General features: G+C 46.1%; 2 protein-coding genes across 2 annotated transcripts; one reads left to right on the top strand and one right to left on the bottom strand.

The window, feature by feature from the left end:
- Positions 1-54,932: 54,932 nt before the first annotated feature.
- On the bottom strand, positions 54,933-79,210 carry TRMT112 (tRNA methyltransferase activator subunit 11-2). The gene is made up of 4 exons (XM_086938126.1): positions 79,049-79,210; positions 65,114-65,215; positions 60,349-60,441; positions 54,933-55,247 (listed from the first exon to the last, which is right to left on the bottom strand). Exons 1-4 carry the CDS (start codon positions 79,121-79,123, stop codon positions 55,146-55,148), a joined length of 372 nt encoding a protein of 123 aa, XP_086794252.1. The 5' UTR covers positions 79,124-79,210; the 3' UTR covers positions 54,933-55,145.
- Positions 79,211-79,316: 106 nt separating this feature from the next.
- On the top strand, positions 79,317-125,663 carry LOC147691850 (peroxiredoxin-5, mitochondrial-like). The gene is made up of 6 exons (XM_086938125.1): positions 79,317-79,509; positions 100,416-100,556; positions 104,854-104,985; positions 120,690-120,728; positions 121,355-121,416; positions 124,211-125,663. Exons 1-6 carry the CDS (start codon positions 79,411-79,413, stop codon positions 124,314-124,316), a joined length of 579 nt encoding a protein of 192 aa, XP_086794251.1. The 5' UTR covers positions 79,317-79,410; the 3' UTR covers positions 124,317-125,663.
- The last annotated feature ends 18,516 nt before the right edge of the window (positions 125,664-144,179 follow it).

Genomic DNA, 144,179 nt, shown 5'->3' with positions numbered 1-144,179 from the left:
CACTCCCGTTGTCCGTGCCTTCTCACCTCCTAGCTGCCCTTTATCCGTACCTTACCCCCTCCCCTGCACGCCCCCCCTCCCGTTGTCCATAAGATTCCTGTCATCTTACAGTAATGGTTTTTTGGGAGGAGGCATGGGGAAGCAGATAAATATTAATTAGTGTGTTGAGTAATTCTTAGAACCATCCGGTAAAGTAAAAATGTCATCAATACATGCAAATCAGCTGCACACTTGAGAGGCGCTGTCAGTACATCTTGCGAGCCAGGCACTTCCAGGCACTTGCCTCCTTCAAGGAGTTGTGTCCGAGCAGGCAAGAGAACCCGTGTTCTCACCCGCCCCAGACTGCCCTTTCTAGCGCTTAAACTTTAAAGAGGGTCCTTTTGTCGGCCAGGAGCTCTTGCCATTGCGAACCTTCCACCGATATTCCTTGCTGTGAGGGAATACTTTGCAGGGTCGCTGCTTGCACAGAGTGTAATTTGTTCTTTTAAAAAAGAGCGCTATATTAATGTCAGGTCTGGCATTTTTCACTAGCGTTTCATCAGCAATTTACCGTTTTCCAGCTGTGATTCTCCAAATTCTAATTTCAAACCTACAGAAAGCGGGTCTGGCCATCATATTTAAGGAAAAACTCGGACTTTAAGCACTACTCATGAAAACGCTCTAATGTGACACCCCGTGCCAGCACCCTTCTCCACACACAAGACACATTCCTTCCTTTTCATCCAGTGTTTTAGTGCTTGTGTTCACAGTTAAGGAGTGTGTCCTTTTTGGGGTGACTGTGTGACAGGATACAGCGCCCCCTTTAATCAGAGATCTGAAGTTAGACCCCAGAAAGCAGCAGATGTAAATGCGTTTCAAGAGCAAAATGGCATGAGCTCCGACAGAGCACATAGATGGATTTAGAAGATGCAGCCCTCTAGGCGCAATATTAGGAGTGTAAACTGGTGGGAGTTTGAGTCTCTTCTGCACATGATGCTTTGCCAAAGGGTTTTTTTGTTTGTTTGTTAGAGAGTTGAATAATGCACACATTGACAGCTCCAGGGCATCCTTCGAACATTGGATACACTTAAAATATATGACGGCTTTAAATTCCAGTACTTCTGAAAAGAACCGGTATGCTTCCCGTACGGAGCCACCCCCTCCCAATCTCATGGTATGTTTTTGTCATATCCCTAGTGAGATCTGGAAGAGTCGGGCCCCGTCGTCACATTCTGCAGAGGCACCATCATTTTCCGTTACGTCTCTGGAGGTATATGGTGATATCTGCATAAATAAGATGTGACAACAAGTTATCTGGCTCCTTTCTTCATTGTTCATTCCTTTCCTTCACATATTGTTGTCACTTAGCGCCCCAAGGCGGACTTAGGACTTATGCACACTATATTAGGACACCACGTGACGTAACATCATATTGTCCCTTCTCCTCAGTAACTTATTATTCATTTTTTGCTTTATCTCAGCCGGTGTCCTTTTTTTCCCTGCGCGTTTTGACACAGCCTTATAGTCATATAAGCACTAAACAAGGGTGCGGCATGCTCTGTAGTGGGAGAAAGTTAAACATTAAAGCACATTCTGATGTAGCGATGGTAAAGCATTTGAAGCCCAACATGACTTCTTCAGAGTGGCAGATGCTGGCATGCGGGTCTCAATACAGAACAAGCATTTGCAATGCAATAGGTCTAGCATTTGCAAGAGTTTTTTTCGATTGGCATTGGAAATGACAATGCCTTTTATTTATATGATTTGAAAACCTACAAGCAGTGCATAAACACACCCTTTATACTTATAGTCGTTGCTCACGAGAAGCAAGGCTGGCAGTAACTGTGCCTCTTTTACTGTTCCCTTGCTTCTCGTAAGCAACGACTAAATGTAGTGTATGTTTGCGCATTGCTTGCTGGTTCTCGAAAGACATTAAAAAAAAGGCATTGTCATTTACAATGCAAATAGCTGAAACACATGCAAATGCGAGACCTATTGCATTGCAAATGCTTGTTCTATAAGTTCTCAAATATCTTCTGCCTCTATTTTAAAAAGAAGTGAAACAGTCTGTTAGTTGTTTTTTCAGGGGTCTTCTATAGCATCACCATAGATTTATAATTAACTATTAGAGTAGTGTTTCCCAAACTGTGGGTCGTGAGCCGATTTTTTGCGAGTTGTGAAAGTTCAAGCAATAAATGAAGATGCCTTTAAATTCTATATTTTTTCACATTTCCTGCACTTCAAAGACAGAGGTCAAATGTTCGACTATGTTTTCTAACAAATAGTTGCTTTTCTTAACATGGGGATTGGTGTTTACAAACTCTTTGCGCTTTGTTACATAATTCACTTTACTTTTCTTTCTCTCACTACAATCTTGCTTGGGTACAGGTATTTGAAAGGAAAAGCTGTAGGATGCAATTATTTTTAGTAACACACCAAATGTAAATACCTGAAAATGAACTGTGCACATTTAGTAGTTAAGAAAAGAAAAAGATTAAGCCAATTTTTCGTACTTCCGAAGTGTGATGGAAACAAAGATTTTAATAGAATCAAATCAAGACAATTTATTTGCAGGTTCACAAATGATAAATATTCACTGGTACCTGACTTCCACACATTATCATTTGGCTGCAATGTACTTTTAACAGTAAAACTTTGTGCAGATTTAGTGGCCATTTTAATGGAAAATGTGCTGCATGCAAAAGACGGTGTTCTACCACACAATGCTTTAGTTACATTAAAAAATGGTCTGCCTCATGTCCACCAAAGCTAGGTGGGTCACAAAAGTTTGTTGTTCTAAAAAGTGGGTTGTGGCTCTACAAAGTATGGGAACCACTGAAGAGTGCTAGCATTCTATATTCACACGAAACTGGATACTAAATTGCTGAATTGGAGCTGTTCAATTTAAAGCCTTTTTCTATGAAGCAGGCTGAGGTAAACAAGCACTGGGGTGTTAATCCAGACATGAAACCAACTGGTTAAGCAAATGACTGGAGGTATAGATTTTGAGTAGTCTATGGCATAACATACGTTAAAGGCCTGAAAAATAATTAATGGTATAAATACATTTCTACCAAAGTTCAGCATTTCTTTCCACATGTTTCCGCGGACTATACGACCTGTCTCCCGCTTTGTACCACCTGTTGCATATGCATTCCTGCAATGGTTCTTTGTTTATGGATAAGTGGATTTTGGAATCATTCTTATGTCCTAATGGAATGTAGTATGCTGTTTTAGTTATTAATGGGAGGTTATGCAATGTTGCAGGAGATTCTCTTTGTGCTCCTGCAGGGTGATGCGGTTCCTGCATTCATCTTGGGGGCCCATTTATTACTTGAAGTAAATTTCTCGAAATGTTCTAGCTGCATCCTGTTTTACTTTGAAGATTCCATACAATTCGGTTACGAGGATGCTACACTCACTAACTAGTTAGAACATTGGAGTGTTGAGAGCTTCATTAAAGATAATGGAATAGCTTTGGGCTTATAATAGCTGGTATAAGCCTGGAGCTCCAAAGTTCCAATGTTTGTCTTCATGTTTCGCCCTTTTTATTTAGAAGGTAGTGGGTGACTATTCTAATAGCCCTATAGCCCTTCTTCCAAGGGCTGTACCGGTTGTCAAAAGGCCTTTTCCCTCCTTATATGCTCTCGCCGTGGCTCGGATTAAGGGACTTTAGCAACCGGTATAGCCTTCGGCAGCAGGCTATAGTGATATGTGGGTTAATTCTGTAATGAGGCTTAGTGTTTTACCTAGTTCTCCGATAGAATGAATGCCTCTTTCGGCCCATTATTTCCAGAATAGGGTTCTGCCTTCTAATTTAAGTCATGGTAGAGTTGGCGAGACAGTTGTGCAGCATTTTGTCAACACATACAACGTCCGATACTGTATCTGCTATTATTGGGAAAGAGTGGGTCATAGGTAGATTTTGGAGGCCACAAATAGTCAGCGTGGAGTTTAGGGGAATGGGAAAGAGTAGCTGGGATTCGATTTAAAGACAAGTAGTGGTGGCGGGTCCATGGTCTTGTTGATCCACCAACTACCCTGGGCAGCCAGGAAGGCCTGTTGATATCTGTGAAAGTAAGGGATATTCAGGTCACCCTTGGTTTTGTTCAGTTTTAGGATGGGACCGGCAATCCTACCTCTCTTCTAGCTCCATACTAAGTTCGAAATAGCCTTGTCTACTCAACACTCGGCCTAGCAGCAAACCACCCTAACTTCAACCTTTCTACGCAAGACTCGCCTCTACTCAACATTATGCTAGCCCTGGGCACAAAACCAGTTCTACTAGAATGGAAATCCACCACAGAAATCCCCTTCAAGAGATGGTGGAACATCCTGTGTGCCACCAGAAGCGCTGACAATTTATATAAAAGTACACAATAGTACACGTTTGTGTGGCCTTTGGAATGCACAGGACCGCAATCTCCAAAAGGTGGATTCTCAATAGCCTCTCAATATCTAAGCGGCTAAAAAGCCCACTCTTCTTACGCCCTGCAGACCTACCTTCACCCTCTCTCAACTGCCCTTACCACACAACGGGGGACCTTACCCCTCCCTCAACCCCCATCCCTGTACTCTCTATCTCTTCTACCTTGTTCCTTCTTATTTTTTCTCTTTTTTCTTCATCTTTATGTAAACTCGGGAATCTCAGTTCCTACATCAAATAGGGTGCCTTTGCCCTACTCTTCTCTAATATTGGGGATGCCTGCACAGACCACCCACTCTTGACACTACTCCACCTCTAACATTGATAACGCCGAAGTCATACCTTCCATTATTGTCAGTGCCACCATATCTACTGTATTGTGTCTATTATATTGCTGTTTTCCAAAGGGTATGCATGCCTTACTGTACCATACCCTGTGGTGTACATATATTCTGTACTATGTAACTGTTTTTCCTCTTATTGTGCTTTTGAAAATAAATAAAAATGTTTGAACAAAATAAATACTGTAATGGGGCTTATCTTCGGTACTAGAGGTGAATCTCCTGGACAAGTATCGACTGCCTAAGAGCCTCCTCAAAATGCAGCACTTTGGGTTTTGTACAGCTGTTTGAGTTATACTGTTTTCTGTGGCTTCATGTGTGCAGTTTGGATTTTTAGGAAGAATGTGTATTGGTAAAGTGTCAACAGGAGAACTCTATATGCTGCTGCTGATGGTTGATCCATGTTGTCACTGGAGTAGAGAAAGAAAGTATAAGTTCACTAGCAGATGAAGACTGAGTTTTATGTCAGAAGTTGGGGATCCTGCCACTGCTAAATTTAGAAAAATCCTTGTAAAGATGTTTGGAGGGTCTAATGGGAGGGGTGAGATGATGAATGCCACTGTTCCCTGACAACTAGGAAACTCTCTCTTTGTTGGTAAGTCGGAAAAGTACTCTATGCACGCTTTGTGTTTATATATCAATATTTGTGGCAAGATATGATGGAAGTAATAATATGTTGAATATTTGGACTGTATACTAACATGGAGGCCTTTTGCAAAAGGTGTAAAGTATTTTTTATAATTCTAAGAGGGGAACTTCTAAAAAGTTAAATCATGGTTAATCCCCGCTCTCAAAGGCCATAGCAACATTTGTGCACAACTTTGTCCACTTTTCATCACTGGCTTTCTGGGGATGTTTTTACATGGGTTTATTTTTACTATTCTCATGTTCTAATAGGACTTTGTATACAAAGATAACATTTGCAACGATCCTATCTTTATAATTTTGCTCCAGTGTATATAGTTGACTCTGTAACGCAAATCACTCAAATGTATTTCTAGACTTATTGCATTACCGGAAGTACTGTGTCTTAACTCCAAAGTAGGCCGCCAGAATATAGCCGTTCAATCCATCCAACTATACTAAATTGTGGCTGGTTTGGATATCATAGACCTGTTACCTATGATCATCAGAAGCAAGATTACCTTGAAGGAAGGCTCTCCACATCACACAAAGCTATAGGTCCATAGAGCCGAATGGTTTAGAAAGCTATTGTGCCCTTTGTATAAACGTATATTTTGTTTTCTTGGTGTGTATCGTAGGACCAGCTACAACCCCAAATATGCACATTCTTGTACGACTTTAATTACAATTTCAAGACTTCAGTTGTAGATGAAGGGCTCTTTCCCAAACTTTATTCGTTGGTTGTCAATATGTTAACCTACAGATCATGTGGCAGTAGTCAGATTATGTGATTCAGAAAGCTTTCATTGACTTTAGATTGAATATCTTTGTAAAACAAAGGATTTTTTAAAATTGTTTTGGGCCTTAGCACTGGTAAGGGGATTGTTCCCTCTTTTGCTTAAATGTTCCTTTTTGCAATCTCGCTACCGATAATGTGCCAGTTATCTGTTATACACAGCACTGTATACAATACTCCATGGATACAATTCTTTCTCAAGATTGGATGGCTTTGGTGTCAATCTCAAATTCCTTTCTCTTATTTGATTTTGCTGCTTTCCTACCTTTCTCTCCCCGCCCCCACCCGCCCACAAAAGCTTGTTTCCTTATATCCTTTCACTGTTGGTACATTTGTCTATCATCTTGCTCCAAAGGGAGAATTGCGTCCAAGAAAACAGAGCCGCATTTAAACAACACCAGTTTGCTGCATTTCAGTGCCACCCAGTGGACACCAGAACAATTGCAGCAGAAATGTGGAAGATACAACATGGGTCTTTACTGTCGCCAAATACTACTACAGACAAGCACTGGCAGGCGCGCAACACCCATTGGGCTCGCGGGGCTTCCCCCCCCCCCCCCCCCCCCCCCCGAAATGTGGCTAGTTGCCTGCCTGAGCACTGGCAATACCAATTGTTCTCGCTTGTATTTAAAGGTAAGCGAGACCAATTGGCATTGTGAATACTTGTTTAAGCTACATTTGACATTTCCCTAAGGGACATAAATGTATTCTATATAGAGCATAGGTCCCTTATTCACGACGGTCTTGTCATCACTTTTTATCTTTTTTACGTTTTGCTAGTGACTACCAGACTCTAGTATACCTTTCTACAGCTTTTCAAGTTCTGTGGGCCCTCTGCACTACATACTTATTGATTACTTCAAAATGTCTGATTATCATTAGTGTATATTTTGTTTTATTGTGTAAGCAGGGAATATAAACAAATAGCAAAGCTATTATCGGAGCATTATTTGCATTCTAATTTGAAGATCAGTCTTGATTACAAGTTGCAAAGGAAATTTCTTCCCCACACACTGTGATATATCGAGGAAGAGACTCTATTGTATACCACAGTCTTGCGTCTGCTTGTTCGTTATGAGTCTGCGGTATAGGTAAACCAATAGACAGTGAAGGTGCAATGGCAAATAGGTTCTGTGCAATCTATTGACTTGAGTTGTAAGAAATTGGATTAGGAAGGGTGTGCGTTCTTCAAAAGTAATAAGTCCTCAAGTTTCTCTTCACTGGGAACCAAGGCCAGATGTAGGAAGGTTAATACCGGTCGGTAACGGCCGAAATTAACGAATTTCGGACGTTACCGACCGGTGATAGGCTTTTCTGATGTGGAGGCCGAAATTAAGAATTCGGTAATTTACCGAATCGGTAATTTAAGGAATCAGTAAATTGCCGATTTCTTAAATACCAATTTGGTAAATTACCGAATTCCTAATGTAGGGAGCACTTAAATGAGTGCTTATCCCATGTTAGGATTCGTTATTTACCACCAACTACAAGTTGGTGATAAATAACGGAAAAAAAGCTATTTTATGCAAATTGCTTCAGTGACATATTGTAGACATATATGCCCTTAGGGCAAGTATGTCTGTAACAGGTAGACCCATACACAATTGAGGGGTGCAACAGGGTGTCAAAGTTACACCCTGCCACCCTTCAATGTTTTCCCCCTTTTACCGAATCGGTATTTGCCAATTCGGTAATTGCCATTCATTCCTATGGGCCTCCAGGCCCATAGGAATAAATGGCAGTTACCGAATCGGTAAATACCGATTCGGTAAATACCAAATTTTACAGATTCAGTAAAATTTACCGAAAAATCACCTACATACTATTTATCTATTCTTAAATACAGAATCTGTAAAATTCTTTATTTAAGAATAGGTAAATAGTATTTACCTACATCTGGCCCCAAGTACTCAATTTTACCACTAGATTATCTCAGTGTAGAGAAGCCGAGCAGTCCAAGACCTACTCACGGGAGGTGGTGGGGGCTAGTAATCTCAGTTCACTGGTATGCAACAAAACTCAATACAATTATTGTCAACCCAGCTGTTTTTATTATAAAAAGGAAAAGTACTTTTATTACACATAGACACAATTGAATACTACAATTATCAATACATATATTCACATAGATAGAAATACATTTGGTGACACCCTCATATCACGTTACATCCCTAGTGGATCCAGACAACAATATCCCTATCCATACCAGATGCAATATCGCAATATAAGGGGGCATCATTATCAATAAGGCAGGCCTACTGGCTTTTTCGAGGTGTCACCTCATTATTAAAAGCAACAACATGTCATAATTCACTATTGAAATCAATGAGGACAATACATGTTATAGCCTACCTTTTATGTCACCATTGGTAGTATAAACAATAAAGCTTTCAGTATTGGATTGTCAACCATTACTATTGTCAATAAAGCTTGACATTTAATAATGTGCTCTCTTACTTTTATTAGGCTGCTATTGCAACTTTAAGACTAACCAAAAGGAGTCCCCACGCTCTAGGGCCCAGGTGCAATAGCTCCTGGAGTGCTTTGAAAAATAGGGCAAATCTCTCCCAGGGTGAGATATTCAATCCCCTGGGAATTTAGGGAAGCTTTTATAAAGAAATTCCGGGTGGTGGTGGGGGTGCACTTCTGTATCTGGAAAATAGGAGACGACCTGCTTCGGAGACAACAGCCAGTATTTTTGTACAGATTAATACCTGGATTCCTGAAAGAACTGCAAATCCACTGAATGCCTCAGGATTTTTTTTTTAAGTCTTGTGAGGATAGGAACATCCGACTCTAGTAATCCGTCAAGATCCTCAAATACGTAATGGCCTACGGGAACTCAAACTAAGTTTGTCCAAGAAAGAATCTGGTGGGCCTGTAATTCCATCCCAATCTGGCAACCCAGGAAAGCTTTCGTGATGGTATTGTCCAATGCAAAGAATGCCAGAGTTGGATGAGACCAATGGCTGGGGCAATTTGTGGTCGTCCTTCTCAAGGGCTTAGAAGTGGCTCAAGAAACTCGGCAAGGACGCTCAGTTATGATCCATCTATTATCATGCAGCACTTATAAAGTACACAGTTGGACATTCGTTTGCTATCACGTTTTTATTTTTGTTAGGCCAAGGCTAGCTTTCCAATTAGTTCTCAACCCAAAGTCTCAATAAGTGTGTGGAGTTGTGCTGGAATGGGAATGTGTTCAGTGAGTTGGTGACATATCAGTGCTTAGGTACTAAAGGACTTTACAGGTGCTGTAACCAGCCTTCATTGTCACTGGGCTGATCATTACCAGATGGTAAGCCCAGATACCAAGAACCCGTAAGGGTCTGCTCTCTGCATGCATCTACCATTGTTTATAGGATCACACTCTGGATGCCATCATCATCCTTGTTTTCAAAAGAGCAGCATGAAGGTGCAGTGGAAGGGGGGGAAAGGAGACCAAGCTGGCGGACTGGAGCTAAACGAGCTCTGCGCTGCACTCCCGCATTGCTGCCAAGGTTTTAGATTGCTATGTGTGACATTTTCATAATTTCTCTGTAAATATGAGTGACACTTCCTCGCGAGCAGAATCAAGCAATGAAGACGAGGGACCACCACACTGAAATGCGTTACGCCGGATGCATGGTACTTAGCAGGGCTGCATCATGGAACAGGAAAACAGACAAGTATTTCTGTCCTTAGACACTTTGTCTGCCTTGATATTTCATCTTTCTTGCGAATCAACATGCTGTGCACTTTATTGCTGTTAGATAACTTGTAGGTACTGAGTTACTGCTCTTATATTCTGTACTCACGCGAGCAGTTGGAGCTGCTAGTTTGACATGAAATAATTAATTACCATGTAAAACTATTGCTTTATTTACCTTTGTCTTTACTACATTTTGAAAAATTATGTTGCTTTCTTTTATTGTTATTTATTACTACTACTGTTTTTGGGAAAACAAAATGCCGCCTTTTACTTGACCTCCAGTGCTTGGGGGATGGGGCACAAAATTTAAATCTGCACCGTGTAATATGGCTAAGTAGATTTAAGCCCCTGCCGCAAGGATCGGTGTGAAATCTGCAGGGCCCATGAATGGATATGTTATCGGTTCTTCATTTTTTTCTGATATTGATTATGTGGGGTGGTGTGCTGTTATTTATAGTGCTGCGAAGCTCCAGCGATGACGAGACCTTGAGCATTGTAGAAAAACACATTTTATTACTTGTATCACAATTCTGTGTCGACGTATGTCAATTGGACTTCAAGGCATGAGTTAAATTTCTTAATTTGTGATGTTTTCCCTCTTTTTACTGATTTCTTACAAGCAAAACGAGATTTGTACAAAGTATGGCTCCGGACACAGGGTAAACATTGTCACATAGAAGCTGCGCTTCTAAAGGGCAACAATTTTTTTTCAAATAAAATCCTGTTTTTTTAACGATGTTAAGTAGAATGTCTGCTTGTAAATGTGTGCAAATCGTTCTATGGCATGTTCCTGCTTCTGCAGAGGACCTTTGACCTGTGAGTGTGGGAGTCGTAACTTGACAATGAAAGCAGGCCCCACGCACAGCTTGTGGGTGAGCAGAGGTCCACCAGGGACTTCCTATGGTACGCGTTGCTCCGCAGTCCCAAGGAGGGACCTGCCAGTTCTTTAGCCGTGGATGAAACGCTGCTGAGGTCCAAATCACCTTATAGATGTCTCATTGGATCGAGCGGATCCAGACCTTCCCACAGTTAGCAACTACTATACTGAACTCATGCACACTTACTTCTTCGAGGGAGGCAACGACTCCTCACACCGCACGATTCTGGCTCAGTCAGGACCTGAGCGCACACACACTGTCTGAGGCGCGGACAGTGGGATCCGGTCCGGTTGCGGGATACCGCGTACGTGCACTGTAGCGGTGAGCTCTTTCCCACATTGCCAGCGGCAGGGGAGCAGTGTTTGCCAGCAGGTACACGAGCTACCAGTTGAGTTGGGTTTGTCACTGGGAACCCGTTGCGTGGTGCGAGCTATGCTGCCATTGCCCCAGCATAGAGTGGCCAGGCACCTGGATTTGCCAGGACGGTCCCTGTTTTTCACCAGCGGTCCGGGCAGATTTCGAGATATTTAGCTCATGTCCCGGTTTTTGGAGAGGGTAGACTAAAAACGGGGGGAGGTTTTTTTTCTGTTGTACAAAGCGAGGATAGTTAGCAGTTGTTACAAGAAAGCCATTTGATTCACAGGCAAGCTACTGGGTTTAAAAATTGCATCTTATGTATGTTCTTACTGCCTATTTTGTAATTCTCTGCTGAAGAGCACTGTCATTCTGTGCGCTCACTTGACGTAAAATTATAGTCCTTCTATTTTTGTGAAATGTCTTGGTTTTTTGCTTTAACATTCTGCTCGCCCTACCCCAGCAGCCCGCTAAAGTCCTGTATAATGTCTTGGTAGCCATTGAGCAGGCACTGGCTCTGACGTCGTCGTCATGATGTCAGTGAACGCAATGCCATTCACATGCTGTTCTAAGTGTTACATTGTAATACTGTGCAGCTCTTGCAGCTGCACCAGAGACCCCAAGAATGCGAGGAAAAGTCAGCCCCTGTCATCTTGAATCATGCACAACGGTGTGCGGCCATCCGGCCCCCTAACCAGTCACCACCTACAGTGGGAGGCTGACTGATGCATCCTTAAAAACTACTGATTTGTGAGGCAGTCTGCTGAGGCTCATTGCGCTTCAGCAGACTGCCATTCTGGGCCCCGTAGCGCTCCATAACCACAGGGGCACTGCCGGGTGGGTGTCCTGAACAACCTGTGGATCGCTCCAGTGGTCGTGCCTCCCGAGGTTCCTGTGCTAGATGTGGGACTGTCCCTGTGCGTGCGTCAGGCCCACTGCTTCCTACGCATGGTGACACCTGGTATTAACATGGCTGCTGATAGCACTCAGTGGTAAACTTGAGAACCGTCCATCTATCTTCTATATTTTGCTGGGCCCCGGGAGACACCTGAAATGTATGGCCTCACCTGTGCACTTTACAGCAAGAAACTGAACCACTGGATCCTCGCACAACATCTGACGTGGCAGCTGGTTACAGGGGGTGTGTCCTGGGGGGCTCATTGGTGCCTGGGGTGCAGCGGGTCTGTGGGATCACCAGGAATACCTTCACGCATCGTTGGGCCCCAGGGCACATGACTGCAGTAGAGTCCTAAATCAATAATTCTATGATAAAAGGGACTGGGAATGAACTGTCCACCTCTACCTGATACAATCCCCCTGCCCACACCTCCCCTCTACTGTTAGCTTCCAGCACCTGTGGCCCCTTTGATATTCTGTGTACCCTGTGGCCTCCACCTGAGTCCTTGCTTGCACTACAAGCCAGATGTACTGCCTAGTTGGGTCACACACAGGAAATGATAAGTTGTATTCAGTCCTACAGACTCCTGCTCCGGCACCCAAACCTTTGGAGGTTTCTCTGTGACATTTGATTGACTCAATCCCTCCACAACCATATATGATAATACTTCCCTCAAGTGTCAACACCACCACCAAGTGCTCCGTGAATTACTGAACTTAGGTGCTGATCATCAGAGACAGTTACTGGCAAATTTATTGTAGTTCTTGCAGCAATCGAAAGATCTTGTATCTCCATTAAGAAAAAGATTGATACCATAGCCACTGACCCCACCCTGCTGTGTGATGACCATCAGAAGCTTACAGACGGTGCAATCTGTGGAAAAAGCAGTAGTGGCTCGCCAACCGCAGACCCTAGACTTGCAATCTCATCTCACCACTTTACAGAAGAAAGTCCACATCAAGGAAGAACACAAAGAGGACGTCGAAGGGAGATCTTGGTCAAATAATATTAGAGTGGTGGGTCTTCCTGAAGATGCTGAAGGCAGTGATGCAGAGGCATACATAGATATTTGGATATGCAGTTTCCCCCTTGTGGAACTATTGTCGCCATTCTTTTCTGTGGAACGTGCCCACCGGGTCGCCAGGAAACTACACCCTCCTGGAACTCCACCCGCCTCATGCACCATCGAGACAGGGATATTGTCTTGAACAAGGCACGTAAGCAGGACAATTTGATAGTCGGCAATGTCTGGGTAATGGTGTTTCCGGACTATACACCAGAAGCTCAACAGAAACGTCACACTTTCCTTGAGGTTTAGCGCAAACGTACGGAACACTGCACCCAATATGCACTTCTTTACCCAGCGCAACAATGTGTCCAAGCTGATGGTAACACTCCAAACCTGTAAGGAGTCTTCCAAGAAGTCGTAAGTCACAACAGATGGCAGCAGACTTGTGATCCTGTTCAACATGACAAAGCAGAAAAAGACGGCTCAAGGCCTTCGGGTGACATTGACTCTATTACATCTGACATTGTCCCCCCGAGCACTGATAGAATACCATGGTGACTCCTTAAACGGCTGAAGATATCCTTTAACAAGCACTGGCATAGCCAATAGGTCTCGCCTATGGGACCTTATAAGTATTTAGTTATGCAGTACAATATCCTTGATGCAACAACATTAACTGTTGCATGGTTAAACACGTATAAGGTTCCAAAGGTGAGATCTATTGGCTATGCCAATGCTTGTTTTAAAAAACTTTGGCCAGTTAGGTTCCAGAATTTTATTTTGTCCCACTGATCAGCAAATGAGTGTAATCCTCAATTTTTGATCAAGGTCTTGTTCTTCCTCTGTTTCCCTTGAGTAATCAATTGCTTGACTGTGAAGAAGCAAATTGATGTGGTGAATGGACATAGCAACAGTTGGATTTCTTTAGGAATCCAGTATTTCTCCCATTGATTTTACCTGGTTGACAAGACGAATTTCTATTGATGTAGTCCACATCCTTACCCAAGACCCGCCCACCTCTCGAACCTTGGGCAGCTGCCGGTATCAAATGCTGCTTATAAACCCAGGAGTGTAAGCATTACTAGGAAGCCCTGGGCGAAGCGTGTATTGATTGAACTCTAAGCATCTCACAGATCTGTTTCTCTGGCCCAGTTAGGTTTATACCCAGAGTGATAATCCCACAGAATGCACCAAGACACTATCAGCGCTTTCAGGTGAACAGTCGTGGCTTCCACCAGTACCTTCGAAAGCAGCGGTTATTAGGTAGGACACTGTAGTTTTTCCAGTACAGTAGACCCAACGACCGCTTTTTGAATAAAAAGGTGACTTAAGCCAATTCCATAGTTTTCTGAGATATTATGTATGGGCCAAAGAATCAAGTGAAAGGGCAGCGAGGTTAGTAAGATGGGCGATAGTTCGACTGACATTAAATAATATCCCTCAGAGCTCCCTCAGGGATTCTGGGAGTAGAATGATTTTGAGTTTATATGGCGACCAGTACATTTGAAAGGAGATCCCAGGCTGGTCACGGATGTGCCTCGCTAATTCTCATCCCAGAGTAGGGTGCCTGCCACCACCCTCTTAGCTCGCACTCTAGCCTGGAGTGTACCAAGCCAGTAGTGATGCAGGGTAAGACCCTGCTTAGGGATCAGCCGTGCTAGTCAAGGATTGGAGACGCGAAAAGAGCTTGAGTGTTGCCCGCTGTGTGTGAATGGCATGTCTTTGGTGTGAGGGTCAGTAGGAGAAATCCAGATTTCAACAGCAGCTGCGAGCTGCTGTTGAAACAAGAGGAAGCGCTAACCTTTGCGCACTGCTTACAGGCTGATTATAAAAATAATTTGGAGCATTTTTAGCGATTTTAAAATTATACCGCTTTTAATCTGGGGGCTGCTTTTAGAAATGGGGAATTGAATTAGCAGGCACACTGACACTCTACACACTCTTACCCCTTAAATCTTGAATTTAAATCCGCTTTGTTCGAGATTTCACTCGGCGGTGGGCGCCATCTTGGGTGAGGAAGGCGAGGTCAGCGCTCAAGTCGGGCCGGCCTCCCACCCTCCTCCTCCCTATATTATGTGTCACCCAATCAGACGGCGCAGCGGGCTGGCGCAGCGGGCGCGCCGGAAGCGCGCCAAAGTCCAGCCCGTCTGTGCCCGTCCGCGACCGGTTCGCTCCGGGCGCAGGGCACACTGCCGGGTCGAAATCCAACATCAGGTACGACTCTAATTATTTATTGTCCCTATGCCCCTCACTCGATCCCCACCAGTCTGATTGCCCTCATATTGACCCCCTGTCCAGCCCCCTTGTATGCCTTCGTTGTAAATGGACTCCCCCCCTGCCCACAAACGACGTAGCCGACATGTCTGCCCCCTCGCAATGTTATTCCACCTACTTCAAGGGAGGTCTTGTGAATGCCAGGTCCCTAGCCTGCCATTGCCAGGACGTGCACGACCTAATAACAAACCATGAACTAGACGCCCTGTTTATTACTGAAAGCTGGCTCAACGATTCCTCGAACCCTGATTTGGCTATTGCCCTACCTCCTGGTTTCACCATCTTCAGGAGGGATAGACCTTCTGGTCGTGGTGACGGGGTAGCACTTATCATTAAGGAAACATTTCCATGTCATACATTTGACTTATGCCACCTTAAGGACACGGAAAGCTTGGGTTTCTCTATTAAAATCAACGCCTCATTCTCCCTATCGGGAGGGCTCCTATATCGCCCACCGGGCAATCCCACCTCTTTTCTTAACTCCCTGGATGAGGCACTCGGAGCGCTCATGTTACAATATCCTAACTTCACGCTCATTGGTGACATGAACCTACATATGGAATCACTTGTAGACGCCCATACCATTTCCTTCCTACAGTCCCTGAACATCTTTGGACTCTCCCAACGCATCAATACAGCCACTCACAGTGCTGGACACACTATTGATGGCATATGTTCCAATCTTTCAACCCTCTCTACTTCCCCCCCGCTACCCCAAATTTGGACCGACCACTACTTCATCCCTTTTAACATTATGACACCCCTTCCCACCCGATCCAGTTCTAGGCATGCCCAAGCCTCCTTCTCAGTTAACTGGAAGAAAGTGGCCGAACGAATTAAACTGGAGTCAAAACCGCTGCCCCCACTCGAACTGGTGATGTCGAAATTGACTCTCGCAACTTCCATATCTGGATGAGACAAATTGTCATGGCCAATTCTGAGCCCAATAACCATCAAGAAAAGGGCCCTAAGAAGAAGAAGCCAAATGCCCCCTGGTACACTCAGACCCTAGCAGAGAGTCATCTTCTATGTCGGAGATTAGAAAGACTCTGGAGACAAGCATATGATATGGCTTCCAGAATAAATTATGTCCAACAGAGGAAATCATATCTCTCTGACATAAAAACAGCAAAAAAGGAATACTACACCAAGCTTATAATGGAAGCACACCAAAACCAAAAAACTATTTTTACCATAGTTAAGTCTTTTACTCACCCGAAAGTCCTCACCACTGACATACCTCCCTCAGAGAGTCTTTGCAATCAAATTGCAGATTTTTTTGTTGACAAAATAGTCAACATTCAGAAAGATTTTCCCCTTCCTCCGACAACCCCGCTAGAGGCAACAGTCAACTACCCTCCTCTTTCTCCCTTTAAACCTGTCTCTCTGCAACAGACAAGCAAGGCAATCCGGGCCTGTAAATCAGGAGCGCCCACTGATTCCTGTCCCCCTATCATTCTTCATCACCTGATCGACACAGTCAATCCCTACATCAATGTTATCATTAATGAATCCCTTGCATCCGGACTTGTACCTACTGAATGGAAGAAGGCCACAGTAAAACCCCTGTTGAAAAAACAGAATAAATCGCCAACAGATTTGACGAATATGCGCCCCATCTCCCTACTTCCTATTCTTGGCAAAATCACGGAGCATCTAGTGCATGAGGAGTTAAAAACTTTTGTAGAAACCCACAACATCTTACACCCTCAGCAATCGGGCTTCCGCTCCGGTCACTCCACCGAAACAGCTCTGATCGAATTAGCTGATTCCATCAAGTTCCTGCAGGATGAGGGCAAGCAAGCTGTCCTCATCCTGTTGGATCTTTCAGCAGCATTCGACACCATCTCGCACGTCATCCTTATCAATCGTATGCGAGAGATTGGCGTGACTGACACAGCCTTAGCCTGGATTTCATCGTTTCTATCAAACAGGTCTCAGACTGTGTCCCTTGGACCCCACCTATCCTGCGAAAAACTCATCACATCTGGAGTGCCCCAGGGATCCATATTGAGCCCTTTGTTTTTTAACATTTACATGGCACCCCTCTTAGCTGTGATAGAATCTCATGGGATTCTTGTCACGTCTTATGCTGACGACACTCAATTGGTCGTCACAATTGACAAGCAGTGGACCGACACTGATCTCCGGTTCAAAAACTGCCTTTCTGATGTTTTTAAGTGGTTAAACATTAACCATCTTAGATGCAACAGTGCTAAGACGGAAATCATCCCACTGGGTAAAAATCTTTCTTTTTGCCCGAAAGATTGGTGGCCCTTAGGATCAAAGGCCCCTCCAAGTGCAGTGCCATCAGCCAGAAACTTAGGCGTTCAATTTGACTCATCTCTTTCCTTTGATGACCACGTCAAGATTACTGCCGGTCGTTGCTTTGGATTAATAAAATCTCTGAATTTTTTTTTCGATTTCCTCCCAATTGCAGCTAGAAAGTCAGTCGCGGTAGCCCTTATACTCTCCCGACTTGACAACTGCAATGGCCTTATGGCCGGAGTGAAAAAATCTACTCTCAGAAAGCTGCAGAGCATCCAACATGCTGCAGCCCGACTGGTCTTACAACTCCCCAGAAGGTCATCAGCGTCTGCAGCACTAAACTCGCTGCACTGGTTGCCACTGCATAAAAGAATTCTTTTTAAATTAATACTCACAGTTTTCAAAACAATGCAAAACACAGGGCCCCACTACTTTGCAAAGCGTTTTATGCGCTACAACCCCCCACGCTGCCTGAGATCCTCTGGGACAAACCTGGTTCTAATCCCCAGATTCAAATATAAGACCAAGGGTGGTAAATCTTTCAATGTTCTGGCCGCCAAAGCCTGGAACAATTTGCCTGTCAGCCTCAGATCCATAGAAAATGAAAACAACTTTAGAAAACTTCTCAAAACATGGATCTACCAACAATTAGACTCCTCTGTCCTGGCTGCCATCTAGTCTTTTTCTTACCAAATCCACCTCTCTGTTATTCTCCGCAGCTTGCTCAGCGCCATGATGCTCCCCTGGGAGCGAACGTTAGCGCTTTACAAATGCCCATAAATATCAAATATCAAATAAAATGAGTGTGGCACATACTGGGCAGCAAACACAATTTACAAGAGCCTAGGACTCCTCAAGGGCAGTAAGGGTTGGAGGACAGTAGATGGAAGTGTTTGATGCTACAACAGGAGCAGAAATGACAAACTGAATGGGCTAACTGTCTTTATCTGTAGTCACCTACCTGGAATTGCTGACTCAACAGCCAGGGAAGGGCACAGAGCATGCACCGGTGCATCACTGCTAACCACCGCAGGCGCCTTGAAAGAGATAGTTTCATCCTGCGATAAGACTCTGTAAACCACAGCTGGTCTCAAACTATTTCTGTTGTAGGGTGCTCGCGCATGCACACTGAAAGGGAAAGGCTCTTCCTGTGAGGAGAGAGTGTGTGCTCACAGCCAGTCCAAGGAGCCATGCCTGATTTAGGCCTGGCTACTAGCCTTATTTTCTTGTGAGCGTTGTATATGGCAAAACCTATTTATAGATATAGTTGAAGTCGGGTACCTGGTAGGATCCCCAAGTCACGCATACTGTGGTATTGGTTCGTATGTGTTGTGTTGTGCGCGTGGATTATCTCGTGTGTATGATAGCGCGTGTATGTGTGTGCACGTGTGGAGTGTGTGAAATGCATGGGATGTGAGAATGTTTATGTTGGAGTGAAGTCAGTTGCTGAAGGAGGAGGGTTGGAGGTTGGAGTCGTGTTCGGTGCCGCTGTATTTATACTTCATGAATTAAAGAATCAGAAACTGGATTTGCCTGCGTCTTCCTTTCAACACATACTGCTGCAAGCATAAGGTAGAAGAGTCAGCCATGATGGCTGCCCGCTTGTCTCATGACTTCAGCTCCTGTTTACTGGCATAAGCACGGTGTGCCACAGGTGGGATATTGAGTTTTGCTTTCTGTGACAACAGGATGTGGTACAATGCCAAATCGAAACATAGGTAGTAACAATATTTCTTACATGTATATGCCCAGTTTGGGCCTAGAAGGCTAACCAACAATTTGAGCCCAACTGCTACAGTCCTCTGCAGTGCACCAGGTGCCAAACAATTCTGAGGGACACAGATCTCTGTAATAAACATTGGCCTCAACATGTGCCTGTTCCAGCTGAGCTCCAAGCCACAACAGAGCTCTGGGACAGAAACTCACACCAGCAGCAACAGAATCATCGAAGGTGCAACAGCGGAGGCAGTGCAACACCCTATGGCCACCAGAATATACGCATTTGAAAAGCAACACAAATATTAGAAAGCTGTCCACCCTAAAACGCAGAGACTGAGTCAATACTGGATTATAACTTATTGCACTAAAATAATTAAAATTAACAAAACTGAATTTTAAAAAAACATGACACCTGGCATACAAAGTGGTTCCGAAATATTTTGCAGCAACTACATCTCCCTTTGGGGCTTCTGTGGTATGCCTAAAATGAATTCTCGCTCTCGCTGTCTAGAACGGTCTACTATGGATAGGTCTCCAAACAAATTTCAACAGCAATTCTCACAAAGGGGCAGAAAAAGACCCCCAAGGTTTAATTCCTTGAAAGTAATCATTAAAAGTCAGTAGCCCCATATAACCAAACCAGAAACAGTGAGGGAATTAAAAAATGGACATTCAAAAACAAAAATTAAATACATCTTGTGGCCCAGATACAATATTCATTAGATTGTTTAAATGTAGCTCATACCAAATTGAAACGCTATTTGAAAATTTCAACACCCTGCCACAATGTGTGGTCTTCTTTGGGGTATGGTTAGATGGGTTCTTCAGGGGCAATGCCTCATTGGGACTATATGACTATAATGACAAACACACTTTTGTGCGGCTTCACAACGCAAGAAATAGTGACGTTTCCACATGACGGAAACATTCATATTACATTGGAGTCAGATGTGATTCCTGCATCTGTAGCAAATCTACAGGCTTCATGTTACAAACACTAATCAGAAAATATGTAGAAAAAACAGGGTGAACACGTTTGCTTGATGACTGGGTTTTGAAAAGCATTACATTATATTGATGCTAAAAATGAAATTTCTGCTACCTAGAATAGCGGTTGTGCAGCAAAATGCCTCATCGAAAGATACAAAAGACTACAAGCATTGGCCACCCAGCCGTAAAAGTAACACAGCCGTGAAAGCGATCGCTTGCTCTGTGGTGGGGGAGGGGCGGAGCGAGTCGTGCTGTAAGGGTACCGTGAGGAAAAGCCAGATGGCTGTTGCGGGCGTGCTCGCAAGCTTGAGGCCACACAGAAAGCTGTGGTCGCAATTTAAAATGCCCACTTACTAAAAGTCTCGGCAGAGTAGCACATGCGCTGGCAAGACCTAAAAAGTGGTGTGATTGAGCATACACATTTTATTCCCTTGCTTTTCCCCTCCTGATTGTATGCTGTTTGCAATATGTTTTGTTTATGTTCTATGGGTGAGGCAGGGTTCATAACTGTTACTTTAAAAAATATATATATTTATCGATTTCAAAGTGTTAAAAACATTCAATAATACAAAGTGATAGAGTCATACAAAACCCACAACCCCCCCCCCCCCCCCCCACTCCCTCCCAGGCAGAGCAATATCATAATTTCAGTACATTTCGGACACAGCAAGAAATCCTTTTATGTAAGGCAATAACAAGGACAATTATATAAAAAGTTCTTACATATAGTCCACCACTATGGGCCGGGAAATGTGAACATACCAATTCCAGGGTATCATTTTGGGAGCTACAAATGCCATAGCGACAAGCAAGCACCTCCACAGGGCCATCGAGCTGTAAATGAAAAAAGGGGGGTTGCAGCATAAAACGTTCACAATAGGTCAGGGTGGGACACCAAATATGCCGTAAGTGGGGGCCAAAAATCTTTGGGGCTGGATGACTCAGGTAGCTCCTCCTTATAGATCTGTAGCTGATCTCTACAGTAAATCAAGTCACTGAGCCATTTTTTTTTACAGTGGGTGTTGTCTTAGCTCCCCAGCACTGCGCAACCGCCCTTTTTGCGGAGAAGGTAGAAACTGCAAAGATGCGCCTGTTACATGGCTTAAGATGTTTAACATAGCCCAGCAAGCATATCTCAGGATTGCAGCACACAGGGGCCAACACAATATCAGTGAGCATGGTTGCCACTGCAGTCCAAAATGCAATCACACCCGTACACATCCAGGCAACATAGAGAAAATCTGCATTCGCTGCTCCACATCTCACACAGTTAGCGGTCTCTCTCAGACCATACTTGTGTAACTGTAAGGGGGAGTAATATACCTGATGCAGGAATTTAAAATGTATAATTCTAAGATTATAGTTAGCTGTGAGGCGACCAGTGAGTTGGCAGCAGGCCGTCCAGACCTCCGGAGCAATAGGTATGCCCAACAATGCTTGCCAATGTAAGCAAGAGGGATGATCCTCCTGTTCCCATTCACGTAAAGAGGCATTGTAGAGTTTTTTTATTAGACCCTTGCGCCCCTTTCCGCCCTTTCCCGACAGCATCGCCTGCAACGCCTGTAGAGTAGTGGGTTCAGCAGGGTAATCTGTATATGCAGCAAGGACAGCTTGAAGGACCAGGAAGTATGTAAAGCTAAACATAAAACTACGAGCTGTACCATTCTGCGCCTCCCGTAGTGTTTAAATTGACCACCCTTGTATAGGTCGCCTAACCGAGAGATACCCGCTGCGGCCAGCTCTCGTAGGGCAGACGCCTCACGTGCCGCAGGAATATCAGGGTGTGGAGCTAATGGTAACAGTGGAGCATATAAATAGGATAGCTGAGCCTGTGACGCAAGCATTCGCCATGCCCACGCTGTGCACTGTGTATGGTTGGTCTTGGTCTGTGGGCCTCCCGATCCCCCCCAAGAGGACCACTGCCTGCAACAGGACAGGAAGAACAGCATCTGATTCAATAGCTACATGGGGCTGAAAACGCTAAGGGAAATGCCAATAATGCTCAAATTGCGCCTGCGCGCACAGGTAGTAAAGTCGAAAATCAGGAGCCTCAAATCCACCCTGGTCGAAAGGCTGCACTAACAGATCCCACCTGCATCTGGGCTTCTTACCGCCCCACACAAATGTTAAAAGCGCAGATTGCAAAGTACGGAACAGCACTACATTCAATTTTATAGGAATGTTGACAAAAAACACAATTTAGGCAAAAAGACCATTTTCACTACCGCTATCCTATATGCCAAAGAAATGGGTAGGCGCACCCATCGCGCAGCCTGTACAGAAATGCACGTAAACGTATGACCAGAATTCTCAGAAACGACTATATCGGGATCCCTATGCACCCAAACCTCAAGATATTTCACAGGGTCAGATGTCCAGAACAGTGGGAATCACAATTGTTACTTGAACTCTCCTTGTTGGCTCCTCCTACAGCTCTTGATATCTCTGGGTTCAATTGCTCCTGTACTGTGTGGGCTTCGGTGGTCATCCAGACAGATTTTTTTTTCCTGTTCACTCAACATGGGAGGCAGCAGCTGTTCAAAATCTCACCTCCTTGCTCACCTCCTAGACAGGCTCTTTCTTTCCGGTCCCTTTAACTTTACCAGTTTAAGAAGGCACCGATGGTATACCTACTCTCTATGGAATTAACTGTTCATTCTTATGTTGCTGCCTTTTTATTGTTAAGACCTGCACTCGTTCTAATTCTACACGCTTGGTCGAGCTCAGAAGTCCATACGTAGCGTGACTGAGCTTCTGCACTCCCAGATACCACACCATGGCCACCGCAAACATCATCACCTTGAGCATGAGAAGTATTCATACCCCTTCTCATAGATATACAGTATACTCTCACCTGCACGACAGACACACCCACCTCATTTTAGTTTTAACTTTAGCTGACTTTTCCAGCATTAAAAATCTTTAGGTCAAGTAAAGGTAATTTTTAACTCACTCTGCACCCCCCAAAAAATAGCTGCTCTGCTGTAAACAGGCATTCTAGCACACCAGAGTGGCAATCGGCTGCTCGGTTGGGAACCCCATGATGAAGCATGTCACCAACTAGGTTTGTGAGTGAGGGTTCTTTTAAAAGTAAGTGCTACTCCTTCTGCTTTGTGCCCATGTAATTGATTCGGAACTACTCTTTTGTTGTTTCTATAGTAGAACCATTGGCACATCACCTGCGTACCCAGGCTCAAAACTGGGGGATCCCCTTGGTACGCACTATGTCTACCTTTATGTGGATGACATGTTGCTCTATCTTAACGATGTTCGATCTATATATACTATTATTGCGAATCTTGTGACTGACTTTGTCACCATCTCCGGCCTTAAAGTTCACTGGTCCAAATCAAATCTTTTCCCTTTCAACCCTCATACTCCAAACCGACTTATATAGGGGGTCCCTCACAATCCTTGCATGGCAGCCATCTACGTTTCGCTATTTGGGGCTCCGAATTTACCACACACCCAAGGACCTCTTAGAAGGTCATTTGGTTTGGACTGTCTCTACGTCACATGCGTTAATGTCATTTTGGCAGACCTTCCCACGGTTGGTGGCAGGGAGGGTGGCTCTGACAAAAATGGCAGTTGTGCTGATACTTTTGTACTATTTTGCCAAACTCCTTTTTATACATGACCCTTCTTCTGTTCTTTAGAGCTCATGACAGGCGATCTTATCTGGCACAAAACACGTTGCAGACTAGTGCTGCTCAATCTTTGCATCCCTACCGACAGTGGCAGGCTCTGTGTTCCTTACCTCGAACAATACTATTTGGCCTCGCAACTCCAGTGGGTGTCACGCTTGTTTGCGGGTGACAACCTGGTGGATACCGCACCGCTTCTTCGTCTTAGTGACTTGGAACGGCTGCTTACCATCTTCCATCCTTTTGCTAAGGCTCCACTGCAGAGTGTACCCAAGCCTCCTACCGATGTTAGCGGAGGGCCCTGTTTATTGCCCGATTGACCAGGCCACATGCCTAAGCACTGTTGTTACTTGAAAATCAGCGTGGACACGTGACGACTACCCCAAGGGAATTAAAACAATGGCACACAGCAGACCTACACAGCTTAGGCGACTTATTGGCTGTCTCTGATCTCCCACCTGGCCAATTCTTATTACACGCTCCCTTTATTGTTGTATTGAGCCGATCCTGGGGAGAGATTCAACCCAGCAGCATCTTGTCGTACAATATTTACATGTCTTACGTATAGGTGAATCCCAGACCCGATGATTAGCCGGCGCCCTGCACATGCGCACATCAGATCCGCTCAACACATTGCAGAGGTACTAAGATGCAGATCTTGGCCGTGCTTGAGCTGGCAGAGAATGTCAAACCATTTTAACCTATCCTTCCTTAGTGTCAGGGCCGGCGCTAGGCATGGGCGGCATGGGCAGCATGGGCGGCTGCCCAGGGCCCCCCGGTCTGGTCGCAGGAGGGGCCTCGAACCTTTAAAGACTTCGGTGTTTCGAGGCCCAGGGGGCCCCTAAGAGTTTAAAGGTTCTACCCATTTCCCCTGCTGGCCCCTCTCGCACGGCCTAATCATTGCAGCTGCATGATGATGGCCGCGATTTCATAGGTACTTAAACTGCCATTATGTGTGAAGTGCGCCCTGCCCCTGTATGAATAAAAAGCAGGATATCCAGCAGGGCGCACAACAAAGGATAGAATGACGTCCTGTCACTTGAAAACTGCTCACCTAGGATGAGGGAAAATTGGGAAAGGAAGCATAGAGGTGAGAAAAAGGGGGGGCAGATAGGTGTGAGTATGACAGTGAGACAAGGGGTGCAGGCAAAGGAGCAGACAGCATTAACAAGTGGCTGGAGCAAGGCTTTACGAGCTAAACTAGTTTCCCATCAGAAAGGAAGTAGCCTTCAAGGCACTGTATACTGCTCACCAGTGCTTTAAATGGGAAAAAATAAGTGCAGGTAGTCATTAAAATGAGCTAGAGTTGTGGTGAGTGGGCAGGGCGGAGCTAGGGGCGGGGCTAAGGGCAAGACATAATGATAACTAACAACTTCCATAATAGTTGCAGCACACACCAAAGCACATGATAAATGTGTTTATATAAACAAAGCAGATTAACTCATTATACAAAATGAAAGAGAAATGTGATAATATGGTAACTTTTCCTTTTTTTGCAATAGTTGCACCTTCTTAATGCCATACTGTTAATTGATGAAGTTTGGCACAATACTATATATTTTTGAGCATGTGAGTAGGAAGAAACCGAAAATAACCCCACATCAAACCAATGCTCTTATGGCAACTAGCAAATGAAGCAAATCATCATGACCCTCCCCAGAAGATATATCTTGTCTCTTCCATCGATCTATACAGTCATCCTTTCATCCTACCATTTACCTGCTGATGTCCACCATTTACCCTTTACATTCTGTCATCTATTCGGTTTTTCATCCATCATTCAGTTTTTCACCATTCCGTCTGTCCACCCTTCATATCCAAACCTATCCATCCATCCTTAAACATATCCATTCATCCTTTCACTCATCCATCTCTTTATCCACACTTTCACTCATCCATCAATCCTTTTGCTCATCTATCCATCAACCCTTTCACTCCTTTATATCATCCACTCAATACCTCCTATCACTCATCCATCATCCACCCTTTCATCCATCCTCCCTCACTTCCATTCATCCATCCAATCTTTCACTTACAGATCCATCATTCGCCCTTTTATCCAATCATCCACCCTCTTTCACCCATACATCCATTCACTCATCCATCCATCAATACATCCACCCTAGCTCACTCATCCATCCACTCACTCACCCACCCACCAACATTCCCTACTACGTTATTCATGAACCTTTGTCACCACAGACATGTACACACAACGTGCCACCCATTTTCTTTAAAATACCTCCTGAGCATGCCTCTTGATTCTCTCTCTCTCGCGCGTTTTCCTTACAAAACCCGTCATACAAATGCAGGCACACTGGGTAATTGAGATTTTTTTTTTTAGGAAGGTGGGTTTCTCAGTGCAGAACGCTGTTAGATTAGCGCTCAAAGAGTCTCTTCCATCGCATTGTTTGGGCATTAACCCTCTGCTCCAGAAAGTACAGGAAGTGTGAGAATCGCCACCCTTGCCACTGCAAAAATGTATATGTTTAAAGTACTTTTCACTTTCTGAAGTGCTGCGCTTTGAAAATCACACGCGCACGCTAGCAGGTAAAATGAATCTCCACCCTGCTTTGTCTAGCACAGCGTGACCGTGAGCACCTCATATTATTCAAGTGAGCCGTGTGGATTAGCTCAGCAGGGGCTCAGATGGGGGCTACAGAAGTGGCGCCTTGGCTGACAGAAACGTCCCCACCTTCTCATTCGCACTCTCAGCCAGTGACCTCCCTTGTCATGAGTACCGGTACTCTCCTCTGGCAGAAGAGAAGTGCTGGTACTCAGAGTGACAAATCTAAGAAGTGCCGGTACTCCGTACCGGTGAGTACCGGCCCATTTAAAGCACTGCTGCTCACAACATAGGTCCTGAGTACCTTGGAGAAAATTCATATGGTACACACCTAGGGGAGATCTTCGATCAACCCCCTCGGAAACAGTGGAAACACCTAAAATAAACAAAGAGTCCTGGTGTGGCAGAAGCTTTATCTCATTCCTTGCAAACTCTGAAACAAAACGTCTTTGCATTTTTAAAGCCCAGTCCAATTCTATCTGTTTTAGAAACTAACGTAAAACCTAGATTTTTTCAACTAACTTGCCCAATTAGCTTTATTTACTGTTACAGCTACAGATGGCAGTGCCACATTGGCATGCTCTATAAACAATTTCAATATCAATATAATTAATGGCTAATTAAAATTACTTCCTATGATGTCACTTCCTGTTAAGTTAAATCGTATGCAAATTATAGGGGCCTCGCATTTTCCTATTCTGCCCAGGGCCCCATGAACCCTAGGACCGGCCCAGCTTAGTGTCCCAAAACACCCGTTTTAAATTAATTCTATTCTTCATATCCTGTACTGCGCCTACCTAACCCCAGGCACTGGCACTGTTTGGCCCTGTTGTTGAACACGTGACATGGAACTAATACACATACCCTGGTTCTGCCCATCGCTAATTGCCTATTGGAATGATGTAATCTCACACTTTGCACGGGGACTGTTGCGACCTACACATGGGAGGCGTGCATCCTGGGGATTTACCGCTGTGTAAAATAACATCGGGCAGCAACACGGTTTGCAGACCGCGCTCTCCTACTGGCGAAGAGACTGATCAACCATAAGTGAAAGGGGGCAAGTCCCACGGTGACCTCTGGGTGGGTTCTATCCATGCTGATGTGGGCACAGGCGGAGAGCACACAGCTGCGCAGGGAGGGGGTGAAGGGTCTCCGCAAATATCCAATTTCTGAGACTTGGGATACAACCCCAGAAAGCCGACCAGGGCTTCAGAGGGGGACCGGAAAATATATTCCAACATGGATTACTGACAACCCTCAAGGTGTCTAGCCCTATAAGACAGCGAGAATACTTGGTGCTTTCTTACTAGTGTGCTTGTCCTTCTTGTGTCATCCTGCTAACATCATCACCTACTCCTTTTGCACAAAGAGGCCATCCAGAAGCAGAATAGTGGTACGAAGCCCCCCAAAAACGCCTGTTCCAGAAGTGCAGATGATTAAAACACAGCGCCCCCAACTGCCCTCCCCTTATCATTATGCTCTTTGTTGCATTCTCCCACACCAAAACGTGAGTTTCGTGACCAGAACCAAAAATGCAAAACAGTGCAGCTGGTCAGTAATTCTTTTGGCACCTCCAATGGTTCCACCAAGGACTCTACCCACCTACAGCAGAAGGAAGTGCGACATCAGGCTGATGGTAAGGAGCCTGTATGGGGCCCAAACCCTGCTGAGTTTCTAACAAAAGTCAGGGGCACAATCAGACACTGTTCCATGCTCCTGGATGATACTCTCATGTGACAATCCAGAAATGTATTAGATGACGCTACCTTTGAGAGAGCCCAGCAGTCCCCGAGAAAAAAACGCAAGGCAACCTAGGAAGAACTGTGTTGCCATACCCTTCAATTTTCCCACCCCAGGAGACTTAGGGTGCCTAAAGTAAGGATTCGTAAAGGAAAATCTCTTCTGTAAACATTTGAAAAGTGGAGACAGGTGTGCCTGTTCCTATGTACAAGATGTGGGTGATGTTGTTTTCCCAGACAGTAGAAGTGTATCACAAGAGATGCTGGAGGGAGGATGTAGGAGAGTAGGGTCTGCAATCCTATGATCACCCAGATTTTTTGCTTTTGTTTCACTGGTTTACGACTTTCTCTGGCTGTGGGCCTGCCAATCAGACCCACAGCCTGGCTGTTCTCTTTCTAAATTACGAGATGTACCCTAGGTGCATTTACCAATTGGTACTGGGCCACCTTATCAGACCCTGTAACTCGGGGCATAGGTGTACCCAGGGCCGCCAGGGGCTGCAGCATGTATTATGCCACCCCTGGCTGGCCTCCTAAATTTGACACAACTGGCTGCATGACAGCTGGGGCGAAGTCGTGTAATCACCCTTTGCTTTAGATGTAGTAGCTCTATATCTAACCATACAATGGACACCCGAGTCCCTATCAGTCACTCCTATGGCAGGCCTTGACAATCCTGAAGGCAGAGTGCATGGGCTCGTGTGAACTAAGCTCTGGCCCGAGCCGAGCCCGGTTGCAGCTTGCGGAATCAAGACCCAATGGCTGTTCCATGATAACGCGTACCATATCGGTAACTTCGGTGTCGCGTTATCAAGACATGTCGAGTAAGGTGTCATACGAATCGGGATGCTGCCCTCTCACCGACTCTGGCGACGAGGTTAGCATTCCGCCCTTCTAGAGGGACACGACATGTACGTAACTGTGAACCCCGGTTAAAGTTAACGAAAGCCTCAGCTCCACAAAATGGATGCTGCCACCACAGACACCAGTCTGACCTCCTGCGGCTGGGAGTCCTTCCAGCGAGGAGCACTTGGACAAAGGGTTTCCTGTCGAGGGCGGTGTTCGCACCGTCCCAGACAGGGTTTGTGTATTCTGGGTAGGTAGGGCTTTTGCGAGAAGGTGACTGCGGAGTGGCACCCCGGTGCTCACTACGCATCTGCCGGTTAGAACCAGTTCCAGGGGCGACAGCCCTGGCCTGGGGAAAGTCCGGCAGGGGAGAGGGGTGTAACTACCCCCCTTCCTGGTCCCACCCTTAGGGCAGGACCTAGTCATGTACCCACCCCTTTCTTTAGGATAAAGGCCGGAGCGGGGACCCTTCCAAATTAGATCATCTTTGAATCAAGAATACTTTCTACGAAAGGACTTCAAGACTCTTCTTAAGATTTCTCCCTTGTGACTAAGGAGTAGTCACCCTGCATCAGCGGGCACCATCTAAGAACTCTGCGGTTTGCTGCAAGTCCTTCCTCAAGGAATCCGACGGCCCAGCTCGACGAGAACCGGCTTCCCTGGCACCTCTGACCTCTACCCACGTCATCAGCTCAGCTGTGATCTGTGGGTGCGACGAGACCTCGAGGGACCGGCCATCCAGTTCCAGGGGCGACAGCCCTGGCCTGGGGAAAGTCCGGCAGGGGAGAGGGGTGTAACTACCCCCCTTCCTGGTCCCACCCTTAGGGCAGGACCTAGTCATGTACCCACCCCTTTCTTTAGGATAAAGGCCGGAGCGGGGACCCTTCCAAATTAGATCATCTTTGAATCAAGAATACTTTCTACGAAAGGACTTCAAGACTCTTCTTAAGATTTCTCCCTTGTGACTAAGGAGTAGTCACCCTGCATCAGCGGGCACCATCTAAGAACTCTGCGGTTTGCTGCAAGTCCTTCCTCAAGGAATCCGACGGCCCAGCTCGACGAGAACCGGCTTCCCTGGCACCTCTGACCTCTACCCACGTCATCAGCTCAGCTGTGATCTGTGGGTGCGACGAGACCTCGAGGGACCGGCCATCATCAGAACCTGCACGCTCTTAACCAGCACGACCATCGAGGTAACTCTCTGGTGAGTGCTCTGGGGTCCGAGAAGCCCCGACCCTGAGCCGCTCCAGCGCCGAAGTGCAATCTCCCAGCATCTCCACGATCTGCGTGGGGCCCTTCGGCTCGCTGCTCAGCCCGTTGTCTGGTCACTTGCCGCTGGCTTGTGCCCTCCTGTGACGACGACCAAGAATCAACACTGCCGGTCTGGTTGTTCCAGACTGGCCCCTGCTTCCATCTTTTGAGAAGCACCCCGGACCCTCCTGGTCCACCCAAGACGCCGACAGCGACATCCGTCGTGGGACAGCTCGCACCTCCACCGTGGTCGCCGACAACGCCTCCTGGTCCGAGAGACTGCAGAGCCTAGCGTCGCCCACTCACCTGGTCGAGGTGACGGCCAACTGGTGCCTTCCTGGTACCCTCTGACTACTGGCTAGTAGTACGAACTTGGTCCCCTCTGCTTTCAGGTTTTCATCAATTGCTACGAACTATTCATCACTGGTCGCCGGCCAGCAACTCCTTTTCTTCCGGCTCCCGGCTCGTCAGCGAAGACCCCGACGCCTGTAAGACTTGTGCAGCCGCAGCCCTCGTGGCTAGGTAACTCGGCATTTCGGTGCCTGCATAGCCTCCTTACTCTAGGGTCCCGAGTCCCTCGCTTCCGACTTGCCTTAATCTTTCCGTGTCCTCGGACACTTGTCTTTAAACTGTGCACTTGAAGTATTTGCTAAAGAGATTTGGTTGTGCTTAGTACCCTGTCCTCATAAAGAGTACAGGGCTGTTGTGATTCTTAATAAATATACTGTTTATTTTCATAACACTTGTGTGGTGTCCTTTCACTGGGTGTTCAAGGGGTACATGTGTGGTAAACAGCTGGCTTAACGCGCCCTCTCGAGTCTTTAGCCTTAGACTGCTCGTATCCACGCTACTAGGATAGCTGGTCTATAGGTTGACTTACAACCAAACACCATAAGGGTCGTTGGAACGATACATAGCGGTCGCTAGAATAGCGAACGTTGCATATCGGGCCAACTTCTCACAGAGGACACCTAGACAGTGAAGTGAGGACAAACGAGACAAGGATACTATAGAAATTCGTTCTGGTCCTTCCTTTATCACTGCCACCCGGTAGCTGATGAAGTCTACTGTTCAGAGTGAGGGGTGGTTTAGATAAAACAATCATTTTGTCTCTTTCCTGATCAATGTCTTGTGTCAGTGCACAGCCAGGGGCAGATGCACAAGTCACTTACCTTCGGTAACTATATATCTGTAAGAAACAGTAGTTAGTATTAGATTCCTTACCTTAGAATATCCCCAGGCGTCAGTCTGGATCCGGAAATGTTTGCGGATCAGTACCCCTGTGCGTCGGTATGCATCGTCTGCGGCTCCGCGTCCAACGTCAGGATGACGTCGCCAGAGTACTTAGACGCCGCTCTCGCGCACGCGCTGACATCAGTTCTTATACACAGCTTTTCCGCGCCAGAAACGCAGAGCCATGATAAAAACCAACACATGAAACTAGGGCCCTCAAAGGGATGACCTTAACCCTAGATATCGGTTCGCAGAATGGGGAGGATGGGTGGGGCGGTGAGGAATCTAACACTAACTACTGTTTCTTACAGATATATCGTTACCAAAGGTAAGTAACTTGTGCATCTGAAAGAAACAGGGGGACCCTCTATCTTTGTTTCTGTTGCCCGTCTGTGGAGTAAGCTGCTGCCTACCCGAGGAACGCTGTTGCCTTCACCAGGAACGCCTACCCCTCGCCGCGGGTCCCGCTTCGCTCTCAGGACACAGGAGTGCGCCGGGGGAACGTGGAAGGTGTTTGAGGGCGCTGGTCAGTCTTGCAGGGCTGCGAGCAGCGTGGTCAGGGACTCCATATCCCAGGAGTCCCTGATAGCCCGGCAGAGAACACCTGGGCCGCTCTCCCTGCAAGCTCCGCCTACTCACCAACGGACCTAAAAGCCCTCGCCTTCACAGCCTCACTGGGACCCTCTATCTTTGTTTCTGTTGCCCGTCTGTGGAATAAGCTGCTGCCTACCCGAGGAACGCTGTTGCCTTCACCAGGAACGCCTACCCCTCGCCGGACCCGCTCCGCGGGTCCCGCTTCGCTCTCAGGACACAGGAGTGCGCCGGGGGAACGTGGAAGGTGTTTGAGGGCGCTGGTCAGTCTTGCAGGGCTGCGAGCAGCGTGGTCAGGGACTCCATATCCCAGGAGTCCCTGATAGCCCGGCAGAGAACACCTGGGCCGCTCTCCCTGCAAGCTCCGCCTACTCACCTATTTCCCTCCCTATATATCAACGCCCACTCCTCGCTGCGCGGGAGCGCCGGGCGAAGCCCGGGACAAGGGCGGGACCGTCTGTGGCCGTCCGGGGCCGCTGGAGGCCGGGCTGGGCCACCTTATTAACATCTACGGTCCAGGTACTGATCAACCCACTCTTTTTGTACTTGCTTTGTGAACTACTTGCTTGTAGGCGGGTAGAAGGGGGGTCTTTAGCACTATGGCTTGCACAACAACTACTTCCAACCTGCTGCCTCCCACGGGGGAAGCTGAGCCTGCTGTCATGGGCCCTCTTGACTCCTACTTCAAGCGTTTGCCGCAGGATATTGACAAAGAGATCGCTCTGGCGGAAAGACGAGCCGGGCGTAGGCTCTCGATTGAGCTTCTGAAAAACCCACCTGACAAAAATCAAGGTTTGAACTTTCCTGCGCTGGTAACACCACTATCATCCATTGTTTTACCAGCCACCCAGGACCTATCATTTGATGTGTCGCTGCCCAATGAGTTAGCAATTAACTCTTCACCGGACATTGTAGCAACCAGCTCATTTGTTGCGCATCTTGATGTACCTTGCCAAACGGTAAAAGGGAAAGGAGCTTTAGAAAATCATTGTGTACAAATGGAAGCGTCTAAATCTAAGCCCAGTGTTAAAAGGAAATGGGGAGTTACTGCAAAAAAATCACAACCCTTAAAACCGGCAAGAAAGTACAGGAAGTTGGGTACTAAATTAACTTCTAGCCATGTCCCTCCAAAGAATGGCGTACTAATGACTATAGGGGAGGCCGAAGCTGCCCCTGTGGAAGTGGACCCTATTATCACGGTGCCTCCGATAACATTGGCGGTGCCAGTCCCAGATCAAACTACCATAGTACCCTCGGGGTCATTATCTCCCAATCATAATCTTCTGATAGAGGTGGAAAAAATAATGCGTTCCCTTCTAAATCCAGTAGAACTAAGACTTAAGAAGCTAGCTGAACAACTTGACCATCTTGAACAAGCTAGCCTAGATAACTTCTTTTCTATTAAATCTCTAATTAAGTCTGGGAAAAAAGTGGGTGAGAATGGGAAACACCAACAGACAGGCGATAAAGATCAAGGAGCCGTGTTGGTTGACCTACAATCCCCGCCCGTAAGTGGTATATCTGCACAGGATAACAAAGGGGGGAATAGCAAGAATGCACCTGGTCCAATGTCCACCAAAACCATCAGTAATTGTGGGAAACCTAAGCCCAATAACACCAATAACAATGGTAGTAAGGACAGTGTAAAAAATCCTAAACCCAACAATACTAATAACAATGGTAGCAAGGATAGTGTAAAAAATCCACCTCCCACAACTAGCAAAAATGCCACACCTTTGACGACCGGATCGGGAAAAGCTATGGTCCAACGGGCGGGAAATGATAAAATCCACTCTAGCAATGGCAGTGGGATTAATGCTCATTGTACTGGGAATGGGATTAACACCTGTGTAACAGTGGAAAACACTCTCACTCAGAGTCGTGTTCCCTTAGACCAAGCACATATACAGACCCAAATAACCAAATTGCCAACTAGGATCCCCCCAGTACAGCTCACCCCGGACTCCTATCCATATGTGGCCATACTCACTAACGTCCCACCCCTAACGGAGGGTCAAAGAGAAACTTATGACATGTTAAAAAACAAGGCCATGCATTGGCTCTCTGTCAATAGACCACTGCCAGGGGGAGTAGATGGCCTGATAATTGGGGCCAGAAGGGTCAATTGGATAGGGAATACCTTAAAAAAACAGGGGGGTGAGTGTATTATAATTAACTTCCAGGATCCAAGGGTTGTGGGGCTGATTACGGGGCAAGGTTGGAACATTAATATCGGTGGGATTGGGGTTGTGGACCTCACTTTCTTTTACCCCAGACCTGTGATCTACTCAGGGGGCTCCAGGGAGCAACCGAGACCCAGTCTCTGTACCTGGGTTGAGGCTGGCCCCCCTGTTGCTCCCATATTTAGATCAAATAATTGCTACACAGAGGCATTTAACCCCTATAATGGGCAGGGGCAGACGAGGTGGGGATGCTGACAGAGACCAGTTGAACAATTACGACTGGAAGAGGATATGGTTGGGGGAATCAACCCTGATGTTACATTGATACCCCACGATGAAACGAGCCAAAAATTCGAATTGGCGAATGTTAGGGATGGGGGCATTGTTGCATGTTTGGAGGGGTGTGTGGGTGAACCGGATCCTCTAACTACTCTTTGCACCAAGGAGGGTACAGATGCAAATTGTGTAAATATTGTTCTAAGTGAGGATTGTGACCGTGGGAAACAGGATGATTTATTACCAACAGCACCTAACGCAAAGGGGATTTGCATAGAAAACACCCTGGAGAGACTTATGTCATGGAATGTTGCGGGGCTGGGGGCTAGAGTGTTGTCACAGCAGTGGATTGATTTTGTTAGTGTGTTTGAAATGTGCCTATTCCAAGAGACGTGGGCATGTGAGCCAATTCACTTCCCGGGTTACCTAAATTTCTGTATACCGGCAACTAGAGGCCCCAGGGGTAGGCCTATGGGAGGCCTTACAGTCTGGATTAAGCAAAATTCAAACGCAAAGGCAAAAATGATTGATTTAGGTTGCAAGGATATTCAATTACTGAGACTAACTGTAGCCAAGGGTACAATAATAGACATCTATAATATATATGCCAGGGGCATGAGGCTAGGGAATTCTGTTACCTTAGAAGTTCTATCCGCTTCCCTAGAATCCCAGTCACTTGGACATAGAGTAATTTTGGCTGGTGATCTGAATAGGACATTTGAGCCTCTAGAAAACACTGCATACCCTATAGGACTAGAGGAAGATGCCCTCTGGGGCATCCCCAACCTAAATCTCCTACCTGTGAAGCGGTGGACCAAAGATATTTTGTTGTTGAATGCGTTATGTTTGGAGTATGGTCTGAGGGCCCTTAATGGCAGGACAAAAAGCGACCAATGTGGTAACTGTACATTCGACAATGGACATAACAAAAGTAGGATTGACTATGTCATCGTTAGTCTTGAGTTATGGTGTGGTGTGGGTGACATGGAAATTGTGGGGAGAGTAGAAAGCGACCATAACCCCCTCTGTGTCTCCCACTCTTGGTGGAGGGCCGCACGAGTTAACTCAGTGTCAGGTAGTGGGAGCGTACCTGTTGTGGCCAATGACTCAAGAAGGGTGAAATGGCCATATGTCCTGGCTAATCTGGCCACTTTGGAGTCTATTAATTTGGAGGTAGACAATGCTATTGCCGCCATGGAAAAAGTAGATCTTGTATTACCAGGCTCTGTCCAAATAACCGATATACATGACACATTCTTCTCTTTGTTAAAACCGCACTTTACTAAGCCTCTGAAGGCTAATAGGAAAGTACCAGTCACATTGCCAACCTGGTTTAACAAACAGTGTAGGGTAGCTAGATTGGGGCTGGGCAGAGCACTCAAGAGCAGGGACAAGGCCTCGATTAGAACCACCAGGAAATATTACAACGACAGTATTCGAAAGGCTAAGAAGCAGTGGGATGAGGAGTACTGGGAGGAGTTACTGGTGGCTTCAGGGCAAAAGGATTCCAGACTGTTCTGGAAAATTGTGAAATGGGGAAGAGGGGGTGCCCCCAATAATCCCGACAACAATGTCGATGAGGCATTGTGGGTCGAGTATTTTAAACCCCAGTATGCTGAGTGCAGGGATATAGTGGCCATAGAACCAATCCCTATGGTTTTTTGTAAGGGCGATTTATTTCTAACCAAGGATGCGGAACTTGTAATTTCAACTCTGCAGGGGGGAAAAGCCCCCGGGCTAGATGGAATCCCTTCAGACATCTTTAAACACGACAAGGTCAAGTGGGCAAAATATGCAACCCTGTTGGGAAATGGCTTGGCCAAAGGGGCAAAAATCCCCAATATATGGAAGGGGGCAATAATAATACCGATTTTTAAGAAAGGCGACCGGTCACTCCCAGCAAACTATAGACCAATAAGTTTGTTGGCTACTATGCAAAAAGTAGTGGGGAAGATGCTGGTCGACAAACTTATGGCCTGGGTAGATGACAACAATGCCTTATCCCCCTACCAGGCAGGATTCAGACGTGCAACCAGTACGGTCGACCAAATTTTTCGCTTCACCATGCTACGGTGGGGGACTGTACTCCTGGGCAAAGGCAGCCTTTATGTAGCATTTGTAGATCTAAGGGCTGCCTTTGATCTGGTGCCCAGGTGCACGCTGTGGGAGGTTCTGTCCAAAATATGGGTCCCACTTGATTTGCTCACGTTGATAATGCGTCTTCACGAAACCAACTATGCCAAGGTCCAGTGGGGGAGGAATGGGGAATCCACCACTAATTTTCCAGTTGAGCGGGGGGTGCGGCAGGGATGTGCAATGGCACCCCTGCTGTTCTCCCTGTTCATTAATGGCATTGTAGATAGGATATTGGACGCAATGGTTGACGCACCTTCGTTAGCGGGCATCAGAGTCCCTATCCTGATGTTCGCGGACGACACCTTGATAGTGTCTAAGACCCCGTCGGGTCTCCAGCGAGCCCTGAATATTTTTGACGCATTTTGTAAGGAAAGGGGTCTAGAGGTAAATGTAAATAAAACCAAGTTGATGGCCTTTGGGCAAAAGCGCCAATCTCAACCTAGGGTATTTTTGAATAATATTAAATTAGAGCTAGTAAATGTTTTCACATACCTCGGGGTTGAGATATCAAGCAAACTTGGTTGGTCAAGACACATAGAGAAGGCGGTGTTGAAACACCAGCAAATCGCAGGAGCCCTCAGGGCTGAGCAAGTAAAATCCAAGACCAGGCCCATAAAACCTGTTCTTATGGTTTATGACGCAAAAGCTTTGGGCGCAACCCTTTATGGGGCTGAAGTCTGGGGCTTTGAGAATCTTACCACCATTCAAAAATCCGAGAACAGGTTTTTGAGAGGGATAACTAGTCTTCCCCAAAGTACCCCACTAATACCGCTTGGCCTTGATTTAGGCAGAAGATCGCTCAGGGACCGTGCCCGACTGAGGCCTATCCTCTACTGGAGACGGCTATGGACAACCATGGAAATAAGACACTACGCTGAGGGGTTCCTAGCATTAGCCAAATCAGATGTTTTTTGCAAAATTAAATGGCTAAAAACGCTTAGGGACGTCCTTGCGGAACTTGGGCTCTCCAAATTATGGGAAAACCCCCTTGGGGAGGTATTCCCTAGCAAATCCAACATCAAAGAAATATATTGGGATCACATCGACCAGACACTTTGGAGGAGCACAAACTCGGATTCCATGGGGGGTAGATTTATGGAAATCAAACAAAGACCATCCCTAGAAAAGTATTGGGACAGTATAACTGTCCCATTAGACAGGAAACTATTTTTCCAGTTAAGGGCAGGCTCTCTCCCCCTGAGGAGTCTGACGTCCAGCTGGAAAACTAGTAGTGGTTTGTGCTGCCCGTCATGTGGGGCCCCCAATGAAAACGTCGCACATTTTCTTTTTATATGTGAGGCCTATGTAACTCCAAGAAAATCTTGGTTGACTCCAGTATGTAGGAATCTTGGTGTCCGAAGCGGTGTGGAGGGGCTGAGAATTATCTGTTCCTCTACTGAAATGTCCATCGTAGTAGGAACAGCAAAATATCTGGGGTGGGCATGGTCTATAAGGCGGAGGGCTTTATCCCCCAATATGTCTTGAATTTTACATTCTCCTTTGTTTGTTTTATCCTTGCAAATATCTACTGGGAGATACATATGAATTTTAATTACAAAATGCGGCTAATATGTATGGTATGAGTTTTTAATAGTATAAACTTCGGGAATGGTCCGTAACGCGGAGGTCCCTATACCTCAACATGCATTTAGTTTTTGCATATCATGAAAAAGCTTATTTTATCCCAATTGGTAACAATTTTAATGCTTATGAATTATGTATTCTCGATTATAAATTTTATTGTAATTGAATGTTTGATGTTTTAAAAATGTATGAATTTATATGTCTGTGCTTTTATGAGTGTATAACTCGAATAAAGCTTTTTCAATCGAAACAGGTTAGTATTAGATTCCTTACCTTAGAACAGATACCCCAGCAATACCAACCCCGGTGGTGGGTCTGCGAACCAATGATCACACCAGAAAGTCCTGGAGAACGGAACGGCCGAAAAAGCCATCTCTTCGAACTTGGCTGTCCAGGCAGTAGTGTCTTGCGAACGTGTGCAGCGAGGCCCACGTAGCTGCCTGACAGATGTCCTACAAGGGGACTCCCCGACCCAGGGCAGTAGTAGGCGCCGTGGCCCAAGTGGAAAGGCACGAAGCCCCACAGGAGGCTTCTTTTTCGCTAAGGAAAGAGGGCCGCGTCCGCAACACAACTTTGTCCGGATGAACAGAAAGGAAAGGAGGTTGTGAAGAAAGGGCCTGGAGCTCACTCACTCTCCTGGCAGAGGTGATGGCAACCAGGAATGCAGTCTTAAGGGTAAGAAGACTAAGAGGACAGTTATGAAGTGGCTCGAAGGGAGCGCACATCAGATAGATCAGAACACAAGGTTCAAGTCCCACTGAGGCATCATGAAAGGAACAGGAGGGAACATCTGAGTGATGCCCTTCAAGAACCTATTTACAACTGGGGACTTGAACAAAGAGGGCTGATCAGGGAGCCTTAAGAAGGCAGAAATGGCAGAGAGGGAGCCCTTAATAGTGCCCAGAGCAGAGCCCTGATGGGCAAGAGAAAGAAGAAAGAGGAGAACCTCAGAAAGGGGGTCAGAGAGTGAATCCACAGCTTTTGCTGTGCGCCATGCCACAAATTTGTTCCACCTGCAGGCGTATATCAATTTTCTGGAGGGACGCCTGACTGCCAGAACAACATCACAGACTTCAGGAAGCAAGTCAAATGGCCTCAACTGTCGCCGCTCAATCTCTACGAATGGAGGTGGAGGCTGGACAGGTTCAGGTGGAGGACCGTCCCCTGCTGCTGCGACAGAAGGTCCTCCTGCAGAGGCAAACGAATCGGGGAATCGACTGACATGCTGAGTAGCTCGGGATACCAGTATCTTCATGCCCAGTCCGGAGTCACAAGGATGACTTGGGCCCGGTCGCGCCTGATCTTCTTCAGCACTCTGGGCAGAAGTGGTATAGGCGGAAAGGCGTATAACAGATCGTAACTCCACTTGCGACGAAAAGCGTCACCGAGCGAGTTCCACCTTGGAAATTCCAACGCGCAGAACTGATGACATTGCGCGTTCTCTTCTGTGGCGAATAAATCTAACAAAGGCTCTCCCCACTCCTGAAAGAGACCTTGTGCCACGTCCGAGTTCAGACTCCATTCGTGATCCAACATGCACAGACGGCTGAGTTCGCCCGCCCTGGCGTTCAGGGAACCTGCCAGGTGTTGAACCACCAGGGTCACCCCCTGATGTTCCAGCCACTGCCAGAGGTGCAGAGCCTCCTGGCATAGGGTCCACGATCCTACCCCGCCCTGTTTGTTGGAGTACCACATGGCGGTGGTGTGGTCCGTGAACACCTGCACTACACTCCCCCGGACAGAGGAGAGGAATGCCTTCAGTGCAAGCCCGCAGCTCCAGAAGGTTGATGTGGAGCCGGGACTCCGCCGGAGACCAGAGGCCTCTGATCTCCGCCTCTACCATGTGGCCCCCCAGCCCTGGAGGGATGCGTCCGTCACAACTACATGCTCCGGTTGGGGTAGGGAGAGGGATCTGCCGCTGACCCAATCGCGGTCCGTGAACCACCACTGCAACTGTCTTACGGTGCCCTCCGAGATCAAGACATGGTCGGACAAGTTGCCCCGATGCTGGGCCCACTGAAACTTCAGGTCCCACTGCAGAGCCCACTGCAGAGCCCGCATCCGCCACCTGGGGTGAGGCACCGGAAGGATTCAGGAGGCCATCAGCCCCAGCGTCAACCTGACCGAGACTCGGGATAACGGCTGAAAGATCGGAATCAGAGCCTGAATATCCCGAACCCGCTGTTCGGGAGGATAAAGCTGAAACTGCACCGAGTCTAGAACCGCTTCGATGAAGAGGAGCTTCTGAGAGGGACACAGGTGTGACTTCGGCACATTGATGGAGAACCCCAGCAGGTACAGGACGTTGGCAGTAGTCTGGAGGTGGCTGACGACTGTCTGAGGCGAGCCCGCCTTCAACAACCAGTCGTCGAGGTAGGGGAAGACAAACCCCTAACCTGCGCAGATGAGCTGCCACCACCGCCATCACTTTCGTGGACACCCGTGGGGCGCTGGTAAGGCCGAAGGGGAGCACAGTAAACTGAAAGTGCTCGTGGCCTACCGTGAACCACAGGTAGCGCCGGCAGGACGGGAATGTGGAAATAAGCGTCCTGCAAGTCCAACGCTACCATCCAGTCTCCCGGGTCTAGGGCAACTAAGACCTGAGCCAAAGTCAGCATCTTGAACTTCTCCTTCCGGAGGAAGCCGTTGTTGTTCCGCAGGTCCAAGATAGGGCGAAAGCCCCCTTTGCCCTTCTTGGGAACCAGTTTTTCCCTCTGCTCCCTGAGGAGCATCGGAGAATAACTGTGCAGGCTCTCATCGGATCCAGATTGGATTATGCCAACATTCTATATCTGGGTCTCCCAGAATACCTTTTACAGCGTATGCAGGTGACCCAGAATGCCGCTGCGCGAGCCATTTTCGGCCTGCACCGTCGAGCCAGTGTTTCAAAATTGCTGCAATCCCTCCATTGGCTCCCTATACGGAAGAGGATAATGTTCAAGGCCTTGACATTAGCCCACAAAGCACTGCATGCCACGGGTGCAAAATACCTTCAGAAGAGGCTGGAATTCTATCGGCCGACTCGATCTTTAAGATCGGAGTCTCTAACTCTTGCTGCAGTTCCCCGTATAAAGAGGGCACGTCTGGGAGGGCGATCTTTCAGATTCCTGGCCCCTCAGTTATGGAACTCCCTACCATTGTCCTTACGTTCCACATCCAATCTGTTAGCCTTTAGGAAGGGTCTGAAGACTTGGTTATTCGCTAGGTAGAGTTCTGTTTCCTTTTCCTTTGTCTTCTTGTTTGCTGTTATGTTCTTCTTTAGTATCTTTTCTGGGTCTGGAGCACAAAGCGCCGGGACACTCCTTTGGAGTAGCCGTTGTGCTATATAAGACCCATTAATAACATAACATAAGAAAGTAGTGGGAATAACAACCACACCGTACTTCTGGCCCAGGAACGCGCTCAATGGTCCTCTTGGCCAAGAGGACCGTAACTTCCTCTTGTAGAAGTTGCAAGTGATCCCCCTGACACGTGGTGGTACTGTGGTGGCATGGCTGGAGGGGTCGCCTCGAACTGGAGGGCGCTCCAGTCTAGCCTTCAACGTCAAGGCCCAGCAGTCGGGGCACGACTCGTCATCATGGTCGGGCCCCAAAGATGTAGGCACCGGCGATGGGGGTCGGTAACCGACATCAGTCGGTTGCAGTCTGCACAGGGCTTGAACCCGGGCATCCCTACCGGCACTGATGGAGTCGTACGACTCGAAACGGATCCAAAAAGGATCCAAAAAAGCTTAGTCAAAAAGTGACTAAAGGGTATCACTTTCTCCAGACCTGCGCTTGCTGGCGCGGAAAAAAGAAGAACCGACGTCAGCGTGCAAGGGCGGCATCTAAGTACTCCGGCAACGTCATCCCGGCACCAACGACGGACGCGGAGCCGCAGACTACGCCTACCGAAGGGCAGGGGCACTGCTACGCAAAAATTTCTGTATCCAGACTGACGCCTTGGGATATTCTAAGGTAAGGAATCTAATACTAACCTGTTTCTTTCAGATATTTCACATCTCTTTATGGCTCTGTTGTGGACGTTACAGACGGGAGACTACCCTGCAATGAGGAGCATCACCCCCACACAAAGGCTGTCTCTGCAGAACTACACCGAGTAGTATTTGAACTAGGAAGCCACCCCATACCGGTCTCCTGCCCGCGGAAATCAGAAAAAAAGTACTGTAAAAAAAAAAAAATTGGATTGTTCACTTTGAAGTCGTATTTCTTCAGTATAGCGTGATGTATTAATGACCGTGTAGAGTGCTGTGTTCTTTTACATTAATAAAACTCTGTAGGGTTCCCAGATGTGTAAAGCCTGTAGATGAGTGATGGGTAAGTAGTCTCTTGAACTCGTTGCGCTGTAAGGACAGGACACAAACATGTGTATAGCTGCAAGCGAGTCACTAGGTCTAGTATTAGTGTGTCACAAAAAGCCAAGCTCTGTCAATAATTTGGTGGTGTAATGAATGCTTAAAAAAGGGTCTGGGTAAGCAACCTGCAGGGTAATGCAAGCACTCAAGCCTCTTCTAGTAGTCTGATATGTAAGCTTGCTGCGGAGCAGTACTAGCGATTGGGGACGAACAAGTCCAACATTCATTGTCCACCTCATCGGCAGCACTTTCCCATTTGTCTGCAAAGTGCGTGTCCCATGTCGAACATGGAAAGATCACTCACAACCAGCAAACCATTACTCTTCACCACCATCGTCCAACCCAGTCATCCGGCCCTTGCATTACTGTCTCCAATGTTGGCACTTGTTTCACCTCAGCGGGGCAGAATTCGTGTTTGATATTTTTCAGAAAGTCTGCTATGTTGTGTATTCACACAATGATCTGACTGTTGTGACCATGTGAAGTGCATCGCCCGAGAGCAGTCCTAATCTGGTTGTACTAACTCTGCCACCAGGCCAATAAAACAGATTTATTTTCATGTCTGATTGAAAAGAAACATTCAATCCGAAAAGCAAAATAAATGTATATGAGACAAAGGCACCCCTTTTCATGGCAAGTGGTATTCCTGTTTATTTGTGCAGAGCCAACTTTTTTTTCTTTCCAGTGTACTTCTCAGGCTACTCTCTAGACACAGTCATTGTATAAAGTGATATTTCTCACTGCAGGCAGGAGCTGGCTCCTAGATAAGGTACCCTGAACATGGGCACAATTAAGTCTGAGATCACTGCATCTAGCGATGATCAACCTCCCTGCAGCAGGTAAGAGCAGGGAAAAGGGCTGATCTAGTCTAGAAAAGCCTCACCTCGAGCAACACAAATTAAAGTCCGAGCCTCGTCCAACAATGGCACTGTTAAAGAAGAACTAATTGCTGCACCATGTTAACAGTCTTTATGGAAATTCTAGGGGTAGCCTTGTCCCCATCCTACTCCTCACTTCAGCGTTTGGGGCTTTGCCTTCTAACCACAGGAATGAGGTATAACAATTCCAATGTCTGTGGAGGCTAGCCTCACCCACACTTCATTTCAAATGAGTATTGAAAAGTCATATGCCTGTAACCTAAAGCTCATCTACTACTCCACCATCCATCAGCATCATCATACCGAATTCAATCTATCACAAAATAGGCGAATAGCATGGTTTCCTAGGCAGCACAAGACTAACCCCAATAACCACTGGATTAACCCCTAATCTTGCATTCCGGTGAAACCGACAGTCTGGCATAAAACGCAACACCTCATTAGGGGTATTAAGTAATATTGATATAATATTGATACCCTCCTGACTCGCTCAGAGGCGGTCGCTCCCCACGCTCCCTGGCTCCTGGTATCATAGCGCTATTACGCTCCCTGTTCATTGCTGCCAACAGCTGATTTGCGCATCGCTCGCTTTGCTGACATTGTCTCTTGTAATATAACTTGTGCTTGTTTGTTAAATCGTAGCGCTGTATTGCTGTAGCATTGCTCTCATTGCCTGCACTGTTATTAAGAGCTGCCTGGTACGATCGTTTGAAGTACATTGTATTTCACTGATCGCATTGCTTTGCAAGTCATTTGTGCCCGATTGTGCCTCTGCCCATTTCTTTGAGACACCACAGACTGTGCCCCAATATCGCCCTGTTTCGCTTTGCAGCCATTTTGTTGTTGTTGTGCCTCGTAGCCCGTCCCTCCGCCCCGCTCCCGCCTCCCAGCTGCTCCTCCCTCGCCCCACCCCCCTCCACTATCCACATATGACGAAGACATTTGCGCGCAGCGTTCACGCGCAGCGGACGCGCCCCATGCACGCCGAAGGTGCGCCAAAGGTAAGCCCGTCTACGCCCGTCCGCGCCTGGACCGCGCCCAGCGCCAGACCTCCTGGCCCCCGCAAATTCCACTCCACCCGCATAACGTACGACTCTGCATCCCTCTCTGCACTGAATCCCGGCCGACTCCCAGACTGCTACCAATCCGCCCCAGGACACACCCATGGACCCTTCACCTGCTACTCCTGCAAGTTCGATTGCATCAGGACCCACACCAAATCCACAAACTCCAAACAGTGCTCCAACACTAACAATCTGAAGTGCATCCTACTCAACACCCGCTCGGTCCACAGACACGCCATTGAACTTTGGAACCTACTCGACACCACATCGCCGGACGTCGCCTTTCTTACAGAAACCTGGATGAACGCCTCATCAACGCCCGACATCGCCATAGCCATCCCGGACGGCTACAAGATCATCCGAAAGGACCGCAACAACCAAAAAGGAGGAGGCATCGCCATTGTCCATAAGAATACCATCCGCATCACGACCAGTTCCGACGGTAACGTAACAGACGCCGAACACCTTCACTTCCAGATCCACACCGACCCCAGGACCACACTCGGAGGCACCCTCATCTACAGGCCACCAGGACCCCGCACACAATTCAGCGAAGACATCACTGACTTCATCAGCCCACACGCCCTCCCCTCCAAGGACTACATTCTACTGGGAGACCTCAACTTCCACCTGGAAAAGAACAACAACAGCAACACCATCACCCTTCTGGACAACCTTGCCAATCTCAGACTTAAACAACTCGTTGACACCCCCTCCCACTATGCCGGACACACGCTCTACCCAATCTTCACCTCCAGCAAGCACATCTCCTTCAATCACACAACAGCTCTCCATTAGACAGATCATAGCTGCGTTCACTTCAACTACAAAAAGACTACGACCCACAACCAATTCCCCGCAGAAACTGGAACAAACTTACCACCGACCATCTCTTCTCATCGCTTCAACAAAACCCCCCTGCTAAATCATCGGACCCAAACCAAGCAGCCACCAACCTCACACAATGGATCACCCACAGCGCTGACGAATTAGCACCCTTGAAAAACCTTCAAATCAAGCAAGCTAGCAAAAAAGCCCCCTGGTTCAATGACGACCTCAAGAAATCCAAGAAGATCGGTCGCACCCTCGAAAAAGCCTGGCGAAAAAACCCAACCACTGACAACCTGGCCACATTCAAGAACGCCACATGCAAACATCACCAACTGATCCGATCCACCAAGAAATCCGCATTCAAGGACCGACTCGACAACAACGCTCACAACAGCAAAGAACTAATCAACATTGTCAAAGAGTTTACCAACCCCACCGCCGGCACCAATGACATCACTCCATCCCAAGACCTCTGCGACTCTCTAGCCTCGTTCTTCCACAACAAAATCGCTGACATACATAACAGCTTCGGCGACCAGTCCACCCCACCCACCTCCGAACTAAAACCCCCCTCCAACAACCTTTGCACCTGGAACCCAATCACCACTGAAGACACCATCCGCCTGATGAACTCCATCCACTCAGGTTCTCCAACCGACCCATGTCCCCACCACATCTTCAACAAAGCAGACTCCATTATCGCACCCCATCGCTGAGACGTCATCAACTGCTCCCTCAACTCCGCTACCTTCCCGGAAAGCTGGAAACATGCCGAACTCAGTGCCCTCCTGAAGAAACCCACAGCAGACCCCACTGAACTTAAGAACTACCGCCCCATTTCGCTCCTCCCATTCCCTGCCAAAGTCATTGAGAAAGCCGTCAACAGCCAGCTAGCCGCCTTCCTTGAATAATACAAATCCCTCGACCCTCTACAGTCCGGCTTCCGAGCCAAACACAGCACCGAGACCGCCCTCATCGCAGCAACAGACGACATTCGAGCCCTACTGGACAACGGGGAAACAACTGCCCTCATCTTACTTGACCTCTCCGCGGCCTTCGACACAGTCTGTCATAGCACCCTTATACAACGCCTCAGCAACGTCGGAATACAAGGAAAAACATTGGACTGGATCATCTTGTTCCTCGCCGGAAGATTTTAGATCAGAAGCCACCGAAGTCATCTGCGGCGTACCACAAGGATCATCACTCAGTCCCACCCTCTTCAACATATACATGAGTCCCCTTGCATCCATCGCGCGCCAACACAACCTCAACATCATCTCCTACGCAGACGACACCCAACTGATCCTCTCCCTCACCAAAGACCCAAACACTGCCAAAACCAACCTACATGAAGGGATGAAAGAAGTAGCCGAGTGAATGAAGAACAGCCGTTTAAAACTGAACTCGGACAAAACAGAAGTCCTCATCTTAGGATCATCCCCCTCTGCCTGGGACGACTCATGGTGGCCACCGGCCTTGGGAAACGCACTCAAACCAACGGACCACGCACGTAACCTGGGCTTCATCCTCCACTCCTCCCTCTCAATGACCAGACAAGTCAACGCCGTCTCATCATCATGCTTCAACATCCTACGTATGCTCACAAAAATCTTCCGTTGGATCCCCACCGAAACAAGAAACACGGTCACCCATGCACTGGTCACAAGCCGACTGGACTACGGAAACACTCTTTATGCTGGAACCACAACCAAACTACAGAAAAAACTCCAACGCATCCAAAACGCTTCAGCCAGACTCATCCTAGACATCCCCCGCCAAGCTCACGTTTCCGAAAACCTGAAAGACCTCCACTGGCTTCCCGTCAACAAGAGAATATCGTTCCGTCTCCTCACCCACGCACACAAAGCCCTCTACGACCTATGACCCGAATACCTCAACACGCGCCTGTCCTTTTACACCCCCACCCGCCAACTTCGATCGTCCAATCTAGCCCTCGCCGCAGTCCCACGCATCCAAAGATCCACCTTGGGGGGGGGGGGGAAGGTCCTTCTCCTACTTAGTGGCCAAGACCTGGAATTCTCTCCCCACCCACCTCCGCCTTACACAGAACCACCTCTCCTTCAGAAAACAACTAAAAACGTGGATATTCGATAAGTAAAGCACCCCTCCGCCCTCAAGCGCCTTGAGACCCTCTGGGTGAGTAGTGCGCTATACAAATTTTTAACTTGAAGTGGAAATGCAATTATATAGTTGCATTAGGTACTGTGCCCAAGAATAGAGGCTCTCTTTAGGATGCGATATCATCCTGCCAGATATGACATAAAACTCAAATATATTTTTGTAACGTTGCAATATGTACTTCGTTATAAGAGTAACTGAGCATGCAGTTCTTACGTAATGCATTTTAAGGGTCTGAGACACTGAAATCCCTAACCATCTGTTCCACTTATCCTTCTTCTTCTGGAGGTCCGGAGGACAGGATATTAAAAGTAAGCATATGAATAAATATCAATGATTTGCCACAATTGTATAGATAAAAAGAAACTACAGAAAGGAATGACATTCTATGCAGTTTCTACTGTAGATACATCTCCTGTAGATTTAAAAAGCTTGTTAAATGCCCACAATGACACAATTAGCAGAAACACTGTGTTGGGGTACGCAGCCAAGTTCAGCAATTATCCATCAATAATATAGAAGGGAGAGAGCTGTTGCCTAAGAGAATCCAACTTCTGTGTTTTTTCGATATTTTAAAATGCCTGAGTACATCAAGCCCAGTTCTGCTAAGTACCTTTATCATCTTTAAATTTACATACTTTAGGTGACTTTCTGTGGCATATGTTCGTACAAAATGGCGTAGTTCATGACGCTTGGCACCATGTCAGATCAGCAGCATCAAGTCTTAGCTTTTCAGTCTTTGGCCAAGAATATTTAGAGTGGTAAAATCTAGACTTAGGCAATACCCAGCCTTCTTGCATTTAAGTTAGACACTAATAGTGCATAGCTCACCTCAGCCCTAATTGCCTCAAACACAAGAAGAAATTGCAGGACTGAGCCATAAAATAATGAAGCTGGAACTTCTAGAGGTAAAGTTCTAAATAAGAATAACATATTGGAAAATATAGTCATCTTTATCAAGTTTCTCTTCCACATAGGGAAAAAGGGAAGATTCTCCAGTCGCTTACATATATTGATGCATTCCTTCCAAAACAATTCACACCTTGCCTTAAACATATTCGCATTTTTGTACCTGTAACAATCTTCATCAGTAACTCGGGTATCCAAGTAGTCTGTGCCACCTGACTATATCCCGTGACTTGGAGAAATGTAATGTGTCCCACGAAAACCCTCAAATGCCCCAGGCCATAGCACTACAGCAGGCACTGCAATCAAGGGGTAAGGAGTGGAAATCAACATATTACACCCATGAGCTAAAATCTTAATTTCAGAGGCTGCTACCAATAATGGCAGTCTCTGCTGGATAGGAAGACCATTTGTGTAAAAGGTTCCACATAAAATACACATTGACCCCAGAAAGCAGACCGCTGTTTGCTCCCCTTGCAATTCTAAACTTTTTGGATATAGTACGGTTAACACAGTGTAGTACCTAATAAGGTCACCCAGTAAATATGCATGGACGCGTATTCTCATTATCTCCATTACTGCCCATAAACAAAGTTCACTCGACCCTGTCAAAAGTCTATTTGGCGTTGAAGACGAAGGATAATTGGGCATCCCTGGCTTCTGCCCTGTCTAAAATAGTGGCAGCTAGATTCATATGATCTGCTGTACTCCAGCCTGGTACAAAGCTACTGATTGGCAGAAACTAATGAGCAGATTATCTCAGACAGTCTTCTCAATACTGCTTAGATTTTGGTTCCTGTATTTAAACAAATACGAGGTGATACAGGGAGAAACATCCTTTATAACCAAGACAGAATCATGCTGTGTCTTAACAAAGGAGGCAGTAGAACATGTAGTTATCACACATTTGTTTAGCACACAAGTCGTTACAACAACATGCTTTAAGGGGGGGGCATTAGTGGGGTGTAAAGTCCAACACCTTCCCTACTGTTGCGCAGACTGGAGTTGGCAAATCGTTTAAACACATGCGGGATCAAGTCAAAATCAATTACAGCTGGGATGAAGTGGCAATTTACCCAGTTGGGGAAAATACAATCTTCTTAGTGACTGCTCAGGGAGAGAGTCACCATGCCATATAAACTTGATTAGGGAAAGGCTGCAGAGAAGGAAGAGTTAGCGAAATGCGGATTCAAAGGAGATTCAAAGAAATATTGGGAGTTAAAAGAGAAATGATCAAGTGAACAAACATTTTTAGGAAACACTGAAGTGCACCAAGACCCCTATGGGAAAGCAGGACTGATCAGTGGAATCAGAAAGGGTGTCCAGCTCTAAAAATTACTCCAGCAAAAGCATGTTTAGATCAATGTTTTGGCTTTTTAATATACGGAGCAAGACTGCCATCAGAGTAAAATCTCGGCACAAAACTGGCTGAGCGATTACTTTTATGCCTTTAGAGAAGCAACCCCTAAATTCCTTCTTGCACATGATATAATACACGATCTAATAATCACCAAGAGGAGCCGACAAAAAGGTAAATACATAAAAACCGACAAATTTAGAAAGAAAACTGCAAATGTTTAAAGCAAAAAAAATCCGAGGTGGAGGCTCATCTATTAATCGGGCTAGTTAGGAAAATTATGACGGGGGGGGACAAGACATTCTGACATTTAAACGTCTGTACTGTAAACAATTCTGTAATCTCTGGGCTCAAGCCCTATTTCTCGTGTTACCAATCTCAGTGGTACAATATTTATCAATCTGTGAACATTGAAGTACTGGATAAACTCAAAAGGAATTGAACATGCGAGAAAAAATAGCTTACTTTCATATATAGTGCTTCATACCGCACTTCAAAAGGATCTAAATATCATGGTACCATTTTCCAGTTAGACTGCAAAAGGATGGAAGACCGGGTCCGACTAGTCTGGATATGGAACTAGGTGCGCATGGATTCTTTATCAGACTTCACACTTCTGCACGAAACGCACACACATAAATATAATGCTATCTCTAGCACAAACTCCTGTGATAAAACAAAGCCCTAGCAAAGCACATAGGTCTCACCTTCGGAAGCCGGTGTGATAGTTATTTTTAAGTTTCACCCACAAAGCGCTTGCGAAATCTGTTGTAAACCAACAAACAAAAACAAAATTAAAACATGCTTAGAGCCCACCCATTGCTTAACATTGATTGGCTCCCTCGTCACTCTTATTTTCTGGATTCTAACTGGTCAGAGCCACTGCATTGCCATCCTCCTGGGGTTCAAGTGTGTCTCTGCCGTGGAGCAAGGACCAAGTACAGCTTCCTGTCTGCGGCCAGAGTCCTTCCACTGGCCCCCCGATTCCTGCAGCTACTCTTTTTTTTCTCACTTTTTTAACATGCACTCTTATAGAGTGCATGTCTCTGCAGCTCACCATCTTCCCATTGTTACTGTTCTCTCGTTTTGCGAATTGGTAATTCTTGTAATAGATAAATAACCTAAAAGAGCTTTGCAACATTATATTCTTAATTGAGTTTAAGCATGGTGTAATCACATTGAGTGGCAAAACAAACTCAATTTCAACAACAATATATAAATACCTGACTGGCCAGGTGACAATGATGTGCCTATGGGCTTAGGCCAAAGTCAATCTCTAGTGAGTACCGATTTACTCTTCAGGAGCTTGCTGTTTGAAGAATAGCCAAGATCTGATTTTAAACTGCAGACTCCTGTAACCCAAAATTAAACAGCAATCTTGACTGTCTGAATATGAATTAAAAATGTAGGTTTTTTGGAGTACTAACTTTTTTATGTTAAAAGCCTTGTTTCCCTAAGCCAGCCTGAAGTTGGTACTGCAATTGGGCAGTGGCCACTGTTCATTTTTGTTCACAGAACGTAACCAAAAAAATATGTTTGTGTTTTGTCCACAGTTCTAATTAACAGTAGCAGTTGTGCAATACAGACAGTTAGGGTGAGCAGGAAATCAAAAGAGGTCATGAGGCAATGCAAAAAAAACAAGAAACTAGTATGCATTTGTAGCGAGTAAAATGACAAATCACAGAGACACGCCTCAGTACATAAAAATTGTTTGATATTCAGAAACATATCGTAGGTCGCTGCTAAACCTACCACAGATGTATCCCCTTTTTAAAACATACTCCAATATACACTATCTGCATTTAATTACCCTCTTGCCAGCCCCGTCGTGTGAACGGGTACTGAGCAGAACCAGCTGGAAATGTCATTTCCATTTGATTTTGGAGTTCTGCCTTGCAGATGTGTTTAATGCACAGAGGTTAGCATGAGCAGCCATTTTACATGCACTATGCAAATGACAATTAATACGCAAATTAATCGACATTTCCTACTGGCAAGCAGCAGTAATGCTTAGCAGGACAGAGTTCAAATGCAAAAGGGCTGCACTTTTTATATTCCAATTGGCAGGCGTGAGTTGAGCATACAACTGACAATGGGGTCTACTCAGATTTTCATCTTTCTGAGGTCTACATCATAAGCACCATCCAGGTGGGCAATCTTAACAGTATTACCATGCCTCAGTTCAGCGGTGTTTGCTCTGGGCGCTTACCAGTTTACTTTGATAGTGTGACCTGTGATACTGTCTGCATCTGATACTGGATACTCAAAGCTGACATTTGCGAAGTTATTGCCTTTCATTTGACAGTTAGATGTGAAGAGTGCTAATTGCTTGAGAGTGTGCACGGGCAATAGATGGCATTTTGTGTGATGAATGCTGCTTGATAGTCAATGACTGCAGTAAGCGGCTTTCAACGACAACTGTATTCATGCTCTGTCTATTTCACGTACAACAACAGCTGTAACGTTAAAGCAGTATTCAGTAAACAAACTCGTTCAGCGATAAATCTGTGCTTGAAGGCACTGGGTAGAGCTAATGAACACTAAACCCACTCAAAGAGATAGTTTCAGGCTACACTATTTTGTGCCATGAGACCCCCTCCACCCGATCCAACATTTTCACAAAACAAAGAAACATGCATTGGCAAAGCCAATAGATTTTGCCTATGCAAAATATATTGGCTTTGTCAATGTTTCTGAAATTACCATTTCAAACAGAACAGTGAGAGTGCTTCCTAGCAGGCAGAAGTACTAGTACAGGTTTAGAAACACTTTATTTTTGTATTACACCTCAGGAAAGATAAATCCTATTGGTACAAAGTAAATATATTATTGGCCTGTAATTACTATAATATGAAGTCCTAGATTAAACACACTAGGATGACTAAAAATATATATAAGGATGGAGAATGAGAATAAAATATCAGTGGGCAAAGTAAAGGATTGGCCACCAAGCCTGGCACTAAACTGCACACCTTTGTAAGGAGAAGCATTCAGGTTATCAGGCAAAATGCCATCACTCAGTGCAAAAGATGCAAAGATTAAAATGACCTGCCCCAATCAGTGGTGGGTGGAAGCAAAGAATGAGCGACATCTGAACACACTACTAATGGATGCAAAGGGCTGATCCAAAGCCGCTCTCTATGTGTATGCATTTTTATTTATTATTTTTTTGATTACATGACGCTGGCAAGACAACCAACGCTGTGTCTAAGCCGGACTTAAATAACAATGTAGTGAATGGTTAATCATTATTGTGCAACGCGATGTGCATAATGAAATTTCAATGTGCTTAGTCCTGTTAGCTTATAAATATGTTGATAGGGCAATATCCTAGTCGGGCGATACCCTAGTCGAGCGAATCTGAAACTGTACTCTGGGGACCCCTGAAGGTCCCGGACTACTTAGATAATTAAGTAATATTAGCAGATTAAGTGTATATAAATAAAGAAGCAAAAATGTAAACTGCAATTGTTAAACGTTCCATAAGTATGAAGGGAATTCAAATTGGTGGACAATAATTAAGTCTGTGTCATCAGATTGAAATGTGGATAAGTACAAGTCCGCTTTGCGGCATTGTCCCTGCTACTAGCTAAAAGAAACATTGCCATGCAATGGCGGGCGACATCAGGACCCACTTTGGAGGCTTGGGTGGGGGCGGTACAGAAATGGGCACATGCGGAGGAGGAGCTCCTGCTGGAGGAGGAAGCCATAGGCCAACGCAAGCACCCCATATCCCTGGAGTGGGCCATGCTCTCTCACCAGTTTAAACAAGCGCATGCGCGTCCTGCACCGGACACCTCCGAACCCACCCCTACGCTCCCAACGACTCCTGCACTACTATAGAGCTCAGATGCGGTGCTCCCCATTCGCGCCCCCTCCCCTCCCCCCCCATCCACGTCTAACAGCGGTAACCTGCACGCCCCAACATACGTCGCCCTCGCTCTACACTGACGGGAGATACACTCCCACAGTAGATCTCTACACGTTCTATACCCCCCCTCCCCTCCCCACACCTGGCAAGAATCGGCTGCTATCCTGCCATCATTCATGATCCTGCACCTCAGACCCTGTCTCCGTCCTCTTCCCCCCCCCCTTCTTTCCCCTAAACCCACAGTTCATCTCCCCCAGTTATTACTTCGAACTCACATCCGTGCAATGGCAGTTTGACTACCACCCTCATCGTTCCAGTCATATATAAGCAGTTAAGCTGTCTTTCATCTCTTACATGGCATATATGTCCTACTGTACAACTATCAAGTGCATCATGCTGTACTGTGAGTGCTTTGAAAAATGTTAATAAAAACTATTTTAAAAAAAAATCAGATTGAAATGTGGATAGTCATCAAAAAGAATATAGTATGGAAGATGGATGGCCTCAGCTGAATTTAGAAAAGCCTCAACCTTTTCATTAAAAATGCTTTCTTTTTTATATTGAACTGTTATTTAAATTAAATATTTAGTAATTTGTGTATTTGTTTGATCAATGCTGGTTTCTATATTTTGTGCATTGTTTTGGGGGTTCAAATCCTCAAAATTTGCTTGAGCCGAGGTCCCCATTGCTCCAGTAACGAATAAGTGGCGGTCCACAGAAGTCAAAACGCTAAGAACCGCTGCCCAAGTCCAAAAACCAGTCACAGGCCCAGTGAAGGCTCTGGATAATTGGTAACAGCTGTAGAGAGCATAACTTTTGATGGAGGTGCACACACTTGGTGTGCAGAAGAAAACTGGAGTATGAGACCTTCTGAGGTGACTGGTGTTCAGACAATATTTACCTCAATCCCTGCGTTTCGGGTATTATACAAGAAGCTGAATGTGCTACCAAATAAACACTGCTGAATTGCAAAGCATTAATGTGAATGCTGTATAATACTATTTAAGTTACCAGAAGTCCCAATCCTGACAACTGGAATAATTCACCCATAAGAATTTGAAATATCAAACTGTGGGAAAAAAGTCTATGATTAAAATGTAATTAGAGAGAAGCGCTAGGTGCCCAGAACAGTAGGTCATGATTCAGGTCAGGATTAAGGTACTGGCAGAGTAAAATTCAGGAAGACAATTCCAACCGGAAATTAGTATGGCATGAAAAATAATTAAGAAACTGTACTCATTGCCTTCTTTAATTTACAAAAATGAAACATCTTTACAAAATAAACACAACAGAAATAGCAATGACCATCAGCAGAAAATGGCAAATACTTAGGACAATGCTCAACTACAACGTGGCCACGGACTTTGACCAGTCCACGGATGGCTGCAAAATGGGGGCACCACTAGCCCAGGCACCTGTAAACCCAAGGGAACGTGCTTCAGCCCCTCAGCTCTCGTCTTCATTGAGCAGCATGTTTGGGATACCCTTGGTGATTGGAAACTCCCGTCCAGATTCCGGGCACTTCAATGTCCCCTCGATGACCTCCACCTACACCCCGAGGAAAAAACAAATGGTTTAGGCCATAGTCATACACCATGCAGCTCAATTAAAAGCAGTAAACATTACAGAGCGCTTCCTATTCATCTGGCTAACCCTTTTCCCGCCACACTAGACAACCACTGTTTCTGCCCGACTTTCGCCTTTTATTCTATAACAGCATTCCTTTATAGCACACTTTACCGGGATACTAAGCAAGAAGTGTAGTTTACAAACAACAACCAATCAGTCTAAAATTACGCCAAGACTGATGATCTGCTGACTAAAAGAGGGAGCATATCAATGTTCATTCTAAATTCTGGAAAAAGCCTCCTAAGAGGTGAATCTCTTATAAAATGTAGTCCGCAAGAACGTGGAAAGGTGTGAACTATTCAAGAAGCAGGTCAGCGAGGATAATCTACCCATGGAGAAGATTATTTCCTAACTCTAAACATCACTAAGCTTTTGCTAATGCAAGTGGTTGGTTTAGGTCAGGATAGTGAAAAAGTGTTCTCCGCTATTATACGGAGGTATCCATTTGAATATTCTATGGGGAGCCATCCAAAAAAAATGATCTTCTTTGTTATTATTGTACTCTTAGTTCTTGCTTGCCCTAATTCACAGCTAGTTGAAAATTGCCTACACTGGATTGCAAGAACAGAAAAGCCGTTCACTAAAACCAATGCAGCCAGCAACCATGTTCCAGTATCCTTCCACGAATTTGAGGGTCACCGTCACTTGTGCATCGCCAACCGTCAAACCCAGTACCCATGTTTTGTACAGCATACAATGTTATAGCAAATCATATGCAGACCGGGAACGGGGTGGTTTATTAAATAGGAAAGGAAAATTACCATGAAAGTAACTGTGCCTTACTCAGTCGTCTGCTCTTCTTTCTTCTCAATTGAACTCTGAAGGTCTCAGACAGCACATATCTCAACCACGCTTAAAATAAGGGTACTACACAAAAGCTGCTTCTTTCCTAGACCATGGCTCGTAAAGTAATGCTTTGGAAAAACAAGCATGCAGTTGCCCATGTAGCTGCCATGCAAACGCTGTAATGGGAACGTCTCTTTAGAAAGCCACTCTGGCTACTTTGCTCGAGGGAATGGGCATGAAGTGTTTGAGGCTAAACTCCTTATTTCTTGGAAGATTTTGAAACTTAAGAAAATGTCCACCCACCAAGAGCTGATGCAGTGGGTTTAAAGCTTGGTGAAAAAGTGCCAAAGATACACAGAAACCATGACTGATTTCATCCGTTACAACTACACAGAATAAAACGTTCACAGTACAATATTGTAGTTGTTTAAGACAATGTAATTTTCTACGGTTCCTACTTGATGAGATTCAGATTCCAATAAGAACCGCAATATATAATGGGTTGATGGAAATGAAGGAAGCGATCATTATTCGATATAACTGCTTCATTTTCCTAAAAAAAGGTATCAGCAGTTTCACCAGGGTTAGTCACAGGGCCTGGCCAGTAAAGTACACCGGAATGAACTTGAATCCCTTTACGAGTCAAAGAGGTAATGAATACAAGAACATCATTCAAAGAAGTCTTTACAGGATTCAAATCCCTTTCTTCTGAGATGTCCAAATCTGCAGAGGCTAACTTTTCAGGAACTATGTTCTAGTTTTAGCGATCGACAGAACTGGTGAGGTTTTCCACTCCTGTTGCCAAAAGCGAAGACTAATGAACAAACCGAAGCAGGTGGAAAGTCATCCACAATAACCCAGCCCAGTTTTTTGTGGGGTTTGATACAAAATCCTAGGCAAGAGAAATGCCCACGAGGGAGGTGTAGGCAAAACAGATCCAGTATGCTCCATTATGCATGAAATAAGTAGATGCTTACAGACAAAAAGGTTGGTAACTTGTCCTTTGATTTTTTAGGCTTGTTATAGAGTAACAATATTAAATTACGTTAAATCAACCGTAGACAATCCTACATTTGTAGGGCTATTCAAAGAGAACTGAAAAAGCTTGGTTGTGTTTTCACACCATGTTCGTGAATAATATCCAAGCACTGCGAGGTCTTAAAGAGCTCCCCTGTCAAAGAGCTTCACAGAGGAGCGGATCAAGGGATGAAACAGGCCACCGTGTGTGGGTGATGTCCAAGCATCCTGCATAAATGTTTTCATTAGATGTTCAACACACATCTTTGCGGACTACTAGGTCAATGTTTAGTGCAAGCGGTCTGTTCTTTCTTTTTCACACTTTAGTTGTCTGGTTATGGAGAACAAACCAACAGGCCTTAAGTATTCCTCCTTTGTGTAATTCTAGGGATAAAAAAATAAACTATTCCTGCAAAAGAAGAGCTTTTACAGGGACTTGATCCTGCATCTTTGAGCACATGGGGGCACATTAGTATGGCGAGCGGACTTTGTCCGCCCGACCCACCAATGGGGAATGGGACCGCCCGCAATGTTAACGGTAGTCCCGCACACCCCATTATGATGCGCCCGCCAGTGTGGTGGGCGTATCCCGTATTTTTAACACTGCGGCGGGCGATTCTTTGAAAGGCAGGGGGGTACCATAGGTACCCCCCATGTGCACACCACACACCCCCAGAGCCCATGGGGGCCCGCAACGGGCCCCCCAAGCAGACTCTGCATGCCTTTTCGTGGCGGCAATACTGCCACAGAAAGGCATTCACAAATGGACATTCTAATATGGCTGGCGGTGTCTGAAAGACACCGCCACCATATTGAACCCTTTTCCGCCCAGTCAACATGTCGACCGGGCGGAAAAGTGGCGGACGGTCTTTCCGTCTGCCGATAGCCCCCCAGCCATTATAATATGGCGGGTGTCTTTTCTACAGGGATGGCGGGCGGATTGCCCCCGCCGGGCCGGCAGTGACTACCGCAGGACCGGCAGGGGCAATGCGCCCCCCATCCTAATGGGGCCCATGGTGTTTACTTCTAAAAAGAAAAACTATATGTAGATAGTCCCAGGTTTTTCAGTTCCTTCAACACATTTGAACTGATGCACCACTTGTGGAGGCTAATGCAGTCCGATGAGAATGCTTGAAGATAAGACACTATCAGGTAAGGGTTACTGTTATGTGACCAACCCCAAAGGCGAGAAGTCAGAGGACAAAGTATTGTCGAAGAGGGAATTGTAAAACTCTAGCAGGAAAGAAAGGAAGGGCTTTAGGTCAAGAAAATACTATTTTGTGCTGCAGGTAGATTTCTGTTCTGGAGAATCCAGAGTCCACGAGCCAGTTAAATTTCACAATGAGCTCCCCAGGCGTATTGTTATGAATCCGATATTCATGACACAGAATCGACGAAGAATCCAGCCTGAAACTAACTCCCTCAATCATTTTGGACACTAAATTCAACCAGTGAAAAACTCCAAAATATGGCTAGAGATTGCGAAGTTCTTCGGTTGAGGTTCAACAGACTGAGTAAAGCTCTGAGGCACATGATGTAAAATTATTTTCTGCAACTGAACTATGTACACACCATTGTTGTAAGAGGCCTTTCGATCTAGGAGCCTATGAAACCATCAAACTGAAGACTGATTAAAATATTGGTGCATTTCATCATTAAGGAAGAAAATAATCTTCGGAGATGGAAACACAGACCTACTGAGGAGTCAATCATTGCTTCTTTAAACTGAAGCATCTATGTAGGTATGATCAGATAAGAGAGTGCACCTCTACTGGTTAATGGAAAATACCAGATTCGGAAGTGTTAAAAAAAAAAATCTGACAAAAGCTATCCCCAAGGGAAGTTTGACACTGCATTTTATTCAGCCAATCATCCAAATGGAAAAACAAATATGACGATTATCGGTTAAGCTAAAAGCTTAGGGGCCGACTACGATCTCGTTAGGAAAGTCTCCGAACGGGATTCAGAATCTTCAAATCCGATTCAGAGCTAGGTTACAGACCGAATCGTCCAACTTTCCAGATGACCAATGCGAGGAAGCTGTCCGAAGTGACAATCGGTTTCAAACGCGATTCGGGCAGTCCGACTTATTTGGAGCCGAATTGTGCAGCTCAATAGGGTCAGCTTCTAAACGAGCGAGTACGATGACCGATTCGGACACCTGAACTCACTCGTTTGCCAAGATAAAACGGCTGTGGGAATCGGACTAGTCCCCCCCCCGCCCCCTCACCAAGAGGCCTCCGAATCGGTCACAGGGGGGTACCCATGGGCAGGGTTGGATTGGGATCAAAAATCGCCCGGGAACACCAAAAAAAGTGGCCCATATGTGCATAATGCCTTTCCACAAAACACTGCTTCCGCAAATTTTTATGAAAAAAAAGGGGGTGGGAGGCACGTTTTATTAACTTCACTCGATTAAAAAAATGCACAGATTAGTTCACACTGCTGAGCCACACATGAATGCAAGTGAGACCACTTCTGCTCAGGCCCCCTGCCCCGCTCAATCAGCGTACATTAATGGGTCGGCCCAGAAAGAGAAAGGGAGTGATACCTAGGCCCATATGCCTCTAGAAAGGCCACTCAGACACCCACTGGGCCGCTGGCAGCATCTGAACAGCAGACAGCCCCAAGGCTGACCAAAAATGCAGCCTACAGCTGGAACTAGGCTACAGGCCCGTTGGTCATTTACTGAGTGCCCATGTTACCAATCCAACCCTGCCCTTGGGCCCTCTCTCTCCATGCATGCAGTGTGGTGGACACCATGGGGGGCCCTCCACAGGGTGCACACATTTTCCCACCCACCCCTTTTTCAATGGGACCATGTGTTCACGTTGTACACAGGCTCCCATTGAATTTGATGGGAGACCGACCGAACCAAGCCCGTACACATACGGACACATCGTAATCAGTTTGTGGGACTCCTGTAGTGCGATTTGTACGGAAAGCATTCCTATCCCTATTCGGTAGGAATGCTTTCCTAACGAGATCGTATTCGGCCCCTTAGTCTTGAGGGCATTAAAGGCTTGTAATATAAGAATCTGGTATCTTATATGTGGTGGGCATTATGTGAAAAAATGTGCCTGCAACTACCAAAGTTTAACTTTTCCCTAATACCGCACCTGTTGAAGGTGAACATATTGTTTTCTTTGAAGACCACTGGATTACACTGGCAAGAGCAAAAGGGGTAGAGCGCTGCCTGTTGATTTGTTAACATTACCTCCAGGAGAACGTGATGTACTTTCCGCAGGAAGTCTTCGTTGCTTTCATAGTCAGTGATCAGATCGCTAGGGAGATCTGACAGGTGGCCCAGCTGTAGGGTGAAAGAAAGAATGTAACTGTGAAAAGCAAAGACATGGTATAAGCGGAATGTTCATGCTGCAGGTCATAGTAGGGATCGCTTTTCACTGAATTATCAAATATGTTAAATGGTTTATGTACTCCCATTTTGGAACCCAGAGCCAGTGCATGGGACCTAGTAATGTTGCTAGCTATTGACTCGTTTCTCTAAATTGCTCATTACTCCATTTCCACATAAATGATTAACTGGACGATGGTAAATACAACCATTGCATGACTAATATCACTTTCCATAAGACCAGACACCTCCCTTGGTTTGTTCACGCTTCCAAACAACTGAAAGGAAGTAAAAAAAAACTGCCTTGGAGAGAGAGAGATGCACTTAGCCATAATCACTTTATTGCCCTAATTCCATGAGGGAACGCCATAGACTTGAAGGAGAGTTGGAGGGCGGAACTGAAGGAAGAAAGCAGATAGAGGCGCAGCTCTGCCCTACAGCACCTAGGACATTAAACAGACCCCCCAGGATATAGCGGCATGGATTAGCAAATTTAGCGGCACAAAAATGGAAATTTAGCGGCACAAATATGGAAATTTAGCGGCAATTTTGCGGCATTTTATTTGGCTATTTTTCCTACAACAGACACAGATGTCTTTGTTTTTTGAGATACTTAACAACAAGAAGCTATGAGACTCTATTGCTGCCGATTTCTGTCCCGAAGGGAGACAGGAGGTGTCACGTGCGGACAGGAGATGTGCACGTGTATGGACAGGAGATGTGTATTCCGTACTCCTGCACATCTTCTGTCCCCAGAGGCTGGCAGCACGCGTATCGCAAGCCTTCAGTTTCCATCTCCCCGTTGCTCCACAGAGCCAGCTTGTTTTTTACACTCTTAGCTGTCTCTATGCTGCCTCTAGCGCTGTTGTTTGTATTGATTTTTGAGGTGGTGACTCCTTTTTTGACAGGGGGGCAAAGCTACTAGTAAGGTTATTAGGAGAGAGATGAAAGATCATTCTCTATGGTTACCACCCTTACCCCACCTGTCGATTCTAATTTATAATGTTCCTGGCAGGGTTCCCAGATGTTATGGTAACACAGAGGACACCACAAGCCTCATTTATCGGTCTCTCTGAGAGATCTGCTCATGCCTCTTAGCTGTCCAATCATAGGGGAAGGCACTCTCCAATTCTGTGCATTATCCCTTCATGCAAGTACCATACTGTATGCTACTGATTTTGCAGGTTTTGTGCTGCCGCAACCACTTGATTTCATACTCATCCCATGGTTGCAGTTCATGTTACTTTCTTGTTGATGGTGGACATGCTGTGTCTAATTTTTCCCTCTGTTTACATTTAGAAAATATATTTTGCATCCGGTGGCACTGTGTCACAGTACTTGGTTCCAGGCAGGCAGATGTCTCTCTCCTTTTCCTCTGATTCATTTGTTGCTGCCCGATCAGCCTTTGCAAATATGAAGCTAAGCCCACTGCTCTCACTAACTCTATCGACCAACTTCTCCCAGTATAGAAAGGTATCTTGTTGCATTGTTATATTTTGTTGATTATATCTAAAGTACTCTGAAACAGGTCTCAGCCTTCATGAGCTCTATGGAAGTAAATAAACAATTTTCGTTTTGTGCTGCTTTTCTCGTGTTTGTGTGAAAACTAGCACGAATTTATGCATAACAAGGAGTTTGATCAGGAAAAAAGTGGCAATACTTTATTTGAATGGTATAAGGCATAATGGAATTCCTAATGAAGTGGAGTGAGCACATTAATACCGAACAAATTATTGCAGATATATACTGCAGAAGTGCGAGCGCCTCTTCGGGCAGTTCTAGCTCCCAGCGTATGCATCTGATCTACGGCCGTGAATATCTAATTTTCATGCACTGTGAGTTACACATAATCAGTACCTGTCGGCGTAGATTGCTTGCTGTGCCGTGTAATGCCGTCCCGTCTCACCTCCCAACCTACTGACACTCTCCCATAATCAGAGCTCGAAGTCCGCCGACCCCCGTGGCTTCCTTGCAGTAACCCCGCGCCTGTCATCTGAAAAGTTCCCCGGGTAGGTGTTACCCTACGGAGAGGCAGCGTGCATCAAGCAGAATCCAAAAGCCAGACTGCCAAATATTTCCTGGCCGTTTTCTTTCAACTGTAGGTTTATATTCTGATCGAACTTTAATCCCACACTAATAGCCAAGTAATTTTATTGAAAATAAGTCAATACTTGATTAAAGAGTCTGACTCGTGTGGTATGTTAGTTGAATAGATAATATATGCCAGACACCCAAGTATGAACATACTTCCTCGATACAACCTGGGGTCCCGGCGCCACTGCACCTGCTGCATCATTTATATCCCTCCACCACCCCTTATTGAGATGTAATAATGAATGGTGCTGGATATTGTATTGTTTCCTTTTTCGCTGGTGGGATAGAGAGCATCGTCTCTGAACGGCTACCCTGTCCTTCGTCGTGTTTGCAGCCGCCCTTTGTCTTGCTCGGTTCCTGCTGTCTCTCGCTCTGCATTTTAGCCCGGTGCGGAGTACACAGAAGTGTTTACTCCAGTGATTGTTCTGTTCGTCTGTATTGGTGAAGAGGTGGACAGATTAGCACCCGAATGAGGGTGTTACCCCCAACACCCACACATCAAATGCGTTACAGAAACAGTCAGTCAGCGGGGCGCCCGCAGATCACCTCACCACAGGATGGCGGATGAATGACAGAGGGCGTTTCACAAATGGTCGCGCTCTCACACCTTTTAGCTCGCCCTACAGCTGGGGAATTGAAAATGGGCTGGATGATTTTAAGGCGGAAACGGCAAATTTCGCGGGCTTTTGCCCAAATATCGCGGCATTTAAACAGATCGGCCGATTTCGCGATTTTTTTGCAAATCGCGAAATCGCGATAAGCTGGAGGGTCTGATTAAATTGTGCTTTGCCTATGTTTGTGTGCAGTATTCAGTGCTAACCTACATTAAAGTATTTTTCCTTCTTGTAAGATAAGCACTAAGTTGGACATTCAGTTAATGCGCTGCTGTGGGACTGTTTAGTCCTGAGCTTAAGTTCCTCCAAACTACCTCCGTGAGAAGTCTGACTGCTCGCCACTTCTACCACTGAGAGTCAAGTGCTGAAGCGGTTGTACTTGGCCCAGTTTGCAGAGCCATAGTAGGTCAGACCCTGGGACAATCGAGGCAATTGCAGTCTACGAATGAGACCCAGTAGTTCCGGTTTACTCCTTGGCCCCCAATGCGGTCAGTCAGCCCCTTTCAGTGCTCATGAATATTGGTGCAGCTGCAGCAGGACGATTTGGGAGAGAATGTGGGTACTGGGGTAGATAGCTGGAGCAAGAGTTGAGGGTTGGAGCTGGGATGAGGTAGAGGATGAGAGGGGTTGGAAGGAGGGCAACAGGTGGTAGTGTTCTTTTTGTGTTTAACATGAAAATGACATTTTAAAAAACCGGTGTATCTGAAAAGGAAGAGAGTTTTGGATATAGTACACAGTAACGCTAAAGGATGCCACCTATGAATATTCCAGCACTCTTCCAGACCACAAGGGACGTGATTAGATTCACCTTTGAACAGAGGATTACAGCAAATCTCATTTAACTCAAGCAAGGGTTGTGCCGTTCATTCTAGCAAGCCTAGGTGTCTTGTCTGTCACAGATACTAGTGTGCTTAGATATGATCACTAACGACCGGTCTGTTCACATACATGATTTTATACAAGCTGTCCCTGTATAACCCCGCCAGCTCTCACAAACTACTCAAGGTAAATGTTTTGGTTGGCAACTTTGCCATTGTTGTCCCCAGTTCATCTGCCACTGTGGTTTGGTCCACTGGATTTAGGCAAAGATTTTGCAGTGATTTCCACATACTTATGATGCGTCACATTTGCCGCATAAATTGCTGCATTACAATTACCCTTTTTCACTGCATAATTTAGTCAACCCTACAGCGTAATTTGATCCTCCAATGCAGCGTAATTCCCATGGTCCTGGGTTAATAAGAGGGACTAACACACACCTAGTACTGCCTCACTACATTTCTCTTGCTTATAACTGCTTGGACTTTACTGCTGCACCACTTCCTCCCGCCTTTGACAATTCACCCACACATGAAATCTACCAAAAAGTTGGTCGCTAACAGCACCTTGCTACACATTTTTTGGCACACCTCTGCAAACTGGCCATGATATATACCATCCATTTTGCTTGTAGAAGAATGCAACAGAGTGTATGATCAATAAGATCTACTGTCACTGTTTGAGTAAGGGCAACCCTGTAGAATGCATTATATTTTAACTGCTTTTTTGTGTGTTGCAAATAAGATTCTTTCATTACATTAGGGAAATTAATGACACACCCATTATCATTGGTCATTTGTAAGACTAGATGGACTCTGTACATGACAGGGTGCCACTTGAATGTTACCTTGCAAGCATCACTAAACTCCTGTAAGTTCTTACACCATATGAATACTGGGTATTGTACACTTTGACTGTGAACTAAATCCAACTGCTCTCCTCCCAAGCGATTAACCAGCTCTCTGGCAAAAAGTTGCACTTTATACCCTTACAGGGACAAAGTCCAACCTAGGCTATACAGAGATGCTGCCATTTTCCCGTCAGGCAGTTTCCGTAAGGTGTCCATTTGATGCCATTGAGACTATGTCCCAGATACATACATTGTCTGCAGCCTCGACTAACGCTTTCCACTCCAGCTTAGGGATCATCCGCGCCACAAACTCTTGATTGAAATCCACAGTGTTCACTTTGACATCAGTGGCCTGTGTGGGAGAGAAAGGAAAGGTTTGTATGTGGAGAATCAATATGATTTATAATTAGAGCGCCCAGTTTTATGGTATTTATTTTCGTCTGTATTTATCCACATTTATTTTTTTGTCATCCTATTGGCATTTTTCCATATTTATTTTGTGTTGTGGGCATAAAGTGCGTTGTAATGTGGTAGATTTACACATTTAACTTATGAACATGCACTCATACTTTAATGCCTGTTGCATTTTAGTAATTAAGCAGCCAAATATAACATAACACTAGACCAAAATGTAAATATTAGCATGATATACAAATATATGTTAACATATGCCTTTATTCCAAGAAATTATCTCATCCTGTTCTTAAGTCTCCAAGCTGCCTATCTGCTCAGCTGTTGGTGGGGAATTCATGAAGGACAGTGTGGAGGTACACTCACAAGAAGCGCAATATTCTGCATTTTTCCACTTTTAAAAATAAATACACAGACAGGCAAAACATTGTTTTCGGTCTATATTTATCTGTAAAAATCAGTACAAACGAAAAACTGGGTACCTCATTTATAATACATGTAGCTATGGGGTGACGTCATGCTGGGTGACTTGTCACTGTGACGGGGTTGTATGTGAGACAAAGAAATCTTCTGGAGCAGTGGTGACAGTTACTGCCAGGCAGGCAAGGGAGCACTGTGTATGTGGTTGGCTGTAAATAACACACGTGGTTTCGCTTACACCCAGGCTATGGATGTTACTTACATTTTGCAACAAGTGCCTGCTTGGCATTAAAACCAGCCACGTTGGTGCTGAACCCATCGATGGAGAAGCATTTTAAGGACGCTTGACAGGAATGAGTTACCCGCAGTGTTTGTGGACTACCTGCTGATTGCAGTAAATGATATTGAGCATCATTTGGTTCATTGGTGAGGTGGCCACAAGCGTTCCACGGGAGAAGGCACAAGAGCAGCCAAGTTGCCTGCAAGGAAAACCAGCACACAAGTCAAGTCTCACTGCATTCTGCGACCAGCATGCATGCCTCACCGTGTCTTGTGTGCAGCCGATCTCATGCTGCGCACCGCAGCGCTCATTACCTGTGGCGCCACTAACTGATTTACAGCTCTTTGTACCTTTGCTATTTCCAATGGGTGTAAGTTATAGGGGCGGAGTAAAGGGTTGTGGTCTTCTCGTAATGGAGGATACGAAAAGAGAGGAAGGACAAAAGTCTTAGGGCCTTATTTAGATTCTGACAAACCGGTTACTCAGTCACAACGGTGACGGATATCCAATCCACCGAAATATAAAGATTTAAGTGTTGGAGGATGGGATATCAGTCACAGTTGTGACAGAGTAACTAGTCTGCCATAATCTAAACCAGGCCCTTAGTTCATGAACATCGAAAGAGATATACATAAACAAAAGAGCCAGCAACGGCAGATTAGGGTTGAGCACTTAAATTCAAAAGTTCAAGTATATCAATGTTTGGTGCAGCTACTTCCAGCATCTGCCGTTGTTAGATGCTAAATAGTCCAAAGAGATTCACGAATAAGAAGGTGCACTCAATAAGAATAAGCATAAATCCAAGTGAACAGAAATATTTCAAAATTCTTTTATTCATGAAACCATTAAGAGACGGCAAACAGCCAACGCGTTTTGTTCCTTATTGCCACAGGAACTTCTTCAGGGCTAAGAGTCAATCGTAATGGGGAACAATAGAACCACAGGACTACAGAGTCCGAATAATCCCAATGTCAGCTTGTGTATAGACTTCAAGTTATGTACATAAATGGCACATCAGAATCTGAATCTTAACAAGAGAGGAATGAATAATGCCTCCAATATACAGGTACCAAAGCAGATCGTAAATACTGACCCCTCCAGCAAGGCCGGTAAACGTCAAGCGACCTAGCTGAACAGCCTTCAGCTCCATGCAACAGAGAACAAGAAAGCAGAGTCACCGACCACCAGCTCGCATCAAAGATTCATCCAGATCAGCCCCCCCAGGGTAACAGACAGGCTCTCGCAGTGTCCATCCGAGAGGAAACAAACAGAAAAGGACGACATCGGAACAGATGACCGACACCAAGCCACCAACACAGAACTACCCTCACTAGGTCAGGCACAGGAACCCCCAAATCGAAATCCAGACCATAGGGGTGTCAATGAGAAACAATATAACTCACTGTAAGAGACAAAGGGAGAGGAGCCCAAGACACCACCAACATGTTGGCGAAAAGAATACCCGAACCCCCAACCAAAGTCACACTGGAGGGCAAGTCCCCGACACCAGGGACCGAAAACAGATGTCAGAGGCAACGTCAGTGCATGATGCATGAACACCAAACCAACAGCGTCCCAAGTTAGCACCAATGTACATCCAATCTAGAGAAGAACCAGGAATCAAGAGAAACTGTGACCCACAAGGACTAGGCAACTCTCACGGGCATGGAGCATTGCCCCAGAGAAAAAAGAATCCGAGACAACCAAACAACCAGGTAAGGAAGATCACAATCCCCCTCCCATGGAAAAGCCTAACCAGAGGTGCCAGAACCGCAGCAAAGACACGCGGTGAGGAACACAGGCCAAAAGGCAAATCAATACGAGAGGTCAAAAGGACAGGGAAATGGAGAGAAGCATCCTGCAAACCGAAGGAATCCAGAAACCCAAAGAATGAGCAGAGGCAGGAAAACCTGCAAGGACACCAACTGGAATAGGACGGTATCAAAACATCAATCCAAACAAGGCAGAACCACCACCGGACACAGACCCCGTGAGACATCCCACCAGGAGGAGAACAAAGAATACACCCAGCCCCCGCCGATCCACAGGCATCGAAACAATAGTGCCACAGACTACAAGGCAGCGAAGGAACCAACAGTGCCTCCAATCAAAGTGACCCGGGGCTAAGAGGTGACCCGAAACCATCAGGGGGAGACAGTAGGAAAACAAGGAGAAAACCTGTCAACACCACCAGGAGAGCCCAGTGGACCGACACAGACCGCATCCAGCTGACCATAAAGAGAGCCAGCCGACCTCCCACAGTACCCACACCTGGAGCAACCTGCGGTAGTAGAAGAGAGGAAGAGGTGGCAGGGAACCGGGACAAGTCAGAGGAAGAAGTACCCCAGCCACGTCCAAGACAATGAAAGGCTGAATCAGCCTGTCCATGACGAGCAGTAGCAAGTGCAGAACTACTCATCAGAACCACCAAGTGAGCACCAAAAGGCGAACACCAGAAAGAGAAATGCACAGAATCAAAACTCTTAGCGCAGTATCGGCCCACCAAGAACAGAACCACAACAGGCGATAGGCCACAGCACCTGGCACCACCAGGCAGCTGCCCAACCAGGCACTAACCAGACACGACCTATAAGTTCTGAGAGTAAACGAGATCAGGTGTGGTAAAGGACAGAATGGGCACAGGCTCAAGGAGCCAACGGAAACTAAAGAAAGAAACCGCCCCCACTATCCCATCAGGGCGATAGTGGGAATATGTCCACGCCCAGCCCAACATCCACCTTAACAGAGGCAGGGAACCGAACTGCAAAGTCCTGCAAGGGATAACATTTACTCAGAAACCGGGGGAAATATATGTATCAAAAACTTTCCATTCAGCCTCTAACACCCTCAAAACAGATTAGTAGAGAGGCAATGACACGGGCTCTATACATCGAAATAGCGCAAAGAAATGAGAGACCTCCACATCCACCACGGACTCGGGAAACAACAGGGTGGAACGGAAGCGCCCAAGAATAACCTTAAGAACCGACCCCTGCACAAAACGACCATTGAGGTCCACAACTTCCTCGCCCTCTGAGTCAAGGGAAGGACCCAGAACACATTTGACCCTTATGGGAGGAGGAAGAGAGTCCAGAACATGCAAGGCAGCCGCCACCACAGTAATCAACAACTACTGTATCAATGCAAGGCAAGGGACTGAGTCCTGAGAACGAGAAGAACCCACCGTGGCCGCTGAATCCAACACAGCATCAGCCTCCATAGGAGACAAACAAAGAATGCCAAGTAATAACACCACGGCAAGTAGGAGTACACAAAAGCGTACCATCACCATGGAAACCAGAGAAAATAGCCCCAGTCCAGGAGCGGCACGTCCCAATGGAAGCATGTCAGTATGATCCCAAGAAGAAGCGCAGTAAACCAAGCCCCGACCCCCACAGACGACAGCAAGAAGCCGCGGCCCACTACGAAACGGAGAAGAAGAGCGAACAGGCTTGCAAAACAGGGAGGCCCGAAAAGCAAGGTAGGACGAGTCCGCTAAAGCAGGACCCTGTATGATGCAAAACGAGAGGGGTATGCGGGAGAAGTAGTATGCGACTCACCAATGACCGGGAGGGAAGCCAAGAACACATTCAGAGTTCACCACTAATGCAGGATTAAAGTGCCTCATAAGCATTCCATCAACACAAACACTGGTACACTGATCAGTTCGGCCAATGCATGGTGATCCTACCTGGAGGCATGCGGTAAGAACCCATATGTGGCAGCTTGACCGGGAAACAAACACACGCTGCAGCAGAAGCGGATATAAACCGCAAGTAAAAGCAACCCCCCCTCGCCCAACCTAATACATGACCGCTAACAGGAAACCAAACGCTGTGGCGTCAACCAGAAATGTACTGAAACGCACAGATGACCCAGAAAACACACACCACACTGGGTCAGCTCCATAACTGCGGCATCAGGAGGCCCCAATAAACACGCCGAGTCCGCTAGAGAAGGATCCGGCAACATGAGTAAATAATGCAGGCACCCAGACAAGACGCCGAGTCCGCTAAGGCAGGATTCAGCAATATGAGTAAACAAATACAGGCACCCAGACAAAACGCCGAGTCCGCTAAGGCAGGACTCGTGTCTGTAACATTACCGGCAAGGAAAACAAGACCCCACGAGGCTGTTAAAGCAGGACAGGGGAAAATTCATAAAGTACCCAACAAACGACATTGCATCCCCCCCAAAAGGGGGCTCAAGAGTCTGCTAAAGCAGAACCACCGCCCCCAACATACCTGTAGAACAGGAACATGAACAGCACTCGGAGTGGGGCAGAAACAAAAAAAACAGGTTGTGGTGTGGATTTTGTATCCTTTTATGTGATTGGTGGTTGCCACTGTGGGCCATATTGGAGGGATAGGGAGACTAGTATGTTAACTTTTGCTTGGAGTTTCTGTAGGAGCAGAATGCTCATTAGTAATTACTGTGGCGAGGAAGACGGACGAGGAGATAACGTAGTGAACAGGAAGATGTGTGGGGTTAATTTTTTTTAAAAAAACACAGACATCAAAGAAGTTTTGTGTTGAGAAAGGAAACAACAAATCAAACAGGAATCACAAACAGAATACAAGGCTTGTTACAGATGCAGAAGTATGTGTCCGCGCTATATAAAACTTTATAAATAAATAAATAAATATGCCATACTCTGCTGACTAATGCAAAAACAACAGTTGATGGACAGAATGCCGAACAAGGTCATACATTCACCCCAGTACAGAGATCTGGCCCTAAATCCATCGTTTTTTTGCTCACCATGCCATTCCAGTTTGAACCCAGCCATATGCATCAAAGAAGTTTTTTGTTAAGAATGGAAAAGACAAATCAAACAGGAATTACAAACCGGATACAAGAGTAGTTACAGATGTGGAAGTATGTCACTCTATGCTAACTACAAAGGATGTTTGCACAAGATAAGGATTTTCGCAAACGTAGGAAATAGGGGCACTTAGCCAAGGTGTACAAAGACATGTCAAAACAAGCATTTACAATGCAACGGTCTCGCCTTTGCAAAAGTTAGCGCTTTTGGCATTGTAAATGACAAATGTTTTATTTATGTGTTGGTTTTGGAAACAGATAAATAAATGGCATTGTCATGAGCAGTAGAGAGTGAGTACTAGAGAGTGAGTAGTAGAGAGAGTAGTAGAGAGAGTAGTAGTGAGTAGTAGAGAGAGTAGTAGTGAGTAGTAGAGAGTGAGTAGAGAGTAGTAAGTGAGTAGTAGAGTGTGTAGTAGAGAGTAGTAGAGTGTGTAGTAGAGAGTAGTGAGTGTGTAGTAGAGAGTAGTGAGTGTGTAGTAGAGAGTAGTGAGTGTGTAGTAGAGAGTGTGTAGTAGAGAGTGTGTAGTAGAGAGTGTGTAGTAGAGAGTGTGTAGTAGAGAGTGAGCAGTAGAGACTAGTGAGTGTGTAGTAGAGTGGTGAGTGTGTAGTAGAGTGGTGAGTGTGTAGTAGAGTGTGTAGGAGAATGTGTAGTAGGGAGTGTAGTAGAGTGTGTAGTAGAGAGTGTGTACTAGAGAGTAGTGAGTGTGTAGTAGAGAGTGTGTAATACAGAATGTGAAGTAGAGAGATTGAAGTAGAGAGATTGAGGTAGAGAGATTGAGGTAGAGAGATTGAGGTAGAGAGTGTGGAGTAGAGAGTGTGGAGTAGAGAGTGTGGAGTAGAGAGTGGAGAGTCTGTAGTAGAGTGTAGTAGAAAGTAGTGAGTGTGTAGTAGAGTAGTAGAGAATGTGTAGTAGAGTAGTAGAGAGTAGTAGAGGGTGTGTAGTAGAGTGTGTAGTAGAGCGTGTGTGTAGCAGAGTGTGTAGTAGAGTGTAGTAGAGTAGAGTGTGTAGTAGAGAGTGTGTAGTAGAGAGTGTGTAGTAGAGAGTGTGTAGTAGAGTGTGTGTAGTAGAGAGTGTGTAATGTAGAGTGTGTAATGTAGAGTGTGTAATGTAGAGTGTGTAGTAGAGTGTGTAGTAAGTAGTGACTGTAGTAGATAGTGTGTAGTAGAGAGTGTCTAGTATAGAGTGTGTCGAAGAGAGTAGTGGCTGTAGTAGTGAGTGTGTAGTGAGTGTGTAGTAGAGAGTAGTGACTGTAGTAGAGAGTGTGTAGTAGAGAGTAGTGACTGTAGTAGAGTGTGTAGTACAGTGTGTAGTAGAGAGTAGCGACTGTAGTAGAGAGTGTGTAGTAGAGAGTAGAGTGCGTAGCAGAGAGTAGTGACTGTAGTAGAGAGTGTGTAGTAGAGTGTGTAGTAGAGAGTGTGTAGTAGAGTGTAGTAGAGAGTAGAGTGCGTAGCAGAGAGTAGTGACTGTAGTAGAGAGTGTGTAGCAGAATGTGTAGTAGAGAGTAGTGACTGTAGTAGGGAGTGTGTAGTAGAGAGTAGTGACTGTAGTAGAGAGTGTGTAGTAGAGAGTGTGTAGTAGAGTGTGTAGTAGAGAGTGTGTAGTAGAGAGTGTGTAATGTAGAGTGTGTAATGTAGAGTGTGTAATGTAGAGTGTGTAGTAGAGTGTGTAGTAAGTAGTGACTGTAGTAGATAGTGTGTAGTAGAGAGTGTCTAGTATAGAGTGTGTCGAAGAGAGTAGTGACTGTAGTAGAGAGTGTGTAGTAGAGTGTGTAGTAGAGAGTGTGTAGTAGAGTGTAGTAGAGAGTAGAGTGCGTAGCAGAGAGTAGTGACTGTAGTAGAGAGTGTGTAGCAGAATGTGTAGTAGAGAGTAGTGACTGTAGTAGGGAGTGTGTAGTAGAGAGTAGTGACTGTAGTAGAGAGTGTGTAGTAGAGAGTGTGTAGTAGAGAGTGTGTAGTAGAGAGTGTGTAATGTAGAGTGTGTAATGTAGAGTGTGTAATGTAGAGTGTGTAGTAGAGTGTGTAGTAAGTAGTGACTGTAGTAGATAGTGTGTAGTAGAGAGTGTCTAGTATAGAGTGTGTCGAAGAGAGTAGTGGCTGTAGTAGTGAGTGTGTAGTGAGTGTAGTAGAGAGTAGTGACTGTAGTAGAGAGTGTGTAGTAGAGAGTAGTGACTGTAGTAGAGTGTGTAGTACAGTGTGTAGTAGAGAGTAGCGACTGTAGTAGAGAGTGTGTAGTAGAGAGTAGAGTGCGTAGCAGAGAGTAGTGACTGTAGTAGAGAGTGTGTAGTAGAGTGTGTAGTAGAGAGTGTGTAGTAGAGTGTAGTAGAGAGTAGAGTGCGTAGCAGAGAGTAGTGACTGTAGTAGAGAGTGTGTAGCAGAATGTGTAGTAGAGAGTAGTGACTGTAGTAGGGAGTGTGTAGTAGAGAGTAGTGACTGTAGTAGAGAGTGTGTAGTAGAGAGTGTGTAGTAGAGAGTGTGCAGTGATTAGAGTTTTACATCAAATTAAAAACGGGAACGGAACAAACTCATCCTATACATTATTGTGGTAGGTGCCCAGGCATATAGGGTTAAATGATGCGTTAGATGCCACAGGTCCCACCAACACGCTTCCTTTATGATAGGAGAATGCCCAACATCGCGGAGATTTGCTCTCTGCTCTTCCCGGATATTTGTATTTTCAAATGTATAATGTTATCCTGCTAAACGAAGACGATGCTCAAACTATAAAAGAAGAGGGTTTCACAGATATGTTAGTCCTTCCGGGCAAACGAAATGACCCAAAGAAAGATCAAGTGACAGTTTAGAGCTCCAAGTGAGTCTTAATAAAATCAGTGTCTGGAACGCATAGCATCAAAAAACGAGCGGGGCATCAAACTGCAGTGTCATTCAATCAAAGCTTCAAGGCTTCTGAGCGCTAGCCGAGAATTATTTTTTGTGAAGCACTAATCACTGTGGAAGGTGCCCCTGCTATCCCAGATGTGAGAAGTCAGTCTGATATGAAAATAAGCAGTATTTGGAATGAATGTATTTGGCAGGGGGAAGGTGGGGCGACGCAAGACCATACTGACGAGTGAACAGGAGCCATTTTGTACCGAGTGATTCTGCCTGTATGCATGTAGACAAACCAGGCAGCAGCATGAGCATGTGATTCGGTAAAATAACAAGCATTTACAATGCAATGGTTTTGCCTTTGTTAAAGTTGGAGCTATTGGCATTGCTCTTGACACTCTGAAGCTCCACTCTGCACTCTGAAGCTCCACTCTGCACTCTGAAGCTCCACTCTGAATCTGCACTCTGAAGCTCCACTCTGAATCTGCACTCTGCACTCTGAATCTGCACTCTGCACTCTGAATCTCCACTCTGAATCTCCACTCTGCACTCTGAATCTCCACTCTGCACTCTGAATCTCCACTCTGAATCTCCACTCTGCACTCTGAATCTCCACTCTGAATCTCCACTCTGCACTCTGAAGCTCCACTCTGAATCTCCACTCTGAAGCTCCACTCTGCACTCTGAAGCTCCACTCTGCACTCTGAATCCCAACTCTGAAGCTCCACTCTGAATCTCCACTCTCCACTCTGAATCTCCACTCTCCACTCTGAATCTCCACTCTCCACTCTGAAGCTCCACTCTGAAGCTCCACTCTGAAGCTCCACTCTGAAGCTCCACTCTGAAGCTCCACTCTGAAGCTCCACTCTGAAGCTCCACTCTGAAGCTCCACTCTGCACTCTGAAGCTCCACTCTGAAGCTCCACTCTGCACTCTGAAGCTCCACTCTGAAGCTCCACTCTGCACTCTGAAGCTCCACTCTGCACTCTGAAGCTCCACTCTGAAGCTCCACTCTGCACTCTGAAGCTCCACTCTGCACTCTGAAGCTCCACTCTGAAGCTCCACTCTGCACTCTGAAGCTCCACTCTGCACTCTGAAGCTCCACTCTGAAGCTCCACTCTGCACTCTGAAGCTCCACTCTGAAGCTCCACTCTGCACTCTGAAGCTCCACTCTGAAGCTCCACTCTGCACTCTGAAGCTCCACTCTGAAGCTCCACTCTGCACTCTGAAGCTCCACTCTGCACTCTGAAGCTCCACTCTGAAGCTCCACTCTGCACTCTGAAGCTCCACTCTGCACTCTGAAGCTCCACTCTGAAGCTCCACTCTGCACTCTGAAGCTCCACTCTGCACTCTGAAGCTCCACTCTGAAGCTCCACTCTGAAGCTCCACTCTGAAGCTCCACTCTGAAGCTCCACTCTGCACTCTGAAGCTCCACTCTGAAGCTCCACTCTGCACTCTGAAGCTCCACTCTGAAGCTCCACTCTGCACTCTGAAGCTCCACTCTGCACTCTGAAGCTCCACTCTGAAGCTCCACTCTGCACTCTGAAGCTCCACTCTGAAGCTCCACTCTGCACTCTGAAGCTCCACTCTGCACTCTGAAGCTCCACTCTGAAGCTCCACTCTGAAGCTCCACTCTGAAGCTCCACTCTGAAGCTCCACTCTGAAGCTCCACTCTGAAGCTCCACTCTGAAGCTCCACTCTGCACTCTGAAGCTCCACTCTGAAGCTCCACTCTGCACTCTGAAGCTCCACTCTGCACTCTGAAGCTCCACTCTGAAGCTCCACTCTGAAGCTCCACTCTGAAGCTCCACTCTGAAGCTCCACTCTGAAGCTCCACTCTGAAGCTCCACTCTGCACTCTGAAGCTCCACTCTGAAGCTCCACTCTGCACTCTGAAGCTCCACTCTGAAGCTCCACTCTGAAGCTCCACTCTGAAGCTCCACTCTGAAGCTCCACTCTGAAGCTCCACTCTGAAGCTCCACTCTGAAGCTCCACTCTGAAGCTCCACTCTGAAGCTCCACTCTGAAGCTCCACTCTGAAGCTCCACTCTGAAGCTCCACTCTGCACTCTGAAGCTCCACTCTGAAGCTCCACTCTGCACTCTGAAGCTCCACTCTGAAGCTCCACTCTGCACTCTGAAGCTCCACTCTGAAGCTCCACTCTGAAGCTCCACTCTGAAGCTCCACTCTGAAGCTCCACTCTGAAGCTCCACTCTGAAGCTCCACTCTGAAGCTCCACTCTGAAGCTCCACTCTGAAGCTCCACTCTGAAGCTCCACTCTGAAGCTCCACTCTGAAGCTCCACTCTGAAGCTCCACTCTGCACTCTGAAGCTCCACTCTGAAGCTCCACTCTGCACTCTGAAGCTCCACTCTGAAGCTCCACTCTGAAGCTGCACTCTGAAGCTCCACTCTGAAGCTCCACTCTGAAGCTGCACTCTGAAGCTGCACTCTGAAGCTCCACTCTGAAGCTCCACTCTGAAGCTCCACTCTGAAGCTCCACTCTGAAGCTCCACTCTGAAGCTCCACTCTGAAGCTCCACTCTGAAGCTCCACTCTGAAGCTCCACTCTGCACTCTGAAGCTCCACTCTGAAGCTCCACTCTGCACTCTGAAGCTCCACTCTGAAGCTCCACTCTGCACTCTGAAGCTCCACTCTGCACTCTGAAGCTCCACTCTGAAGCTCCACTCTGAAGCTCCACTCTGAAGCTCCACTCTGAAGCTCCACTCTGAAGCTCCACTCTGAAGCTCCACTCTGAAGCTCCACTCTGAAGCTCCACTCTGAAGCTCCACTCTGAAGCTCCACTCTGAAGCTCCACTCTGAAGCTCCACTCTGAAGCTCCACTCTGAAGCTCCACTCTGCACTCTGAAGCTCCACTCTGAAGCTCCACTCTGCACTCTGAAGCTCCACTCTGAAGCTCCACTCTGCACTCTGAAGCTCCACTCTGAAGCTCCACTCTGCACTCTGAAGCTCCACTCTGAAGCTCCACTCTGCACTCTGAAGCTCCACTCTGCACTCTGAAGCTGCACTCTGCACTCTGAAGCTGCACTCTGAAGCTCCACTCTGAAGCTCCACTCTGAAGCTCCACTCTGAAGCTCCACTCTGAAGCTCCACTCTGAAGCTCCACTCTGAAGCTCCACTCTGAAGCTCCACTCTGAAGCTCCACTCTGAAGCTCCACTCTGAAGCTCCACTCTGAAGCTCCACTCTGAAGCTCCACTCTGAAGCTCCACTCTGAAGCTCCACTCTGAAGCTCCACTCTGAAGCTCCACTCTGAAGCTCCACTCTGAAGCTCCACTCTGCACTCTGAACGGTCAGACTCCAAAAATCGGCCCTAATCACAATAGTATTATTTCACCTGCGTGAATATAAGTCTTTGAAATTCTGGCCAGTGGTAATACACACAAGTAATATAAAATTGTTGTTCCAAAGAGCATTAAATGGAAATAAAACAAGTACCAGACCCATTGACGCCTGCACCTTAAAAGTGAAACTGACTGAAGCAAGCGCCAGGGCCACGTTGAAAAAAAAAGCCACACACATTAGATGCAGTCAAGGCCGCTCACGAGGTCAGAAGACACTCCACATGAACAACTACCAGACACATTGTTTCATTTCACTTTGAAAGTGCAGGCAAAGTGAAACTGACTAAAGGAAGCACACGGCCCATTAGATGCAGTCAAGGCGCGCTCACGAGGTCAAATCTCCAAAGGAGAAGCTCGTGACAGCCTGACTACAGCAGAAAAAGCTCGTAACAGTCTGATGTCCACAATATTCCCAGAAAAGTGGCAACATAAGTTGTCTCGCATAGACAGCAAAAGCTTCGCTTTTGCTTTCGTCTAGGCGAGACCTAAAAATTGTGTAACCTGTGTGAATGAGAAGATGATATGCTGGAAAGGGTGCTTTATGTTTAAAGTAGGGAAAATAAGAGAGGGAATAGATCAAGAGCAGAATTTTTAGTGAATAGGGTGGCGATTGAACTAATGGTGGATCCAGGATTCCTAAAGCTTTATTTGACAAGATATGACCTGGGATACAGTTACAACCGAGTGATATAAAACCCAAGGGATATAGTAAGGAAGTTGTACACATCTTGGATTTTGTAGAGTCCACATTCTCATTCAAAGGGAGAGTGGCAGAAGGGAATTTATATATCAAAAGATGGTCTCACCATTCTGGGTAGGGTGCAGCAGCATTTCTTACATGTTTTCCTGGATCAGTAGCACTGGTTGAAGGGGTAGCAAGGTCACAAGCCCTTACTAACCAATTTAATGAGCTTCCAATCTGTTTGCGTTTCAGCCCTCAGCAGGAGGACACCCCTTACCCCCTTGTTTAAGTAGAGAATACGAAGGTTGTGCTGGGGACTTGAAGATTTAAATGTTTCTTCTTTGGAATAATTCCAATCAAATCCCATAAGTTAGTGCAGAACGCATTTATTGGCACATCAAAGTGAACAGCCAACACGTGTTTCACCCCTAAGCGGCCAACAGACCTGGGGCTTCTTCAGGGCAAAATAGTTACACTTTAATACTTACGGCTTATTATATGTGCATCAAGAAAAACGGTTATTCTAATAGGACCTACCTGCTATCCGACTCGATACAGGAGTAACTAAGCATTGTGCCGTGACTATTAGAATAAACGTATGTTGCTTGGTGGACAAATGTACACAATGTACAGGCCGATTGCTTGTTGAGAATCCAGTGAGATGGTGTGTACAGTGACGAGTGTTGAGTATGCGTTGGCGTTCTGACGAGTTAGGAGGCTGTAGAGAAGTTTGTACGTGGAGAACCAATAAATCAGTGGAAGCCTTAGCCTGATGGAACTGCGGAGCGTTTCAGTGAACTAAATGAGATCCGAAACTGGACAACTAACAAACCCGTTTGGGTGGAAAATGAGCTTATAATGCCACAAATAAATGTATATTTTCGTCTGGGACTAGATAAGAGCGATGTAGTGTGAAAGAAGAGGGAGGAGTTTTCCTGAGGGACGGTCTGTGTCTGCACTGAACGTTGTGATTTCTGGCGGTTGTTTAGCCCTGAAGGGTTTGGTTGTTTGTAGTTGATTAAGACTTTTATGTAGGGGTGGGATATCACATTCTATGAGTGGGTTGTGTCATCCTGGTGTGCAACGACTAGGAAGTTGGGTTATGTTATTGGAGATGATGGATGTGAATGGAGCAAGGCTCTACAGTTTCCCAGTTTCATGCGTGAGTAACTCGGCCAGTCTAGGTATTTCGCTTTGCATCCTGCTATGTGTTTTCTTTTATAAAACTGGGACAAGAACGTAAATTTAAAAAAAATAGCCGGGATAAGTTACTTAAGAGAGTGGTACTAGAAAAACCTAAGAGCTCTTGCGTCATTCTGAGAGGCGGTCTCCAGTGTGGGGTGGGTTACTTACATCTCTTCATCTACCTCCCTTCATTGGTACCTTACCTTCAGCCCCAACGGGAAGCCCTGCTTCACACCCCGCACGTGCGAGCTCAGCATGTTGTGCGTTAACAGCTTCATCTTTGCTCCAAGCTGCGCTTCTGCGCGTGACCTCTGAACCGGACCTGCTACGAACGGAAGCGGTTATTCTGTAAACATCCCAGCCCGGAAGCAAGAGGCACGGACTACGCATCTTTTGCCTGCCTGGCGTCTCTGGGCGGGGATAGTGGTAGGGAGTGGTTTAATGAGTGGGCAATGTCTATTGGCATATGTTATATAAATATTTTAGCAGAACAGGGAGGAGTTATTGGGGGGTAGTGTTACGAATAGGGGTGTGGTGAAGAGAAAGCGCATGCCCACTCTCCACCATGGCTCCCTTAATAAGCGCTAATCGGTCACTCTGTCTACTGAGAGCGGTCAGAGCAGTCAGCAGAAGCTTCGTAGCATCCAGAACCATGTCTGCGCAGGTAAATATGACCGAAAAGAACTTTTTCTAGGGCGGGGAATGAGTGCCGGAGAAGGCAAAGGAGGAGGGAGCAGTAAGAACAGCAGCTGCTGTTGTGCTAGTGTGATCAGAGCAGACGCAGGGTAGAGATTTGGACGAAACCATTTATTGGGGGTTGTTGCACACATTTCCCCATGTATACACTCGAATTAATTTCACCAGATGTATATTCAACTTGAGCAAATATGTTATATTGTAGAATGCACTGATATGTGGAAATAAAAGCTCATTAACTTCACACATGATCGTCCTACATGGAATTATTTGGCAAACCATGGGAATTGGGTGAGGCCGAGTCCATTTGGGTGGGGAGACGGTAGGGAGTTAAAAAGTCTCAGATTCAGTGCGAAGGTCATTTCGCAACGAAGGTATTAAAGGCAGGTGCCTGCGGAGAGCTAGAGGGAAATAAATCGTTAGCTGGGGACATAGCGGGAGCAGTAAAGCCACATGTCTATTAGTACAGGTTCAAGAGAAGGCGATGAAACCTAACGACCAGAGTTGCCAATTTTGGATAAGAGAACCAGATTCAAATCCCGGCGTCCGCTCAACATCCCGTGATTCGGGACAAATCGCTTAGATTCACATGCCTTTAATAAAATAATCTGGCCTTGTGTAATACAATTTGATACTCATGCAAAGCAGTCTAATGCTTTCAGTTAGTGTTTGCGCTATATAAAACCGCAGAACAAATTGCAGTATAAACTGAGAGGGAAATTTGGAGCCACTTCTACGATAGGGGAGTATTGAGGCACTGTCTCCCCCAGTAAAGGTATTCAATCCAAAAATGGTGAGAGAGCGTTCACCGATATGGTGAGCTGTTTGTATATCTGTTGACTGTAAAATTAGGGTGAGGTTAGAGGTTTAAGAGTGAGATTCCAGTAAGGTGAATTCCTTGTTTCTTTGGAAGGTGGGCTAGGTTTGAAAAGAAAGTGAGCACATTGATGATTATGGGGTCATATTGTTTGTCACGAGAGTGACTGAGCGAAGAGTGTCACCTGCAAAATGTGGGTGAGTTGACCATTATGTGGTCTTGGAAAATATAGCAGAGACCCTGCATAAGTAGAGTTGTGAATTACCGGGGTCGCGTGTCAGCCAATGATCTGTCTGACCCATATGTATTTACGTATGAGGCTCCGGAGAAAAAGACCCCCGCCCCACCGTTGCTGTAAAGTAACTTCGTCTTTATTAGTGAACGGGCCAGGAATGAGCAAACAGTCATGCGGGTCTTGTCATGTCTGCTCCGGTTAGGGATCTTTGTACTAGATTTAAAACAGTGCTGCAATTTAGCGCATACGTATTCACTACCAGGATTCACACCCTCTGCATTCCAAACAGTATCACATTCTCTATGAACGCACTCCCATTTCAAATACAGCACGGACATTATGCACATACATTTTCAAGCCAGGGCTTGGCGCCACAGCTATGCCGGTACGGGAAAGAAATTTTTCACATGGGGTGGTGAGATTATCATATTCTGATTTTGTGTGACTGCGGCGAGTAAAATAGGGGCAATGTCTGTACCGTAATAAGAGATATGCAACTTGGAGAGAGAGAGGTGACGGAGCCGTTTGTGAGAAGTTTTGGAGGTGGAGAGGTTAATGTAGGGGCCAGCTCCCATGCCGTTCATGAGCATAATGGATGTATTCGGTTGTGAAATCTCATCCCCAGTCAGGCGCGCAACACCATTGGCCTCAAAGGGCTTCAGCCCCGCCCGTACTGTGGCAGCCGGGGATGAGACACTTCCCGGGCCCGCTCACAGCCGCAACGAGCACTTCACAGGCCTGTAAAAGACCAAGTGTACGTTAAAGGGGCTTTGTTGATGTTTCACCCCTTCCAAGAGCCCATGCAGCTCGACTCTGCCGATTGCATAAAAATTCACCCCCCCCCCCCCCCCCCCCCCCCCATTTTTTTTAGCCCCCCACCAAAATTTGACTCTAGTTGCGCCTCTGTTCCCAGTCTGTGTAGAATGTCTGCGGGATCATAAGATACACTCGGCAGTTAAGACAACATGCAGGAATCGTTTATATCATCTATTTTTATAGAGTCCTCTTTCTTGGAGACGGGGTTCTTGTCTCTCATCAATGTAACCCAGTTCTAAACTATATTCTGATTTTATAAATGTGGCCCTTCATTCCCTTGATGAGATGCTGAAGCACATATGCAGATTGGTAGCAGGCTTCCCTAGGATTACTATGAAGTGTCTCTCTGGATTGCAGGGGTAGTATATATGATGCTTGAGGGCCAAAGTTGTAAACAAATGGTACTTTGGTCTTCGGCCTGTGTAAATGTATGGAGCAAAAATAAATAAGAAATGGGGGATTTAAGCTTTAGGTACCAGTTTATGGGTGTCATTTATGCTCCTTCACCTTTCAGTTCAATTCACTTTTGTTACTCTACTTGGGCACCATTCGTTCAGTTTAGAACAGGGTGATCTGTCCAAGAACCCCTTGCTGCATAACACCCTTTCTGTCTGCACTGCACAAGAGTCTGTTAATTAAATCTATGAAGCTTTTCTTACGTGAGCGGGTTACATTTGACACCCAGTTCATGATAATCACTACCGAATTCTGCTTTACCCAGTTACCTTCTATCAGATGTTCATCTGCTTTGTCACACGAGTGACGTCTTCCTAGACTGCATTTTTTCATTTTACTCCTGTTGTAAGTGCTCATTTACAGCACTCTATCCCTGTTCCACTCAGTGCTTTCTGTACTTTTCTAGGCATAGTTTTGTGAAGCACCTAAAGATGATTTCACTGTCTTTCATCACCGCCCTATTACATCTATTTTGTGCCCAACTCAATGATTATTCCATTTGTTAATGTGAAACATCTAACCGTCTAAGTTCATTTGGGTCTTGTACTCCTGTTATTGCAAGGCATTGTACAGTGCTCTGTATTTATATCACCACATGCTTCTTGTATCAAAGTTTCTTACAGAGCTCTGAAACCTGGACCGGTTGACTTCAGTATAGAAAACAATCTATAAATAAACTATTTTACTCTTGTGGTCAATTCCTCCATCCACTCACGCTTACTTTCTTCTTGCCCTCCTCCTCTTTCTAGGTGCATATTAGCCTTTACCTTCCTACTACATCTACCGTCGCTGTCTGACTCACCTGACGAGATGCTGCGCAATTTGGTTAAAAACCATTGGCAAAGCCAATAGACCTCAATGGAGAAACCCATTTGCTTTGCCAATGCTTGTTCAGGGCTTATGTACAATATCTTAAAATTCTTTTTAATAGATGGCACATGCATAATAAGTAAAGAGGTTTTACAGCACAACTGGCTTGCTCGGAATAAAACTGGCGCATCTTTTATTGCAAGATGTCTGCACATTTAGGCTTGTTTTCTGCTGAATGCACTCTTCAGATATTTTATACAAACATACTGTGAGTGGCAGAAACCACAGTGTAAATATAATTGCTTTCTTGGGCTTCCAAGTGCAACAGATTCATTTATTGTGAATAACATTTTACCCACCGAAGAGATGTGTAAGCAACTGGTAAATGCTGCGTAGAACGCCTAGATACCAAAGTCACATGCTCTCTGCCAATTGAACGCACCACTACCCAACCTGATGCTGTACTAATGGCAGATAAGGCAGTTTACAAATGGCAGCAACGTTAGATTTTAAATAGCATCCATTGAATGTGCAGGCATTTTCTGTTCAATTGGGACATTTTTGTATTGGTGTATTTGTTATGTCTAACCTACATCGATGATGATGTTTCCGATAATTCATTAAAAAAAAAATGTATTTAAATGTATTTACTCCTGTTTGTTGCACAGTTTGCTCCCTCTTTCCTTCTTAATTCGATTGGACTATATAGGTTGCAAAGCTGTATCTAGTCTCATTGGGGCAGCCAATGCTGTGCTTGAAAGTCACCCTAGTGACTAGAGGGACCGTACGGTTTGCTGTTATCGGCAAGTGCTGCACTTTTTCTTGTAAATGTGCCCCACTCATGCAGCACTCTGTTGCTCCATGTGGAGGATATTTAATAGGAGGCTGCATTACTGCTCCACATATTTTTACGGGTTCATTGTGAGATTTAACTTGTTATATGCTACTAGGTCTTTGTGTTTCTGGTACTGCGACCACTTAACGCCAGGTCATTATGGTCACTGCCTTCAGCCCTAAACTTTTCACCTACAAATCTTTGAACGCAGGTGTGGTAGTCAAATGAGTTAAAAGGCAGCAAAACATGGCACCAACGCCCAGAGTACCTTAGGCTGACACTCAAACATCGAAGACTGGAAACTGTCAGTAAGGACCTAGAGGTGGTCACTCTAGTTTTGGCATGCACAGCTTTCTGTGCCTGCAGTGTAAAATTACGGGGAAACAGCCCAACTCTCCTGCAGCAGTAATACCCAGGTACTGCTAAGTGTACCTGGCACAACTGTTTCAGTCACTGGTTCAAAACCTGCAACTGAACTGCCCTTTTTTACCTGATTACTTTATCAGTCAGCAAAAGTGCCCTGTGCCTGTGAGGTGTTAGCTACTTTCTGCTGGTGGGGTGTCAAACGAGGAGTGACCTGAAGGAGGAAGAGTCTCCGAATTAGGCTTCAAATTAATTTCATGTTGCATAATTCGAGTGTTAGTCTTAGAATTTTTTTCTAATCTTTTGGCCATCAAATCTCATATAGCCGTTTTAGAGGTGGGTGAGTCACTGAAAGCTTGAGTCGGAAACCTGTTTCTGGGTCCTGTTGGAACCTTGAGTCCATAGCTACCGGAGCTTTCATGTGGTTTTTATCTGCTGCACTTGCTCTACCTTGGATGTAGTGTTACGGCCAGAGCTGCCGACTTTGGAACCAGGTTCGAGTCTCGGCAGTTTCTCAACATCCTGCAATTCTGGGCAAATCACTCAACCTCTGTCTAAAAGTTGAGTTTGTGCTATATAAAAACTGCAGTAAAACATACAAGGAGGTAAAAACTAAATATTTACATAAAGCAAGACTGATACCCATTTAGTGGCTAATTTGTACAAAGTGTAACTAGAAAACCTGGCCAAATAGTGGCTTCCTCGCTAAAACTGTGTGATCTTAGGCAAATGCTCACTAATGGCACTGCGATGTTGAGACTGAGGCGGGAATGATTCCAAGTTCATGATTGGAAACCATTACTTTTAATAAGTACTTCCTCAGTGCTATAATATGAAATATAACTATGAAAGCTTCCAGCGTTAAAGAAATACTTTTTGAATTTTTAAGAGAAGTTATCAACATTTACATGGTTTGTTGTATGATTTACATATCAAACATTTTCAGGACTCCACTCGTACACGTGCTCTAATAGCCAAGCCACACTCTTGGCTTGGCTCTGGTGCAGCTCTCCCCTCCAATTCGCTGACTCGCTTATCTCTGAGTAGTTCATTGCCAGCCAGACTGTCCCAGCAACATTTTCTGTAGCAGAAATTGATGCCCTAAAAAACTGTAAAGTGTTAGAAGAATTGCTTGAATTAATCTAAGCTAATGGCAATCCCTTGTGGCACATTCCAGTCCATTGTTTTTACCCACTATGCCAGTCTAGACGGAGACAAGCCATATGTAAATCTGCATTGATATTGTACAGACTTTAGTAATTGAATAGAGCTCTTTCTAAAATCAGTCTTCAAAAGCTGATACTAGGACGTACACACAGAATAATTTTGTGATGGCTAAAGCTTTAGTTCCCATTTGAGTTGCCAGATGTGTAGTTGCAGTTCATGTATCTGGACACCTCTAAAACTACTAATGCTTCTTCCCCCATTACATTCCCCACTCGTACATTAATGGTTCAGCTAGAAGGGGTAATCTCTAAAAGCCTCTTGTCTCAATCATAAAGTATGTTTCCAAAAGCTCCTGCAGTTCTCGAACAGCGCTCCCCATGGGGTGACTAGTCCTTCATGCTTTTTTAAAGTGTACAGCAATTACATTTCAATTGTGTGTAGTTGAATTCCCGCTTCTAGTCGGAGCATGTTACATATCCGTTGTGAGAATTTTTTTCGCAATCCTTTTGTAGACTCCGTTCCCACGTAGCTTCCTTTAATTAAATCCTACAACCCTATTACACCCCACCTCTCTAAACATGTATGTATATGTGTGTGTGTGTATATATGTATATATATATATTTAGTGTAATCTCAGGATTCATGTCCTTAGTTCCTGTGTCCCTGCCCCCAGGCTAGAGCGGTTTAGTCCGTTGAGATGAGTTGTACGTTCCTTTAAGACCTGTTTCTGGCAACTGTTCTGAAACGTACACTTCCTTTAATGTGTTGTCTTGGGACAAAGCATAGCAGTGATCGGATTTTATCCAAGGCTATCTAGGCCCAATATACAAAACTCCTCGAATAGTATGGGACAAGCTGCCTTCCTGCCTGGAAAGCCCAGGAACCGATTTGACACAAGAACTTGGAGTGCTTGGAATTTCAAAAGCTGCTTGTATTATTTTGACCTTGGTGTGCTTCCCACCAATGACCCACATAAGCATTAATGTTTCTTAACCTTGAGCCATTACTTTGTACTTATTATGGCCTTTTAAAGAGACTGTGCACCAGCTCTATCGGGTATCACCTGCAAGTGAAGCTGATCTGCCATTGTAGAGGAGATCAAACCCCCGCCCAGAAGAGAGGCCAGTACAAGGGTGTGTTGTACTGGTTCAGTGGCTGATAGCATGTGTGGACGGTATCTCCAGAGTGATCCTCCTGTAAACCACAAGGATCTTCTTGGCCAGTGTTGAAAGAGGAACCCACAAACAGTAGTTGAAGAGGGGCAAATATGCTTGACATGGCGCCCATTATTGCCTCTGGAAGGTTTGGGGTGGCTAGATTGAAGCTGCTTAGTCTGGCAGGAAACTTTTAGGTTGCAATTCAAGGTGGAATGCCCCGGAGTGACTAGGAGGTGAAGAAACCTTCTTTCCTTTGAATTTCTGAGGATAAAACACAAAGGAAATTGATGTTATGCAGCTGTGATCAGACGATGGCTCCCTGTACCAATGTTGTGACTCTTGACATCCCTTTCTTGGTCCTCCTCGGTCTGGTCCTGCGCACATTTCACCTAACCTTTATCCTCTTGTGCCATCCCATAGAAGTAGTGATTCTAGTATTTTACCGCAATGTTGTATTTATCCATGACCACCTTTGAACTCTGCAGCCCCTCGGACTCCAATCACTGTTGCCAGGAGATCTTCCTGTATTTATTTATTTTAATCTTTCTCCCAGCCTGCTAGGTTGGCGTGCTTAACTAATCCTTCTTGCGTCCTCCACTATCAGCAGTTTAATGACTTCACCACTTACCAAAGTCAGGCTCATTTTGAATCGAGGCTGGACAAGCACTTGTGAAGTCCTTAATTGCTGGTGTGGTGGTGGTCCTTGTGGCACTGTGCCCATGCTCCAACCCAGCACTAGAAACGTGATCTAGAGTTGCATGTTCTGCGAACTGATGGGTATGAGATGTGTAATACTGGACTTTCACCAAACATGTTTTCAAAATATTTAAATCTTTCCTTAATTCGCTTCAGTCGTCCTGATGCGCTTCAACCCATATTTTTTTAGGTTTGGCGTTAACCTGGTTCTTTTAGATTTTACTAAAATTATATGATCAACTACTAGGACTTTTAACCAAACCCTCTTCAGCCTTTTTGTTGTCATTTACGTTTTTTAGGTCTCGCCTGCGGAAGCGCATGCGCTGCTAGTGCATGTGCGCTCACTTGCAAGAGATATTCTATACACAAGAGTCTTGCAGAGCCCGCCCGTTACCTACCAATGGCTGGCTTGATTCGCACTTTCATTTTCTTGCTTCTCATTGGTAAATGCATGGGAGCTTCACTTCCTTTATCTCTTTGCTACAGCATGGAGCAAGTATAGATTAAGTATATATGCGATTTATTGTTGCTTATGCCTGTCCTCCCCATCATGGATTGCCAGTCTCACCATTCCCTGCTAGACCCATCCCACCCTACCTCCCACTTCGCTGTTGCATGTTTTTTTTTTGTTTGTTTACTTCAGTTTTGCTTTGCAGTTTTACATGCTACGAACACAATCCATAGATATTTGATTTGAGCGCTTTACAGGCTCAACAGTTAAATTACATAACTACACATTCGTTTTTCTAGGCAGGGGAAGGGTAAGTGATTTGCTCAGTGACAAGATGTTAAGCCAATGCCAAGACTTGAACAGGATTCCCCGAGCTCCAGACTGGGCAGTTCTGGCCATTACACCACCACCTCTCCCCTAACATTTACTGCAGAGGATCGCGACTTTTAAGCTATGCTGAAAGTAAAGGCAAAACTGTTATGTTTTTGGCACTGTTATAACCTCTAATATACACAGCATATATTTCTCTACAACTTCTACTGTCCACTTTGAATTAATTGGTAACAACCCTTCAGACTACACTATTTGCAAAAAATTGCATTAAAATTAAGAGCCGCATGACACTACACACTTTACTTATAGCCTCACTACACAGCCACGCTGCTCATAACATGGCTAAAAGACATTAGCAAAGCCAAAAGCTCTTATATAGGTGGGACCTATTGGCTTTGCCAGTGCTTGTTCTTCCTCCCACTACAGCATGGGGCAGACCACTTCAGCCATTGGCAAAGTCTGCTTTTAGTGACATCATTTTGCCCTTTCACAGGGAGAACATTCTCCCACAGCAGTCCCTTTCAGAGCAGGTATTACTATGGCAGAGTGTGTGTGTGTGGTTATTTTTCCTGTTTGTATTTATTTTTTTGCCCCAAAAAAGCTTTTTAGCCAATTTTTTAGCCAATTCAGTTTTTGTAAACTAAGATCTCATCAGCTCCCAAACTATAAGATTTAGAAAGTCAAAACTGAATAAGCATGTACAAAGCCAGAGATTATCAGACAGCACCAACATTATGGGTTTCACAAATACACTTTTTTTTGCCCGTGTTTCTTCTACTACTATATATGTTTGCTAACTTTATCCCTTACCTTCCCCTAATTATTATCAGTAGCTTCTCAACATCTGTATTTCTTCTCTTGGAAGGACATAAGTTGGGTTTGTACAACCCAGAATGGAGACAAAGTAGTGCAGAAGGAAGACAACGCCCCATTTCCATCAGTGCACACAAGATCAGAAGCAACATCCCTGTATCCATGAGATCTCCCATAAAGTCTGCAAGGAAAGAGTTAAAGATACTCCTCTTTGGAGAATGTTAGACCACAATGCAGTAAATGCCCACTTCTGCTTTTAGAACCCAGTTACCAAACCAGCCACTTTTTCAATCTCTTTGCTATTGATGCCTTTTGGCTAGGTTTACACTAAACATATACCAAATAGTCATATGTGAGGGAGAAAGTGGATCATCCAAATCAAAAGTACAAAGTTCATTTGACTGATTTAAACAAGAATACGAACCCCAAGGGTGGTGATAAATTGTATGATCTGTTTCAATTAACCAAGTTATCGGGTACCAAAGGTTTAAGGTGGCTACATTACCCCACCTATATTTAGTGCCCCCAACAGTTGAATAAAATCTTGACTTTGTCAAGCAGCCATGCGATATCTTGTGTGGTGTATTTTCTTGGCGCATGTGCATCTTGGTCTCTGTGCTGTTATGTTCTTCCGTTGTGCAAGACACAAGAACAGCTGATCTCCCCTTCATTACACAAACAGTCCATGGACGAAAGGGATGTGTAGTGAGATGTGCCATCTAATAATAATTTAGACTGACAGCTAGTGACTTCCTAGTGGACTACAGGCCTATATAGCCCACCTTCTTTAAAAAAAAAAGAAACTGTTCCCATCCTTGTGTCAGACAGTCTTGCAGTACCATTATCTTAACCCATGAATGTTGCCTCTATGGTAAATTTGCTAGTGGTTTGATTATTACTTTTTAGCTGCCACAAGCAAATGGGGAATTTTGCCCTACAGTAGAAGGGAGATGGTGTTAATAATTTTCAACCTATTGCCTGGTTGGCTTGCTCTTATTTAATTTTCCTCTGCTTACTGTTTGACTTAAGACGTGGATCGTGCCTTAAAGCTGCATGTCACTTTGGCCTCTCGTCCTGCGCCTTAACACATACCCAAGTTGTCATAAATATTTCTCTCATGAACGAATGTTCACTTCAGCTTTGTGTTTTTTTGTTTGTTTGTTTTTTGGTAAGCCGATGTATAACCTTCAGATCCCATTGGCTGATATTTGGCATGCAATTGGGATGTATTCAGGCACAAAGGTTTGACAGTGAATCCAAACCTTCACTGAAGAACAGTGGGGTTATATTTGGCATGCAATTGGGATGTATTCAGGCACAAAGGTTTGACAGTGAATCCAAACCTTCACTGAAGAACAGTGGGGTGGCCATTAAGATATGGTTCACCAAGCAGGATTTCTTATTTGCATCAATGTATTCTTCTGGTGGCAGAGGAAGAGGGTCGGTGACTTCAGTGTCATAATTTAGAAGAATATCTGGGCGTCTAAACTAATGGTGGCTTTAATTTGCTTTAATTCACCAACACCAGCAAATATTACAAAGAACTGTGGTGTATCTAAATTGTTCCCAACCTTCTTGAACTTGTTGAGACCAATTCTGGTGAGCGATAATCATACCTCTTTTATGCAAGGGTAGTTTACCTTGTCAACCTCATATCCACATTTTGTATGTTTTTTGGCGCTAAACATTCACATAGTTCTGTACAGATTTAGAAGTTGCCCATTAACACCTCTGTGAAGGTAGAGTTTATAATTTGGTGCACCAGTGTCTGCATCTACTCTGGACAGACATCAGTTAACTCGGTTATGATTTCTTATGTGGTAGAATGTCCGTGTTGTCAGTTGTCTGGAGCAAATACATAATATTTAAGGGGGTGTACGTCTGGTATATTCGTGTGGCCTGGCTAATTCGGTTTCTGGATTAAAGACTGGGTATTAATAACCGAATCACTTGACTATCGGAAATTAAATCCAAACCTTTCTAAAGGATCATGTCTAGTTTTCTTGCATAGTGTGAAAGGTAAATTCACATCTCCTGCTATCATAAGAGTAAAAGCTCCGCTCCAGTACAGCAACATGAAGTGAATATACTACTTTCATACAGTTCCTTTTGTAGGTGTGCTATAACTCGGGTTCTACTTTTCACCTACCTCTGCTGATGGCTTGCAGAAAAGGTCTTCATCTTTTTAAGCCCTGGTTGCTTTTTATGGTCTGGCTTGACAGCACGGCTGTTGCCAGACCATTATGTGAGGACCATCAGTAAGTAGATTGCTTTTGACTCAGCCCACATTTTGGAAGCTTGGTATACATGTTTTGATTGGGCAGAAGTTGTGTGCTTCCACAAAGTCTAGTCTCTAAATGGCTATGATCCTTTTTTCCAGCTTCCAGAGCTTGACTTTTAATAGCATTACAATGGCACGTGTGCCCCTTAAAGTGTCTTAGTTAACGAGAGATTCTATGTCAGGACCGGAGGCTTCAGATTATGCTATATCTTCCTTCGCTTTATTAACATAAAGAAACCACAGCAGCTTAGGAAAAGATATAATAAGAACAAAAAATGCTTTAAACATAAAGCATTAACGTAATGTTCAACAAAAAATCAACAACAACTCCCAAGAGTCTCTTTGTCATAATCATAGTCCACAGTCCTTTGTCACTGTTCACCATCCCTATATAACCGGACTTCCCATCATCTTCCTCCTCTTTCTTCGCTGCTCCCGCAGCCAGATAAGTGTTTTTCTATTTTGTCTTCTTTATTGTACTTGATTGTCTTGCGGTCTTTGGGGACTCCTTGTGTGGTTTATTCCCTTTCAGAGTCCCTGGTTGCGGGAACGTTCTTCGTTCCTACGCGACTTTATTCCCACTCGTGTGCGGTGTGTACATAGACCGCAAGGGGGCGGCCTGTCGTCTCGCCGACCCTCCGGCGCACCTCCGCAGTACGAGGAGCCGCGCCGTGGGGTCTGCTTGCGCAGGGGCCGACCCTCGCGTACCCCTCTGACACCTGGTGATCCGGGTCTGTACTTTCACAATTTTGACGCCCTCTGGGGCCTGTATAGCGGTTTTGACCGCGTGGATCGTCTTCGGGCGAGATCTGTGCACCTCTTTAAACAGTGTGTGGCCTAGCGCGCTTGAGGGGTACGTAGACCCGGTCCCGGCGAGGAGGGTCTGCGCGCTTGGGGGTTGGTGCAGCCCACCTGCCACGTCAGCTGGCCCAAAACGTGATCGCAGCCGCTGGGCCTGCCCACATTCGAGAACTTTCTCGGTTGCCGCCCTCTTGGGTGCCCCGCATTTGCCCTTGGTTCCGACATGGAAGGGGAGTATGAGGAGGAGGCCTGCCCCTATCTGCAGGATGATGAGTTTTATCAGGCGGTGGACAGCTCCATCTATCGTTGTGTGACGGAGGTGGTGGGGCCCATGGAGGACCGCCTCTCGGCCCGCATCGTGGAGGAGTGTGCCAAGCTGGCGGCGGCGCAGGTGCCGCCGCCCCCCGTGCTCCCGGGGACGTCCGGAGGGTTGCCGCCCGCTCCGAAGAGACCCCGGAGTGAGGGACCTTCATCGGAGTCCCAGGGCGTGGATAAGGACGCCTTCGAGCGTCTTCGTGACGCCTTCCTGGCCAAAGCGACGGCGGTGCCTCCGACGCCCTTGGTGGACCCTGGCACTTCGGGCGGTCTGTCAACGGCGCCCGCTTCCCCGATCTACGATTCTCCGGACACGAATGACGACGGGGAGTCGACCCGATCTTGGCTCCCGGCGCCTTCGGGAAAGGAAATGCCCCGAGATGAGTCGGGCATGCTGGACCCGGACGAGATTGTCCATCCCCGATCCGCGGCCTGGGCCCCGGGGGAGACGGTGGCGAAGTTCGTCGCGGGCCGGCTGCGCAAGCCCCTGGAGAAGGAAGCGAGGGGTTGCCTGCGCGGGGAATGCCCGCGGCCTACTCTGGAGGGGAAGGTGGCTATGACCCCAGAGTTGGACCCCAAGATGGCCACCTTCCTGGCGAAATTCATGAAAGACCCCAGGAAGGGGATCGATCGGTCCTGGCGGGCCTGCCAGGACAAGCTGTTGGATGCGGTCGGGCCCGCCACTAAGATCCTCGACATGGCGGAGGAGGCTCGAGCAAATGGCACCGCCATTTCACCGGAGGTGCTCTCCAATTGGGCCCAGAGGGTGATCGTCTTCTTGGGCAACGCCAACTGTGCCCTGTCCACGGAGCGACGGCGGTCGCTCCTTATTAAACTGGATCCGAAGCTGGGGGACCTGGCCTCGTCTGAGGCAGGTGCAGTGGCCCAGGGTGGCCTCTTCGGTGAACCTTTCATCCGCGAACTGGGAAGGTTCGTGAACACGTTCACGTCACTGGACAAGGCCCAGTCCAGCATCAAGAAGGTGTTTCACCAGCGTTTTTCTGGAGGGGCCGGTCGCGGCAGGGGCCGCGCGATCGGCCGTGGTCAGCAGACCAACAACCGTGGACAAGGCTCCGGAAGAGGTCAGTACCAGACCTCTGCCAACTACACCAATTTCTACCCCACGAGGGGACAACGCTATGGTGGAAGAGGATTCCAGAAGAAGTCCGGACAAGGACATGCCCCCGGTGAGTGTTCTTTGCTTGGATCAGGTTCCGATTGGGGGGCGGCTGGCAAGCTTTTACGGGGAGTGGGAGTTGCTCACTGCCGATGCTTGGGTTTTGCAAACTGTGAGAGGTTTCCATATAGAATTTCACGACCAGCCAACTCAGGTGAGGCCCCCGCGCCCAATGGTTTTCTCAGACTCCGACGCGCGATTGATAGACGGGGAGGTCTCGGACTTGCTGCGCAAGGGAGCCATCCGCCTATCAACGCGCCACCCGCATGGGTTCCTCAGCAACGTCTTCTTGGTAGACAAGACGGATGGGGGCAAGAGGCCTGTGATCAACCTCAAGGAATTCAATGGGTGGTTGGTCTACCGTCACTTCAAGATGGAGGGAATCCACCTCCTTCGGGACGTGCTCCTCCCTCGGGATTGGATGGTGCGACTGGATCTCAAGGATGCCTACTTGGTCGTTCCCATCCACCCCCCTCATCGTAGTTTCCTACAATTCCTGTGGGACGGCAAGGTGTTCGAATTCACCGCCCTGCCGTTCGGTCTTTCTTCGGCCCCGTGGTGCTTCACGAAGGTCCTTCACCCGGTGGTGGAGTTTCTCAGAAGCCAGGGAGTCCGTATGATAGTATACCTGGACGACATCCTCCTCATGGGACAGTGCCCAGAGGTGCTGACGGGACAGCTGCGTCAGGCTGTCGGCCTGCTTCAGAGGCTGGGGTTCGTTGTCAACGGCTCCAAGTCGGTCTTGGTTCCCGCTCAGCAGATCACCTTTTTAGGTTTCGTGGTGGATTCGGTTCAGGCGGTCTTGAGCCTGCCGAGTCGGAAGGTCGCAAAGATACGACACCTGCTTCGGCAGACGATCGCAAAGGATCGTACGTCACTGCGTCATGTCGCCAAGGTGGTAGGCCTCCTATCGTCCTCCATCCAGGCGATTTTCCCAGGCCCGCTGCACTACAGGGCTCTTCAGCGCCTGAAGGCACAGCATTTGCGCCGTGGGATGTGTTACGACCAGTGGGTTCCCCTCACGGACGAAGTGAAGGAGGAAATGTCATGGTGGCTGTCTCACATGGAGGCATGGAATGGGCGAGCGATCTTCGGGTCGGCTCCGGACTTGGTCATAGAATCCGACGCCAGCAGGTCGGGCTGGGGCGCCCGGTGCGGGGATTTTTCCACCGGCGGCGCCTGGTCGTCAGAAGAACAACAATTGCATATCAATTGTTTGGAGCTCCTGGCGGGCTCCTTCGCGGTTCGCTGTTGGACCAAGGATTCGGTCAAGGCTTGTGTCCTGCTCCGAATGGACAATGTTTCGGCGGTCCGATATGTGAACCACCTGGGAGGCCCTCGGTCCCGCGCCTTGGCGGATTTAGCGAGGGACTTCTGGGATTATTGCCTGTCTCGTCACATTGCGGTGACGGCGGAGTATCTGCCAGGCCGGTCCAATCAAGTAGCGGATTGGCACTCTCGACATCTCAGGGATGCCAGCCAGTGGAAACTGGATCCGGGAGTCTTCCGGTGGCTACACTCCCTTTGGGGCCCCTTCTCGGTGGACCTCTTCGCGTCCCGTCTCGACCACCAGCTGCCGCGGTTCTACAGCTGGAGTCCGGACCCTCTGGCGGAGGCCACGGACGCGTTCTTGCAGGATTGGAGTCGGGAACAGCCGTTTGCGTTTCCCCCGTTCTCCATGATCATGCGAACGGCGGCTCAAATACGCCGCCAGGGTGCGGACCTGGTGTTGGTTACACCGCTGTGGAGGTCTCAAGTATGGTTTCCGGTTCTTCTGGAACTTTCCTGGGATTTTTCCAATCCTACTCCCCCTGTTTCCTCTGCTCCTGACGAGCCCGGATCAGGAACCTCACCCTCTCGTCATACAGAACACTCTCCGCCTCGTGGCGTGGAGGCTCTCAGGAGACGCTGGACGCTCCCGGGCCTTTCGGGGTCAGCTGAGCACTTGCTCTCCAAAGCATGGGCCGATAGTACGACGAAGCGTTACAGATCCGCTTGGCTTAAGTGGATGCGTTGGTGTTTACGAAGGGATTTGGATCCCATGGTCGCCGGCCTTGTTCCCGTGCTGAATTTCCTGGCTCATTTGGCCGACAAGGGTTTAGCGTATAGAACGATCAATGCTATCCGGTCGGCGATTTCTGCGGGCCATGATAACATCGATGGCCATCCGGTAGGGGAACACCCTTTTGTGTGCCGGCTTCTGCGAGCGGTTCGCCTCGCACTGCCGCCAGAACCCAGGTACTCCGTCCTTTGGGACGTCAATTTGGTTCTGAACCTGTTCCTGTCGTGGCCAGCGAATTCTTATCTGTCTCTTAAGGAGCTTTCGGCGAAATTAGCCATGTTGTTATGTCTGGTCTCTTGTAGGCGCGTCTCGGACGTGCGCGCGCTGGATGTTTCTGCACGCATTTTTTCCCCGGATGGGGTTACTTTTACGGTGGGCCGACGCACTAAGACGTCGTCGCGTTCCATTTCTTATCCAGCCTTTTCTGACACTCCTAAGTTGTGTCGTGCAATGCCTCAAAGCATATGAGGACCTGACCTTGGATCTGCGCCCTCCAGGCGAGCGTCAGTTGTTGATTGCCCTGCGGAAGCCACACAAAGCTGTCTCCTCCCCCACTATTGCTCGGTGGGTGCGTTGGGTCATGCAAGAAGCGGGCATCAATACTTCTCTCTTTGGAGCACACTCCGCCAGGGGGGCCATGGCCTCTAAGGCATTCTCGGTGGGTGCTCGTCTGGAGGACCTTATGCGAGCGGCGGACTGGTCCTCGGATTCCACCTTCAAGAGGTTTTATTTTAAGCCAGTGGTGGATTTAGCTCAGTTGGTGGTAAGTAAGCTTTAAACTAGCATAATCTGAAGCCTCCGGTCCTGACATAGAATCGAAATTTGCCTAGCTTACGTAACGGTAAGTTTCAATTCTATTAAGGACACGGAGGCGAGGATTATCCCGCCCGGACTACGGTGGTGTCTCTGCCCACCCGTATGGCAGTAAGTAAAGCGTTTTCCTTGACGTTGTCTATACTGTGTTGTTCACTGTATGCTCCTCGCCTTGTTGTGACTTTTCCTGGGCCACCTCGCTGATGCTGTTCCTTTTTTGGCAGGCAACGACGGGGCTAAACAGGACCAATGAGGCTTAGCGTGATCTGCGCGAAGAAAGAGGAGGAAGATGATGGGAAGTCCGGTTATATAGGGATGGTGAACAGTGACAAAGGACTGTGGACTATGATTATGACAAAGAGACTCTTGGGAGTTGTTGTTGATTTTTTGTTGAACATTACGTTAATGCTTTATGTTTAAAGCATTTTTTGTTCTTATTATATCTTTTCCTAAGCTGCTGTGGTTTCTTTATGTTATTAAAGCGAAGGAAGATATAGCATAATCCTCGCCTCCGTGTCCTTAATAGAATTGAAACTTACCGTTACGTAAGCTAGGCAAATTTCGATTGTGCAGCATTTTTGTCTAGCAGCAGCGCAGATAGGAGGCAGTCATTAATGTACATGGAATTTTAGGTCTCGCTTGACAGTACAATCCCAATCTTGACCTATCTGCATTGCCAATAATTGTTACATCTTTCGGTACACTGCTTCAGCTAATACCTCATGTCACCAGTTCTTCACAAAGTACAATAAAAAAGCAATAAAAGCAGAGTGGGCATAGGGCCAGCCATTGGCATTGGTTTTTTTTTTTTTTTTTTTCTTTCTTCTCATGGCCAGTCAGTGTTTGCTCTTTGATGTGACTTCATTGCTTGCACAACAAAATGCTAATTTATTGATTTTATTGCTTGGAGTGCTTGCTGTTTTGATGACTAGCCTATCATTAAGACACCAAGCTATTCATTAATCACCACCCTGGCCTATCCATTTGTTTTTCAGTATTACCAGGATACCATGGTCATGGATTTGCAGCTTTTTTTGCTCACAAATTAGAGATGTGCAATACACTGATTTAAACTGCAATAAAAAATACTGCCACATTTGTCAAATGTATTTACTATGTAATAGCTCTTTTGTGCGTCTTAAGTTCAACACTTACAATACAATCTTCATCTTCTGGCTCCTTTTCTTAACACCCTTTTTGACGAGTACAGTTAACTCTACCACTGTAGTCTGTTCAGCAGAGGGGTACAACGCCCGTCTTCCATACTGTTGTATCCAAGATGTTGCTTCATTATGGGCCGATCTTTATGGGACACGTGTAGGCAACACGCACAGATTTGCCAAACTACTACCAACCACGTTCGATAACCAACCATAACACCATTTCGCTTTACTAATGCTTATTTTCCTAAGTCCCATTACCTGCAAATGTTCTCCGATGGGGCTCCAAGTGTTTGCTATGGTTGTTTGATAGAATCCAATTGTTTATAAAAAGATCACAACGTGCGGTGGTGACTATTTTTATAGATTAATATTTTCTGTGTCTAGTGAAATACTAGGCACTCTTAGATCTGAAAAGATGTGCTTTTTAAAATACCCCTCACACACTAAAGTCATTTAGTGTCATGCTTCATCATGGGGGTCTTCCCGTACCTCTAACGGGGCGGGGCATGCTGCAACCTACGAACTACGCGGGAGCACTAGTTTATTGTGACAAAAGGCTGTGTAGGTGCAGGAGGTGTCAGTGAAGTGTAGGGACCTAATATGTGAGTGCAAGAAAAAAGGTTAAAAATTCCCTGGCTAGTAGAAAAATATCTTATTCGCTTCTCTAGCTGGGAATGTTAAGAAGGGGGTTTTGAGGTAGAGCAAATAGCTTGCTACCAGGTCGACATGTTTCGTAAGCAGTCCCCTACTGCTTACTCATCAGGACCTTCTAGTGGTCCCTACTACACAATGCTTTTACTGAAGTGTTGTCTGGCCCTCACACACTGTAGTATATCTGGTATATCCCCAGAGAAATGAGATTTGTGAATTTCTCTGGACTCTCCTCTCTGGAAGAGGTAATGTGGCCATTAATGTCCAGTTTGGCAGATCTTCTAACCAACAAAGGTTCCTTTAACATCCTTTTTGCGGTGAGCAGCTGCGATGTGGGCACCTTCGGCTTCTTGTTGGCTTCCTGAGAATAGTGCCTCCTTATCCATTTCACTGACTATGTTAAGCTGCTAAAATCATCATATTAATTTTTCCCTCAGTCCTCCTAGCTGTCAATCTCCTTCGCCCCACTTGTGGTATTCTCTTGCATTAATAAACCTTCTCACCAAACCTAATCTATGTGTCATGGTTATTATGAATTTTACACCACTCCTACCAGAAGTAGACATTTGTGGAGTGGTAGCAGACTGCCTTGTGGCTAATATACGAACACCTCAATCAATCAAAGCATTTATATAGCGCACTACTCACCCAGAGGGTCTCAAGGCGCTAGGGGAGTGGAGTCCGCTACTGCTCGAATAGCCAGGTTTTGAGTTGCTTCCTGAAGGCGAGGTGGTCCTGGGTCAGGCGGAGGTGGGTCGGGAGGGAGTTCTATGTCTTGGCGGCGAGGTAGGAGAAGGGCCGTCCCCCTGTGGTGGCTCTTCGGATGCGGGGGGTGGCGGCGAGGGCGTGGCCGGTCGATCGATCTGGCGTTTGGGAGCTTAGAAGTTGAGGCGGCGGTTGAGGTATCCTGGGCTTTGGTTGTGTAGGGCTTTGTGGGTGAGGAGTCGGAAGGTGATTCTCTTGTTGACCGGGAGCCAGTGCAGGTCTCTCAGGTGTCCGGAGATGTGGCTGCGACGGGGGATGTCCAGGATGAGTCGTGCTGAGGCGTTCTGGATCCGCTGGAGTCTCTTCTGGAGTTTGGTGGTGGTTCCGGCGTAGAGGGAGTTGCCGTAGTCCAGACGGCTGGTGACGAGGGCCTGGGTGACCGTCTTCCTGGTCTCGGTGTGGATCCACCAGAAGATCTTACGTAGCCTCTTGTAGGTTTCAGGAATTAGAGTCCTGTAAAAATGATACGGCTGCCTAGCAGTAGGCGATTACCAGGGTTTTCACGCACTATTGCTGTTATCATTGTTTTGGCCCTTAGACCAAAAAGGTGAATTAATGGTTTGGTTTTTTCTGCTTTGCCTGAAATGTAGTTGACCTTCTGCAGTACAATGGCAAGTTGTGAGTCAGTCCTAATCTTCTGTGTTTCTGCCCCCTCTATTATAAAATGGTTTTCAGGTTCTCCAGCAACCCCTGTAAGTGGATTAGTTGGAGGTTCCTCACAAATCTGGCCATTGAAACCTATGTATAAACTACGATAGTCTTCGCCCTTAAAATAAATAAAATGTAATCCATAGTTAATCCAGTCGCCAAACCTTTCACTTCTGTTCTGTTCAAATATGAAGCAGATTGCTGCAAGCCAAAAGAACGGCCAATTGTTAAAAGGCTAAAGAGGCAGTGGGCCAGTTTGTTCGACCCGCCAATTGTGAAGGTAGAGTTCAGTCACCCGACTTCTATTAGTGTTTCTCCACCTGCCACCCTCTAACCACCTCCATCCACTTGCTTGTCTCCTCCCACTCCGATGTCTGGTCTCAAATGCCCCGCAACCTCTTGTTGCTTGGTTGCAATGAGGTATATGGATTTTCACTCAGTATCAACATTGTAGGCTTGGTTTTTATTAGCACAGCAATAGAAAGTATTTCTTCAGAAATTGTCTGGGGTTCTTGCAGTTCCCAATATGTGACACTAACGTCACAATTTAGCAGTAAAGCCCACACTAGTTTGATTATCTATGCCAGAGCTTGCGTAGTGAATTCGTTTTAGTACTTAATCTGGCAGCTTCTCTGCCAATGGATATGCCTTACTCCAATATGCTTTTTCATGGGTATGTGACATTGGACTCTAGGAAGGAGGGTGCAAGAGGTATTTCCATATACTGTGCAGCACCCGAGGTTTCCCAGGAAGTGGGGTTGCTTCAGAACATTTCTCCATGAAGTGTTTGCCAACTGTCTCCCCCAACCCTGCCTCTGCGCAGGGCCACCACCTCCACCCAGTTGATTCATTTTTGCTTCCTGCTCCATCAACTGTCATTCTCCTCCCACTGATTGTTCACATAATGCCAGCCTTGCCCTCTACCACAACCATCTGCCCCCCTTGCTTCCTCTTTCAAAGCAATTGATGCCCCTGCTAATTTTCCCCAGCTAAATCCTCTGCCTAGCACTGTTCTCTACTCTGCATGTCAGTAGTGCCAGGGTGGTCTCTTCTTGGCAGTAAGGCATCATCACCCAACACACCGGACGGCTGGTGTGAATGATCTTTGCCTTTGTGATGTTGTTCTGTAAATGAAAGAGCACTGAGGTAAGTAACATTTTACCTGTGGTTTGTAGGTCTATGATATCCCCCCCCCCCCCCCCCCCCCCACGATGGATCCACATGCCCATACTCACACTTTTCCCTTCAGTTGCAGGTTGGAGATTCGGTGCCTGATGTAGAGGTCTACGAGGGCGAGCCGGGCAACAAAGTCAGCGTGGCAGAATTTTTCAAGGGAAAAAAGGGAATCCTCTTTGGCGTGCCTGGAGCTTTCACCCCTGGTTGCTCCAAGGTGAGTGCGGTCCTTGCGTGTCTGCCATTGAGTGTTGTGATGAATGCTGAGTTTGTTATCCTTGGGCCTTGTAAGTTGGCAGCATGTGTGAGCGCTAGTCTAACAGTGGTTTCTGAGAACCTCTCTGGTTATGTTATGTTAATTGTGTCTTTTATAGTGCTCGCTACTCGCAAGTGTCCCGGCGCTTTATTGATAGCCTGAAAAAGACAAACACAACACAAAGAATAAAGGAAAAACTGAGTCAGCAAAAAAAGGGAGTCTAAGAGGCAAAAAGCCAAGTTTTCAGGCCCTTCCTGAAGGCCAGCAAATTTGAGGTACTGCGCAGTGTCAGGGGCAGAGTTCCAAAGCTGTGGAGCTCGGGACATAAAGGAGCGACCTCCAATACGGGCCAGCTTCACCCGAGGAACAGTGGCAAGAAACATCGACTCTGATCTCAGAGAACGTGACGGACGATAGAAGGCGAGCCTCCTTTGAAGGTATTTAGCCCCCGAGGCATAGAGGGCCTTATGTGCAAGAGTTAGGGCTTTGAAAACTATCCGCTTCCGGATAGGCAGCCAGTGAAGAGACTGCAACAAGCCAGAGACTGACTCGCCTGTGCAGGCCAAAAATGGCTCGCGCTGCTGCATTCTGGACCACCTGCATCCGTTGCAGGAGATATTCCGGCAGGCCAAGATATAGGACGTTGGAGTAGTCTAATCTTGAACCAATTAAGGCCTGTACTGTAGTCCTCCTATGGTCCTCAGATAGCAAAGGGAAAAACTTCCGAAGCATACGGAGGAGACCAAAACAGGTGCCGGTAAAGGCAAGGATCTGAGACCTTAAAGTCAGGCCGTTGTCCATTTTGATCCCCAAATTCTTAGCCAACTGAGACTATCGCACCGGAGGAGACATGTCAGCGGGCCACCATACCTGCCAGTCTGGATCGGATTGACAACCGAAGAAGAGTACTCCGATTTTGTCTGAGTTGCACTTGAGGCTGTTCAGTTGGAGCCATTCAAAAACAGCCCCAAGGCACTCACGGATACTCTCTCCATCAAAATCCTCTCCGTTCCCACAGGTAAAGAGCAGCTGGGTGTCGTTGGCATAGGATACGATCTGGGCCCCGAAAGACTCAGCCAATGCCGCCAGAGGGGTCATAAAGATGTTAGTCGGGCTCAACACAGAACCCTGCGGGACTCCGACTCCCAAAGGCGGCATCTCAGCAAAGCTAAAGGAGGCCCAGACCGATTTGTCGGCGGCCAGCCAAAAAAGATATAAACCAGCTAAGCACCGTCCCCCCTCAGACCGATCTCATTAAGTCTGACTAGCAAACCCTCATGGGGGACGGTGTCAAAGGCTGCCGACAAGTGTAGCATTATCGGCATGGCTCTGCCACCCGAGTCCAGCGTCTCCTTGATGGCTTCGGACACCTCCAGCAGCGCCGTCTCAGTGCTAAGATTAGGGCGAAAGCCCGATTGAGTGGAATGAAGTAGATCGTGTGATTCCAAAAAATGATGAACAAAATGATTGACCTAAATGATTGCCGTGGTGACCACGGCAAATCATTTAGGGTTTGGTGAGAACATGAGATGTAAACCAATTGATTTCCCATTCTACCAAACCGGTGGTTAGTTATCATTTAGTGATGGAAAACTGTCCTGTTTCACTTCTGGCGCCTTAGCTGGTTCTGTCTTCGGGAACCAAGTCCATCCACTTCCAGGCCACAGGCTTCTGAATGTCACACGGTCTGCCCTATTTAGGGGACAACTCTTTGCCATTCTTTTATCCTGCCTGGGTCACGATCAAATCCTGACTTAAAGGTGATTTTTCCTGAAATACAAAAAGGATGCTAAGCGGTCTGCATGACATGATGGCCCACTCTGCATGCACCTTTGGTGAAAATGCCCTCCCAAAATCGACAGCGTGCTGACTTGTATGGCACTCAGTTCACCAAGTTCACTACCGGGCACACAGATGGAGAAAGGGGGAGACACCCAACTTCCAATCCGATTGGCTCCCCGTTCTCAGCTATTTTATTGTTCGAGCTCGATACACACAGTTGCTGCTGTGGTCTACTGTATATCTTTTTGGTGCTTCCCCAGTACTCCACTGCCCTAGGTATGCGCAATATAAATGCAGGAGTAAACCAATAAATGAATAATTTGTACCTGGCACTGCTTACCAGGCGTGTCTACTTTATCTGTAAGGGAGTGTCTTCCAGTCAGGCAGGTCTCAGTTTATAAATTATTAAACACTCTCGGGGAGGGGGTTGGGCTGACTGGGTGAGGTTGTGGCACAGAAGCAGTTTCGTCTCACCTTAAGATAGCAAAGTGCTTCCAGACTGTAGGAGATGCTTTGCAGAACCAGGAAACAGTTCTCAAAGTATTTCATAACAGCCCAGGAGTGTCGAAAACCAGTCTTTTCCTCTATGCCCACGGGTTCCAGTAATCTGCAACAGACTCCACCCTGTTACTCCAGTGAATTTATTCTGCTTTTCCTGTTCCTCTTTGCGGCGTCTTTTAGTAACTTGATACCGGTGTTTTCTCTTAACATTTCTTTTATTTCCTTCCTTGAAAGATTTGTAATGAGACTAACCGTCACACACGTTCATGTTTTGGAGCTGCTGGCTGCCATGTCTCTACCAGCTCCCTTTTGTCTCTAGTTACCCTAATACAGTTGCCCTAATACCTATTATCCGCTAATTATTTCATATCCCTTCATGGGCACTGCAGTTTTATGAATGAGTCAGACCTTACCGTTCACTGGCCCATGGTAAGGCTGTAGCTCCCATATGTACAGGAAATGGTTGTGCTGTGAGTTGCTTTTCTCCTGCTTATTTACCCCCATAGGTTGGAGAAGGTTGTGGTTGGTTTTATCTACCACATGTCTTTAGGGGATGTTATCTGGTTGATGTGCAAGCAATGCCCACACTTCTCTGAACGAGGTGGGGTAGCCACCCTTGCTCCCTTTAATCTGTCAATGAAGCAAGGGTTTGCGTGTAGAATTGGGATGCTTGTTCTAGTGGCTTACATGTCGCAATTTGATAATCGCCTGCAACCAGATTGAGGTAGCCATCTTTACTCTTCCCTGCTATCTGAGTGAGTGGTCAATGCAGTGTAGAGCGGAGATTAACATTTACCTCCAACTTTGTGTTGGTCTTAATCCATGGAGTGTTGGGGTTTCCATGGGTAGGGAATGTTGGGGGTTTCCAAGGGGATAGAATCTCCTGTTGATGGATCAGTTGGAGCTGGTCGGGGGCGGATTAGGATTTGTCCTGCTATATAAACTTAATTTTAATGAAGTTTTACCTGGACATACGGCATCCTTTTAGTGGCGACTAGAATGGAATACGAACCCACACGTGCAAAACACTATGGATTACATGTGAAAGGAGGTTAAGGAGTCAGTTGGAGATTATGTGAGAATTAAGAACTCAAAAGAATTTTACCCAAGGGAGTCTAGTTTTTCAGTACCTAAGGTTTTGGAAATGAGGGTGAGTGTGGTGAGATTAGAAGATGGTAAATGTAGAAATTAAGGAAGGATATCGGTTGCACATGATGTGGGGTGTGATATTTGAGGACAGGAGGCGGAGGAGGGCGTGAGGTGTGGTACATGATGAAATTGATAATGAAGGGGTGCCTAGGGTTTCACAGTGAAGGGAGTTGCCGAACAAATTTTATGATTAAAGTCTTTTTGTATCTTTAGGTCAGGCGTGCACATGTTTATAGAGTTCTTCTTACTGGTTTTTGGCACTCTGGTCAGGTGTGCACTAATGTTCATAGTTTCCAGTAGTGTTTTTTTTTTGTAATTTATTTCGTTTTCTTTTTATGATCTTCTTCTTTGTTTTAAGCTAATGTATCATAGTATCCTCATTTTTAATGTTCTCATTTAACATGAACATTGCTGTTTCATGTTCTAAGAAGGAGGATGTGTTTGGTCTGAATCCAGGGAGGGTTGGGATTTCCATGGATAGGGAATGTTGGGATTTCCATGGGGACAATCTCCAGCTGAAGGATCAATTGGAGCTGGTCGGTGGCGGTTGCTGTTTCTGATTCGCCCTGCTAGATACATTCAATCTTAATAAAACTCTACCTGGACAGACTGCATCCTTTTACTTTCCTGGCTGATTCTCGGTCAGGTGGGGCTGATGCCAGGTTGAGGAATGTGGAGGAAGTGACACTGGAGTGAATGAGTGTGGCCCTGATGCGTTAGCTGATGCTGAAGCCCTTCTTATGAACCCAGGAGGGAGGGAGGCAAAGAATCTGACCTCTATTTTTTTTAACCTTCACTTCCCCCTTCCTTCTGTCCGATGGACTAGACCCACCTCCCTGGTTACGTGGAGAAAGCTGAAGAGTTGAAGGGGAAGGGCATTGCCGTCATCGCCTGCATCTCTGTCAATGACGTCTTCGTGATGACTGAATGGGGCAAGGCACATCATTCTGAGGGCAAGGTGAGTGTGACATAAGTGCTCCACATAAAGTAATATGTGCCCCATACAACTGAAATGTGTCGCAGAATAGGAACAAAGGAGAAAAATACGGTCTGGAAAGAGTAATGTTTTTGTAGGTGAAACAAAGTGACACAAGTTCTAGTGGAAAAAAATGACGATTATGATTTAGGCATTTTGTATTGTGTTCAAGGTCCAAAAACGTGTTGAGCGGAATTTCTTTAATAAAACCTTGCAGCATACAGAGCCCATACTGGGTTCTTATTTAGGTCCAGATGCTCAGAAGAGTTGATCACTCCAGAGCTCTTAAAAATAAAGCAGAATTGGCTTTCTATCCCATGCCAGCCCACAGTTGGGAAGTTTTTATAGTCCTAACATACTACGCTACAGCCTTTTCTAAAATACTAAGTGTTGGACAGGCCACATGACGGGCCGCTCTCCCCCGGCTCGACCAAGCCCGAGCCAGTCATACAAGCACCACACACCACCATTGCACGTCCTACGTCCCCTCAGGGACACCTGCCCTCGAGCATGATAACCTCGTGGGTCCGATCCACGGCCGACCCACGCGCCCAGCCCGGGCCGCCATCTTGGACACTTCGCCACGAGGCCGCCTGGCCCCCGATCGACCTCAACCCCGGGCCTAGCCCGGCCTCAGACATTCCGGCACCACCCTCCACCCAGGAGGTGAGCGGGCTACTTGGCAAGTCAATGGGAGAAAGAGGTGCCGATGGCTCTCCCCCGCCAAGTGCCGCTCGCCCATCGCCTCCCCGGGCGCTGGCTCCACCCCCCTGCTGGGTGTCTGGACTCCCTCATCCCGGACCTCCCGACCTCCAAGTGCGAAGGTCCGGACATCAAAGCACGCCAGCCCTATAACTGGGGCAGCTCCAGAACAGGAAGGCAGTTGTATCTTGGAGTCGAGAGACGAAAGAAGAACTCATCCTGGACGGACTACTGGCGCTGCCGTAGCTCTGTCCTGTGCACCATCATCCTGCCTGTTGGCGCTGCCACAGCCGTCGTAACCTTCATCCTTCACCGTCGTCCGGATCTGCTGGCGAGGCCGCGGACCGTTGTAACTGTCATCTGCATCGGGACCTGCTTGGCTTCTCCACGGCCCGTCGACCATCCTTCATCCATATCGGGACCTGCTTGGCTTCTCCACGGCCCGCCGACCACCCTTCAGCCATCTCGGGACCTGCTTGGCTCCTCCACGGCCCGACCAGCAACCACGCCGAGCTCGAGGATTGAGAGCTATTGAACTCATTGGTAACTAAGACTGTCCCGCTACCCTTTTCCTCAACCAGAGATCAGAACCGAGGGGACCCCTGAGTCCAGACCTCCTTGTATTATATCAACGTAACCTAAGAAGTGCATATAAAGTCTCGTTAACCTTCAATCTTGTGTGGTGTCCGTCTGTGGGGGGGAAGTTACTTATCTGTACAGTCGTTGGAGACGGCTCTCCCTGGAGACCTCTCCCCGTAATCTCGGCCGACCCTCCCGGTCCGTCTAACATTGGTGGCCAGCGGCGCGATCCGAATCACCGCATAACGTACAGAGAGTAGCTCACCCCACAACGAACAACAATGTCGACTAAAGAGAGCGGATCAACTGAGAAGTTCCAAATGGAAAAGCTAGAGGAATACAGCCATCGTGAACTAAAGCAGTTCTGCATCGAACTAGGTATCGCTACCACCGGACTAAGTACCAAGGACGATTTTAAGCATGCCCTAGAATCTTGGGCAGAGACCGGGGATGTCGAAGCCCCGGAGCAAAGCACCGCGAAAAAGACCAACACGGCCCCTGAAGAGCAAAGAACGGGTCTCTCGCAAGACGAGATCCAAGAAAGAGAAAAAGCCCGACTACACGAACTTGAAATGGCCCGACTCAAGATGGACATAGAACTCAAATTGGCCGAGCAAAAAATAAACTTAGAGCACCTTCGCCTCCGAGAAGAAAGAGAGGAGAAACAGAGGCAAAGGGAGCTCGAGGAAAAAAGGCTAACGTACGAGCACGAGCGGAACCTAGCCGAGATCAACCTGCGCAAACAGAATAAAGAATTAGGGGTGCCCGACAGACCGTCCACCCCCGGGACCACGGACAAAAAAGTGCACATCCCCAAGGATGTGGTCCGAGAATATTTTCGAGAAGACGACATCCAGCAATGGTTTAAGGCATATGAAATCGCGATGACTGCGCACCGGATCGATAGAGCCGACTGGGGAGCCGGCCTATGGGGCAAATTCCTCAATGAGGGCCGCGATACTCTGTTACAGCTCCCAGACCACCAGATGACCTCCTACGACCATATGAAAGCGGCCCTCCTCACTCGCTATGGCCTCACGCCCGAGATGTACCGTCAGAGGTTCCGAGACTGCACACGCATTCCAGGTACAACTTGGGTGGACTATGTAACGTACTTCAGCCGAGCCTTCGAAGGCTGGATCAGAGGGAACAACGTCACGACCTACGAGCAGTTGTTCAATCTGATGGTATGGGAGCATCTGTCCAACAACTGCTTCATTGAACTACGCCAACACCTCCTCGACAGCAAGTTAACCGATCCCCGGCAGCTCGCAGCCGAAGCTGACCGGTGGGAGATCACCCGAGTGGGCCGGAATGGGTCCTACGAGCAGAACAGGAACAACAATGGTCACCACCGATCCAGAGGAGGAGGAGGGGGCCAAGGACGAGGAAGAGACAACACTCCGGCCGCCCCCACTACCAGCACCACCCCCCCGGCCAACCGGGGCAGCACCCCGGCGCGACCGGGATACAGAGCCAATGTTACATGTCACCGATGCCAACGAGTAGGCCACTATGCAAATGACCCAAGCTGCCCGCAGTATCCGAGCCCAAGACCCCGCCAGGTGGCCGCCGCGGCACTAGGGGAAGAACAGATCTCCGAGGAACCAGAAACAGACGAGCAAGAGTATCAAGGGTGGGAGCCAGCCGCCATGACTCTCGCGTGCTTAGGGGGAAGAGACATGGTCCCGCGGGTCCCCCTACCCGCTAACACCCAGAAGTACAGCCAATGGGTGAGCATCAATGGACAACGGGCCGAAGCCCTTCGAGACACCGGGGCCAGTGTGACAGCCGTCCGCTGTCATCTGGTGACCCCAGAACAATATCTACCGAACATTCTCTGCCCTGTACGATCAGCCGACAACTCGGAGAGTCTGTGTCGGATGGCCTGTGTCCTCTTTGAGTGGGGAGGGGTCTCCGGCATGTTGAAAGTAACGGTCCGAGACGACGCCCCCGTGGACTGCCTCCTCGGAAATGACCTGGAAAGCTCCCCGTGGGCAGCCGTGGAGCGAAAAGAACACTTGGGGATGTTGGGCGTCCCAGACTGGGCGTGCGTCACCACCCGGTCTATGGCCGCCCGTGCCAACCATCACCCGGAAGAACCAGAATGGCCGGCGCCTCCGCCTCCGGTCGCCCCCGCCGAGACCCCCGACCAGGGCATCCCCCTCGAACCTGCTCAACCTTCCGACCTTGCTAATCTCGACCAGTGGGCTCAAGAAGGGGGGCCCACACAAGAACAATTTCGTCAGGAGCAGAAGACCTGTCCCTCCCTTGAGGGACTCCGACAACAAGCGCTCGCCCAAAGCGCAGGGGATACCTCCGGAACTCATTGGGTCTACTGGGACAATGACCTACTGTACAGCGAGCAACGAATCGCCGAGCTGGGGGCCAACCGAGTACTAGTGGTGCCACTCCGCTTTAGAGACTTCCTGCTAAATCTGGCCCACGATGTCCCCCTGGCAGGGCACCTGGGACAAGATAAAACCTACAGCCGCCTAGTGACCCACTTCTTCTGGCCAAAAATGAGAAACGATGTGCACCAGCATTGCCGATCTTGCCCCACGTGCCAAGCCAGTGGGAAGAGCGGCCGCAAATTAAAGGCCCCCCTGCAACCCTTTCCCGTAGTCACGACCCCATTTGAGAGGGTCGGAATAGACATTGTGGGACCCCTAGACCCACGTACAAGACAAGGCCATCGCTTCATCCTAGTACTAGTGGACCACGCCACCCGCTACCCTGAGGCTATTCCTCTCCGGACCGTCACAGCCCCAGTGGTCGGCAGGGCCCTGATGGGGATCTTCTCCCGTGTGGGGTTCCCCCGAGAAGTCGTCAGTGACAGAGGCACGAACTTTATTTCCAAATACATGAAGTCCCTCTGGCAACAGTGTGGGGTCACCTACCGCTTCACGACCCCCTATCACCCCCAAGGAAACGGACTTGTTGAGCGGTTCAATCGCACTCTAAAAGGGATGATCGGGGGATTGGAAGAACCCCTCCGTCGCCAGTGGGACGTGCTGCTGCCGTGCCTCCTCTTCGCCTACCGGGAGGTCCCACAGAAGTCCCTAGGCTTCAGCCCATTCGAGCTGCTCTATGGGCACCCAGTACGGGGGCCACTCAGCCTGATCAAAGAAGGCTGGGAGTTGCCTCCGGCCAAGAGTCCTCCAGATGTCTTCCGATACCTCCTCACCCTCCGCAACCAGTCCCAGCGGTTCAGAGACCTAGCGAAAGCCAACCTAGAGGCCAGTCAAGAGGACATGAAGAGATGGTATGACCAGAACGCCTCATCTATTGAATTCGAGCCGGGGCAACAGGTCTGGGTAATGTCCCCCACAGAACCGTGCGCTCTCCAAGACAAATGGACGGGACCCTTCAAAGTAATCGAGCGCAAGGGACCCGCCACCTATCTGATCGATATGGAGTCCGCCCGGAATCCGCTCCGAGTCCTCCACACCAACAGACTGAAACCCCACTTTGCACGAACAGAACTCAGCCTCTTGTTGGCCACAGACAACGGGGTTGAGGACGACTCCGAGCCTCTCCCTGACCTCTTGCGGACCCAGGAGCAAGACGGCTCCGTGGATGGGGTCCGACTCTCGGAGACCCTCTCCCAGGAACAACGCCAAGAGTGCCAAGCCCTCCTATCACGGTTTGCCAGCCTGTTCTCCCTCACCCCAGGTGTCACTTCCTGGTGTGTGCACGATGTGGACACCGGAGACAGCCCTCCTATCCGCCACCGGGCCTACCGCGTACCTGATCGGGTACGGGCCTGCATCCAGGCGGAAGTAACTAAGATGCTCACGCTCGGGGTCATCGAGCCCTCCGACAGTCCATGGGCCAGCCCGGTCGTACTGGTCCCCAAAGCAGCCGCCCCCGGAACCACACCCGAACTCCGGTTCTGTGTCGACTACCGGGGCCTGAATGAAGTCACCAGAACGGACGCACACCCCATCCCCCGGGCAGATGAACTGGTCGACCGAATGGGCGCTGCCCGCTACCTCAGCATCTTCGATCTAACGGCAGGATATTGGCAGATCGGCCTCACACCCCGAGCACAAGAACGTTCTGCCTTCTCCACCCCCGATGGCCACTATCACTTCACGGTCATGCCCTTCGGCATGAAAAATGCCCCAGCGACGTTCCAACGGCTCGTCAATCAGGTCCTGGCGGGGCTCGAAGAGTTCAGCGCCGCCTACCTGGACGACATCGCTGTGTACAGCCACCACTGGACCGAGCACCTCCACCACCTCCAAGCAGTGTTGCAAGCCCTTCAGCGAGCTGGCCTCACGATCAAGGCCAGCAAATGTCAAATTGGACAAGGGTCAGTAACCTACCTCGGACACCAAGTGGGAAGCGGTCTAGTGGCCCCTCTTCAACTGAAAATTGCTGCCATCCAGAACTGGCAACCCCCTAACACTCAAACTGAGGTGCGAGCCTTCCTGGGCCTCACGGGCTACTACCGAAGGTTCGTGAAAGACTATGGTACCATCGTGGGGCCTCTCACCGAACTCACGTCGAAAAATCAGCCCAAGAAGGTGAACTGGACCCCAGAGTGTCAAGCGGCCTTCGAACAGCTAAAGGCCGCCATGTGTTCCGCTCCTGTACTCCAGGCCCCAGACTACAGCCGGGAGTTCGTCGTCCAGACGGATGCCTCCGACCAGGGCATTGGGGCGGTCCTGTCCCAGGTGAACACCGAAGGCCTTGATCAACCGGTGGCCTTCATCAGCCGGAGACTCCTACCACGGGAGCAACGCTGGAGCACCATAGAGAGGGAAGCCTTCGCTGTGGTATGGGCCCTCAAGAAGCTCCGACCCTACCTTTTTGGCACCCACTTCCGGGTGCAGACTGACCACCGACCCCTGCAGTGGTTGATGCATATGCGGGGGGAAAACCCAAAACTGCTACGCTGGTCCATCTCCTTGCAAGGTATGGACTTTACCGTTGAACACCGGCCTGGGTCTGACCACGCCAACGCGGATGGCCTGTCCCGGTTTTTCCGCCTCGACGAAGAGAGTCCCCAAGAAGATGGGTAACTCTCCCCGCCTTCAGCTGGGGGGGACGCATGTTGGACAGGCCACATGACGGGCCGCTCTCCCCCGGCTCGACCAAGCCCGAGCCAGTCATACAAGCACCACACACCACCATTGCACGTCCTACGTCCCCTCAGGGACACCTGCCCTCGAGCATGATAACCTCGTGGGTCCGATCCACGGCCGACCCACGCGCCCAGCCCGGGCCGCCATCTTGGACACTTCGCCACGAGGCCGCCTGGCCCCCGATCGACCTCAACCCCGGGCCTAGCCCGGCCTCAGACATTCCGGCACCACCCTCCACCCAGGAGGTGAGCGGGCTACTTGGCAAGTCAATGGGAGAAAGAGGTGCCGATGGCTCTCCCCCGCCAAGTGCCGCTCGCCCATCGCCTCCCCGGGCGCTGGCTCCACCCCCCTGCTGGGTGTCTGGACTCCCTCATCCCGGACCTCCCGACCTCCAAGTGCGAAGGTCCGGACATCAAAGCACGCCAGCCCTATAACTGGGGCAGCTCCAGAACAGGAAGGCAGTTGTATCTTGGAGTCGAGAGACGAAAGAAGAACTCATCCTGGACGGACTACTGGCGCTGCCGTAGCTCTGTCCTGTGCACCATCATCCTGCCTGTTGGCGCTGCCACAGCCGTCGTAACCTTCATCCTTCACCGTCGTCCGGATCTGCTGGCGAGGCCGCGGACCGTTGTAACTGTCATCTGCATCGGGACCTGCTTGGCTTCTCCACGGCCCGTCGACCATCCTTCATCCATATCGGGACCTGCTTGGCTTCTCCACGGCCCGCCGACCACCCTTCAGCCATCTCGGGACCTGCTTGGCTCCTCCACGGCCCGACCAGCAACCACGCCGAGCTCGAGGATTGAGAGCTATTGAACTCATTGGTAACTAAGACTGTCCCGCTACCCTTTTCCTCAACCAGAGATCAGAACCGAGGGGACCCCTGAGTCCAGACCTCCTTGTATTATATCAACGTAACCTAAGAAGTGCATATAAAGTCTCGTTAACCTTCAATCTTGTGTGGTGTCCGTCTGTGGGGGGGAAGTTACTTATCTGTACAGTCGTTGGAGACGGCTCTCCCTGGAGACCTCTCCCCGTAATCTCGGCCGACCCTCCCGGTCCGTCTAACACTAAGGGCCTCATTTATGAAGTCATCAAACAAAACAAGTCCTAGTTCTCACTGCAATATTTTTAAAGATATCTAGAGATCACTGGTTGTTTGTAGATCACACCAGGGAGTTCCTTCATCTAGGGATACTCATGATCTCTTAATCTATTGCTTGAATAAAAAGCAGCCTCGCTCTGATCTCGACAGTACAAGACAACACAAGACTCACATACACCTTGAACGGACAAAAAATGTGTGAATAGCGAGATGGCACCTCACGGGCGCACCACCAATGGGACCCCTGGTTGGTACTCACCAGGATGGTGAGTACCAACCAGGGGTCCCATTGGTGGTGCGCCCGTGAGGTGCCATCTCGCTATTCACACATTTTTTGTCCGTTCAAGGTGTATGTGAGTCTTGTGTTGTCTTGTACTGTCGAGATCAGAGCGAGGCTGCTTTTTATTCAAGCAATAGATTAAGAGATCATGAGTATCCCTAGATGAAGGAACTCCCTGGTGTGATCTACAAACAACCAGTGATCTCTAGATATCTTTAAAAATATTGCAGTGAGAACTAGGACTTGTTTTGTTTGATGACTTATTGAGTGGGGGGCGTCCTAGTTCTGTCTTTCCCTCTAGACTCCAGTTTTTGTGCACACCTCATTTATGAAGGCCTTGTGCCACTGGTACGTCACTTTTTCCCATTTTAAGTGACGCACCGGTGGCGCAAGACCTTCATAAATAAGGCCCTAAGCATCTAGAAATACAAAAAAACAAAACCAAGGTGAGTAAATTGAGCATTGTGCATCAAAGGATGCAACAATGTATTGCGATTTATATGTATTGCGATTTATATAGCGCACGTATCACCCGAAGGCATCAAGGCGCTTGCCTTGGGAACCCGTCCTGGTATTCCCCTGTGAGAACCCCAGTAGGGTATCCACAAGGTGAAAGCCAGGCATCCCGCCGCGAGGGGCCGTAGTGGAGATTAAGCAAGCTATTGCCCAGAGTCGCAGAGTGTGAACCCATGAGTCGAGTAGGCACCGGAACGAGAATTATCAAGTCTGTGGAATTTTTGAGCCCAAGACCCGCCGAGGTGGGGAATTGAACCCTGGTCCAGGACCGATCTCAGCTTCCGGGTCTGCCGCCTCTAACTCCTGAGCCACACTTCTCCACAGTAAGGAGTGTAACAGAGGATCTCCTCTCCTCAGATCGTAGGAGACAAAGACATGAGACAACTGGGCTCCGAGAAGTCTTTGGACGCACCTATGAATGTGTTTCCTAGTCTCCTGTACGCCTCTTCCCAAGGGAGACCATTACAGGTCATGCAGCATTCTGTGTGATGAATTACAATGCCTTTGATGCAAAAGTGCTGCAAGAACAGAGGATTGAAGACTTCTAAATCCATTTCTGAGAAAACAAACTTTTATTGAAGTTCTGCTACAGGCACTTGGTCTGTGTGAGACGCACTACTTCCAAAGGAAGTACAAATGGAGGGTAAAAAATGAGTTCACTTTCCTATACATTGGCAACACAAAAAAGCGTCTGTAATCGGACAATTGGGTGGAAGCCCTCAGACTAGAACCAGTACCTCAAATCACCATGGGATATCCACCAACAAGCCTTTTGGCGAGTCTTGCGTGTACCACGATTGAACCGTCAAATTCACTCGATTATCCACCATAGTACATATCTAAGAAACCTACTACTTGACAAATAACAATCTTCAACTAGTGCACATCGATCAAATCATTTACAAAGAGCTGTCCGCTTCACACCGATGACCATTACAAGGGACAATCCCAGACATTACCAGGAGAGGCAGGCACCTGCATGCTGCCAACACAGCATTCCACTCCTTCCGCTCATCAAGGCCGACTTTCAGCCAAAAGCAACATGCCTTCAGACAACCAGAACTAGGCAGCAATGCACCTTCTAGATCACCAGGCGCTATACAGTGATGCACATTACAGAAACTCCGTAGCTTTAACAGGCCACACCAGCAATACATGCAACATTCAAATACCTTAATTGGCCCCCACCAGATTACGCTCTGCTTGTCACCTCCTACAACCCCCTTCTTGATTTAGCTCTAATCTGATCCATGATGTGCACCTCTTGGGATGAGTTAACTGTTGCCAATGCCAACTGACGGGCTCTGGTTGCCCTATCCTATCCACTACGTGCACCTCTCAACCTGAATCGCAACTGTGCCATCTGCCAACCTACTGGCAGTGAGTTGCCCAATACTGCTTACCTTTCCTTCAGAACTATACACTACTGTTCAAATATGCATTCTCCAAAACCTGGTCGCACCCAAGCATGCACCGTAACTAGTGTAGTACCTCACGCAACAGCTAGCACCACTCCCAATAGAAGCAGAAATACTGCACAAACTACTTTCATAACAAAACGTGCATGCATCTGACACAAACATTGGTCTGTCCACCACATGCCGCACGGGTCACATCAAATTGGTAAGCTGCCAAGGCATATCCACAAATCACACATACAATGCGCCATCTCCACTATTGCAGCACTTCGCTCTAATCCCAACTCTGCAGCCAGTCTCATCCCTTCGTGTCCCGACTGCATGCCTCTTAAGCCAGGTGTTGGTGATACTTCGCAGACACTCAAGAGTGATATAGCTTGGACAGAACGAAGAGCTAAAAGTTTGCATAATCTTAAATGCTCTTCATGAGACCCTTCCAACTTGCAAGATCGCACAAATGTAGCATACATCCTCAAATACCCTTTGTTAGATTTCTTTATGGGTAAGAGCTCATCCACATTTTGTGCTAAAGGGGATGTGATGTTTTCACCTTGATCGGTCAGTGGCAACGTCTGCCTTTTCCCAAAATCCACTGGACATGGGAGAGGGGTATTTCATAATAGTATAAGAAGACTAAGGACTCTAGAAACTCGTGTCAAACACTGGTCAACAAGGGCTGGAAGCATGCCATATTTTCAGGACATTCACTCGTCGTTAAATATGTATACATTTAATATTTTTAGGAATGATTGGCATAGTCCAGGGTAAGCCTGAAATCTAAATCACTCATCCCTCTTTGACAGCCGTTGGTCTCCCTTGCATCAGTCACATAAGCCAGTAGTTTACAACGTTTGGTTTTGTGACCAAAGGCCAAACCCTGATTAAACACTTAGTAACTCGATCGACATGGGGCAGTAATTTAAATACCGAATTATTTTCTCTAGGTGGGCTAACTACACCTTTCCATTGGGAAGGGGCAAAGCAGCAGCATCTCTGTTGGAAACCATGTCACTAGAGAAAATGTGCTGGAGAACAATGTGGACATCATCCAACTTTTATGCCGAACATACTGTCTAATTGTTGAAAGTTAACTAAACCAAACATGCACATGGCTCAATGGTTAGAGCGGCAGACCTTGATGCAGAGTTCTGGCCAGAGACAAGGGTTTGATTCCCGCCTCGGCGGGTCTCTGGCTCATAAATTCCTCTGACCGGATATTCTCACCTCAGTGCCTATTCTAATCATGGGTCCCACGCTGCAACTCTGGTCAATAGCTTGCTTAATCTCCACAAAGGCCCCAACGACGCGAGGAAAGCCTGGTTTCACCATGGAGGTGACTTTCAAAGAAAGAGTTTCCCAGAATTACAGAAAGGACTGGGTGTCAAGCAAGCAAAAAAAGGGGGTTTCCTTTCTGTATGGTTAGCTTCTAATTTGTGCAAAGAGTTTCCCAGAGGTGCCCAGGAGTGGAAACTTCACAAGGAAAGCCAGGAAGGGTTCCTGAGCAATATGAGTACAAGCGCCAGGAGACCCCGGTCCGGGGTAGCTGTGCGCTATACGAGTACAACACATTTGCATTTACATAGCCATTTATTCCACGAGCGCAGATAACCAACACTTGGTTCAGCCCTCCTTACTGAAGTGGTGGGGCTATGGGTGGACCATGGCCTTAGTGAAGGCCACCCCCAGGGAGCAGATATCAGACCTGGCAGGTGGAGTGGGACACTGGGTCCATCCCAGTAGTAAATTTAACTAGAGGAATCCGGCCTTTTGGATGGAGGGTATTTAATCGCAGGCACCAGGCAAGGGGCTGTCTTTATCCTGAGATTCAGCAGAGTACACCCAACCTTCCTTGAAGTCTACTAGGAGTGGGGATTTTGTACACCAGGGAATATCTGTTGCAGAGACATCGAAGACTTGCCGGAGATCCTGGTGGATGTGACCGTAAACTGGGCTCCTAACTAGCCAGCTTTAGCAAAGCCAATAGGTTTTTCCTATGCCATGTGTATTGGCTCTATCACTGTTTTTTTACACATGTTGCACAGCAGCATGAGCTGCTGTACAACATGCCATAAAGTCAAGGGGAGAAAAAAATATGATTCCGCCAGCATTGACCCCCCCTCTTTTTTTTTTTTTTTTTTTTTTTTTTTTTTTCCCTCAACCATGTTGCACAGCAGCATGGCTGCTGCTCTACAAAATGTCTAAACATTAACAAAGCAAGTAGATCTTGCTTCTGCGAAAGCTATTGGCTTAGCCAATGCTAGTTTCTATTTTTTTTCTTTTTGTATGTGAAGTAGTAGACGGAGTAAGTGAGCCAGTATATCATTCTTTCATAAAATCCACAAATGTGCTGCAAAAGGTAGCACAGGGTTGACTTTATCAGAGGCAAAACTGATTTATTTTCTTTCTCTTTTTTTCCCCTCTTGTTACTGCAACTGTGCTTGAATATACAAACCGTAGCACCCAGTATTTCATTTTTTTCACAAAGCCAAAGAACCCCTCTCTTACCCCACCCCTCCAAAGTGTTGTGGAAACAAATATTTTAATACGATCAAGAGACACTTATTGATATTTTTACACATTAACGATGCCCTGTATAGATTGATCAGTGAAACAGCATGTCTGAGGAAATGTAATTGCCATTTTAATTGAAAATATGTTGTCTGTAATGGCAGTGTGGTACCATACCCTGCTTACTCCACTGTACGCCGCTCTGTTCCGCTCTGTTCCGCTCTGCGTCACGCCACTCTGCCACAACACTTTACGGCACTCTGTGGCACAACGCTCTATTGCACTCTGTGCCACGACGCTCTTGTCTGTTCCACTCTGTAGCACGACACTGCTCTATTCCACTCTAGCAGAACACTCCTAAGCTATGCCACTCTCCTCTTTGCCCCAACATGCTGAAAAAAAGCCACAATGTTGTACAACATGGTTAAAGCACATTGGCAAAGTTAATAACTCTTGCATTAGTGAGGACTATTAGCTTTGCCAATGCTAGTTTCTATCCCTCTCATTTCCCTGTCCTTTACAGGTCTCCTGCCTCTTACTCCCCCACTGGCATCTCTTCTGTTTTGTGTCAGCACAGGTGTCCTCCGCAGATATCTGGTTTCCTCAGCCTTTCATCATCTGAGAACGTGCCCCATCTCCTCTCTCCTGTACCTGTTTTGTCTGGTTTCCTTGACTCCCTGGCAGGGCCGGCTCATGCCGGCTTCTCTTCAGGTGGCACAGAGCAGCAGACGTCCCAGACACTGCCAAGGCCTGTGACAACTCTGGCCTAGAGCTCATGTGCACGGCCCGGTCGATGGCTCGGCTCCACATATTGAACTTGGAAGTAGTGGTCAAAAAGCCAGGCCTTCTTGTCCTGTCCTCTCTATTCCTAAGACTAAGCTAAGACCTCTCCCTCTGCCCCAGTTTTCCAGAGCGCCTTTTGCCTGACTGGCTGTGTCACCGCAGGCCAGTCTCTTCCATTCCCAGTGACACTGCCCACTCTTAGCTCAACAGCTGGTGAGTGAGCTAAGAGAGGGCAGATCACTTTCACCTCCCTGTGCCTTGGTGTCTAGTGGTGCTGGAACAATTTTCAGAGTGGGGGGGCTGCCATCATTGTTACTTCGCCTAAGTCCTAGGGAATGTGGAAAATACATGCGTCATTGAAAAAGCAGAGAAGCCCCACCCGTTCATCAGAGAGTGGCAAGGGTATGGTATGCAGCTGGTGGTGCATTTTGGAGCACACTGCTGCAAATCCATTACGAAATCAAAGTGTCATTGCTCACTCATTTACAGACAGCACATAGAATGGCAACTAAATTTGCAGACCTGCAGTTTTAGTGATAAAAGTATATGGAGCCCAATCAACGTGTGAAAATTGCTTTCAGTGAATTATTTTCACGTCACAATGTTGCCACCCTATTAAATGTTTGTTTCCATCACACCTCAGAATTATGAAGTATAATTTGTGCTTTCTTAACTACTGATATATTTTGAAATATCTGTGCAGTCCTTCTACTCCGTTTTGGATTGTGTGGTATTTGGAATACATGGCATCATACAGTCTTATTTTCACGCTTACTGTGCTCCGGCAAGATTGACACAGTTCGATTTACAAAATCGTCTCACTTAGCAGTCATAGAACGAATGATCAACCCCAATCTTCATGTTAAACGAATAAACAAATTTGTCAGAAACCGAGCCTGGCATTTCACCTATCTTTGAAGCGCATCATTTCCCTTCTGAACTCAAGCATGACTGTTTCTGGGGGTGCACGCCCGCACCTCTACTTCCAGCGCCTGTTTGTAACCACTGCTTTGCTTTCCCGGTTGTTCAGTATGTATTGGTGTGCCCCCTGACGGGTAGGTGATCTCATGCAAGGCCCTGTCTCTCCCTGTGCCTTTAAGCCTCTATCTGATGCTACCTCCCTGTGTGACGTCAGACCACGTGCGTCCATCCATGATTTAGTGTTGTATTCTTAGTCCGCCTCGGACTGCCCCCAGGTCCACATTTGCCTCACAGTACCTCAGTCTGACCCCAGCTTTGACCTCTCGCATGTGCCTCCTTTTCTCTCTGCGTCATTCTAGCAGCGCCTCGGGTGCTGGCCGGGTGTGACGTAACCAGAGTCGGTTTTCCCCGCCCCCTCAGCTCGTTCAGCCCTAGATCTGCTGCGGACACCGTGTAAACTTGTGCAAGCCCCTTCTGTTTTCAACTCATTCTGACTCGTGTTAACCAATCAAACCATGCAATGAGTCCCGTCGCACCTTTGATCTGCTAATCATCTAGGGCATCGGGTGCCTCTGACGGAACAAAATGTTTCTGTGAAATGAGTTAACACCGGAAAGTGGATCAGCTGAAGTGTAGTCAAGACAGAAACCAGTCACAATAAATACCCATGCCTCCCTCTCGCACCACCATCCCTCACCCACTGTGACACAAAGCATTCTATTAGACTTGACTTTTCAGCTTTCCTCCCCATTTTATTGCAATGTTTATGAGTGTTTGCACCTTTTTTTTTAATGTTCTTGTTTTAAACTGCACATCGATTATTTTAGCATCCTTATAGTTTTCTAGAATTACTTATAAAATATGTTTAAGATAACGTTAACATGCCCTAATGTTCATTTTATCAACTATAAAAAGCGATTAAGCACCCCGTCTCTAAGGTTCCCTATTCATGCGCATAAACGCACACACATCTGAACAAACCAGTCCCTGAGAAGCTAAGACTGCGCAGTAGCAGCCCTCCAGCTTGAACAGCTCATTCAGGGTTCCAGAAATAGGTTGTGCGTTGGGCAGGAGCTCTGCAAAATCCTAAATGCTTTGAGTCCTAAAGAGCAATTTTATTTTGAGTTTCATGAAGTGAAGGTGTCAGACTGCTGTAAAAAGGTCAAACATCCGTTACATCATGTGAAATATGTACCAACTCTCAACCAATGGTTTCGACCAAATATCAGTGGTAGAGTTCTATATATTCAGGGGGCCAATCTTGAGAAATTGCAGCCATAGGCCTTTTTCTTTTTACTGAATCGAGGTGTTTGAGCCGAAGATAACTTGTACTCTTTAGGTCCTGAGGGAGCAGATACCACCTGAGATTGTGGGCTAGGTACTTGGGTGTGTCATAGCCGTCACAAATTAAGATCGATGAGATGATGGTAAAAGTTGCCTGTTGAAGAAGGCTCGTCGGATCGGTGTCCCCTGCGTGGCTCTCTCTCATCCCATTTGAGAAACTTTAGCTTGCTTATTTTGTTCTTTCTTTCCTGTAAGAGCACAGCGTTGGTCTTTAATATATGCCTACACTGCCTAGGCTTTGGAGTGTTCTCAGGTAGATTTAATTTGTGGCAGCTCACTAGTTTGTGGGCTATGGTGGTCCGTTCACCTCCTACACCCAGCCTAGGTCCTGAGGCCTGGCTTGTACTTCTGCTGTGCCCACAGGAGTCTTTTCGGCTACTTGGACCTTCGCCTTGAGGAGTCTTGGTGTAATCGCTGGTTTCTTTTCTTTCCCACAGGTGCGGATGCTGGCTGATCCCACTGGGGCCTTCCCAAAGGTATGAAACTTCAAGTACTCAGTCCTTCGTTGCCTTACTCAGTCTTCTCACCCACTGCCCTCTTCCCTGACCCGTTTATAATGGGGTTGAGGGCTAAAGGATCAGGAAGGGGCCCCTGCTGGTGCGACAGCTGTGAAGAGAAACAGGCCAGTCTTGGTCTTACTATGGTACCCTTTGGCAAGGGCTGCGAATGCTGCTGAAGTATTGGCTCCTGGGGAGGGTGAGACCAATCCAGCTCTGACAGAGGTATATACTGGCAGTGCATGGGTTTGCCACTGAAGCATTCACATTCCTATGGAGGCAGAGCCAAGCAGTTCTGTTAGGCAGAGTGACCTCTTCTGAGAAGGGGTCGCATTTTGCTGAAAGTACAGCTCCTACAGAAGCCTGGTATTACTCTTGTAATGGTACTTTCTGGCAAGGTATTAGGAGTGCTGCGGAGAACACACCTGCTGGGGAGAGAGGCGTAATGGCTCCTCCTATAGGGGAAGGGCTGTGAATGTTGATACTTTTTCTGGGGATGATGCACAGCCAATCGGTACTGATACAGCAACACCTGCTAACCGTGGCTCGGAAAACTGCTGAGTTGAAGGTGTTTTTTTAATTGTTTTTATGTATTTTTTTTGTAGGCAGCAGGTCTGCTTCTGGATACAAAGCTTGTGCCTCTCTTTGGAAACCAGCGATGCAAGAGGTAAGCATTATTAGGCTGTTGGAAGTAAAAGTGACCATGATGTTTACCGAGAGGCCATGGGAGCCAGTAACTCCCGCCCCACACCAACAGCATTATAGTCCTTTCTTTTGAGAGTATGCTTTTCTAGGACGAAAAATTGACATACTTGCTCTGTGTCTAAATTCAGGTAATTAAAATAGGGTCGAAATATGAGGAGGAATCTTTCAAATTTATATATGGCTGATACTCTTAAATAAACTAGCATGATTACTTCACCATAAAAACATACCTTTTGTGTGTGCCAAATGTTTGTGTCCAAAAGTAATGTATACTTGATTTTGGACCAGAATTAATGGTATCTTGGGCTGCAGTGCTGCAAATTTTTTTTTCTCTTACAATTTTTCGCTAAAGCAGTATAACACTGGAATGGTTATCTAATTGGCAGTAGGTGGACACCTGTAATTTGTTTTCCTCTAGTGCGTATGCTAAAAGCTTATTCACATTTGATTGTAAATGTAAAAGTCACACTAAAATATGCCATTGAAAGGGGGGGTGGGTATATATTAACACTCCTGCGTGGCAGATGGTTGTTGGCATTATGGAGAGAAGAATGGTATCCTCCCTCCTTTTCAGACTGGCTTCAGGGCAAATAGTTCCACCATGGACAATATTTTAGCGCTCTTACCTCTCGAAGAAAGCCGTATTGAGTAATAACCTGCCCCTGTTATGCTGCTTCATAGACTACTACACGGCCTTCAACCGTCATCCAAAGACTTATGGGTAAAACTCGAATCTTGGGGGATCCCGGAAACCCTGCTAAAAGCAATAAAAGCCCTCTATGAGGGGACATGGGTCCGGGTCAAAATAAGTCCAACAATCGTTAACAATCCAAACTAACACCAGGCTAAAGCAGGGGATGTGTTTTGGCCCCCCTATTTAACTTGTACACTACAGACTTGGGGCCAGCCTTGAAAGACGCCAGCCGAGTACCACCGAGATTGGGGAAGTTTGCCTCGGGAACTCTCCAGTATGTGGAGGATACAGTGGTCATGGACCACACTAGGGTGGGGCTCCTAAGAGCATTAAATCTTGCAGTGTACAACAAGGTAAATAGTCTACAGATCAATGAGAGCAAAACCAAGATAGTAATCTTCGGTAAATACCCTCTCAAAAAACAAGCAACATAGTCTCTGGGTGAGCACCAAATCAGGACGGCTACATCCTACAATGACTGGGGGGAGGGGGTATGGTGAAGGAGAGGGCCAAATCAGCAAACACATAAAGGAGTTAACACCGATAATTAACAAAACCATTCTGTCACTCAGACATCTAAGCCATTGCCTTGTAAGTCCATCTATAGAACCCATGCTGAATGTATCTGGGCAAAACTAATTCCAGCAATCCCTTACGGTCACTTAGCCTTCCCAGGAGCTCTTGAGAAAGTCATCAATGCTACCCAGATAAAAGCTTACAAGACCGTGCTACAAGCTCCCAGACAAGCAAGGAACCCCAGGCTAAGGCTGGAAATAGGACTGAACAGACCGGACTTGGCACTACGGGGGACCTAATAAAATATTACATCAGAGTAATGAAAGCCCCTAAAAAAAATCTTCAAATTTCCTAAAATTAATTTTCTGGGCAGAGGGTTCCCCAAAGTTAGATCAAGCAATAGACCAACTGATAATCTAGGCAAAGAGCATGCCCCTTCACAAGATTCCTTACTCTGCCTGGGCCAAAGCTATGAAGCTCCAAGTCCAGACCATCTCGTCTGAACTTGATCGATCATCACTCCCGTACAACTCTCACACTGGCCCTGAATAAGTCATATACTTCTGGGAAAACTCAACCATATTTGCGAGACTCTCTCTCAGCCCAAGCAAGAAAGAAAATTCTGTACTTGCGCTTCACGCCCCTCAAGGTTTCGGTTTTCAACCCAAAATGGGCACGTACAGACCACATCAGCTCCTGCCGGTTATGCAATTACGGCAGAAAATCATGGTACATCTCTTATGCTGCTGCCCAAAGCTGGCCAGCAATCGTCGCCATTGTCGTTTGCTGGGCCCTGTCCTAGGGGACATGGGCCTCAGAACTTGCATTTGAATGGTGCTTCTCAGAAACCACAACTTGCTTACTTGCCAGAGTTGGCAAGTTTACCCATCAAATTAGAATTGCACTTGATTCCGATCAAAAGGCCACAGATTTCAGGGTCCCTGTCATTCTGTAATGAAAATAATCTGTTTCCCGAACCCTTTCAGTCGTTGCCTAACTCAGTGGTTTTTGCACGGACACTGGCATCCTAAAGTGAATGTGGGGCCCACCAGGGTTAAACGCTAAGAACTTTTATTAATGACAATTAACATCACGGAGGGAATGACCCTGTTGGATTTTTATATAACCATTGATCCCCACAGGAGTGAAAATGTGAAAGGGTGGTGACACAATATGTGAACTCCTTTTTAAATGGACATTAAGCAGTAAATGTAGCCACGGTGCTATTTTAAAGCTGAATACCAGGTTGTCCCTGTGAGAAGGGTGGTCGGGAGGGTGGGTGCTGTTCATGTGTGTTATACTGTAAAGATTTTAAGTAATCACACAGTTAATAATAAAAGAATCCAGGTCTGCCTGCAGGCTTAAGTTTTGCATGTCCTGCTTAAGCCCATATGATTTCTTACCAAGCGCAAGCAAGGTGCAGACTTGCTTTACATGTCCTAAATGATGTGCCCAAGTAGAACCACAACAAGGGCCTACTTGGAGCGTAAGCACCTTATCTGAGACTGTTTGGAATTAATGGGCTCTCCTCTTTGCTCTTTCCTAGGTTCTCTATGGTCATTGATAATTGCATCGTGAAGTCTATCAACGTTGAAGAAGATGGCACCGGCCTGAGCTGCAGCCTGGCCAACAATATTGTGTCTCAGCTCTGAGTGGTTGTTAGAAAACCTTTACTCCTCACCACTGTGCAACCTAGAGTGTAGCTGGTTGTGCTTGCTTGTTACCATCCTTCCCTTCCCTCTTCTTCCCCCCCCCTTGTTCCTCCCCCCCCCCCCCACTTCCTGTGAGTCCTCCGCTTTTATAATATTTTGCCACCAGCATCATTGTCCTTTTTCAACGGTTTACTTATCTCTTCATACCATGCTGCAGCTGAGGGCATTGAACAGTTTTACTGCTCCAAGACTATGTAACCAGACTCTCCTTGCTGACCAACACCCCTCCTCGTTAATTGCGGTCAATATTTGTAAGTGAAACGTGTGCCGGCTACCAGTTGGGCAACATTGACCTCAAGAATGACAATTGTTGAATTACTAAAAGGGTAGTGTAACCAGATTATTCAGGACCTTTTGGTGCCCCTCCCATAATACCATGAAGAATCTGGGATTTCAGCTAGTATGGGATTCTCTGTGGCCACAGGAGCTGAGCATTTTACTTATTTAACGAGGGTCCTGTTTGGCCCCTGACATTGGCACTTGGCTCATCCCAGCCTTTGAAGCATCTGAAGATCTAGACACACAACAGGGCTGTTGGATCATGCGTTCAACTGCTTGGAGAGCTAGTAGCCGCATCCATTGTGGGCCATTATTGGACGGTTGGTGCAGTGTCTATATGGGGGTTAAACCGTGCACCTTTATGGTTCTTCAGATAAAATGGTAATTCTTACAGTATGATCAGTTTTTCAAAATAGAGCACTTACAGATGTGAGCTAATTGGGGCGGGATAATTGGGTCAAATACAGGCACAAAGTGTACATTTAGATGTAATTTTCTCATTTGGACAGAAAGCTATGTGTACAAGTTAATTCCACTAGAATGGGACCTTGTTGGTAGTACCCTGGTGGTGATGGGGCAACTCGTAGCACACTGTTTCGATGACGAAATATTTTAATGCACGATTTCTGATGCTTAAAAACTGAACGGGGGTCCTCTGTATCACTGTATCAGCGTTTGCTTTGTTCTGGTTTAGATAGTTGGAGTTCAGATGCTGCTGCCCTCATTGTCATAACCTCTGTCTTATGGTGTAGGTCGGAGAGAGACTTAGCACAGTCGTAGGCCTTTAAATAACTTTAACTATATGTTGAGACTGCCGTAGAACGAGTTGATGCGGATGGGAAGGGTTGTATGTTGCACTAACACAGGAAGTGACTGATTTGCAGCAAGCCCGTCTTCTAGCTCCCCTGTGGCACTTTGTTCTGGCGGAAAAGAGTACTTTATAAAGTCAAATTTGAAAAAGTATGTCGGATTTTATTTGCTCTGCAATAAACTGGAAATGGCACTATACAATTTGCTTTCTGTGTTATTTTTTTATGGTGGTTCATGGTGACCTGAAAATGTGTATGAGGGTGGCGAGGACTAGTTGTAGAACTAAGGAGCGCTCTGAAATCAGGTGTGTAGCCCAAAGGGCTGTGTGAATGAGCAGCTGCAGAAGGAATGTTGTAGACCAGATTTCTCCAACGAGTAGCTTTTGATCTACTGGTAGCTCTCCAGCTACCTGTGAGTAGCTCTCCTGTCTGCAGCCCAGCCTACCAATTTAGAATCACTTGCTTTGTTGAATTATAGATGTGTAGCAAAATTAAAGAGCCTTTATTTGAGACGTAAATATGCATATTTTCCGAGCTCAAAGCTGATCAGAAAAATTTGGTGGAATTACCAAAATTATATTTAATGATGACGTTTGATTGGTCATAAAGTACTGGAGAAACTTATTACTATTACCTTGGTACCAGTGGCATTTCAGCTGTGTCTGTCATGCATTTGCCATGTAGAGGCATTCAAAACTGAAAAAGCTGTGTTTGTGTTTTTGGGGTTTTTTTTTTTACATTTCTTTTGGCAAACCTACCCGGTGATCCTGAGTAATCTTGCTTGGGGTATCGACTAATGTAGTCTTGTCTGATGTGCTTACTGTTGCAGCACTAATAACCTTAGTAACGCAGGATGATTTTCATTTAACAGAAGTAGCTGTTATTACAAAAAAAGGTTGCAGACCCATGTTGTAGACGCTCTTGCTTCCTTCAGCTTACCTTGCTTCAGACTGAGCCCTTACTGAAGGAACTAGACATTAGTCAGTGGCACCTTTTCTGAGTTCCTGATGCAGGAAACAGAAAATCGTTTCTTCAAGGAAGGAAGTTAAACATAGAATAGCAACATTACAACATATGAATTGTATGTTGTTGAAGTGAATGCCCTGCCCAGTTCTTTGCGTAATGTTTCCCTGTGGCCTTGAAAGTCGTCGTCGTCCCCCCCCCCCCCCCCCCCCCCCCTATACATGGTACAAACACACCTCAAGGAAGTTCTGGTTCTGGGCAACTTAATTTGTCAGGTCACTGATATTTGCAGAAACATATAAAGCCAGTATTTATACATAGAATAGGTTTGGCCTTGCCTGATACACTTGCCACAAACCGGGCATCTGAAAAATCTTTGCACTTCAGAGTGTTGGCTTTTGTTAAGATTGACAGTCCAATACACTAGAGTAGTGCCACACAATGCAAATTTCTCTGGGGGCTTTGGGGGGGTGCTTAGGGTACTGATACGAGCCATATAGCCTCTCCAGGGCGTGCAAGAGTCTTGCCGGAGGACAGCTGACAACCGAACCCTCCCTGGTGGTGATCTAAATTGTGGGGAAAGGAGGTGCGCTGTCAGGGGACCCTCTGGAAGTGCACTTATAACTGGCAGTGTTTTAGGGATGGGGCAGTTCTACACATGGGAGTGAGGATACTGCTAGGCTACGTTTCACCAGGGTGCTCCGGTCTTCCACCTAGTACCGCTGCCGCTCGTAGGTGGGTGACGATTGGCACAGCAAAGAGTTAGGGTCGTACAGAGCCGGTATCTTGTTCCTTCTATTCCAGGGCCCTGCTCACATGGTGGTTTACTGCATTTGTCTCCCCTGCCTTCAATTTAGAAGCTTCCATTTGGCAGCGGCCGCCTCGGCCAAGCTTCCCGCACTGGATGTTGTGCCACACAGCACGACCTTCCCCAGGCTCATATACCACATTGAGAAAGTCTAAAGAGAATCCCTGGAAAAGGAAATTCACTCACTCACACTAGATTTTCTGAGCATCATTCATAATCACTGGTCACAAACTAATTTATACCGTTCACAGACTTTTTATTAAATTTTTACACATATAAATAAAACAATTCGTTACATAATAAATTTTGAAATTCATGAAAAAGACAAATGGTTGATACAATAAAAGCAACGTTAAAAATAATTCATCAGTGTATACAGATATCAACAGAGAAGGAAACACACATTATTAAGTGTCAACATGTCCTATCTAAGTTCATCACAGCTTAATCTAAAGTAAAGCATATAACATCTATAGTTGGAAGCAAAACACCAGGAGAAAAAACATCTATAAATGATGCTGATTTCAAGATTCAAAAGCCCTTGCAATATTTCTTGAAACAAATCCCCACTTCACAATAAATCTGATTACAGAGATTTCCTGGGCTTGAATTCTAAGAAACAAAAAAGCGTCGACGCGTTTCGGTGTCACTGCCTTTGAATAATGGCACACCTTCTTCAGGACAGTTTTGAAGTTGTTGGGGTTAACCTCATGTATCCTTCCTGTGTGTTGTAAAAGGATTGATTCAATACATAGAAAAGACGGTTCCTATTTAAAGTACAAAACTTTTTCCTCTCTAATCAATGTGCTGTTCGGACATATGTTTCTATAAATGCCATATAGGTACATCTATTGCATACTATGTACACATTACCTCTAAGTTCTTAACGGCAAATCACATGTTTTCATTTGTTCTTTTATTTCAACAGCCCTCCGTTATAACCTAGTTGATGACCAGTTACTTCTATATCTGCTCACACATACCATTCACACATATTGTACTGACCTTAAGAATAAGGTTCTGTTTCTTATAGATGGAATCAGGACCTACTCCACGTTACCCTGGGTCTTTAGATTAGACCGTTCAAGTATACGCGGTCTGAAAAGGCACATTATGTGTGTATTAGTCCTTGATATATGTTAGAAGTTGTTCTTTCAGTACAGCTATCTATACATGATTGTCACTCTGGGTATACCGAAAACCTAGAATATTACCGTATTAGAAAGATCCCTTGCTCTCATGTCTTCTCAGGTTCATATAGATGCCCTGCCAATTTGATGAACAACCCTCTGGAATCAGGAGTTGCGCCTGCTCTGTGGATGGGACCCCTGCATAGGATAATACCAGTAGTTTCTATTTAGCTTGGAGGAATTTGGAGTATATATCTCCCCGTGTTGAGACCTTTTTTCAAAATATATACATACCTATTAGTTTAGGGGGTTGCCTTTTGAAAGTTTGATGAACAACCCTCTGGATACGGGAGTTTCACCTGTTCTGTGGATGGGACCCCTGCGTAGGATAATACCAGTAGTTTTTATTTCTGGAAATTTAGAGTATATATCTCTGTGTTGAAACATTTCTTCAAACTGTATACATACCTACTAGTATAGGGGGTAGCCTCCTCCCCGTGGTCTTTCTTTCATTCGTGCCCCATATACCTCTGGATAACGGTAAATGGCTTAGACCTAGATATGTCTGATCTATGTGGAACGTAAAATGCAGATTGTTGCACTCAATATCGATGTAATTATTGGCAAGTTTAAATTTTAGCATGTTTGTTTAGTACTGGGCATTAGATGTTGCCCTACATTTGCGTTTATACTTTCCTAAGTTGTCTAAATTAGGCTAGGAAAGGTGATACCCTGTAGGACTACACCCCTGTCCTAGTCCCTACCGTTTATTACAGAGTTATTGAGATACATAGAAAGCTATTTGTTGTGTGTATATATATATATCCAACAGTTTTGCCCAAAGCAATGAGAGCGCACACAATTTCAGAAGTAACCATCCGGTTTATTTAAAATGAGAAAACGAGCAGCAGCATTCATCTTGGCATTTCATTTCCGTCCGACGCGTTTCTAGGCTCCTGCCTCTTAATCATGGACCTTTTCATGGGTTTGGCAGCTGACTCTGATTATTTGATTTTAGGCATGCCTCCTTTTACACTCCCAGTGAGCCTTGCTGTTTACGTCACTCCCTCCAAGCATGCTAGGATTTGTAGTCCCCATCAGAGTAGTTCATTACCTTCCAATAGGTGCTGCCTCGTGCATGACCTTTTAAAAGTTCATTTTCTGGAAAATGTTGTTCCCCTCCAGTGGGTCATGTTTGCTGAGTCCGTTTTTATTTTACATTCCTCTGAAATGCTGTCCTTCAAGTATGGCACAGTTCCAACTTGCAGCCTCTCACTCGTGAGTTTGGAGATGGCGCAGCTCTCCACGGCAGGGCTGCAGTATAATTAAATCCAACATATATATTTTTTTTTTATACAACTTCCGAAAAAACATATTCGAGGGTCCTAATGTTTATTATTTGTGGCCTCTCGATGTCCACTAATCCTAGAGATCCTGATCCTCCCGCGTTTCCTAGTAGTTTGGGACATATGGACTGCTACTGCACATTATGGGACGGGGTCAGTTCCAAGTGCAAACTCGCCTGGAGTTGAACTGAGCTACATTGAACATTGCGCTCTTCCCCGTTATTACTAATTTAGCGCTATTAGTTAGGGTAGACTACCCTTTATTTTCCTCCCCCCACGAGGCTACATTCGAGTACGGGTCCCTCCCACTATCAAGATAGAGTCCCTCCTGCTTACCTTTGGGTTCATTTGTTCTCATCCGACCACGGGTGCGTCTACTCCTGTTTTCTGCTCCGTTACCCGAGTGTCGTTTTACCTCTGCTTTTATAAGTGTTGCATTACCGTCTGCTATTCCGTGTCAGCTGTTAAGACACTAGTGTGGGACACGCAAGCGCAGAAGTGCCCGGATTACGTGGGCGCCATTGTTTAGTGTTGTGGATAATAGATAGGTAGTGGGATATTCCTAAACGTGATCTGGAACTACGACTGTTCGACCTCAGGATCCTCTTGCATATTAAGTGAAAAGTCCAAGGTTTAGGGATGTATTTATAAATACATTTTATATTAAAGTTGGCATGTCGAGCAATCGCTAAATCTAAGCGTCTGCGCACGTATTGGAAAATATCCTCCTATACTTTGATATAACGGGGAGCGGTGAAAATCTCCCAATTAGGGGACTCCTAGCTTTACTCGGGTTATATTTTTAATACCCGGCGGTGGTATATACGGAATGTTTATTTTGAGGGGGCATGATTATCTGGTTTCTCAATGTCGTTTCTATCATGATTACTTTTATTTCTTTACTATTTTATTGTAATAGTTGTTATAAGGGCTAAGCCCATCATGAATAGATGAGTTCCCATTCTTAAGGTTTCAGACACAGTGACCTATATAGATCACGCTGGGTATCGAATGGCAAATTATAGGTGTACAATATAGGGTACAGATCAAGACAGAGACCCCAACATCTTAATTTTTGTGTTCTACCTAGATCAGAGTCTCCCAGTCTTCTCTGGTATTAAGACCCTTTCTTATAGTATCACATTTTAAGATGTACCATTGTTCTTGTTGTTTTCGTTTATTTGTACTATTTCCTTGTCTTGTTTGTTCTTTAATTTTTTCAAGTACTACCCATTTGATTTCTGATTCGTTGTGTCCATTTTCTTTCCAGTGGTTGACTAGAGGGGCGTTTTCTTTATTTAACCTGATAGCTGATTTATGTTTTCCTATGTGTATTCTCAACTCTCTGCCTGTCTCTCCTATATATCCTTGGCCACAAGGGCATAGGATTAGGTATATTAGATTTTTGCTTCTATAGTTGTTTAAGGTGTTTACCTTATGGGTGACCCCATTAAGGCAAATTTCCTTTGTCACCAGGCAGGAGTCTCATACGCTACATGAGCCACATTTGTGGTTTCCTATGGCCATGGTGCCTGATAGAGTTTTTTGTCCGCCTGATATATCTTCTCTGTAAGTATGTACCAGAGTGGAACGCAGATTTTTGTTTTTTCTAAAGGCATATAAAGGTTTCGGAAGTTTGTTTTCCGTTCCCTCGTTTAGAATTTTCCAGTTATGGTTGATTATATTTTTTTATTTGATTTGAAATTGTCGAGAATTGACTAACCATGACTATTTTGTCCAAACTTTTATCTCTTTCTTTTTTGTCCAGAAGGCTATCTCTGTTATAGTATCTGGCTCGTTTTAGAGAGTAATTGACAAGTTTCTTAGGATATCCCCTATCCAGAAATTTTTGTTTGGGGGCTTCTGCGTGTTTGTAGAAGTCATCTAAGGAGGTACAATTCCTCCTAAGTCGGAGAAATTCGCCGAAGGGGATGTTGTCTTTCTGACTTTTCGGGTGGTAGCTGTTATAATGTAAGACCGTATTACGGTCTGTTTTCTTTTTGTACAGTTCTACCACTAGTTGGTTATTGTCTGCTTTGATGCTAATGTCTAAAAAAAATGTACTTTTCTGTTACTGTATGATGCTGTGAACTTTAAGTTTGCATCTCCTAAGTTAATCCAACTTAAAAATTATTTTAAAACTTGTTCCGGTCCTGACCAAATAAAAAAGATATCGTCTATGAATCTTGCCCAGTTTTTTATATTCTCATAGAAGGGGCTAATTTCATTATAGATATGCTTTTCTTCAAAGATACTTACATAAATGCATGCCAAGCTCGGTGCACAGGCCGTGCCCATGCTGGTGCCTTTACGTTGGATGTAAAGATCTTTTTTTAGAGAATAATATTGTTAAGTAATACCATTGATACACATTGGACTATGAAGTTATTGTCTCCACCTACTATCTCATTTTCATCCAGAAGTGTCCGGATGACATTTATTGTATCGTGTTGTGGTATATTTGTGTAGAGGGACTCTACATCTAAGGTCACCATGTATTCTGTCTCTGCATTAAAACTTAGTCCCTCTACCCTGGTTATCATGTCTTTTGTGTCCTTAATATACGATTTTTGGACCTGAACTAATGGCTTTAAAAATTTGTCTGCGTATATACTCAGAGGTTCTAGTAAGGAGTCAATGGAGGCCACTATCGGTCTTAGGGGTGGATCCTCTATACTTTTGTGGACTTTGGGAAGTCCATAAAATGCGGGCGTTTTAGGGTTCTCATTTTTTAGAAAATTAAATTCTTCCTCAGTGATAGTACCGTTGTCTTTGGCATTGGTTAGAAAAGAAAATACTTCTTGTTTTAGGGATTCTAGTCTGAGATGAGACCCTTGAATAATGCTCGGCATTCGAGAGGAGGGCTAGGGCCCTTCGTTCATAATCGTTGGTATTAAAGACCACTACCCCCCCCCCCCTTGTCTGCCGGCTTTATAGTTATCATGGTATCTTGAGCTAATGAGTTTAGGGCTTCTCTCTGTTTCTTTGAGATATTATGTTGAATATGATGTTTTTCTCTACAACCCTCCCTATTTCTATTTTGACCATGCTTTCAAAAAGATCTATTTTTATCAACCATTCCTAAGCTTGGTGTGAAGGTGGACTTCGCTCTAAGACCCGAGTCTATGTGAGGCTCCCTTTGCGGTCTTCCTTCAAAAAACTTACGTAGTCTAATTTTTCTAAAGAATGACCTTAAGTCCTTTTCTAATTGGAACTTGTTGATGCCTACCGTTGGAACAAAGCTGAAGCCCATCCTAAGGACTTCCTCTTCTGTATCTGTTAGAATTCTACTGGATAAGTTTATAATGGGGGTGGTCTCTACCTCCAGTAGACCTTGATCCTCGTCTTTTTGTATTCTTGAGGTGCTGGGTTGTTCTGGTATTCCTGGTCGGAGTCTCGTGTCTGGGGTTTCTCTGTGTATCCTCCCCTCCCCCGGTTTGAGAAGCCCCTTGATGGTCTTTGTGGGCGCTGGTCTAAAAAAATCATCGAAATTTCTACTCTGATTATAAATCTCCTCGTCTCTACGGGGTATCTCATCCTCTCCCCCACTGCTTTCTGAGGAGCCGGAGAAGTTCATATGTCTTGGGCGCCTATTTTAGAATCTTACCCTTCCACCTCTGTCCCAATTTTGTTCAGGTTTTTCTGTGTAATATTCCTTTCTAAGGAATGGGTAGATTACTTCTTGGCTGAATTTGGTTATATCTTTTCTGAGTTTTGAAGTTTTTTTATTTGTTAGATATTCGCAATAGCCATTCATGTCTTGATTTATCTCTATCTTTTTCTTGGCCTCTTCTAGTATATTAGTTTCAGATAGGGTTTTCTCTAGTTCTTCGATCTCCCTTTTTTCTATGAGTATAGTACTTTGGGCAGTTTCTATTATTAGGATCATCCAATCCCGACTACATCTGTTCGAGATGAATGTCCATGTTTCAAGAAATTTGGGATTATTGACGAATAGACCATGTTCATTACGGACTTGGAGCCCTATAGGTATGGTCCCTGCTCTAACCTACTGTGCCATAAACTCTGCATGTAATTCAGTGCGAATAATTTTCTTTTTTAGATTAACCAATTCGTTCCATTTTTCTCCCCCATTGGGGATTACTGTTATGGAGTTACCACTTCTATTGGCACCAAGAATCTTATTAAGCTGGTCCTCACTGAAGCCAAAGGTCTTCATTGAATGCTTTGCTTAAATTAAGGATGACCAGCTTATGGTTTATAGGGATAGATACTCCCAGAGAAATAAAGAATCTCTCCAGCACAAGGCTGTTTACAGTCAACAAAAAGAGATGACCCCACAAGTGCCAGGGAACAGGGTACTACAGACAGTCTAAAGAGAATCCCTGGAAAAGGAAATTAACTCACACTAGATTTTCTGAGCATCATTCATAATCCCTGGTCACAAACTAATTTATACCGTTCAGACTTTTTATTAAAAAAAAATTACACATAAATAAAACAGAATTCATTACATAATAAATTTTGAAATTCATGAAAAAGACAAATACTTGATACAATAAAAACAACGTTAAAAATAATTCATCAGTGTATACAGATAACAGAGAAGGAAACACACATTATTAAGTGTCAACATGTCCTATCGAAGTTCATCACAGCTTAATCTAAAGTAAAGCACATAACATCTATAGTTGGAAGCAAAACCCCAGGAGAAAAAACATCTATAAATGATGCTGATTTCAAGATTCAAAAGCCCTTGCAATATTTCTTGAGACAAATCCCCACTTCACAATAAACCTGATTACAGAGATTTCCTGGACTTGAACAAACAAGACAAGGAAATAGTACAAAAAAACGAAAACAACAAGAACAATGGTACATCTTAAAATTGTATACTATAAGAAAGGGTCTTAATACCAGAGAAGACTGGGAGACTCTGATCTAGGTAGAACACAATGATTAAGATGTTGGGGTCTCTGTCTTGATCTGTACCCTATATTGTACACCTTCTATAATTTGCCATTCGATACCCAGCGTGATATATATAGGTCACTGTGTCTGAAACCTTAAGATTGGGAACTCATCTATTCATGATGGGCTTAGCCCTTATAACAACTATTACAATAAAATAGTAAAGAAATAAAAGTAGTCATGATAGAAACGACACTGAGAAACCAGATAATCATGCCCCCTCAAAATAAACATTCCGTATATACCACCGCCGGGTATTAAAAATATAACCTGAGTAAAGCTAGGAGTCCCCTAATTGGGAGATTTTCACCGCTCCCCGTTATATCAAAGTATAGGAGGATATTTTCCAATACGTGCGCAGACGCTTAGATTTAGCGATTGCTCGACATGCCAACTTTAATATAAAATGTATTTATAAATACATCCCTAAACCTTGGACTTTTCACTTAATATGCAAGAGGATCCTAAGGTCGAACAGTCGTAGTTACAGATCACGTTTAGGAATATCCCACTACCTATCTATTATCCACACCACTAAACAATGGCGCCCACGTAATCCGGGAATCTGGGCACTTCTGCGCATGTGTGTCCCACACTAGTGTCTTAACAGCTGACACGGATTAGCAGTCGGTAATGCAACACGTATAAAAGCGGAGGTAAAATGACACTCTGGTAGCGGAGCAGAAAACAGGAGTAGACGCACCCGTGGTCGGAAGAGAACAAATGAACCCAAAGGTAAGCGGGAGGGACTCTATCTTGATAGTGGGAGGGACCCGTACTCGAATGTAGCCTCGTGGGGGGAGGAATATAAAGGGTAGTCGACCCTAACTAATTACGCTAAATTAGTAATAACGGGGAAGAGCGCATTGTTCAATGTAGCTCAGTTAAACTCCAGGCGAGTTTGCACTTGGAACTGACCCAGTCCCATAATGTGCAGTAGCAGTCCATATGTCCCAAACTACTAGGAAACACAGGGAGGATCAGGGTCTCAAGGATTAGTGGACATCGAGAGGTCACCAATAATAAACATTAGGACCCTCGAATATGTTTTTTCAGAAGTTTTTATAAAAAAATATATATATATATATATGTCTTTCACCAAGCACAGCGGCCGCTGTGCGAATGTACTTCCAATCCAGTTTCTCTCACAAAATTTCCAACGAGACAGCGTGTGTGCTCAAATGAAATGTATTTCTTCATTTTGGTTCCAGCATATGATATACGGAAAACATGGAACAAAAAACCCAACGCGTTTCGGCGATTTGACTCTCGCCTTGCTCACGGGTAACTCATGTAACGAAAATGAAGCTTTTAAATAAAGTTGTTACAAAGTGCACATGTGATCAGTGAATAGTAAGAATAGACAAAGGACGTAAACCTTGTAACTATGGCGGCCATCTTATCCTAGTTTAACTCACAGGCTGGTAAATACAAATTATACATTCCCAGTGGAATTGTCAATAGTAAGAGTTGACACACACGCTGTCTCGTTGGAAATTTTGTGAGAAACTGGATTGGAAGTGCATTCGCACAGCGGCCGCTGTGCTTGGTGAAAGACATTGTTTACAGGGCGACCTCTGCCCCTGGTTTGCACCGCAGTCACAGGTCCCGGTGAAACGGAGGAAGTGGACTTGTTTATTGAAACAGACACCGGTTGACCGCGCTGGAAAATAAACTACGAAGGACGAACTTTTGGGATTTCTACCAGACTGTATTCTTGGACCGCTCGGAAGAGAACGCCTTAATCGGAATACAGAGGATTCTGTTGGACCCGTTGGCGCTATCTCAGGGTGAGTCCGTCTAAATTATCTTTTCTGGTAATGCGTATATCAAGTGGTCCTCATATAAGAAAAACTTTCTCTTTTGATGGACTTGGCCGTTATGTGAAACTCTGGATTGTGTTCACGAAAGCCGTTTATATATTCCCAAGGAAATCGTCCGTTTGTTTCGAAATTTCCACAGCGTTACTGTTCTGTGTCCAACCGGCAGCGTAAAATAAGTCTGCTGGTAGGTGACACGGGCGTCCAGTACTAAAACAATAATTTCTCATACAAAACAGTGCGTGTGCATAACGAAAAGGTATCCAGAATACCAGCATATGTAGGGGCATTTAACCCATTATTATACGGAAGCATGGATGAAGATACGGAGTCTCGCAGGAGACTAAGGGCACAGACAATGTTCGTACAAACATCTACAGGCCAGCCCAATAAAGAACCACAATCTGCAACTATGAACTTACAAAACAAATATAACAAACTAGAAAAACTTATCCGTAAAGAAGTTTCAAAATGGTGGGAAGCCATAACTTTGGAAAAATATCAAGAAGAAAAAAGAATCCCCAGAGGATTAACAATCTTGATAGCACCCTCCTATGAGGAACCGGATATGGAACTTGCAGAAGAATGGGCAGAGAACCTGATGGACTGTTCCAATAGGATGTTATCTATCCTAATAAAACACGCATGGAAAGACAGACTCATACTGCTCAAGACAATAGCAGAACTCAAGGAAGAAATCTGCAAAGAAGAAACAGAGGCTTTTTCTAACAAGATGGAGGAAATCAACAAAATCAGCAAACACGAAGATGAAATAGTTGCTAAAAAAGAACGCAAATTCCTAAGGGATCAAATCGATTACAGCTCTGGCAGAGTGTTCACATTCAGCAAAAAATATGATTATGTGACACGTAAAGGAGTACAAGCCAACATTGACAAAACCCAGATGGAAGCGGAATCAGGAGAAGAAGTGGTAGAGAGTGATGTTTCTGTGGAGGAACAGACATCCGGAACCACAGAAAATGCAATAAAAAATCCAACCAAGTCGACAAATTTTTGGGAGGAATTCAAACGCATGAATCAAACACAACAGCAGAACTGGCAAATAGACCGAGGCCGAGGATTCAGAGGAAGAGGCAAAGGCAGAGGAAATCAAGGAGAAGACGCAACCAAGTCCAGTCACAAGACAGGCGGGGCGGAAGCTGCAAAAGGAAACACAACCCCCATGGGAGTGGAAACACGGGGCCAAAAAAGAAGAGTAAAATGAATCAACAAAATGTGATTAACCTGTCATCCCGCTCTTTATCCAAAAGCGAGCATGAGGTACTTCAATTTGGTCTTTCCTTTTGCCCTACCACTAACTTTTGCTATTCACAGGAACGCATAGACCTTTTAAAATTTACCAGAAAATTGAGGTTACATAAATGGAACAAACTTAAGGTAAAAAACACCATACCTAGTCCATCTAGCACCAAGCCAGCTAGTGAAAGCATTATTGAAGTGGAATCCCTGATCACGTTTAAATGCTTAGAATTGGGGACCCCTGCAAATGAAACGATTAACGCCAAAACTTTGGGCTTTACTACTAATTTAAACTGTCCCAATTCCTTTAAGCCCAAATCAACATTCAACCCTTCTTTACCGACTTGTGGCATTGATACTTTGGAATCCCTTATGATTGCTGATTTCAAAACTTTGGCAAAACAGAAACATTGGTCAGGAGACAATCTGACTAAATGCGAACGGATTGCCATAAAATCATTACGAGATGATTCCTCTATTGTTATAAGACAATCTGATAAGGGGGGCAATGTGGTTGTTATGGATGTGAAAGATTATGTTGCTGAAGGCATGCGACAATTGAACTGTGCAGACTGCTATGAAGTGTCTTCATTTGAAAATATTGAGAAAACGAACCATACATATTTTGAAATGTTGGAAGGATCAAGGGTTGATTGAATGGAGTGAATATTCGTTCCTTCTGAATCGCAGTCCTAAAATAGCAGTTCTTTATCTCTTACCAAAACTGCACAAGAATGCAAAGAACCCTCCAGGAAGACCGATCGTCTCCTCGATCGGTTCTTTGCTGGAGAACACATCCAGATATATTGATTACTTCCTGCGCCCTTTTGTAGAGGAAACCCCATCTTATCTGAAAGATAGTAGGGATTTTATCAACAAACTCAAACTTTGTATGGAATGACAATTATCTGTTTATCACACTAGACGTATGCAGTCTGTACACGTCCAGAAGACACAGCAATGGTGTTGAGGCATGCCGCATGTTCCTGAAGAGAAGATCCATCTCTTATTTGGAGCATACGGAAATGATCATCAAAATGATGCAGTTCTGTCTTGAGCACAATTATTTTGTGTTCAATGACCCGTACTATCGCCAATGTCAATGGACAGCGATGGGAACTTGTTTTGCTCCCAGTTTCGCCAACCTATTCATGGCGAGCTGGGAGCAGCAAGTAGCTAGGACCAATACTCTGTACCGCAGCCATGTGAAAATATGGCTGCGGTACATAGACGACCTGTTTATCATCTGGGGGGGTCCCAATAACAAGGCAGAACTATTCATCAAAGAACTCAACAGAAATGAGCTTAATCTAACCCTAAAAGGCAAGATCAGTGAATCCAAGGCAGTTTTCCTTGATCTATCTGTAGAGGCCTCAGCAGGCAAACTTGCGATGAAACTATTTCGCAAGAAAACTGCTGGTAATACCCTGCTCCATGCAGAAAGCAGTCATCCAAGAGCTCTGATTGAAAGTATTCCCTTTGGCGAATTCCTCCGGGCCCGGAGGAATTGTAGCAGGGACTCAGATTATGCCAAGGAGGGGGAATGCATGAAAGAACGTTTCAGGGAGAGAGGCTATAAACAAAGTGTCATAGACTGTGCATTCGACAAAGCAAGTAAGATTAGCCATCTGTCCTTACTAACCTCAGAAAAGAAGAGTGGAAGCGAGGAAAATGAAACTATTAGATTCATTTCCACATTTCACTCAAAGTCATGGAGAGTACAAAAAAGTTTGCATAAACATTGGGAAGTACTCAGGACAGAACCAACCCTTGATGACATCCTCAAGGAGAGGCCATGTATCGCCTATCGCTGAGCAGACGCACTCGGGAGCAAGGTAAGCCAACATGAGGTTAGCATGACCAAATCTACTACCTCAAAAATTCAGGGCTTCTATACTTGCATGAAGTGCAAAGCTTGCAAGTATAGCGCCAATGTCAAAGTACACTTTCCGGTAGAAGACAGAGAAAATAATTGAAAAACACCTCACGTGCCTGTCTGAGTACTGTGTATATGTATTGACATGTCCCTGTCCCAAAAAGTATGTGGGTAGCACCATGTTCCCTGCCAAGACCCGGATTTTACAACATATGAGGGCAGTACAAAACAAAGAAAAAAACTCACCTGTGGCTCGTCATTTCGAGGAACTACATGGAGGGAACCGCAACCTTCTAAAATTCTTTGTGGTGGATAAATTACCACAAATGAAACGAGGGGGGGACAAGATTCGTAAGCTACGACAGCTAGAGAACAGGTACATTCTAGATCTCGATACCCTGATTCCGAGAGGTCTTAACTCCGAGGAAGAAATGGTGTGGCACCTGGGAGAATAAAGGCTATACTATCATGTTCTGTCCCTAATTTGCAGAATTTCCTTTTCTTTGAGTTCTCAACATTGTCCTAAGTATGCTGATATTGACTAATTGTGATGACTCACATTGCATGTCCTTAACCCCTGCAAAACTACTGCATTTTAACGGTTTTTAAACACATTGGTATCACAGTGACAGAGGATGTATATTGAAACTGCTTTGGACTTTGTTTGGCATTTATTTTGACATGTTGCATGAAGTTGCTATATCTGACAGGCTGTATCCTTCTCTCTTTGTTTTCTCCTGCTGATGCACAGGATCAAGAAGACTTGTCATCTGAAGACAATAATTGTTGAATTCCCTGTTGTGAGATTCACGTAACTACCTGGAAACTAGCCTTACACATCCCACTGGGGAAGAACATTTGATGAGCGTAGAAACAGTTCCAATCATTGGGAGAATTTTGAGATGTACGGGCATCACACAAGCCACTAGGAATTTGTGATCTGCACTTGGTGCATGGACAATTTATTTAAATACGGCCTACAGTCACTTGGCTTGGTATGATCTATAGTTTATTATGCATTTTGTCTGGACCTACACATCTACAATACAATTAGGTGATAGGAATATGATTTCGAATATTCCACTGGGAATGTACATTGATTAGATCAGCCTGTTTCCTACACCATGATAAGATGGCCGCCATAGTTACCAGGTCCACATTTATAGTCACTTGGTTTTGTAACTGGTTACGGTCCACCACATTGGTGCTGGGACATACCCACCAACCGTAAAATACCAAGATGACATGAATATGACATTGAATATTCAAACACAACTCTTACTATTGACAATTCCACTGGGAATGTATAATTTGTATTTACCAGCCTGTGAGTTAAACTAGGATAAGATGGCCGCCATAGTTACAAGGTTTACGTCCTTTGTCTATTCTTACTATTCACTGATCACATGTGCACTTTGTAACAACTTTATTTAAAAGCTTCATTTTCGTTACATGAGTTACCCGTGAGCAAGGCGAGAGTCAAATCGCCGAAACGCGTTGGGTTTTTTGTTCCATGTTTTCCGTATATCATATGCTGGAACCAAAATGAAGAAATACATTTCATTTGAGCACACACGCTGTCTCGTTGGAAATTTTGTGAGAGAAACTGGATTGGAAGTGCATTAGCACAGCGGCCGCTGTGCTTGGTGAAAGACATTGTTTACAGGGCGACCTCTGCCCCTGGTTTGCACTGCAGTCACAGGTCCCGGTGAAACGGAGGAAGTGGACTTGTGTGTGTATATATATATATATATATATATATATATATTCCAACACCATTCCCGGCTATTCCTCGTCTCTGGTTACGGCGAGCCTGTGTGGGTGCCAGACACCCTATTGTACAAAACCAAGGTTCCCCCTCTAAGAAGAACGACACAGGCTGCCTTTGGATGCTTCAAGTGGATTTATTTAGGGCACAGAATCGGCAGCTCCCTAGGTAGGGAGCTGCCGATTCTGTGCCCTAAATAAATCCACTTGAAGCATCCAAAGGCAGCCTGTGTCGTTCTTCTTAGAGGGGGAACCTTGGTTTTATATATATATATATACACAACAAATAGCTTTCTATGTATCTCAATGACTCTGTAATAAACGGTAGGGACTAGGACAGAGGGGTGTAGTCCTACAGGGTATCCCCTTTCCTAGACTAATTTAGACAACTAAGGAAAGTATAAACCCAAATGTAGGGCAACATCTAATGCCTAGTACTAAACAAACATGCTAAAATTTAAACTTTCCAATAATTACATCGATATTGAGTGCAACAATCTGCATTTTACGTTCCACATAGATCAGACATATCTACGTCTAAGCCATTTACCGTTATCCAGAGGTATATGGGGCACTAATGAAAAAGATCACCACGGGGAGGAGGCTACCCCCTATACTAGTAGGTATGTATACAGTTTGAAGAAATGTTTCAACACAGAGATATGTACTCTAAATTTCCAGAAATAAAAACTACTGGTATTATCCTACGCCGGGGTCCCATCCACAGAACAGGTAACTCCTGTATCCAGAGGGTTGTTCATCAAACTTTCAAAAGGCAACCCCCTAAACTAGTAGGTATGTATGTATTTTGAAAAAATGTCTCAACACAGGGAGATATATACTCTAAATTCCCCCAAGCTAAATAGAAACTACTGGTATTATCCTATGCAGGGGTCCCATCCACAGAACAGGTGCAACTCCTGATTCCAGAGGGTTGTTCATCAAATTGGCAGGGCATCTATATGAACCTGAGAAGACATAAGAGCAAGGGATCTTTCTAATACGGTAATATTCTATGTTTTCGGTATACCCTGAGTGACAATCATGTATAGATAGCTGTACTGAAAGAACAACTTCTAACATATATCAAGGACTAATACACACATAATAATGTGCCTTTTCAGACCGCAGATACTTGAACGGTCTAATCTAAAGACCCAGGGTAACGTGGAGTAGGTCCTGATTCCATCTATAAGAAACAGAAACTTATTCTTAAGGTCAGTATAATATGTGTGAATGGTATGGGTGAGCAGATATAGAAGTAACTGGTCATCAACTATGTTATAACGGAGGGCTGTTGAAATAAAAGAACAAATGAAAACATGTGATTTGCCATTAAGAACTTAGAGGTAATGTGCCATAGTATGCAATAGATGTACCTATATGGCATTTATAGAAACATATATGTCCGAACAGCACATTGATTAGAGAGGAAAAAGTTTTGTACTTTAAATAGGAACCGTCTTTTCTATGTATTGAATCAATCCTTTTATAACACACAGGAAGGATACATGAGGTTAACCCCAACTACTTCAAAATTGTCCTGAAGAAGGTGTGCCATTATCCAAAGGCAGTGACACCGAAACGCGTCGACGCTTTTTTGTTTCTTAGAATTCAAGCCCAGGAAATCTCTAATCAGGTTTATTGTGAAGTGGGGATTTGTCTCAAGAAATATTGCAAGGGCTTTTGAATCTTGAAATCGGCATCATTTATAGATGTTTTTTCTCCTGGGGTTTTGCTTCCAACTATAGATGTTATATGCTTTACTTTAGATTAAGCTGTGATGAACTTAGATAGGACATGTTGACACTTAATAATGTGTGTTTCCTTCTCTGTTGATATCTGTATACACTGATGAATTATTTTTAACGTTGTTTTTATTGTATCAAGTATTTGTCTTTTTCATGAATTTCAAAATTTATTATGTAATGAATTCTGTTTTATTTATATGTGTAAATTTTTTTTTAATAAAAAGTCTGTGAACGGTATAAATTAGTTTGTGACCAGTGATTATGAATGATGCTCAGAAAATCTAGTGTGAGTGAGTGAATTTCCTTTTCCAGGGATTCTCTTTAGACTTTCTGTCTGTAGTACCCTGTTCCCTGGAACTTGTGGGGTCATCTCTCTTTTTGTTGATCATATACCACATTACCTTGGCGGGAAGGCATGTATATCTTCTCGTTTGGGTTCTCAAATTCGCTTTATTATGTTGACTCACATCTGTCTCGATCTACACCCACTTTCAGTCACTGTCTCACCACCATTCAACACTGGATGGCTCTAAGGTCAGCCATGTTTAACTTCTCCAAAACCGAGAGCGTGCATCTTCTCTCCTCTACAGCTGCTGTCTCTTATATCAACATGATCTACTTTGCCTCAAAAGGGCTGAAATTTGCCCCTCAGACACAAACCACTGAATAAATATGTGATCCTATATAATCAACACTAACTCTGCGCCTGCAACCAAATGTTAAACAGGCCCAGGATACACCAGCTAATCTGATTCAGTGCATCCACCAAAATACTCCTGAACTCCCCAGCATTCAGCAGGCTTAATTACAACTACTACTGATGTTTTAAAGGGATCCTCCTGAATACAACTTTTCAGCACTTCCCAAAGTCCAGTACTCTCCACAATCTACCCAGGCATGCTTCACGCCATTTTGGCATAACCAAGCCGACCGACTCTCTCTTTGTAAACTAGGGCCATAAAGAAGCTACTAGCGCTTGTATCCATGCCTGTGAATGGCATGTACCTGTAACCACCTCTCTGGCACCCTGTATAGCTACTCACTACCCCTGGAACCTGTGGT

The sequence above is a fragment of the Lissotriton vulgaris genome, chromosome 9, assembly GCF_964263255.1.
Source record: "Lissotriton vulgaris chromosome 9, aLisVul1.2, whole genome shotgun sequence".
Classification (NCBI taxonomy): Eukaryota; Metazoa; Chordata; class Amphibia; order Caudata; family Salamandridae; genus Lissotriton; species Lissotriton vulgaris.
The sequence above is the reverse complement of the archived record's forward strand: the minus strand, read 5'-3'. Positions and strand labels throughout refer to the sequence as shown.

Bases quoted from the DNA above. Each gene is read 5' to 3' on its own strand.
- TRMT112 (XM_086938126.1), bottom strand. From the start codon at position 79,123: ATGAAGCTGTTAACGCACAACATGCTGAGCTCGCACGTGCGGGGTGTG. The intron at 65,216-79,048 runs GTAAGGTACCAA...TCTCCCACACAG, and splicing joins GCTTCCCGTTGGGGCTGAAG to GCCACTGATGTCAAAGTGAA. The intron at 60,442-65,113 runs GTATGTATCTGG...TTCACCCTACAG, and splicing joins TAGTCGAGGCTGCAGACAAT to CTGGGCCACCTGTCAGATCT.
- LOC147691850 (XM_086938125.1), top strand. From the start codon at position 79,411: ATGGCTCCCTTAATAAGCGCTAATCGGTCACTCTGTCTACTGAGAGCG. The intron at 120,729-121,354 runs GTATGAAACTTC...TTTTTTTTGTAG, and splicing joins CCACTGGGGCCTTCCCAAAG to GCAGCAGGTCTGCTTCTGGA. The intron at 121,417-124,210 runs GTAAGCATTATT...GCTCTTTCCTAG, and splicing joins GGAAACCAGCGATGCAAGAG to GTTCTCTATGGTCATTGATA.